The sequence below is a fragment of the Myripristis murdjan genome, chromosome 24 (assembly GCF_902150065.1).
Source record: "Myripristis murdjan chromosome 24, fMyrMur1.1, whole genome shotgun sequence".
Classification (NCBI taxonomy): Eukaryota; Metazoa; Chordata; class Actinopteri; order Holocentriformes; family Holocentridae; genus Myripristis; species Myripristis murdjan.
Genome location: NC_044003.1, coordinates 22,781,987 through 22,916,986, shown reverse-complemented (window position 1 = coordinate 22,916,986; position 135,000 = coordinate 22,781,987). Strand labels below are relative to the sequence as shown.

The window sequence follows — 135,000 nt, the reverse complement described above, 5'->3', positions numbered from 1 at the left end:
AATCCTAAACGTGGCCCTCTGTAACTGTTTCACCATTTGCTGTACTACAGGGAGGATCCTGTAGCCGCGCACTCAGCGCTCCACGCACAGCCCGTGTCTCCTGACTGGTGCCGACCCATCCAGAGCTCTTAATTTACTGGTCATCAGGGTCTCTTCCTCTCCCGGTGCCTCCTCCCCTCGTGTCTGTCCCACTCCGTCTCCCCTGTCAGTCTCGCCCTCATCTCCCGTCGTCCTCTGTGCTATTTATTCCCATCGCTAGGAAACGGCCTGTGCACAAAGCCCGCACTGTGTCCCGTGGCTTTTTTAGAATAGAAATTCAGTCTGTTGCAAATGGAAACGCTATGATTGACTGGGCACGGGCAGAACAGAGGAACGGGGTTGGATGCCAGCAACAGGCACAAATTATGCACAGGAATGATGGCGAAATATTATTAATGAAATATAGACGTGAGTTCCATTATGAAACAAGCTTTCCGGACGTACAGTACGGCTGCGGTTTCCAAACAGCCGATGCCGTTGGCGTTCCGGAGCTGTTATGCGACGGCGAGCGATGATGAGATTGTCTGTTTATTTTGAACTGCGCGATGCCAGTTCAGTAACGTCACTCTGATGAAAATTACGGTCCCGCGGCCGCTGACTGGGTTCGTTGCTGTCCTGTTTGTAACCATCACAACCCCAAGCCGTTCCAGAATAAAAACTCAGAAAACAGTTACACAGCACAACACCAAACACAATCATACTTTGAGCTCTTCCTGTACCATAAACCCTTATAACTGTGCACTTTGACAGTTTTTGGAGTGCCAGCTCTGCGAAATTGAAATTCTCCAAAATAAAGTAAGAATTGCACATACAAAAAAAAAAAAACATAATAATAATAATAGTAATAATAATAAGTTTCAGAATGTGTGCCTTTGTGGTGAAGGGTCTTATAGTTTATTGTGGTTCATTTTGTTATTAATTCTGACGGAGACACTTAGTCATCAAACACTGCTTCTTCTCCTCTCCTCTCCTCTCCTCTCCTCTTCTCTCTATACCCACCCAGTCACTCGTGTTAGCGCCAGGCCTTTGTTCCCAGCCCAGGCAGCAGGCAGGTTGGACAGGATTCTGAAGTAGCGAGCTGTTTCTGCCTGGGCCAGCTGGAGCCCCGCCAAGCACAGCAGGAGCTTCTACTCTCCTCTGTTTGATATTTACTTTACCGCCTTTACAGGGGAACCAGTGCGGGACCAGGCAGACACACTGACACAGAGCCGCGTCAATGGTAAAAAAAGGGACTGTGTGTGTGTGCATAGGCCTCTCTGTCCACCCCGCCTTTGCTAAACTCCATAGTCTACACCTGGGCTCTTCTGGGATTTGCCGTTGTTCCTGCTACAAGGCCAGTGGGTTTACGGGATAGGGTTGCTGGTAGAGATAGGCCGGCCCAGACAGGGCAAAGGGGACATTGTGTTGTGTGTGTGTGTGTGTGTGTGTGTGTGTGTGCATTATGCATTTGCATGTAAGCGTATGTGTATGTTGTAAGAGCAGCAGGCGGTATAGAGTTACCGGCCTGAAAGAGGGATCAGAATAGAATCAGGGATATAAAGGGTGTAAAATTATAGGCAGAGGAATGCAGGGAAAAGACGGGGCACAATATATTTGGCATAGGTTACGGCTCCTGTGGGGATAATGGGGCGATGGCGTGAGAGCCTGTGTTTACCTGAGGAAGAAGCGTCTCTCTCTCTCTCTCTCTCTCTCTCTCTCTCTCTCTCTCCTATGCTGGACAAATGCCTAGCGTCTAGTCTTTGTTGCTAGCATCCCAGTGAGAAGCCGCTTTAGCTCCCAGCAGAGATCCGCTCTTTGTGTAGGAATGCAAACTGTGTTTACCAGCAAGCCGTGGCACACACACACACACACACACACACACACGGGGGGAACTGAGTCATTCAAGTGTACAGACGATGGGTCAAGTGAACAGCAAACAACCAGACATCATGAGTCAGCGGCACAGCCAAATGTTGGTAGCGAGTGTCATCTTCATTTTCCATACCCACATATTCCCACACAGGACAGATAAACACACTCACATGCAATTTAGAGTCTCAGATCCACCTGACCGGCTTGTGTTTTTGACTGTGAGGGGAAAGCAGAGGACCTAAAGGAAACGCTACAGTAGGAGCTGTGGTGCCTCATCAGTGACCGGTGAAACGGTGTGCAGAAGAGTGCTGTGTTCTCGTCAGTTGAGAGCTGACGTGCCATGTGTGTCCGCAGGGCATCGTCAGAAGCTCGAGGACCCTCCCAAGACAGGCCTGTTCTCAGACCGCCTCAGCGAGCTGGAGAGGATACGCCAGACCACCATGAGAGTGACTGTTCCCACGCAAGCCCCCCGGCCAGCCCTCAACGCCGGGGCCAACTCCTTCAACCCGCAGGGGCAGACGCAGATAACTGGTGAGGCTCCCGACCAAAGCTTTTAGCCTGAGACTCATCCTAAATTCAAACAAGGGGTGTCCTGGTACCTCAGTCGGTCATCCCTATCTCTCCCATCCCATATTTCAAAATAAATCTCCACAAAGTAATGCATATAAGAAAAGTGTAGCCTTCTCACTGTGTCATGTACAGCTCTATTGCAGCAGATAGGAAACGGGGTGATGCAGTAGCAGGGAGGCTGGCATTCACCAGGAAGGCGACAGTAAGCATCCACCATGCTAAAAGACAGATAGGTATACTTTATTGATCCCAGACTGGGAAATTCACACTAAGGTTGTTTCCGCCCGGTTTCGAACCGGGGACCTTTCGCGTGTGAGGCGAACGTGATAACCACTACACTACGGAAACCTGTGTAAAAGTGCCTTTGAGCAAGATACCGAGTGTCTACCGGCCCCAGGGCTGCCGTTCTGTAGCTGACTCTGACCTCTGACCTCCCTCTGGGATCAATAGGGCATCATATGAAACGATTATAAGGTAAAGGGTCAATAGTGCTTCACAAATTGAAGTTGCTTCCAACACTTGCACCCCCGTTGAAGAAGGAGATAAGTTGTTTGCCTGTTGCAGCCATCAAGGGTGAAAGTAATATCTTTACATCATTTGTTGGTAAATCTGAATGTATCTTCAAGAGATGAAATAATTTCCTCTGTTGCGTTGCCTGGTTGTGTGAAGGAGTTTGGCTCCTAGGACAAAAAAACAAGACAAAAAAAAACAAAAAAACGGCTCTATTCCATTTTTAGGACATTGATTTGTTTTATTTTTTACTACATGCTTTCTGCGCCCGAGGGGAACTCATCATTAAATCCTAATACGCCTGTAGTGGACTGGTCCCGTATCAGTGGCAGTAGCGCTGCCAGGATCTCTGCTGATCAGAGGAATCACCTGCAGGGTTATTAGCGAGTGAGCCGGTACACGCTGCGCCACCGGCCGAGGACAGGAACGTTTACATAATGTGAAATGTCACACCGCGGCGGGAGTCTGCGCGCGCCCCGATGGGACCATTGATTATGCCGCAGAACCACCGGCGCTGCATGTTCGCCTGCCTCCGAGATCATCTGTCGCTCTCTAGCTCCATCAATCTGCATCCTAGAAGGTAACACCATCTCTCACGCCTCGAGATGCCTGCTATCTGATCGCCCACGCCTCTGGAGGCCCGTCACTGCTCGTCATTTAGCTCTTAGTTACTCTCTGGCATTGCTTTGCAGTGTTACTTAGAGGATCATTTGCGGGTTGGTTAAACAGATATTGCCATGGCAGTGTAGCCGGGAGCAGAGTAAATTATAGACCGGAATGGACATTTATTCCATGTGAGTGAACTGCTGCTCCAGTGTAAATATTTTGAGGTCAAACCTGAGCTCCATATCCAAGTGCAGTGTCGGTTAATGGACACTGTAAATAACTTGTAAACATTTCATCACCGTAAAACATCACAATGGCACACAAACACACGCACACACACATGCATGTGCAGCTCAAGCCATACGGTGTCTTGCAGAATGTGTTTAATGCTCAATACTTGGTCGAAGTGCTGACATATGTTAAAGTGTGTGGCAGTTATTTTCTTGTGTCTGCTGGTGTGTTTACATCCTGGGTGTGTGCCAGCGAGGCTCTCTGTGCCTCAGCTGCTGCACAATGTTTTATAAGGCAAACAGGAAGATCTTCTCTTCAAAGGTACACATTAGATGTGTCATTACGAAGGATGTTGCGTAAGAGGCCCAACTGATACTTACCTCCAGACACGAGTGCAGGGACGCGCTGCGAGGCGCTCACAACAACAAGGATTGTCTTCAACTTTACTGTCAATTTCCAGCCGTTTTCAGCGAGCTGCCGGCCGCCGCTAATTCTTCCCTCTCTTTCTATCTCTTTTCCTGTCTGTCTGTCTCTCGTCTCGTCCCTCCCACAATCCATTTCTCCCTGCCAGACCCACGTCAGTCCCAGTCCTCTCCTCCCTGGTCGTACGAACAGACGTACCCGTCCTACCTGAGTCCCATGGCGTCCCCTTCAGTCCACTCCACCACCCCCCTCTCCTCCAGCCGAGCCACGGGCCTGCCTGCCATCAGTGATGTGCCTAGACGCCTACCAGGTAGGCCCTTGTATACACTTTGTTAAGCCACCCTGCACCTCAGCTGACCCACCTGGCACCCAAACCACAAACGCCCGATCCACTGTCCCGAAATGGAATCACAAAGCTTCATACATTTTCAAATGCGAAAGAGGGGGGGAAGGAGAGAGACAGACAGACGTGCTCATGTGGCCCGAAACAGAAACAGAAACAAAGCTCATTGGACTGTAAAATGTACACAAAAAGAGTATATGCCGCTATTTGGCCAGAGGCTAATACAGGTTTATTTAGCCACAGTGAGCTGCTATTAGCTCATTTTCAAATGAACGTGAGGAATGAGGCATGTTGTCAGAGTCTGACTGCCACTCCAAAGAGTGGTTTGGATGGCTTTTTTTAAACAGTGGAGGGGGAAAAAAAAGCGATTGTTTCCTTTTTTCCTCGCTCCAAGCCTTTGATCCCAGAGGAGTATGGGTAATAACAGGCCCAGGGATAATAACAGGCTCGTGACTGACAAATAAAGTGTCTTTATAGCGATACGCCACTCTCACAAAGCATTCTGGGTAATCAAATTAGCCAGTTTCTTTGCCGTAACGGCGGCGTCTGTGTTCCAATTTGTCTCTTTTTTCCCTCATTGTGAATGCTCCTTTAAAAAAAATCCCTAAACGCGGCCAGACAAGTTTTCTCCCCCGTACACCTGTTTGACTCGCTGCCATGTGATTTATTTTGACCCTTTTTTTTTTTCCCTTCTTGTTTCCTTGTGCTAACACACTACACCCTAATTCCTCCTCCATGTGCCCCAAGCAAGGGTGAGTGATTAAGCAACACAGCAATGTGACTGTGCATCAGAAGGGGGTTAAAATCCAGCCAGCTGCCTTGTCAGCTTTGATTAGTGCGGTCTTTCCCTCCAGCTTTCATCTCGGGAACATCAGGCTTTGTTCTCATCGTGACACGCATGCACACGTGAGCACGCACGGGTATACACACACATGAGCACAGGCACATCCCTCGCGCCCCCACACGCACACCTCTATCACTTAATGCCTCCTAAGTGATGTGACTAAGGTTCTCAGATCTCCCGAGCTCATGTTGACACTTTGCCAGGCTACACCAGCCGTACCTGTAACAGTATCCAGCCGCAGAACACACTGACAAGTACAAGCAAAAGCTGATATGTACGCTACAATGCAAATTCTGCACACTGCATTGCACCCCGCCCAGCCTCTTTCAAACCACCCCCCCTCCACCCCCACACACACCCCCCATCCTGCCCTCGCATACCTTCCTCGCACAGCGCCGCCCGTGTTGAAACGCTGCAGTCGCTCCGCGAGTTCATCAGTCAAGTCAAACACCGAATTCGGAAGTGACGCTCGAGAGTTCGGGTTTGTAAAATACTTCCAAATATTTAGACAGTGTGAGCCTCTGGTTTCATTTAAGCTAATGAAGCTTGATCTGGCTCATCATCACAGGGCCCCTTTTGTGCACTAAAATAGGTCCAAATGTTAAAAAGCAGGAGTCAGGAGTTTATTGAACAGTGCCGCTCACGTCTGAGATCACACTGCTCCTCCACGGCGGAGACAATCACCTACTATTTCGATGAAAATCAAACGGATCTTGTGGAGGGGAGGATGTTTAAAGGCCCTTAATTGGCAGCATATGCTATCTGACGCTAGCGACACAAACTCGGCTTCGCAATTTCTCCCTGCACATAAACACTGACCCCCCCCTCCTCCTCCTCCTCCTCCTGCTCCCCTGCCCTCCCCTCCCCGCCACCCCCGTCCTCGCACAGCAGACATGGTGACACGGAAGACGCCTAGTGATTTATGATAAGAGCGCCACGGCTGGACTAAACCACTGAGAGGAGACAGGGGGAGGGTGTGTGAGAGGGGAGGACCTCCTATTCTCCTTAAACTCTGCGCCCAGCGCGATGCTCGCCACAGCCAGTTAGTGGTTTTTGGGGTATTTTTTAGGGATGAAGCAAAGAGAAAATGGAGGGGAGAGATGGAGCAGCTCTTTCTCAGCTCTCTTTTTCTCTTACTCTCTCTCTCTCTCTCTCTCTCTCTCTCTCAACAGCATACACACACACACACACACATGCACACACACACACACACACACTGGAGCCGATGGGAGGCGAGGAGAGGAGCCACATCAGAGCTCAGCCCTGCCTCATTATGGATCTCATGGAAACTGTTTCTGCTCAAAGTGTTTCCACATGTGCAGCTCCTGATTCATCCCAACTGCTTTTTTATGTGCATACAGTATTCACACACATACACCCCCCACGCACACATTGCATACGCACAGTTACACACGCATACATGCGCACATACAGACATTTGCATGCATAAACAATCACACAGACGCGCATAAACATGCGCCAACACACACATACACAGGCATAAATATGCAGAAGCGTAAACATATTAACGCGTACGCACGCTCGGGGCTTCATTGACGGATTTGTTAATTTTATCAAAACTTGAAGTGAAACACGGCGCTGGACTTGATAAATGCGCCGAATTTTTTGTAGAGCGATTCTGCACCATAGCTGTGCGCCACATAATCCAAAAATCTTTTTCTAATTGGTTAACATGCAGTTGAAAATATCTGTCTTGAAATATCTGGCTTTTGTGCTAGCTACTATACAATTCAGTTTACTACTGTTCACCATCCCAAGGGACTTATTCGTTAAATTCGATTACTGTACAAGACAAAGCGGCACAGAGTCCAAAGCCACATCTCTCATGATCAAGCCTGATGAACTGGTAAAAAGAATTCAAATGGAACCACTTGCTCACTGGAGTGTGATATCAACTGTTCAGTTAGGGAATACGAAACAAATTAATGTGTTTGCGCGTATGTGTGTGTGTGTTTGCGTCTGTCCTTAGGTTCATCTGACCTGAGCCCATTTCCCGGCCAGTTTGAGCGCCAGTTCCCGGGCCTCTCCTCCCTGACAGAGAGTCGTTTCTCCAGCCCCCGGATGCACTACCCGGCCACCTTCACCTACACCCCACCCGTCACCTCGGCCATGTCACTGGGCAGCGCCCACTATCACACCTACCTTCCCCCTCCCTACCCCGGCTCCACCCAGAGCCAGAGTGGACCCTTCCAGACCAGCAGCACACCTTATCTCTACTACGGGGCTTCCTCGGGCTCCTACCAATTCTCCATGGTTCCCGGGGGGGATCGCTCGCCCTCCCGGATGATACCGCCTTGCACTAGCGCCTCCACGGGCAGCTCCCTGGTGAATCCCAACCTGCCCAGCCAGACGGAGGGAGGCGTGGAGGGCGACGGGAGTCATAGTAACTCCCCCACTGTACTCAACTCCGGGGGGCGCATGGATGAAGCCGTCTGGAGGCCATACTGAAGAAGACCCGCGGGCTGAAACAAGATGTGCAAAGAAGTCAACTGATGTCATGGTTTGAAAGCACAAAACCTTTTTTTTGAAGAGGGGAATTTGAGCTATCATCAGCAAATAACTGTCTCTCCCTTTTGCTTGGAAATTAAGGGTGACATTAAAAAAAAAAAAAAAAAGAAAAAAAAAAGAAAAAGACCAGACTTGTATGGACTTGTCTTCCTGGAATGTGTTTTGACCAAGGCACTACAAAGGGAGTTATTCTCAAAGCAATAATGAGAAAGACAATTTTGGTTTACTAGGCCCAAGTGGATAAGACATTATTTCTGTTTTATTATAGTCCACAAGCTAAGGGATGCTTCACAATATTTGTAAAAGACTGCCTCTTTTGTATAGTGTTTGTATTTCTATAAGGCTTTTTGCAGAGCATGTTTTTGTACTACGACAATATCAAGATGCAAGTTAAGCACTGAGTAGCAAGTGATGAGAGTAACACATATGTTACCTTAAGTGGTATAAACAGTAAATTTGCTTTAAACCAATTAATTTAACTTGTATATTGTGGGTGAAACGTTGATGTAGATTGAGGCATTTTCTTAGGAGTTTTAACTTATAAAGCCATAAATTATGTATTGTATTTGAAACTTGAGTCGAAGAAGTGTAATCTGAATATTTTTGATGCATCTATATGACTAAGTTTAAATTAATTTTTGATAGGTAATTTAAAGAGTGAGAGGTTTAATTTTTTTTTTTTAGTACCCAAAGATTTAAATTGTTTAGATATGAAATGTAATTTCCAAAGATATTGCAACATGTTTCTTCTGGTATAACTTTCAGTTTAACTGCACCACATTTTAAACGTCTAACATCCTTGCTAGGCGTTGACACACATTTGGCTTGGAATTAAACCTTTGGTATTTATTGAGCAATAACTTGTATTGTGCCTCTTGGCAAAATACCATGGAAGAGTACTTCAGTGGAGGAAATAATTATCCAGTGGAGAAATTCTGTTCATCTCAATTTCTCTAGTTTTTTGACGCACATCATATATATATATAAATATATATATATAATGTGCAGTCGAAGTAAGAAGCTTTGTGGTACGAATTATCATGGATTCATACACAGATTGACATGTAGCCCAAAGATGATTATGGTGGTGCCATGCCTGGTGGTGTTCTGAGTGCACTCCAAAGTAGCGGGTCAAACCTCAAGGTTCAGTTGTTTTATAATACATGACCTCCTCAGGACTGGAATAATCCTTGGGTAATCTGAAGTCCCACAGGCTTGCTATATCTGCACTATGTCCTTTTCATAACCAATGCAGCTGAGTGCTCTGTCAGATTATAGGGAAAACATCCCAAGGCTATTGTAGCTTTCTTATCACGTGCAAAAGATGGCTTTCAAAAAGTTTGTCTTAGTGTCTGACACTTTGGAGTATAGTACAGTTTTTTTGTATTTTTCTCTTTTAAGTCTCTCGGAGTTTGAAAAGGAAATATCCCATCACAGTTTAGGACAATAGAGACTGTGACCTTCCTTCAGACATTTTGCTGAATTTATTTATTTTCAATTTTTCTGCTTTTGGTGTCATGGTTTACTGAATAGGGTTGTACCTTTTCTTTAACTGGTGTCATAAACTGTTAAAATGAATCGAACATTGTGGCACTGGGGCAAGAGGAGCTCAGATATTTCCAATTTACAATTACAACTTTGTGAGATTTAAAAATGGAAAAAAATGTCGGAGTAAGAGAAAAAAGTGCAAAAACAAGGTGATTGGATGCAGCTGCTGGCAGCAAACTGGTAACCAAAAAATATGGGAGACTTGTGTATGTTTGTTTCATAAAGCACTTATTTCTTGTTTTATTTCTAGCAGCACTTGCGGCTGGCTGCCAGCAGGGCTCATGGTTTTGGTCCTCGGTGCAGTTGTAACGCCACTGGAGTCATATACATTCACACACACTCTCACACACACACACACACACACACACACACACACACACAATGGATAACACTTGGCTAAACAGGCCATTTACATTGGAGTTGAATCTGATCTCATAAGGCAGTTGGTATTTGTTTGAAAAAACATTTCTGTGCTTTTTTTACGAAATGATATTCAGTGCATGTAGGTAATATAATAACCCAATTTTAAAAAGCTGAGAAAAACATGGCCCTGTCCAAGGATCAAACTTCAAACTCTTCGCTGATGGTTTGCACGCAGTGCCTCTCTTCCAATTTCTGCAGAGGATGTTCTGAACTCAGCTAATGGAATTGAACATGTCACACTACATTTCCCCGACTGCTCCAGCCTAAAGGAAGGGCATTTTTGCTATTACAGTGGAACACGAGAAAGCAAATAAAAATCTATTAGATTGTTGCAATTTTATAGCTTTTCACCAATCGCAAATTTATTCAATGTCTCCACGTTAACTATGCACATCTGTTGGAATTTATTTCATCTTTCTCTTCCCAGTGTTTGAACAGAAAAAAAAAGGTATTTTAAGACTGTTTACACATCAATGCAGCACTGACATCCCATTCTGTCCTCATCTGCTTGTGTTTGGTTTGATTGTTTTTTTTTTTTTTTGTTTTTTTTTTCCTAAAACAAGAGGTTAATACTTTTTGCCCTTGGTTAAATGTTGCTTACAAACTGTCATCAAAGATGCTGACCTTGTATTATTTAATGATCCAATATGTATGATATCCAGGAACCGTACTTTACCCCGCTCTTATGTAAACTTCTTTACTTGTTTTGTCTATTGTTAATGCTTCTTCTCTCATGAACACTTGTCAGGAAATACAAACTAATGGGTACTCCATTAGATTTTGCTGGTACGCTTCATTTCTCAAAGGTCATTGGGGGAGAGTGTGTTTGATCAAAAGGGACAAACAACCTGACAACAGTGAGTGAAATTGGCATTGTGATTGTACATTTTGTTTATGTTTTAAGAATAAAAGAGGAATTTTGTTACTTAATTTCTTTTCATTTATTCAGCCACGTGCTCTACCTCCTCATCATCTTCCATATCTACACCTAGTGGTTGGTGTCAGGGTGTATGTAAGCACAAAGAGCACAGCCACCACTTTTTCTGGCTTCACTGTCAGTCTCATTGCCAGTGTAATACATGGGACCACCACTGCCCCACTGACTACATCCATTTACTTCTTTATTATGTTACTGCAAGACAAACCCCAAGAACATTTAGCAGAGTCATCATAATAACTGCAGTTACACTTTAATTCTCGCCAAAAAAAAAAGTTAACAAGCACATCTCAAAGGGTGCTGCGCAGAAGAAGCACATTTAGCAGTGTCATCCCGGGTCTGCCGCTCAGTCTGCACCAACATTGTCTTTGGACAGGGACTAAGGCGGGCTGGGGTCCATGCACTCAACCAGACTACTACTGCTACTGCCACTGCCATGGCTTTGTTTCAAAGGTACACTGGGAAACCAGAGAGAGGGAGACAGGAACAGAGACAGGGAGAACCAGGGAAGCTGTTTTACATTATTCCAAGACATAACAGAGCCAATCTAAGTGTGCACACACACACGTACACATGCAGAAAGAGAGGGATAGACTGAGAGATGGCGAGCTCCACCATCCCATGTGTTTTTTAGGTTCAGATTGGGAACATTCTCGGGATTTCCCTGAATATAGATTGCGTGGAAAAAGCTCCTGTTGGTTTCAGGTTCACATTCCCAGCATTCTCAGCCATGTCTAGCAATTATAATAATGAACTCCGGAGGAGCAGCGGGACCCAGACACCCAGAGAAATTAACATAACGTCCTACATGCATGAGAGAGACACCAAGGTAGAGTTTCTACTCCTGTTCAATTTGGTGGTTGAACATCACAGAAATGATACATCCCCGGGTTTTGTACGAAGTTGTAAGTACTGTTGTTTTGCAGCAGCACAACGCTGACTATGCATGTGTGCTTCCTTATATTATGACATTGTTGTGCAATCAACACAGAAGAATACAAACAAGACTTTATGAGGGTCAATACCACTCCCTTCGCTTGATTGCACACACACACGCACACACAAACACACATACCACCGACAACCCAATACAAACTGTTTACTTGACCTCTACAAATGTTTCAGAGGAGCAGCTCAGGCGGGAAGTTGTCCTCTAGGGCCCCATACCACTCACAGAGCTGTATATCTCTCCCTGTGTTTCCATCTCCACTAACAGGGCTGATGACTGTGTGTGTGTGTGTGTGTGTGTGTGTGTGTGTGTGTGTGTGTGTGTGTTTGTGTGTGTTTCCCCGGTTCTTTTCTGCCCTCAAACAGGAATGGCTGCATCTTGATTTCTCATTTGGGCCAAGATAAGCCCAGGCCAGAGGCTCTCCTGTGTGGGGTTGGACCATCGGATCAGCATGAAATCCTGACCTCCCTGAACCTCTCTGATCTGATGTCATCTGAGCCTAATTCTGATTCACCGCTCTGGCCAGTGGCAAAAGGCCAGCTTCATGTCTTGGAGGTAGACATGAGATCAGTTAGTACCCACCAAAAATACACTAAATTGATCTTAATTTGATCTGAGTGTAATTGAGCAACCCCGTACTAGTCGAGAAGGATTTCAAACTGAGTCAACAATAACTGTGTACTTTGGCGCTCTCTAGTGGCTTTTTATTTAACCTCAGGGACTGGGGTGAGAGGCCCACCCATACGGTCCTCAATACAGCCAAATGCAGACTGGATGTGGCCAAACTAGTCCTTATTATGTTGGTGGTACTTCAAAACCTACTAATGTTCCATCACCCCATCCTGTGTCATTGCAGACCTCAGTCTGCAGAAGAGCTTTTGCTTTGTAAATGAATGCCAGATATGTAGCCTAAGTTTTTTACCCTCACAGTAAGGGGTTGTAAATGATGACTTGTCTTTTGACCTGTAATAAAAGAAATGATCAATTGGCAGCCTAGCTAAATTCAGGCAGCAGACCAGGGCTTCATAGAAATGAAGGGTCAACGCTGTAAAACAGTCTGACATTCTGTACTGAAATCCATTCATCACTAGATTAAAGCATGCCTGTGTCTTTAGACTGCTTTGGAAACATTTGATTCCATGAAACCATTTGCTGCTAAGTGAAATGCAACTCAAAGAAAAGTGCACTTATGAAACATAAAATGCCTAGTTTTAATGCGTTCTGCCAGTTCAGATTATGCAATCTGATACTGGCCACACTGCCTGAAAAAAGGAATTACTGTGAAAATGCAAGTGTCAGGACCATGGACAGCGACCAAACACACAAACAAAAGACCTCTTTGTCCAAGGCCTGTGCTTCATGCCAATGTTTCAAATTATACACCATCTCAACTGTCAAAAAATGGCAAACTGTTGCAGCACAACTGAGTGTACAGAACATAAGACAGGATAAACCTCAGTTTTGTGCCAAATATTCATGCAAAACAGGCCTTTTCCATAGGTTTCAGCCAGGCAATAAAATTTCAAAAATTTGGGCAGACGCCCCATCTTTGCCTGAAGCCAAGCATGAAGGAGCCCTATGTGTTCTTCCTGTCAGATGAAGGGCTGTTAAAACTTTATCAGGCGAGTGTTAATTGAGAACTAATGGACTGGTAATTCGGAGCAGTCACATAATGCCGCCAAAAGAGGCAGTTCACTGCTGAATGACATACAACCCTGGTGACATTTAGATCATGTTGGGCTTTTTGGAAAATCCACCACGCGACCATACCCATCTGTGGATGCCAGGCGAAAAGGATGAAGGATGCCCGCCATCATGTCTGGTTCTGCTTTAAGCATTCATCCTCTCTGTCTCCAAGGATCATAACTCGTGTTAGTGGCAGGTTTTATGGTTTATGACTGGAAAATAAAATGCTGTGTGTTTCCTGCAGGCAAAGCGATGATTTACAGCTATGAATGATAAAGTGAGCGCTCGCCTGACAGCGCGGATGTGTGAGGGCTGCTGAGAATCCAGACATGTCCGACTGGATGTGAGTGTGGTCGTATAGTGAGTGTGGCCACCACAATGTGGTTATATACATTGGAACACACCATAGGGGAAAAGTTCTGGCTCACTGGTAGGTATCCATACCTGACATCATCATCTCACATAATTAGCACGGTGTCCACATCCTGCTCCAGTGACCATGGATTATTTGATGTGGTTCACAACTGGAACTGAAACCCTAACCAGCAAATCTAACCAAGAGCATAAATACCCCTGGGCTCCGCTGTCTGCAGACATGGTTACTCATTCGAAGTACATGGTCTTCTCTCCAAAAAGCCAATCACACAGTTTATTGTTATCTTGTGCCTAAACTTAGACCTGATTATTATTTTAAGTACAGTGAGAAATGTCTTGATCACCTGGCTCTTGGCTCGTGCGGCACAACAGAGTCCAAACATCAGGCCAGGACAGGCCTGCATGTCCTGGTGGCTCAGCCTCCGCACACGCTCTTCCAGTGATCTAAGACAGGGGCGGTGTGTGCCAAGAACTTTCTCTGGTGAGGTCGTCAGTCTTACGCCGAAACCGCAGGCGCGCGCCAGGCAGATCAATAATCCCCATCAAACTACACCGCAAGTCACTCAAACCTCCAAGGGCAGGCAGACGGAGGAGGGTTGGGGGACCTGAGGAGAATCTGATACTCTCCTAGATGCTCGCTGTCTCGGTGCAGATGAGATGAGGACTCGTCTTCCCCTCTTCCCCTTTTAAACATGATCTCCTGTTATGACATGGCTCCTGTCTCTCTCAGCTGTGCTCTGATTAGACGCTTCCTCCTCAGCCCTGTGGGACTTCAGCTGTCACCTTCTAAATAGGCCGACGTGGATGTCACAAGTCATTCGCCAACCTTATGGATCACAGCAATGAGATGAGCTATATGGCAGACTCTTGGGTATGCTATATATTTCTCATCTCTTAAGTGTTTACATTCTACCACTAAACGAATTCACTGGCATGTTGCATAGTGCTCAGATGAGGAAATTATGTCATTACACAATGAATGAGGCACTCACTGCTATGACTGCAGTAAAACTACATAGATAGTAAATTAACTATATAGGGCTACCACTAAAGCAGCAGGACAGTAGTCAATTATTGTCAACTTTATTTATATTGCACTTTAAAGAACACAAAGGCACTGTGTACTAGAGGAGGTGAAACCAAATTTTAGCTCAAGCAGATCTACAAATGGGTCTGTCTCGAGGGTACAATTTCTATGGTAAGCAGTTGCTGAATTTGCTCGGTATTTGCGAGGGACATTGAGTTCTATATGGAAGTATTTCTTATACTGTGACTCTGGGCTTTAATTGGATCATAGGCCTGTTTCTGGTAGGTCCTCACACGTCAAATGTGCCACTTTGCTTTAATCAGCTTGGGTCCCAAGGCAAGACTCAGTTTACCCAATTTGTGCCTGGACTGAAAACGTTTACTAAACCTGGCTATAAACATACTCTGTGGGTGTGTGTGTGTGTGTGTGTGTGTGTGCATGTGTGAGTCCCTGTCAACCTATACGCACTCCCCTGTGCTATGGTGGCCAAGGCCAGCGACTGGTAGATCCACTGGGAGTGTAATAACAGATTAATGTGGCGTGCCAGGCCCCACGACCAGACGTGTTTGACGTTAATGCTCCACTGTATATTATCCAGCTCGCAGAAATGTTGGATGTGAGCGATGGGATCCAAGGACAGGGATGTTTAGGTACTAATTACCAAACAGCAAGGCACAAGTCTCGCTCCATATTTCCTTACTCCTGTGGAAACACTAGGCAGGCTCCATTTATTTTCTTTGACTGTTGTTTCTGGCAAGGCCGCGTCTCAGTAAACACCACTCGCCCACCATTGTAAATCCGACAGGCGCAGATCTTTCAAGTTAGACTCCTTTGAGGAAAAATGGAGACAGATCGGATGGCGGCGCTCGGGTTTTCCGTCTTAATGAGAGAGTGGAGAAGAGGGATGGCGTTTGATCCCTGGCATGGAAGCCTCTATTTAAGCCTGTCAACGGTCATCACTCTCTCTCTCTCCCTCTCTCTCTCTGGTATGGATGAAGAAACAGACCTTCACCACTGGATTTGATCAACTCAGTCAGGCGCATTTAACCCCTTCTGGATCAGCACAGTTTGGGGCAGGATCCAGGCTCCATCTCTGCCCTGCCATCATTGAGACAGCCCACTCACCCTTTCCTTCATGACAACCTAGAAGGTATCAATGTTGATTGATCACCTCGCTGGAAAGGGAAAGAAAGAAAAGGCAGAAGCAGATCTGTGAAAATATTATTTTATTTGTAGAGCTTTGCAATGAGCAAGCCTCTCAGTCATCATGCTCCAATTTCATATCATATGTTTGTCCAAACCACACAAGAGCCTTATGGTTCTTCAAGGAAGTCTCACTATAGTTGCAGCCTGAGAGCAAGCCAAAGACGATAAGCCCCAAGACAAATTTCCATCCTACTCTGCATGGACAATGAAACTTTTGAACTTGAACTTTGGACTCTGTGGATGTTGATCAACTCCTCAGAGCAGAGGAAATGTCTCTCTGATGAAGGGCTGGAGGGCAGGGCTCGTGACCATTGTGGACCTGGCCTGGAAGACGCTTTTCATCGCAGCACTAATGGCTCCACCTAATCAGGCCTGATTGGGCTGCTAAATAAATACTCTCTCCATTCATAATATCATGTGTAACTTAAGACAAAATCAATACCTACACTGAACACTAATAGCTAGAGGTAAAGCAAATGTCTTAGTTATGGTGGAAATACATTTTTCATAATGAGTCAATCAGTGGCATTGGCTTGGACTTTTGATATTTCCAAATAAAGGCACATAGTTTAGGCAGCTGATTTTTCGTATTTTAAAAAGAAGCTCTGATTTCAAATTTTGAAAATTACAACACAGGAAGAGAGTCATGCAAACCATTCAGAAGCAAACTTTGCTGTCAGCTGTACCAAAGCCGACTGTTGACTTCAGGCAAAATCCCCTCCTCCTCCTCACTATTTTTTTTTTTTTTTTTTTTTTTTTGTTCTTTGTGAACTAACATCAAAAAACATGTTAACTTATTTCCAAAATCAAGCTTTTCAGAAGGATAAGAAAAAGAAAATAAGATGTGCATAAGATCAGTGAAATGAAACAACTACAGCAACGACTACTGAGTGACAATCAAATGAATCATGAGGTTGATTGAAACGGACAAATTCAGCACACAGGAACGTTAGCTTCAGTTGAAGATGAATCAAGGTATGTCTTCAGGAGCAAACACATAATAATAATACACACTGGAGTCGGGCTGAACTTCTGTAGGCTTTGGAATAAATACACTGAACAGCACCTGGTAAAACATTTGGCTGTAGACTGGGAGAGTAGGCCTATGGCTGCACAGCGCAGTCACTCACTGTTGAAAGAGAGCTTTGTATCGTGAGAAATAAATACGGACAAACACCATCGTGTGTTGCGTCAGAACTGTCACAACACACCTGAGCAACATTTGAATCTGGTTCCTAATAAGGGACTGGATTCGAATGTGCATGATTTATCTAGTGCACCATAACTACTCATTTGCTCTGGTCTGTTTTTGAAACTGCACTACCATCTATATACTGTATTTATGTATATGAATGCCATTACATGTGGCGGATACAGAAAAATGCAAGGCCACCCTTCAACACAGACACCGGCACTGAGGCAACTGTGATATCTTTGAGCTTAGATGGAAAAAAAAATATCTGAGGGTTACTGGTAAATCTCCAAATGACGCCTCAAAAGGGCATGTATAGATGTATGACAGCAATAATTTTATTTGTGTGAGGTGTTTTGACTGTTTATTATATTTGGGATTTGGGCTGTTTGGTGGGTTACTTGGCCAGCCTCCTAGCCACATCTTTGTAGGCGTTCTCGATCTCAGTGTCAGCAGCGCAGGTGTTGGTGAATTCATCTCGCGTGTAGGCATTCTTCAGATACCGCCACACCCCCGTCATCTCCGAGGGAATGTCATAGTTGCGGTACTTCTTAGCGACAACCTAAAAGAGAAAAGACAAACAATTACGTCAAAGGAGAGATGAAGAGAATGTTGATTTATCTTGTCAGACACACACTCAGAAAAAAAGCACTCAGGTAATTTTACACTGTTAGATATCAACAATTTGCGAAGGTCAATGCACTACAGGAATTATTTTGTCAGTGAATGATTTTGTACTTCTCCGAGAATGCCTTTCAATAACCCCCAAAGAAGGCATTTCTATGTGCTTTGTACAGCATGTGTATGTGATGACAGCGATGACAATAGTTTGCTTTTTTCCACAGAAAAGACTAGAGAGTGGTTCGGTGTGCCACGCCTGGTTGTTCAAATTACAAAAGTAATTTCACATAGTGCTAGCAAGATGCCAGCCTTGGCTGCATTGTATTATGGTCTACTGAGGCTGCTGTCAGTGGAGAAATTTTATCTTTGCCACATTTCTTCCACAATGTTTTTTTTTCCCCAGTATGGTTTTTGAATGTTGGTTCAAAACGGTCTACGGGTCTAGGTAGAAGCTGCAACAAAAACAAATTTGCAATTAAACTGCATCTCACTGAAAAAATGAAAATAAATGAAATGGAATTTACATAAATAAATAAATGGTGAAAGTTGCATTAAGGTATGATACTTTATTTATTATTTATTTTCATTCTTATTTCTTTTTTTTTTTATTATTATTATTATTTTTCCTTTGGATGATCAACTGTGTTAGGGAGGATTCTTCCTTTAGACACCTTGAACTGGACACAGCACTGGCAAGACAATATAAACCAGGTGCTCATCCTTTTTTAAGTTTCATCCTGATCACCTGCAGTCAGCTGCAGTTCCACTCCGGTCAAACCCTCCCTTACCTTGACGATGTGTAATTTCGGCAGCAGGTTGCAGTCTGCCAGCGTGAGCTCTTCTCCATCCAGGAAGCGTCGGTTTGAGCCCTTCTCCTCCTCCATGCTGTCTGCATCGATCTCATCTGGTAAGGGGCTGCTCAGGTAGTCATCCAGCTTCTTCAGGGCCTTGGTCAAACCTTTCTCTAGAGCTAAATGCACAATACACACACACACACACACACACACACATACACAATGGATCCAGCGTTAGTGTGGGATACAAGCAACACCTTGAAAACTGTGTGTTCAGGTAGGTGGCTGAATGCTTCCAGGCTTTGAGAGTGTGCAGACTGTGCAGATCCCTCTGTGTGTGTGGGCAAGGGAATGTGCAGCTGAGGGCTTACTGAAGAGTTTTTGTTCTGGCTGGCATTTGAAACACTCACTAGGTGGCAGCACAGTGAGCTGTAAGAGCCAGGCTTCAAATGCTGGAGTCTGCTACTACCTAGTGGAAGAACATGATAATGGCTTGTCTGCTTTTTTAAAAATCTTGTTCTGCTATGTCTGTGCAGGCATATATGCTGTGCATGGACAGGAGAATTACTTCATCCAACCTATATGTAACCTATATTCAAGCCTATATGCGTGTGCTGTGTGTGTCTATATACATGGGTGTAAGTGCTACTAAATGAGCAGCCCACCAGCGTTGGCGTCTGGCTTGGTGTTCTTGATGTAGGCTGAGAACTTGGCGAAGATGTCATTTCCAGCTGTGTTGGACTCTCTCTGCTTGGCAGCCAGTTTGGGATACCTGAGGAGACGGGGACAGAGGCAGGAGACACAGTCAGCGCCGTAGACGGAGCCATCTGGATCTGATTAACACCTGGGCTGGAGCTCTGTTCAGACTGAAAACATGTTACACACTCACACCGAGTTGGCTGCCCACCCTTTAAGCTTTCCAGCACCTAGCACTGCTAGCAATGTGAAAAACTTTACAGGCAGTAAAATAAAGATTAATTTAATGTAATGTTGTTCTCTGTGAGGGCTAACACTCTGGCTAGAGCTCCTTGAGTGACAGCAACAAATGACGACAAACCTGGCTGGCTTTCGCTAAAAAAAAAAAAAAAATATCACAAAGGCTTTAGCTGGAGTCAGCAGAATATCCATCTTTTGATTTGTATTCTACATTAAAACCTTTTTAGTTATCAGCTGAATTTGTTCAGATGACAGCCAGTGCAAATAGCCTAAGACGGTGGCCCATAGCAGTAAAAGAAAAATAAGATGATCAAAGACATAAGAGCAGTATGTTATCATGTTCCAGCTTGGAGGGGGAGTTGACGCCATATGCCATATATTCCCCTTTTATTGGCATATAAATGTTTCCTAGCCTTTCAACACTGTTGCTGAAATCAAATAAATCCAGTCATAACAATGACTCCTTAGTTACTTCAGTGAATAAATTAGACATTGTGTGTGCAGTCAGTTATGATATTGTGTGCTGCAGGCTGTAAAATGTTCCAGGGCTTTACTTTGGAGGAGAGAGCATTTCCTCCAGGAACTCTTCGATCTTGTTGATATCCGTCTTGACCTCTCCGTTAAAGGTCAGGAAGGGAGGGTGTGTCCCCGGAGCAAGGTTATGCAGGTCAGCCGGCTTTCTGCAAAACAAATAAAGAAAGCGGTGAGGACATTCGTGTGTGTGCAACAGTGTGAGTTGATAATGTTTTGTCCTTACCGCTTCAGGTCAACCGTGGTGACATTGAACACCACCCCTTTAAGCCATAAGATCATGAAGAGGCGCTGAGAGAATGGACAGTTGCCGATGCTCTCTCCATCACTGCCAGCCTGCGAAGAAACACAAGACATGACGGAAGACAAGTCAGAGCACTGCAGCACCCAGACATGAGGCCAATGCCCAAGCGTCAAACAAGTATTACTTCTAAATCCCACAACCTGGCAGATCATTCTGGCTTTTGTTTCACGGCTCTAGCGCAAACACATCTTCTCTCACACACACACAGAAAAGCAGATTCATTAAGCATAATCCATCACCATGAACTAGGGAATAATAATCAGACAGATTATTTTATCTCTTAAGTCATATATCTGTCATGACTGTGCTGGTGTTAATCGCTGTGATCAGAGTCAGTGGAGCAGGAGGCAGAGAGGAGGAGTGTTTAAAACTTGAAGTTTTTTTGGAATGTATTAGATCACGTTGCTAAATTACACACCCTGCATGAGGAGAAAGTTACAGTGCAAATGGCAAATGTTCAATGGGGAAAGTCCCACCAAAACAGAGCAAAACAGCTGCCTATGAGGGCGATCAAGCCCAAAACCCAAATCTGAGTAAAGCCTGACATCTAATGGTCAAAAGTAGCATGCTGAATTGGCCATTTGCTATTGGCTGGTTTTTGGTGCCAGGTGATGTCACTACCTGTTGTATTCTGCAGTGGGTGACATCACCTGGCACCAAAAATCAGGTGGCCAGTTCACCACCCTACATTTCATCAGTAGATGTCAGGCTTCACTCATATCTGGGATTTGGTTTGGTTTGGTTTGGTTACTATTTAAAGCACACAGCCGTAATACATTTGCTGGCATTATACCCTTTAAGGTCTATTGCTTTTTTTAAAAAAAAAACAATACCACACATGCATACAGGATAATTCAGAAATCATGCATATTTGTGAAACTCAATTTTGATTAAAAATTTAGCCATCTACATGTATGAAAATGATTGAACATTCCAGCTTTCTCTGCCACATGCTCATTTTCTCAACTGTAACATCTAAACGCTATGGCAGTCATTTTCATTTCAGAAAGTGGCCGATTCTATTTCTGTGGACGGAAGCGTACAGCTCCAAGATCACGATTTGTTATTTTGCATGTGTCACCCACTGTGTCTGCCATTCCCTCGGGTCACACATAAGCAGGCAGACAGAGGCTCACTGTGTGTAACATTTTCTAAGCTACTCTGGACACTGCTCCTACGCTTGTCCTCCTCCACAGTGCAGCCAGAGCACAGGATCAGCAGCAGATCAGCACCCCTAGAGCTAGCGGGGATTAAGTGTCTTGCTCACAGCCACTGGGAGTTTGAACCTAAACGCTCAGGTTAAAGGACGGTCTCCCATCCTGCTGCCATATTGACAGGGGTGGGTGTTGTGAAAATCCCATCTGTGACCGTCCGGTCATGGGCCGTCTCTCTGACAACCTGGCAATCTCTCCACTACAGATTAAATAAGCACTTGTTATCTGTAACAACTGCTTATCTGTGGTTATCTTTAACCTTTATTTGATGAGGTAGGTCAATCAGCCAGGAGTCTGGTCATGGTAAAATATGAAATGTTTTATTAATTCCCCAGCAGGGAAACTAAGTGCCACCATACATATAAGACAGACAACTTTGAGGACAAGGCATACACATTAGTAGAAAAATACGGTGAGAGCACAACACCATTATAAATAGTGTAAACATCAGTGTGACTCTATTAGTAGTGGTTAGTGATTATATATTACATCAGCATCAGCATATTCATGGAGCCCAACATTACAACAATCCTCAGCACAGCCGGCCTCAGTACGTCCTAGTCATCAACATCAGATCATCATTGTCATCATCAACAGTGACAGTCAGTGACAATGTTCATTAAAAAACTTAACCACATCAGGCACAGAGGACTCCCTAAATCTCTCTGAAGAACACCTGGGCATATCAATCCTGTCACTTAAGGAGCTCTCCAGTTTGATAAAACCAGTACAATGGATGACACTCATTTTGCATAACACCTTTGAGCTTCCTATCCATTCTGTGCTCCATGGTCACTTCTAGTAATAGCCTGCCTTCCTGATCAGTTTATTGATCTTGTTATTTGCTAAAATGCTTCAATAAACACATGCAAGAGGGACCTGCTGACATAAAAAAAGAAAGAAAAAAAAAAAAAAAGAGCTTCCTAAGGAAAAACAGCCTGGGCTGGGCTCATAAAAGATTATCCACAAGGACACAGAGGCACTTATGGGAGGAAACCACCTCAGTGGCCTCATATTTAATCAGGACAGGGGTCAACACGGCCTTTTTCTTTCTAAAATCAATGATAAGATCCTTGTCCTCACTTCTATTTAAAATTAAGAGCTTTAATTTGACAAAGCCATCTACCTCCTGTTGGTAAGCCAGGTGGTTGTCATTGGGGATGTAGCCGACAAATGTGGAATCATCAGGAAGGTTTGGCAGGGGGCACTGTGTAAAAGTAAACACCTACACAGATACACACCATTATTAAGCCCAATTTCATAAGTACAGAGTCACAACCAAAACTAGACCTCTCAGCCTAGTAGAAATAGCGCTATTTAAACATTATGCCATACAGAGATGGGCATATTCTAAGAGCAGGGCGCAATATGCATTTCATCCAAATGCTTTTAAAAAGGCTTTCATCAATTTGTTTTTGAATTTCCACACCCAAAGATGACACCAACATTGGAGTATAAAGTTTTCTCCCAACACTGACGCTGCTGAGAGAATCTTTTCCTTCCTGCGGTATACCTGTGCACATGAGCTGAGATCATATGTCTGCGTGCATGGGTGTACACTAGAAGACTGACATGGATACCTGAGCCAGTGGACCAGCTGAATTATACATAGTGATTCCTTTAATAGGTTCACCGGTCACTGGGGCACAGAGTGCAGCCTCAGACCTCAGAGTCTTTCAGTCAAAGAGTGACACAGGGCAACATCAGGCCTCCATGCTGCAGCACGGGTGCACTGACCACGAGGCCAGCAGGTTGAGCAGAGATTTCACTCGTCAAGTCAGACAAATTTAGCTGTCTCTTTTTAACCTGCATAACTTTTGTGCCGTGAGAGGCCCAGACTGCACTGTGCCAAGGCATTAACAGCAAACAAAATAGACACTGGACACGCAGGGGGAGAAGTTAATCAGAGAGCTTGTTTTGCAAAAAGTGATGACAAATGCATAGCAAAGAGGTACTCTCGAAGAAGATTGCTCCTCATTAATGTGGGTGTATGCTCTAATGTGTGAGTCTATTTGTCAACTGATGAGTTAGAGTATTGAGTTGTGTCTGGCATCACCACAATAATCCTAATTATTAATCTAATATGAAGTAGATGAACACAAACAAACCAAAGAGTCCATTTTGTCTTCATTTGTGATGGATTTTAGTGTGTGAAAAACAGTTCTAAAGGTTTGTAAATCATAAATAGGCTATTTGATGATTCAGTGGGACAGCCTGGTCTGTAAGCTTATTTGAAATCTGTCATCCCATATGACCTTACTAGTCAATATTATATTAAAACAGTGTGACTAATAAACATAAAACAAGGTATTAAGAGGTTTGACTGAGATCTTGAGGAAAAGGATGAGTTGTCATTGTCAAAGTATTGTCATCTGGGACAAAGTTTATACTATCATTCTGATAACTACATAGTGTAAAATATTATTGTTCTGTGAGAAAATGTCTTTACATGGCTAAAATCACATACACCATTCTGTGTGTTGTACTTTCATGCTGTGCCAGCAGTTGTTTCATAAGAGTAGGTGCCGCATTCTCTTTTTAAACATTTTGCAATATATGTAACCACAAGACCACAGCTCCTAGCAAACACCAGAAAACAGAGATGTCGGTCTGAAAGTAGCTGAGCCAACTGTATGTTTGCCAGCCATTGATGCCCAGTTGTGTCGCGCTGCCTGCACGGCTGTGAAGCTTCTATCAGTGCATTGTTATGGCTGGGCTCAATGGCACGGGGGGAAACACAATACACAGCCGCTGATAATAGCCAATCAAGATCTAGAACATGGAGGACAAAAGCTGTCACACACAACTGGGCCCGTAGGCAAATGGAAAGTGAGTGCATGGAGCCCCTGAGTGAGCTGACGATGAGCGGACCCACTGGAGGCAAAACTCCTCCACATGACCCCGGACTTCACAACCAGTTACCAGATCTGTGAGGAAAATTGCATTTAGAAAGTTGAAGGGCTTTATTTTTCATTTTGTCATTGATTTATCTTGCCACAAACATTAATAAGCATGACAGTAACAAGCAAACAAAAAACATTAGAAATGCGGGAAAAGTCTATCATTCTTGTTATAATAAATGTAAGTAATTAATATTACAGCCATGTTTGGCTGTAACTTTTGAAATAGAAAATCGCATAATTAAGATTCAGAAGGTGACTTGGAATAAATAATCCTTTGTGCAGTCAATCTAATGAAGTTTTCTCTTCCAAATGATTTTAAGGGCAATTAAACATACACATTGTCTGTACCAAGTTGTTCAGTCTAGCTGGAGTAATGCGCCTTCCTTATTTATTAGAATCAAAGAGCGGCATCATAGCATGCTATCAGGGAAAGCATCTCATTAACCTTTGCCAAAAGAAGTCAATCAGTGATATTCATAAGCAAGAACAAAATAGCATCTACCCTCTTTGATTGGGATTAGCATTGGGATTACTGTGGGAGATCTGGTGATTACTTGCAAACTTCCAAACTTCTGAATGTAACTCCATCAGAAATGACCAAAACAGTGAAGTTCCTCAGCAACCTTGATAAATATTTTAGAAATTCACCCACCCATTGTTGGAAAATGACAGGCATTCCTAACACTAATGCTTTCCTAACTGAACCATGTAACTTTTGCTTCCCCAAAAGGCCTTATGATTTAATTATGAGTTTTGAGACTGAATGTTTGCATGAATTTAGTGTCTGATGAGGCTTGCGTCCATGTTGGCACATGCTTGCAATATGTATGTCAGCCATCCTGCTCCTTAAGTGAAACAAACAGAGCTAAGACTCTCTGTAGTCCATAGAATGGTTCATTTACCCTTAAAAAAATATTCAAACTGTGTCAAGTTTAAAAGAACATTAAAAAGGAAGCAGCCATGCAAGATGCTTCTCTGTCCATTTAGGTCACATCTCAGATGGCAGCATGGAGAAAAAGCCAAACATCCAGTTTGCAGCTACTATGGAAACCTCTGTCTATAAGAGATTAGTGCTTCAGCATCTCTGAAACGGCACCACATCTCCAGCTCAAGGCTTAATACAGAGCTACAAATCAGTTTGGAGAGATTGTTTCACTGTGACACTGAATGAGTTTTCAATTAACAACTCAGCATATATTGAACATAGCACATAATGTGGATGTTTGTGCATAAACTACATGTAAACAAGGACAGAGAAGACATTCATCATCACACATTCACCCTATCCATCCAGAGTATTTTGCTGACTAGGACTAGCAGATTCATGTGCTGTAACCACACAAGGGGAAAGTTGCAAATGGCGAGGCTTGAGGGTGATGCAAGCAGACGGTGTTTGTGAAAGTCAGTGAACTTCCAGCCCCTTTGAGACCCAACTGGTTCGCTAGCTAGCGGATTGGCTGAATCCACTGTTCTCAGCAGCTAATTGGGTCAGCGCATCCATGAAGCACATGACCCATGCAATTTTCCACCTGCTTCCACCTCACCTGCCTCAGGTATAGTCATCTGCTTCTAACATTTCTCAGGGGGGCTCAAGAGCATGAAGAACAAAACAACAGCGCAGTATGGAGGTGGCACTTCAAAACCGGTGCTTTTGTCAGTCTGTTCTCCTGCAGATGATGAGCTGGAGCCTCAACAGATCAATGCAATGCTGAGCAAAATTAACGTTGGATATATTTGGAATGATTGAATATAAAAGAAAAGAGGATTTGAGTTCAGACCGGTCAAAGCAAACCGAAGAGAACCTCCATATTTCTATTATTTCATCTACAAAATGTATTTATTCCCAAGCATCTCACCATGCACTGCCATATCACATCTAAAAACAGCACCTTGGCCAACTGCATAAAACAGTCCTTGATGTAAAAAGCTCCAGTCTTCCAAATGCATTGTACCAGATGAATAATGCCAGTACAGTGCCCTGATGCACGCCTCCTACCATCAATAAGAAGCTACAGTATCAATGTCACAACAATCCCAGGTCAACTTAGAGCAGAACGTGCCGCTGTAACTCTACCTCCACTATTTGGTTACACAGGCTTTCCATAAGACACAGCAGTACTGATAACTCTGCTGATAGACCTTTTGTATCCACTAATAAGAAAATACCATAAGCAGGCATTACGCTGTCTCTATCTTACCTTGACAAAGAGTTCAATATCAGGGTCTCTGTCCTGACCGTTAGTAGACATGGTGCCTGGCTTTGGTCGTCACCTTGTTACTTTGGGATTAGGCAAGTCTACACCACTTTAAAAAAAAAAATCTACAGTCCTGAGGTCTACATCCTCCAAAGAGAAAAGAGGAAAAACCCCGAGTAACTTTCTGGGTTGGTGTCCTCTTGCTTGGCAGAAGCCCCTCACACCTATTTGAAGTTGTCTTGGTTCTACGTCCTCAGCCTTTGGTGCCCGAAGGTTTTTTTTTTTTTTTTTTTAATTCTATAGCTCTCCTTCACCTTTTAGTCCCTGAAAGCTTTTCTTTTAGCCTTGTTCGTGTCCTTTAGGTGAAGCGGAGTATCACTTCAGGTGGCAGGTGGACCAGGTGAGTGTGTCAAGGTTTGAGCCCTGTGCTCTGATTTAGCCCAGGCTACAGATGGGGAGCAGAGCGAGCTCTCACTGACACAAAGTGGAAAACAGGTGTCAGTCTATACCAGGGGGTGGAGCCCTCTCCCTCCCTTTCCACCACCCCGAATGCACACACACAGACTCACACACACACACACACACACGCACACACAAACACCTCTCCCCCTCCACTCCCCTCTCATCAGCCCCATCACTTTCCCTCCACCCTGCTCTCCTTTCCAAATGTGTCACCTCACTCCCCTATTTTTATCATTTTCCCACACCAACTTATTTGTGTGATTCCACAAGGAAGAGGCTGTAGTCCCTAGTCACCTCGCTGATCAAAATTTACACGCTATCTTTGCTCTGGAGCAATCCATTACCATCACAAAAATGTGGGATGATGCCTCATAGAGTTTTACGTTTACACGTATCTTACTCTGGCAGGATAAGGAAGGTTGCATTTGATCACCAGTAGGAGACCTGGAGGAGATTCCTGCGTGAATTATTGATACTTGGCTTTGGTTTTAACACAGGACTTGGCTTTTGTTTCTGGAGAGGGTGTATATAGGGCAACTAAATTAAACCGAGCCATGTCTAGCTGTGACAATCTTTATCTGCAGCATAGCAGCATACACTTGAAGAGATTATGCATTATATTTAGCTGGGAAATGCCAGAAAGTTCTTATCCAGCCCTGAGAAACACACACAAGCAAATACTCACAGAGAAAAAAAATGTTTCACACCAAAACCTATATTTAATTTAATCTATTCAACAATACTGTATCTATAACATCTAATAATTTCCAAGGCAGTTGTTCTCAAAGAGAAATATACCCAGAGGGGAGGGCTTTGGGTGTTAGAGCTAATTTAAAATGATTCTAATTATTTAAGAGCCCCCTCTCCTGGCAGGCATACCAACATGCAACACAAACTAATTACTGGGTCTTTGTGGAGGAATGAATTCATTATCATGATTTAAAAAAAAAAAAAAAAATGTTGTACGGCACTGTGTGCTGCTACTATTTACAGTTGAGTGGTTCATAAATCTGCATTACTTTATCCTTTGATGCACACTCACAGCAGCTCTAGAGTCAAGTTTATTTGTGTAACCCTTAATCACAGTTATAGTCTCCAAGGGCCTCACAGTACCCACATTTTAACAACAATAAATGATAATGAGCTGTGCTTCAACTTCTGAACTCCCGAGATCTGAAGTCATTCAGCTAGTCATTCAACTACCAAAGGCACTGTTAATAAACAGGAAAAAAAAAACTTCAAATGAATACAAGGGACATCTAGTCAATCTCTCTGTGTTTTGATTCCAATCTAACAAAGTTCTCTTTGTGTTTCTCGACATCACCCACAGCTGCAGACTGGAGACAATGCTAAATTTATCCGAGGTGAATATAAAGTCATTAAAGATTAAGAGGAAATAGCTTTTGGTTTTTCCTCGGCTCCTCAGACATGTGGAGGCTCAAATCACTGACTTGTTTGGCTAATCATTCACCCATGCATCAAACAGTAACAGGCATTTTCTATCTTTTCCCAAGCCAAGGCAGGGGGGAGTCTTTGAACCTTACCTCTCGTAACTACAAACACTGTGTGTGACAAGCTAACAGTCTTGTCAGGTTAGAAAGGCAGTGGTATGTAATGTCTGCATTGTTTTGTGAGAAATGTCATAACATTCTGCAAGGCCATGAGACCAGCCATCACTGAGGTATATGACACTTTACACAAGTCAGACATAAATGGATGGCATGAAGCCAAGGAAGCTGATGTTCTCTGCCACTGTTTTTCCGTCTCTGATAATCACTCGTTGCCTCTAATGTAATGCACCATATAAATATATATTATGTTACCATGCCAAGTAGGACGGCGCCTGCTGCATCTTGTACATAGTGCTCTGTCGAAATGAATTTTCTTTGTTATCTCTTTAATATCTGGTTTGACCTCGGAGAAAAATGCTCCTTTGTGATATTTGTGGAAGGCAATAACAAGGGAAGCTTATTCTGCATGCCAGCTGCCCGTGTCATTACAAGGAGCAGGGGAAGTGCCATGCCAGCTTTTAGCATGAATGGATGCATCTCCCAAAGCATTTCCTCCTTATTTTTATAGTGCAGTGCAGTTTCGTTTATGGCAATTGGTGAGCATAAAACTGTTGGGAAATCCACCCCACCCACGGGCTGGATTCACTCCGATAGGAAGGCCAGATAGAGGGTGGCTTGGTATGTGGACAAGGGGGCAAGTATTTAGTCACTGCTATAATAAACCCCATGTTTATCATAACTGTAATATGATGTGGCATCAACCAGATAACATATCTCTCTGTGTTAAGGTTTCTTATCCAGAAATCTGGCCTGTCCTATTATAAAATGTGTGCTACATGCTGAGGTTTCCAGGCTTATCCCTGTCATATCCCCTCTCATTTATATTCTTATCATCAAGAAAATAAGCAAAACCAGCTGGAAAAGAACAGCTATATTCTGTTCTGTGTGAATTTATAAAATACAGGATAGCATCTTCATTAAGTCCTTTTTTGTTTTACTAATTTTTACTTGGTGAGAATTATAAAAGCAGATCTTTTGTGTCCTGTGCTTTTGATTATGCCATACTTATGAACTGAATCTTTTCTGATATTCTTCTCTAATATTCTTGGTTGTGCCTCCTGCCACAGACAAAGCAGGGAATTTAACAGAGCATTCGTCATTTTAAGAAAGCATCCTCCAGATCAATGCCAAATTAGATTGCTGTAATTATTTTGCTTATACACTGAGGATCTTTGTTGATTGCATGCACGTATATATTTTTTATTTGGCAATGTCCCTTTCCAGTGCAGTACAAATGCACACATGGCAGTTCAAACATTTGGTATGATTTAGCAGGCTGTTATTCGATATAACAAAGTCTTTGGTAAGCTGATACAGAACTCCTTGAATCCATCCCACTGACTCTCAGTCCCTGATGCCCAATCAGCAAAGTGACCCCTGCATGTACTGATAGTACACATTACGGACCAGCTCTATCAGAAAGGCAGCAAAACACACACAATTGGATTTGCTCAGGCATGGAGTTCACTCCTGGTTTCTATGGCCCTACAGTAAACGAGTTAATCATTACATCGGGCTGCCTCTGTATTGAAGTCAAAGACAAAAGAGAGATCAGTGTTTAGCTCTGACCCTTATTTCTGAAATCAATACTTTATCTGGATTTGTCTGTGGCCATGCCTTGGCTCAGTTTCATTTACATAAAAAAAAATATCTAGTAAATGTCATGTCATTCAAACCCAACTGTTCTCGATAGCACTTAGACTCTTGCATGTTGCTGCCATAATATATATCTAAATGAATAAATAAATTGTATGACCTCTGAGTGTGATGTATTGACTGTATCCCAATTATGTTTGTCTCAGACTGCTAATAACGCCTCGAGTCACAGATTAATGTGGCAGCAGGGTGAATGAATCATCATGGCGCTGCTCAGATATTGCATGACACAGCCATTCATCTGTTCTCCATTAAAAGAATAGTGTTTATTCTGTTTAATATGCAAAAGTGGAAATGTTATCAGCCTTGAATTTAAAAAAAAAACAAAACAATTTTACAGCCATCGCTAAGCATAAATTCATCCTCACTCGCTTGGAGTTGAAAGGGGGATAATGAGGAGAAAACAGATATCACCTTGATTTTCAAGGCAACAGTTGAAAGAAAATGTGCCTCGTTCCTAAATGCATGTTATTTGGTTGGTGCTTTTATCCAGGGGTGCATTTCACCACCAGGACTGCACACATTTTCAGTATGGGTGAACCCAGTGGGAACGAAACCCTTCTCTCCTCCGGTGGTAGTGTTATGCTCCTCTAGAACACAGGATCCCTGGCTTTTAACAAACAATAAAGAGGCAAAGAGGCTGAGAGATTTGACAGAGGAAGCATCAAGACTGAAAACTTTCCACTCAGCATATCAAAGGATGTACACCAAGTGCCTGAAGTTGCCTTTCAGCAAATCGGATGTGTTGCTGAGGTTGTACAGAGGTGAAGCCATAATGAGATGCTGCATGAACTTGTGTTTCATTCTCTGCAAAGGGCAACATTAAGATTGAGACAAATTTTGTCATCCTAGCTGTTATTGTCCTGATTCATTTCACCTTGTTGGCATCTAAGACTATCTTGACTTTGTTTTCTTACTGATCTTTCATAGAGGCTATTTTCCTTACCTTGACAAAGAGAGCGATGTCAGGCTGGTTGGGATCTGCTGGTGCAGCACTGCTCTCATCCAGACTGACATTCTCAAGGGTTTTGAGGCTGTAGTCAACAGCCTCCTCGGGCTCAGAGGCCTTTTCTGTATGAGCGTATGCCATGAGCATCCCGTCCTCGGCGTTATCCTCATCCAGCTGGATGGGTGGGTCGTCGCACGGGTCTCCAGGGGAGGACGGTGCCGAGGAGGCCGAGGACCGCCGGGAGCCATTCATCTCCCTGTGAGGCTCCTCCGCCTCAGCCTGAACCTCCGGCTGTGGCTCTTCCACCTTCGTCTCGGCTTTTTCCTCTTCGCTGTCGCTGGACGATGAAGACGAGTTGCTGCGTTTGCCCTGATCCTCATTGCTGGTGTCCATGTAATCCCGTGAGGCGTGGACCTGCACCTCATCTGAGTTCTCGTAAATGGCTCCCTGGTTCTCATATTTAGGCTCCTGTACGGGGCTGTCAGGCTTCTCGTACACATTCCCCTCATCTATTTTCTCATAGATGTTGTCCATGGTTTCTTGGTTTTGTCCAAGCGCAGTGGCAGACCTGGGATAAGTCGGAGGAGTGCTGAAGCGGTGACACACAAGCCTGCCTGCCACTGTTTGACTGACTGACTGGCTGGCTGAGCGCCTGGGCAAATTCCAGCAATAACTCATGAAAGACCTTTGATCCTGCAAGTTAACAGGTGATTTATGCAAAAGCCACTGCCTGTGCCTTGAAGGACACGTCTTTTAGCTTTAAAGTGCCGCAGACAGGTAACATACCTTCCATAATGGGAGTTCACATACATTTCCAAATATACAATAATGTATTTTTTACGTAAACCAAGTGTGTTTTTTATATTCTTGCTAAACTAAGGCATATATGTTTTGGCTAAAAACAGGTATAAGCTGTCCAAACATTTTCGCCATACTAAATACTCTATATTTAAAAGTAATCTATACACAGAAATACAGTTTTTGGGATATTTTTAAATGTCTGTACATATTTTGAATCATGTTAAATGTATTTTTCCATGCAGAGTATGGAGCAAAGAGCATATAAGGACACAAAGGTTCGGTATTTAGGCTTACTTGAGGCATCTACCTCTAATGTGACTTTTTTTTTTTTTTTTTAGTCAACCTTTTGTGTATCTCTCTGTGGCATGAGCAGACATGAATGTCACCAACAAATAGAAAATGTCTGACACAAAATACCAATAAAAACACGAAGTCTCCTTAGTCTCACATAAGTCCCTTTTATTTGAGAACAGACTGATTAATTGCATTAACATGGCAAAGATAATTTGTAAATCATAGTCTCCATATTCCAAGTCCAATGTAACAATCAACTGAGATAAACCAGATCTAACAGCTATTTTTCAATGAGTTTCAAATGAATTATCTAAATATACTGTGGATATATTTCATTTCTCTGTCAATAAATCAGGGGGAAATTAGCAGACAACACTTTTCTTTCATAAAACATAAGACAATTCTCAGAAAATTAGCAATTTTCATATAAATGCTCTCAATTTATTCATTTAAATTTTGTAAAAAGTATATCACAGTGATGTCTGTCATTTTTTTGGGCACAGGTAAACCGTATTAGTTAATGCATCTAAAAGCCTAAGGACAAAATTCAAACCAATTGTTCTTAAAAGAGCTTTAAAAAATATTAGAATAATTAAGACTGACAGGATTGGATTCTACTTGACTTTTTTATGATTATGCTAATTAAAAAGCTTTTTGGCAAGAGGCACCTAACTTTTTATTGTTTCAAATAGCATCTACGAACAAGGAGTGCAAATGATACATGACCTAAAAAGCATCCAACTACTGCCCCTTCTTTCTGTTTCATTTCTATCCTTTAGTGCAAATCAGGGGAACAGTTCTTACAAGTCATGCTGAAATTGTCTTCTCCACCAAGCAACAAAGAAACCCTTATATTCCCTAAGACAAAATACTGACCAACAGCAATTGCACTTCACATTTCACCAACAAATGGCCATGGTTATGACAGGTAACTTATGACCGGGAGGGCAATACACAGTCATCTATACAGAAAAATGCCCTTCCCAACACAAAAAACTACAAAACAATAAATAGACTAACTGACACACATACGATTGCACACCTTAGAGAGATTTTCTCCATGAAGTTAAAAGGCAAATGGTAGTTGACTACTGAAGAGCAAGGTAGTATTGTGGTGGGCAGGTGGAATGACCTACACGAGAGTAGCAGCATGGCACATTGAGTGAGTCTCACATTTTAAGTGGAATATCTGCTTAGTAGTACCATTTGAGAGTAAGATTATTGTCTCAAGCGAGCCACTGAAAAGCTTCCTGACACTAGCGTGCTTTGAATACTGGCTGTAGTTTTTTTTTTTTTTTTTTTTTTTTTTCAGATTCATAATTCAGTGCAACTCCTGATTCAGTGCTCAGAAAACATAGTGGCAAGAACACGACAAATCCTACTTCATTTTTACTATGTGACATGACAAATCCGGTTTGCATAGATTTGAAAATGTCAAATACACTTTATCCGGTCGCAGCTACTCTATTAATACCATCTTAGCCGTGCTTTTTTTTTCTTTTTCTTTTTCTTTTTTTTTTTTTTTGCCCACCCACATTCATATTTTCCAGTTATCACCGGGCAAAATTCCACTCTCTGCTTGGAACTTTAACTAATGCTGTGATGATGAAAATGACGAGATGAAACTGGGTAAAAAACACAATCAAAGCAAAGCCACTACAAAGCTCATGTAAAGGTTTAGAATCTTGATTAAGCCTGCACCAGAAGCAAACCCCGGACACCGTTCCCTTATCCGCAAGTCGAGCAAGCCGGTGTTAAATGCAGATGTTCCCCTAAAGAAAATTACATGGAGACATAGCCACTGTCAGAAGACTTTTCTCTCCGATCTCCAAATCGCAAAATGACCAGGGTGGTGGCACTGGGCAGGGTAAGGGAAGGGTTTGGGGATGCTTCTGGACAAAGCAGACCAGCTTAGGGAGTAATACCTCCTCTTCTTCTTTTTTTTTCGCTATTCATTCTTTCTTTTTCCTCACCTACAGGTGCAGGTCTTCTTGCAGTAGGGGCTGGGACATCTCCCTGCTTCTGAGAGGTAGCGACGGCAGCTGTTTGAGAGTCACTTGTCTTATGTACACCACTAGAAAGCCCAGCACCATCACCACACCGAGCAGAGACCCCACGGCGGGGGCATAGGAATAACTGGGCACCCTGGCTGGGACGCTGGGTGTGGGGGTAGTGGGCTCCGGGGACAGCAGGTCCCGCACATTAGCGAGGGAGCCGTTGTTCGGTAAAGGGCGAAGGGACAAGATGTGGCACATGAGAGGGTAAAGGTCAACAGAGCGCATGGAGGTCTTGACGTAGTCCTGGCGAAAGGCTGGGCCGCGGGCCACGAACACAGGGTGCATGCTGGGCAAACTGTTGTTATAGCCGTGGTTTCCCACTACAGAAAAAAGACAATGCACTGGTTAATTCTATGAAGCTGCACAATAGTTTGATATCTATTATTCTTTCATTCTTAATCAACAATAGATAGAGGGACTCCAGTGCTCGACAGTTATTACCACTGCTACAAATGACTAAGACATCGACATTATATCAGTATCATGATACAAATCTAGATATCAACTGGGATCTTGGATATTGTAACACTGTGATATGACATAAATAATTACTCATCTTATAAAACTGCCTTTGGAGTAAAGGACTGTTGTAGCTGATTAATTTATTGACCTGCTTGGCAACATCTACATTACTAATGAATGTTCATCAAAAATGTCTAGTGTGTTAATATCTTATTGAAAGCACCCACAGCCATCCTTACAATACTGTCATAATATTAATATTGAGATATTCTGAGAAGAATAATGTGACTTTGTCTATATTGCCCAGCCCTACAAATGACTGAAAATCATCATCTAGCCTTGTTGCTCTCTCACAAATCAAACTACTATATGAGCAACTTTTGAAATGTGTCCTGGTATCATGCCATACAAATCAAAAGCAAGTATTTCACATTGTACTGAAAGAGAACTGGAGATAGAGCAGTAACTGCTTTTGATATTACAGGAAGAAACCTCACCTGCCTTGGCCCCATTTCCTACTTCGACGACAAATTCTAGGGAATAAGCTTTTTTTTTTTTTTTTTTTGTGACTTAACTACAGCCGATTTAACGTGAGCTTTTCTTAGGTTCATACTGACATGAAATGCATTTTAATCTCGCCCAAAGCTATAAATAGACTACAGGAGAGCTGATGATATAAACTACTCTTTGCAAACTGAAAACTCCTGTTTGATGCGTGCAGCCAGAAACTGGAGTGCTGTCTCAACACATTTATACGATTAATAGTTTGCTACATACACATGAAGCGTCCCGTCCTGTTCTGCATGACAGTCCAGCCTTCTTGAGCCTCAATGATAATGGGCATGATCCGGATATTGTGCTTGTAATGGAGATGCTCGGGAACTTCCACCTTCTTGTAAACCATCATGTGAGGGTTTGCATCCGCCAACTTACTATATACGTCCTCAAAATGCCCTGCAAAAGAGGCGCCAGCCAATGTTAACAAATGCTCAGCTACAGATATTCAAGGTTGACTTGTAAACATACCAAGAAATTCAGCACTTTGGCAGCAACAACAACTGCAGACTCTTAAAATTATAGAAAATCAGTTACCTGACTTCAGATATACTGAATGACCAGACTGATGTACGCTAAACATTAAACAATAACAAAGAAATAGGGCTTGTGTGTTTAGCCATAGTTTCTTTATCATCTAATTACATCATAATTATGGATATGAAGGTGCTGCAACATTAAACATTAACCACATTTATTGACAACTTTGCATGTGAAAGATGGCCAAAGCTGATACCTTCTTTGGGAAGTATTCCAACCACTGGACTCTTATCCACCCATGTGTACAGATCTCGGCTCACATACACATCCAACTCTATAATCTTATCAGGGGACAGCTGCGTCATCCCGTGGTCACTGGTGACGATGAGGTTCACTTTCTCATACAGCCCTGCCTTCCTCAGCTCGTTCCTGAGGAAGCCGAGCTTCTCGTCAATGTTGACGATGACTACATCCATGAGGGAACTCTCAGGTCCCAGGTTGTGGCCACTCTCATCCGGCTCCTCCCAGTACAGAACTCCAAAATCCACCGCTTCTTCATCGGGCGCAGAGAACCACTCAATAATCTGCTCCACCCGGGTTTCAAATGGGACTGAGGCATTGTATGGAAGATACCTAGTGGGGTATGTCCCGTTGATCTCCACATCAGACCCTGGCCACATTGCTGCACCGCTCCTCTGTCCTGCTCTCTGATTGGTCACCCAGAGAGGTACTGCCTCATCCCACCACCGCGGATCATAAATACTGTCCGTCTCCATGGAAAAAGACCGGTTCAGAACAGGGTCATACATTTCATTGGCCACAATCCCATGTGTCTCAGCGTACAGCCCCGTCACCAAACTGTAGTGGTTGGGGAAGGTCTTGGTAATGTATGTGTTCTCCACCTTCTCCACCCTCACCCCCTCATCCATCAGGGCATGGAAGTTAGGAGTCGGGACTCGGTCGACGTAATCCCAGCGGAAGCCATCGAAAGACACGAGCAGCAACTTGGGGTGGTCTCTGACATCGCGGCCCCTGTGTCCATGCTGGTTCAAGCTATGGAGGGAGACCAGAGGCAGGAGCAGGGCCCACAGGCAGACCAGGGGACAGGAGCCTCCTCTCAGTGTGCAGCCAAGCATAGTGTCGTCTGGGGTGACCAAGGCAGCTGTCACAAAAAACAAAAACAGCACAGGGAGGACTTGGTGAGCTAGGTTGAGCCATTGACCCCACTCATAGGGTTAATATGCCTCCACACATATATCAGCATAGACACTGGCTGACCAAGAGTGACACATGAATCCAGAGGAGTTGGGCTGCACATAGCACCCTAAACACACCACTTAACTGGTATATAAATGCACGTGCATTGCAAATATGACAGGTCAGGAGGGTAATGATGTCACGGCAAATTTGATAGACTGAAGACATGGCGAATGCTAACTAACTAACAGTGAAACGGAGCTTTCCAAAAGCCAGTTAACCTTACTGGAGCTGGAACCGGGTTCTGCATTTCAGCACTCCGCTGCAGATACGCGGCTTCATTTGTCACTGTATGGGGCTGAAGTGGTTACAATGTAGCAAGCCATGCTAAGCTAAGCTCTGCCTTTCGACAATAAGAGCACCACAGATACTGGGGACCGTGTCGACTGCAAAAGGAAGTGTGTTAGCTGAAGCTACACGGCAGAGGCCCCGAGACGGACAGCTGCATTTCGATGCACATATTAGTCCAAGGCACCATAACTGTCAACAAGAGCGCTTACCTTGTTATCTGATTCAGCACGGTCCCTGCCTTGCTCCGCACACCAAGATAAACAGCCGGACTCGCAGCGCAAGAAGGAAGTCCCGCCTATACTGTATTCTTTTCTTTTATTTATTTCCGTTTTAAAATATCCCCGTCGGCTTATTTACAAATATAAACCCAATTTAGGTCATGCAAATGCGAAGGCTTGTTGAATATTTCTTCCCGGTGCATGCTTTACTCGTAGACGGTGAGTCCAGGAGCTCCCTGCGATCGACAAGTGCACGCAGGTCCCAATGACGTAATGTAGGATGAGCAAGTGGGGGGAGGGGGCGGGGGGGTTGGAGGAGGGGGGTCCAGTCGAGTCTTATAAATAGAAATCTTTGTGCCAGTCAGCCTGTTTAGCTTCATTTCACTCGCCGTCAACAGTTTATTTCCAGGGAGGCCGGGAGAAAAACACAGTGAAGACAAATATGGGCGTGCAGACAGACGGAGTGTGTTTGAGCGTGCACTTGGCCCCAGGGAATGTCCAACAGGCTTCATGTCTATTTGCACATGACTTCAGGGTTGGGATCAGAGACATAACGGGTCTCACACCGTCCCGTTAAATCTGCTAAATACCTCATGACAGACACCTAGAACAATGCAGGAGCCGTGTGACAGACATTTTTTTTTTTTTTTTGTTGCAGCGGCAACAAAAAGGCCACAAGGTGTCAGTCAAGTCCAGTCTAACAGTATCCAGAAGTGAGTCTTTGCCCCAGTCACTGAGCAATCAAGATAATATGTCAGTAATATTGCTAGTGGGACCGTCTCCAACTTATGGACAAGGTGCTTCATCTGTCTGAGGAGATATTCATATTGATGCCATTACTGATGCCGCCTTTGCCTTTATGGATACCCAGTGATTCTTTGGATTGTTCAAAGACCCTATGGTGTGGATGATATTCAATATCTCGTTGCATGTTTGCCATCTCTTAATTTATTCATGAAACTATATGTGACAGTTTTTTGAGGGCAAAATGACCCCCTTTCTTTCAAATAAAGGATAAACTATGAAATATGCTATAACTTCTGTTAATATGTTTTAACAACATTTAAATAAGGCATCAGGAGGATTGTTCCTCTACTCAGTCAGGAAAGATTTCATACTGGTTTCCAAAAGGGAGCTTCATTTATTTGTTTGTTTTGTTTGTTTGTTGTTATGTGATGGTTACATGGTCCAAAGCTTGAAGGAGTGAAAGCTCGACCTTCCCTACCGTTGTGCCATTCATTGTTTAACAATGTGTATGCATTATTAATTTATTTATTATCTTTGGGTGAGCTATATCCAGTGTTGGAACTTTTGACCCAGAGGCTAGTTTGGCAGGCAACTCACTGGCTGTTCTCTGACAAGCTGTAGGCCACCTGATTCAGTATGCATACTCTTGACCAGTCAAAACACTCCTTCACTAACAAAAGACCACACCAACAGGATACTAATTTGAAATAGTTTATTGTATGATGGATAACTGAGACGATATATTGAGGGTTCAGGGGGAAGGATGAGGGATGAAGGTATAGAGCGATGGGGTGATGGGGGTAAGGGTTGAGTATGAAGGGATATTCAAGGCGTGGTCTTTGTTCACAAACATGGTTATAAAACTTCATTTAAAGCGTCATTGCATGTGACATCATTTACACCAGGAAGAAGGGTGGAATTCTAAATATGTTTGGTTCTGTCACAGCTGTGACTCTCACAATCTAATAACAGAGAGCACCATCACTCAGACATTTCTCTGAGACAGGGATACTTCAGCTCTCTAAAACCAGGACCCAAGTTGAGTCAATTGTGTGTTTAGAATCCATATCTGGACTCAGTAAAACATGCAGGTATTCTCGCCATGTGACAGCGTTTTACCAACCAAAGCACTGTCAGAAAACTAGAAGAGTACATTCAACAAACCACCCTCTTTTTCACCTAATGGGAGAAGAAAAAATACAGAGGCACTGCCCGCATGTTTCCCCTTTCCCAGTGTTAACCTTTAATTTTTTTTCTGAGTCCGACCACCAGAGAAGGGAAAATATTGGGCCCCTGCCTGTGTAACTCCTCTTCTTTGGTGCGTGGACTTAGGTGAAGCTGAGTTTTCAAAAGGTTTTGAATCACCACAACCACTAGAGGTCCTTGATCAGACAATTATATGTGTGCACAAAAAGGTTCAGGCTGATAGGCCTGGTAATATGTGAGATTAGCTGCGGACAGACACGCACACACACAGGACCAAACGCATGTTCACCTCCAGACTGTCGCCTGGCAAAGATTAAAAAAAAAAAAAAAAGAAAAAAGAATTAGACCATTTCTGTCTGGGGCTACAGCTTTTTGATGAAAAAGCAGACCTCTGTTCCTTGTTTTCTGAGAAGCAATCTATTGTTTGCTATTTTTTCATGTGAGTGTATACGTAAGTATGTGCACATGTCTCAACCATAAGGTCCAAAACCCTGAGTTAACTATGAAGATTGTTTTTGTTTCATTATGTTTTAAAAACTAATGCATTTTTTGCCAAATAGTACTTCCCAACCAACATATGATATTCCTTCACTATAATAATTCAAAAACAAATGTATTTTTAGTATCTGCTGAGAATCAAGACTGTTTAAAACTTGATATGGTCACAGTGTACCTTAATCACAGTGTACCTTAAGTTTGCCATGCTAAGCCCCACAAGCAGACCTGTGATTTGTCCCGAGACCTGCAAAATAAGTGAGACAAAGTTGTCATAAAATACTTAAGCTCTCAATGCATTTAAATTCATCATTAGGGTGAATTATTTTATTCCTCCTATATTTACTTGTAAAACATTGTTTGACATTCATTATGAGCAAAACAGTAAACTTTATTTGCTGGACATCAAATGTCATTTAAATTTCTAGGGAATCCGATGTTACCACATACCTCAGGTCCTTGACAGGCTACAGAAGTTTCAACACTCAAGGTTTCATACTCATGGATGTCTAAAAATATACATGTATCAGTTAATAATATGCTCTTGGACACTAAGTAACTCAATATGAAAATATCATTCATATTTGGTAAATTATGAAAAATAACAGATTTCAGCAACAGACACACACTTTGTGACCTCACTCTATGTGTTGTTATGTGTGTTTCTCATTGTGTGTTTTTTCCTTTCCATTTCGCTGACAATGGGAATCTATGTGGGAACTGACTATGGAGCAGCTATCAGGCTACCTGCTCCTGTGTGTTCTGGGTTGACCTCTAAAACTGTTGTGCATTTACACCCATGTAGACAGGAGAGGTTTTTTTTTTTGTTTTGTTTTGTTTGTTTGTTTGGGCAGGAAAGCTCTGTCTGTTGTGAGATCTGTAGCTTTCTCTCTCTCTCTCTCTCCCTCTCTCTCTCTCTTTACTGTATAGAAAGGTGTTATATGCATTGTGACGTACACACTGTAAATTTAAGATGGTCATTGTAGAATATGGTGATGGCCTCTGTGTTAAAGAGCTTCTAGATGCTCATTGTTGAAAAATTGATGGACTCTTCAAGCCTTACTGAGTAGATACTCACTTTTTTTCCACACAAAATGTTCTGTTTCATTCTTAACCTATTGTGCATGCTATTATGAAAATATAACTCTTTGATTACTGAAATTTTGTCCCAAGCCACTTCAGTTTACTGGTTGGCAGGGCTGGACAATATATCAATATCTCATCAATATCGTGATATGCAACTTGATATTATCTGGGATTTTAATTATTATAATATCATGATCAAGTGTCAAGTGTTGTCTTTTCCTGGTTTTAACGTCTGCATTGCAGTAAAGGAATGAAATTTTCTTAGCTTATTAGTTTGCTCTAACTGGTTTATTATTTCTCTCTAACTGCTTGATCATCATAGCCACATTATGATTGTTTGATTGATTGTTTATCAAAAATCTGTTGTGTGTAAATAGCTTATGAAAGCACCAGCAGTCATATCGTCACAATATCGATATTGAGGTATTTGGTCAGCGTTATTGTGATATTTCATTTTGTCCATATTGCCCATACTGATTGTTACATGAAGGTGACCTTGACCCCCAATTCTGTTTGGTTTGATAGGCCCAGTTCTTTACCGATCTTTTGGTCTTCCATCTTTTGTTGAGCCAGAACAGCATATTAGATTCATTATTAATTGGCTACATGTATTTCAGTCATATTGGATATTTCAGAACATCTACATGTCTAAGAATAACACCATACTAGTTAATGATATGTCTGTAGACAGTGTTTTCATTGTTTGTTATGGGGAATATGCATTTCTTTTTACTTTATCCTTTTGTTGAGCTATGTGTACAAATAAAACAATCTGGTTACAACTGATGCTGAGGACCTTGACATCAGGATATGATTTCTGTAGGGCATTTGACATTTATGTCTAATACTGGATTGCACAGGACATGACAACCCACTGTCATCAAGTCAAGCTAAGTCGATTTATATGGCCCTTCTTCACAAAAGCAAGCCTCAAAGGACTTAAGAAAGAACAAACATGCCTAATCAATCATGAATCACAAAAAATGACTGAAGACAATGAATAAACAAAATAAAATATAATGAGACAAAGCACAAAGAAGCCCTAAGTGGCCTACCCTCCACTATGCCAACCTTGAACCCTCAGAGAAGACAAGAAAGGAAAATCCCAAGAAAACATCATTGGGAAAAAAAACAGAAGAAACCTTGAGATTCCACATCAGTATTCCTAAAACATTGTCATCACCAAAAGAATAAAATGGACAGTAACCTGGGCAATTATAATGAGATAAAAAAGAAAATCAAACAAGAACAAAATGATGTGGCAGAAAAATGGAAGATGGGTAGTGCAGGCAGCGCTGTCCACTGCCTGGTAAAATCACTGGAAGACGGGACTTCAGTAACAGACAGTCACAGACACACACACACACACACACACACACAAACACACACAGAATGAAGTCATACCAACCATGGACCACTCACGCAAAGAAGACTTATTTAGCCATGTATATGCTATCGACAACAGACAGTGAAAAGATGCAGACAGGCAGACTGTCCAAGTCCACAAAATATCCTTCCCACCTCTTTAGATGCCAATCTTAAGATTCCTAGGGCTTTCCTGGTAGTTACATGAGCCAAATTCATGCACCAGGGAGTAACAAAACTTGACCAACAGGATTTTTGATCATGAAACAGTGAGTCCCATTCAAGCCAGTGATGCCTGACAACTTTCTTGGCTTCTTGCTCTACATTATCAGTGACATCTACTGAGTTTTCAACTTGGCTTGAGAAAGTAGGTGACATATTTGAGGACGATCATCTAGATGTGGTTTCAAAATTACAACCTATTTGGTCATAATGACAAAGCCATTTTTTTTTTTTATTTTGTCACATAAATGAGCAATATGTGCCAAAAATGCATGATGATTTGGGCCCATTTTGTGATCGTGAGGACTTTTGGGGTCTTCCAAGTGGTTTGCAAATTTATGCCATTACAACACAGTTTGAAAGTTTATGTGGAGCCATTTTAGAGGCGTGAAAAAAGGCAATCCTGCACATGATATGTTTAAGAGAGGGCTATTATACCTTTTATCAAGCTGGCTAGCTGTTATTACATATTTATCATCCTGGGTTTTTTGTGAATGGCAGGTTACAAGAGCAAGACCTTGATTCCTGTGCACTTGTTCGATAATCTGATTTTATGTTTCACTCTTCCACTATTATTTGCTCTGCTTTGTACAGGCTAATGGTGTGTATTATTACACCAAATCAAAAATAAAATGTTAGATTTCTAAATGTTATGATCTGGAAGCATCTGTCCCCACTAAATACACAGAATGGGGTCACAATAAATGTCTCTTCCACATAAAGGGGGGGAAAAATCACCAGAATATCCCTTTAATTTTGCAAAAGGCACTAATATGTCGAATGTGTCTGACTTTTTCATAGACTGTATTTTTTAATCGTCTGTGGTGTCACTTGCCATAGTCCTACATACACTCTGGGATCAGCTTAGCTGTGACATTTTCATGGCATTCTGCTAAAATGTAAAGGATAACTCTAGGTATTTGTCGTAGAGGAGACTCCACAATATTTTATGCCAATCAGAATTTTTTTCAGCTCGTCAATAGCCGACATTGTGGCCGTTCTTCTGGCCCTTTGTGTTTTATTTGGAGCATTCTCTCTCGTCTGGATCCTACACTACCCAGATCCACCGAGAGTCGCTCTCACTTTCATTGGCCTGCTCCTGCTTTTCCCTCTCAGCCATAATGTCTGAGAGAATCTGCGCACAAAGAGCGCGTAGCCAATCACAGAAGCTCTGTCTTTGACTTTGACCACTGATCGCAACCTTCTCATTTACATAGAGAGGGAATCAACCAATCGGGAGTCACTACTGGAAAAGACTTTGACCGTTACACCCAATGGCTGAGGAAGGTACAGAGTTTTGGGGAGTGCATATAATTAACATATTAGTGAAGGTGCTTAGATATTGATCCTCTATTTCGAGGTAGTTCAAATTCACCTCTCTTGGACCTTCGGGGTTGACCTTATCTTTTGCCTGGGTGGAGAGTTGTTGACAAGCAGCCATGCCTAAGAGAAAGGTGAGTGTCGCTTCTCCATTGCGGCTCACTTAGAATTTAGTTTCAGTCTCTTGTGTTTAACAAAATAGTGGTGCGCGATTTTGTGGCGACGTCGAGGCAGGTGAGGTGATGCCAAAGTTTTTGGAAGCGTTGTTTAGTCCGCGATCTTTCAGGTGTAAATCTGCCTCGGGGACTCAACACGTCGTTGCTTTTACAGGACGCATTTCACCTAAAACATATTTTATCACGATTAAGCCCCGTGTATTCCTTTCAATGGCCGTTCTGGTGGTCGTTTTATTTGCCATTTCCCTATCCACGGTGCGCACTGGCGAATGTCACCCGGACCCACCGGATGGATGGATGCGTAAATCCCGTAGGAGACATGCGTGATGATTATTCTTCTGTGCGCATTTCACGCGTTTGTGCTTATGATTTATCGATTTAGAAGAATGTGTAATCTAACACCCCATAAAAAAAAAAAAAAAAAAACAACGATCACCACCTCCCTCCCCTATTCCAGTGTACGATGATGAATGGTAACCGCCGAACCGATGGAACAAACCCACATCCAGATACAGAGAGAAAGAAATAAAGAGAGGATCAGAGACAATTGCCGCCGTGTTAAAAGGGGCCGTGACACTATCCAAACAGCCTTGCACGACGGGCTCTAGTGCATTGTGTCAGTGCATAGATGGAAACTGGCTTTTCTACCATCTAAAACTGCCATTGTCTGCGCAGATTTCGCCTTTGAGGACAGAGAATGGGGGGCCTCTAGGGGCGGAGGTCGCTCACATGCAAATGATGCGATCGCCAACCTGCAGGCTAAAACCAACATTTTTTTTTTTTTTTTTTTTTTGCTCCTTTTGCACGGGTAGCCTACGCTCTCCTCCTGTATGCTCCGCTCAACTACCTGCAGTCCAAGAAAAAATGGGCTTTAGTAGGTCATCTAACATGAAACGTGCGGCGTGTGTGGTGATCAAAATTCAGGCTGAGCCTGATTGAGCGTTATTAGGCAATAGCTGCGCAAAAAGAATCGATGTTTACATTCTGTTATTTCGGGGGGGAGCTCGTCTCTTTGCAGGTGAGCCAGATGCCTCCATTAAAATCACCGGAGAGCTCCCAGTAGCCTATAATATCACGATCCGTGGGCGATGATAAGATGATATTGCAGTTGGTAAATTTGCGGTGCTAAGCAATTGCTGACAATATTTAATAGCATAAGAAAATGCGATTTGATGCTATGAAATATTCCTGTGTTCAAATGTATCTTTCACTTGAAGCATTAAGCTACCAATATAAATCATTCTGGAATATAGATATAAAAAATATATTGTGAGAAGAAAGTCAACACATTTTTCATTCTGTAAATTAGATTCTGAAGACTTATAAACGCTTGAGCATTGCCACTTTGCTGCATTTTATTTATGAAATCCTTGAGATGTATACAACACATATATAACCAGTACCTGTCAGTGAATCAGTGCAATGTCATTTGGCATGGAGGTTGTAAAGCAAAGGACATTCCTTCAAAAAAAAAAAAAAAAAAAAAAATTAAAAAGCTTTCTTTTTTGTCAGTTTCTAACTTGTCCACCTCTCTCTGAAGCACCGCTCGATGTGTTTGATGGTTTTGAAATTCTACCCCGATCGTTCACCCTGTCTCCCATATTCACCCCCACGGAGAGGAGAAATATGAAGAGCTGAGCGGAGCGAGCCACAGTGACCCAAATCCAACCTTTGCCTGTCAGGGCTGAGGAGCTCCGTCAGTGCACTGCAGCTGCAAACAGAGCAGGCGCTCACGCTCTGCTCCATGGTCTCCTCCTTCCATCATCATGTGCAAGACTCAGCTGTCCTACTGATGATGGAGGAGGGAAACAGCCACAAAACTGCGTACAAAACTGATAATGAGAGGGGGTCGTAGAGCATGGGAGAAATGGAGTGAAAAGTGTCTCTATGAGGTGGTGTAAATGTACGTTCCCTCGATTTGTTTCCTCCGTAGTCTCAAGAGGATGCTGCGGCCAAAGATGCCACCAAAGTCTCCAAGCCAGAGTCAAAGCAAGAGGTAAATATTTTGGGGTGTATTTGTATGCCGCGTGTGTTTGCGTGCTGTGTTTTGTGTGCTGGAAGTGTTGTTTGTGTTTGTGTGTGAGTGAGTGAGTGAGTGAGGATAAACATGAACACAAACACAGATAGGCTAATTATTTAGGCCACAGCCACCAAGCAAACACATCACATCAGCAGCCCCCTGAAGGTACAACTGATATCTGTCTCTCTCTCTCTCTTTCTGTCTCTCTCTCTGTCTCTCCCTCTGTCTCTCTCCTCCCTGCTCATCCGTCGTGCCGGTAGCCCGTCAGAAAGTCAGAGAGATTGTCAGCGGTAAGTTCTCGTTCTCCTCTCCCTGTCCTCACCTCTCTCACTTTCCTTCTCCTCTCCCCGCCTCCCCGTCACCCCCACCCCAGGCCAGACTCAAGTCCTCAGGGACGCGGCGCAATAAGTGTCAAATGAAAGCCCTCATTTAATTTATGGATTTGATCAAGGCAAATGGCATTTACAAATTTCATAAATGTGTTCCCTGAGGATTGCGTCTGGCTCGGCGTGGGTGTCTTTTCTCTGTGGTCTTTGTCTGCTTTCTGTCCGGTCACATGCACAGTAGGGCTGCACCACCAATGACGTGTTACTGTAAGTTTAACTTTTGCACAGTTAATACAGTATTGGCGTATTTGTCCACTGTTGTTGAAAATAGTCAAGATCTATTTGTTCTCCAAATTATAAACAAATTAATAATAATTATTGCAATCACCATATATATATATATATATAGTAAACTAGTCATGATAATTATTTTAGCTATACACATGCAGCCCTGCTTATTCAGACCATTTTTTTTTTTTTATCTCTGTTCTATACCTGTTGAGCGCATGTGTGTATTCAACTTTGCATGTGCATGTCCATTTGCATGTATTTGTGTATTGCATGTTGATCAGAAAAAAAATCTGCATGCGTTTACATATATATTTATTTATTCATGCATGCTGTCAGTACATCGTCGCTTGCCACTTGATTTGATATTTCCATTTGGGAGCATATTTTTTCATCATATTAATTTTATGACTAAGGTATTGATTGTAAACAGGCCAGATTATTTAACAAAAAGGGGCCCTAAACACAGCACCAGGATAAGAAACATTAGTGGTTCATTAACAGGCAACTGCAAGGATACCAATTTTGGAAAGTGCACATTTTCTTCCAAACAAACCAAACTTGACCAAACTAAGTCACCCAAGTTTTAATTAAGTTACATGAGACTATAATGACTAATATAGCTTAGATGGAAACTGTCGGTAACGTAAGATGTGTGTCATTGTGAAACACATATTTGTGAGTTTGCATTCAGCTAAGACACCCCCTCCCTCCCCCAAGGTAATAAAAAAATATGTTTCTGTTTCACTTTGTGCTTTGTACGTAGAATGACAGTGTTTTCCATGGAAAAACGGAGATTCTGAGAAAAGTGTCACATGATTGAATTTTTTTCACAACCATATTAGCTAGTAGGAAAACACGGCCCGCTGTCAGCAGCCTCAAAGACTGAATGGCCAAGGATGATGACTCTTTTCTGAAGTACTCCTTGTACAGTACAGTGGTCTGGATTTGGTTCTTCATTCCTTCAAATAGTCCAAAACATTTGGTGAGATTAGATCCTGTCAGATTACTGGTTAAGACATACTGCATTAATGCTTGATCATTCATCATTTATATAGTGGCTGCACATGTGCAAGTCACGCAGTCCGCATCTGTATCTTAAGGCTTTTCCAAACACTTACTCCTCTGGCTAAAGCAACAGTATGTTAAAATGTTGCAACTGATACAGCATTCATACATGTGGAGGGGGAAGATTTTTTTAGGGAGGTAACTAAGGATGAAATATCAGTCAAAATGTTTTCCCCTGAGGACAATAGATTGCTGGTGTCAGTCCTAACTGGTGTCTGTCTAATCTGCAGAAACTCGCTACACCCACACCCAAACCTGAGCCCAAGCCCAAGAAGGCCGTGCCCAAGGTAACACACACTCACAAACTAACCCTCCACTGCTATTTATTTATATCCACATCAGTCTGCAACAGTTAAAGATAAACAATGCCGCTTAATTGTTTGAAGATCACATAGAAGAGCTGTTGAAGCACATTTCTTCATGTATCTATAGTATGATCAAGGTTTTGTGGCAGGTGTTTGTCATTGTCATTTCCTCTGCACAGAAGCCAGCAGATGACAAGGGGGTGAAGGCAAAGAAAGGTCCTAAGGGGAAGAAGGATGATGGCCCCGCCCAGAATGGAGAGACCAAGACTGATGAGGTATGACAAGGGGAAATATTTAAAAAAAAAAAAATATATATATATATATGGCAATGAAGCAAGATCACGAACGTTCAGTCAATCTGACCATGAACTAATGACCTTATTCCCCTGCTTTGTGGACTTCTGTTCAAACATACACACTCAAACCACACCTATATTCCTCATTGCACAATCACATCTGTTTTCACTCACCAATATGCACATCATTTTCTCTCGCACACACACACACACACACACACACACACACGCACACACATAGATCTTTGTGTCTCGTCCAAGTGTCAGTGTGTCCTCCATCAGAAGCATGGCTCCCTCCTCGATGTCAGTGAGAGGACAGAGTGAGACAGTCAGAGTTAAGGGTACGGTGCTGTGTTTCTAACCAAGCGTTTGCGTGTTTGTGGGTGTGCACTAACCGATTATCGATAGTTATTAACATTTCTTCCGTGCGCTTTGCAGTTGTGCTTATTTGTGTGTTTGAGGCAGAGACAGTGCTGAACAAGAGAGTACGAGTGAGGATGTCTGGCTTTTGCCGTGTTGTGTGCGGTGAAGTGGGCCAGGGGACAGCTTTGACACATCAGCAGGAAGTTCACAGAGCCCGTACATGAGAGATGATTGGCGCGACAGATTCATAGATAACCGGCTCCACCAATGGCCAAGCAGAGGAAACTGAAAGCAGAAGTCGCTTAAGTGAAATCACACCAGTTGAATTTGTTTCCCGTGTTTGAGCTGATGTTGACCAGTGCAGGGACTTAGACAACACTAGAGCTCACCTCTGATATGAGGTTGCGCAGAAATGTCCACTCTGCTTACACAAACACCAGTGCTTTGTGGATAGGGGACAGTGTGAAAATTCAAAATCACCATTATCATGACCAAAAATGTCAGCATTATTGGTGTTATTGCAGTATAGTTACAGTGATGCTGAAAACGTTAGATAATTACCAGTACACATAATTTCACCATGTTTGTATTGAAAATCACGACTGCCAGCATCAGCACCATGAACTGTGTGCATTGAAATAACAACAGAACCAGTGCCGTACGTTAACATGACATGCACAGCACCAGCGCTCATCAAAAATGGGAATCTGAATGATTTAAAATGTTTAAATATTGTATCGCAGTTTATAGGAAAACCGATGTTCCCATCCTTTGGTCTTTTGAGTCATAGCATTTAAGAAGGCACACTTATCTACCATCTAACCACTGGCCCCTCATGAATTTCTCGTTTCCGCTCCCTGTCGCCTGATTGGTAAGTCTGAGCTGGGTGTCTGTATATCCCACGGTAGCGACTCGAGCTGTGCGTAACCCCTGTGCTCTCTCCTGCAGGTAACTGAAGCAGCGGAGGAGGCGACCGAGGAGAAGGCGTAAAGACGAGGGTGTGTCCCCGACTCGTCCACCTTTGACTCCATGGCAGCAAAGCATCTTTTTTTACTGACGATTTTGTACCATGCTGAATTTTTTTTAGACTTGTGATAGTAGAGATGGATAACCAGCAGCCCCTCCCCATGTTCACACTCCTCCCCTTTGGTTTCCCTCACCTAATGTTTTTGCTAGACTCCCCCCCTCCACCCTCCCCCCCTCCATTCTGTAACGCCGCATCGCTCTCAGAAGCAGAACGACAGGATGAAGTGATACGTTTTTAACGAACGGCTGCAGATGTTCTTTACCTTGCCTGAAGGGGGCTGTAAACAAGACTGTTATGTTGTTCCAACCCGTTCACATTTGTGCTATTCTCCACACAAGATGATCGTTAATTGGCGCTCTGACTGGAAGCGATGTTATTAAAATCACCGTTTCTTCTCCCCCCCCCCTGACGGCTGAGGTCATGATTTTAGGGAAGTGCAGTTTGAACGCAGCGCTGCAAGAAACGAGTCAAACCAAGTTCACGGCACACCAGCGGTGGCCGCCAAAGAACATCTGCAGCTTTTAAAATATTTGATTCAGCTAGTTTTTAGAATCACTACTGATGTACTTCGCATAACTCTTTTTGTACGCGTGCTTGAGTGGGTGTGTTTGTGGAGCCCCGTGTTTTTTTCGACTTTGTTCACTTTGTTTCCCGTTTTTAACTTTTCTGTTCTCAACCCCTTGTCCCCTGCAGCAGAGTGACATAGCAATAATGAGTGGTGCTTCTCTTCTGGAAGGCTCTATTGGCTTTGGATCCTCTGGGCTTCTCTGAGTTTCATCATGTTGGGAGAATGTTTTGAAATAAAAAAAAATAAATAAAGTTGATGTCACACGGGAGCTGGCGTTTTCTGTTTCTGCGCTTATGCGTCTACCCACTTATTGGTGAATGAAGGCATGATGTGTGCAGTTATTTTTACACGGTGTTGTCCAGAAATGCCTGGCAGGAAACTCCAGGAAAGTATCTGTTTGACTTGTATGTTTCTAGTGAGGGAGAGAGCATTACAATCCTTTTGTTGGATGCACTGTGACAGGTACATGTTTTTCCTCCCATGGAAAGCTCAGGTATCCGTGTAAATGGCGAAACTGCACGTGTGTGAATGTATGTGACGGGCTTGTGTTAAAGAGCTCCTTTTGAATGTTCAGGGGTACTTTTTTTAAAGCCACACAAAGCCAGTGCTGTGTGTCTGTTTGTGTTTGTGTGTGTGTGTGCGTGTGTGAGGTCAATGGGGGCACGTGGCTGTGTTAAATACAACTGCTGCGTCAGGAAGTGAAAGGTCAGCATTTGCCAGAGAGGTGGGACCAGAGATAGCATACAGTCACTTCATTGCTGGGCAAGCTGTCACTCAGACCCACGCACCAATGACAAAGACACGTTTCTGTTTAACTTCACCTGTGGATGTGACCTCAGGGTCATCCAACATCATGAGGAAGCAAATTAAAAGTTAATCACCAGGTATCTGGTGTAAAGAGAAAAAAAAAAGTTCTGAGTTCATGAATCAATATTGAGAATCTCAGTAAAACATGGGATCAGAGGAGGATCACTGTTGAATGCTCATATATAATATTTTTATTTTTATCCATTTATTCTTAAACAGCAAATCTGACATGTTCACCCGTGACTGCGGTCCCTGAGGCTTGGCTGCACAAGTTTCAACATAAGTCAGCTGAGCCCATGGAGGGCCTCATGTAGCCTTGGGTAACTGCAGTCATACAACAACATAACGGCACTTAAAAGTTCACATCACAGCAATATCGATGAAAAAGCTTGGACCAGCTTGGAGGTTGTAACCCTACCAGCAGGCTAACAGTGTGTACCAATAAGAGGTGGAGGATGTGCATATGTGCTGTCTAATTTACATTTTTAAAGATCATTAAAGCATAAACGGTACCACTTCACACTGAAAGTAACCTCATAAACGGTATATGATGGATGTATGACGATGTAAACATTTTATAAATCATTAATAACTTAACTCCAAATTACAAACAAGTTATACCAGTTTTCACGCAGGCTCACTATAAAATAATAAATGTGTAGATATATTTTTATCTCCAGGCTTATTATTTTATTTATTACATATCAATACATATTCTTTGTATACTTATATGTTGAATTATATTATAAAAATGTAGTTGATAAGTCTGACAGTCATCAGGGACTGCTGCACCACTATGATATGATTTCACCCAGTGAAATCATATCATAAATTATACATTGTGAGTGTACACCTATTCTATATATACATGCACTATTCTATAGATATGATGCATATTTCATTATACATGTTGTCTATGCATAAGTTCAAAGGTCAAAGGTCTGTAGATATCATATAGATATATTGTAGTATATTTTATTGTTTATTGCTCTTATAAGGCATGCAATTTTTTGTTATTTGTTGTGTTTATATTTCTTATATGTATTTTTCTCTTCTAGTGTTGATAGGTTTATTTTGATTAGCATACTACTGTTTCCTGTGCAAAGTCTGGGTAACCTGCTGCTTGGACACATGAATGTCTCAATTCAATACTATTGATATACTATCAATAAAGTCTATCTATCTATCTATCTATCTATCTATCTATCTATCTATCTATCTATCTATCTGGCAACATCAAGTAAAGTAAGCAAAACAACTAGTAAAAGCTGAGATTTAACACAGTAGATGCAGTGCAGCAGTAACATGATCTTGCCAAATAGTGAGCCTGCATCGATGTATGAAAACTGTAGTAAAACTTATTTATTAATGATTTATAAAGTGTTTATAACCTGATAACCTAATTATAAACCATCCAAACCCTGGTAGTCTTATTGTAAAGTGGTACTGGACAAACACTAGGAAAATCAAGTCTTTAACCCAAGAGGCAATGCTTCCATGTCTTTATTTTTCTAAATGATGTTTTTGAACCTTTGACGTAAATAAAGTATCATGAAACAAAACATTATGAAGTAGTTTGGTGCAGGATGCGAATTTACTCACATTCTCAAAGGACTATGAGATGAGAGTGTCATTTTTTTAACCTTCAGGTCTGTCATATACAAATAGGCAGATTGGTAGTTGCTATAGTGAGCTGATAAAAACTTTAAGCTGTGCATCACTCGTCTGGCTACATGGACTAAAACTGGGTAAATGATGACATACTCTGTTTCTGGCCGGCTTTATTACCTTTGCCTCCTCATGGCCCCATGCACTCTGCTCACCTTAGGGGTGGTAGAGAGTAAGGTTGCCTCCTTGTGGTGAAGTCAGCCAGCATAGGGGTCAGTATGCAGGGCGGTTTGGATGAAAGATCTTGATTTAGGCCTACACATTTGAGCCTCGCCTCACCTCCAGACCAACCAGGCCTTAGGAGGCCTGTATTTTGGTGTGGCATGGTGGTCTTGAGCAAGAACTTCCTTAATGGAATCAGTTACATTTCACATAATTATTTTTAAGCCTATTTCTGAGCAATAATTTTGTCAGTAACAGTGCTTATAAGCTCTACTTTTGATCAAACCCCCAGCCCAATTCCAAGGAAATGAGTGACAAATTCAGCCTGACCCTCCATGAGCCCATCACACTCATTTGGCTCTGCATGACCTGAGGGTAAAACTATCAAACACTGGGTGGTGTAGCCAGGTGCTCTCATCCCAGCGTAACCACCTGTATGGTAGAGTGTTATTAGTTGTAGTTGACACTACTCAGGTCAATGCAAAATTGAAATGCTAAACAAAAACTAAAAAAATGCTGTTCTCACACACAACAGCAGCAGCAGCAGCAGATAGGATCCGTGTACAAAGAGTGGACCCAAGCAGAGAAATCTCAAGAAAATGTGTGTTCACAAATGCTTGGGATACAGGACTTTGCAAAGAAATCAATGAAACCCAATTTATGTAAAAGTGCTTTTCACACTTTATTCATTCCTACGCATAAATTTAATCAAATAAGTCCTTTAGATTGAGTGTTTATCAAGGAGCAGAGAATCTAATCACTCATATGATGCTGCAGGTGTGCCTCACTTCTGCTTGCCTCGTGCAACATGGAAGAATGACCAGTCACAGCCAACTAAGACCTTACATAATTTCAATATCTTGCATAATCAAAATAAACCATCAATGACCATTAGTAAGTCACCCATTTAAGGGATGGTTGTAACAGCATCCTATCACCCACAAACTGATTGCTGCCAGCAGGGTCCTGTGATCCTGTCCTTCATTTGTGACTGGGACGATTAGGTGCACACTGTAAATAAAGGAATGGTGTACACTCTGTAGGCCTGTCTGCATGCACTCCATCTTAAACTACTGGGTAGAATTTATTTTTCAGAGTGCAATTATGTTAATATAAGAGTTTCCATATATGAAATAGCAAGTCAGATTTAGATTAGGTTGTTTATTTGAGTAGAGTACACCACATCTGTGCAAAATGGTTTATTTTTTTATTGCATAGAGTAAATGGGACAAAAAGATGATACAGACCAACACAGAGTTAAGTGCACATTTCAGAATATCGTATCCATGGTGTCTGAGCTACAATTTTACCCCTAGGCCTATGGTTTTAGTCTCATTGTAAACTTGGGCACATTGCCTGTTACAAAACAAAAGTTATGTAACTTATAAGGAAGATCATTTTCACAACAGAATTCAGGGATCAAATAGAATTTGGAAAGATAACACTGGCAACTTGTTTTTCTTCTGTCACTGATAAACTCGACTGGGGGGGAAAAAAAACAGGGCTAACAATTAATGTAGTAAATCTTTAGAGAGGAGGCCCATTGTGTATGTTTGTATGTAGCCTACAGTGTCCAGCTCCTTAGACCTTAATTTATTCTATTAAGCTTATTTGATTAATACACGTGTAAAATTAAATTTTCATTATTATAGAATCATAAGTGTCTTCAGAGAATTCACACCATGGTCGTGCCCTATTATAATTGCAGCTCTTTGTGGTGTGACAGAGGAAGCATGGTGTCATGTATTTCCCAGATAATCTATCTTGCATAAATATATCCTTGCCATTAGATTCCTGTAACTCACGAGGTTTCATTCATTAAGCTGCGTCCCCTTCTCCAACCCTTCCCCCATTTTACTGCCTGGCAGTATTTGGAAGAGAAATGGACGACTTCCCCACCAAACGGCTCCCAGAGAGAGTGGGTGTGTTACTTAGACATCTTGTTACACAGCAGCAATGGAATATTAACAATAATCGAGGCCAGCGACAACACAGAACATTCAAACGGTACAATTTGATGTAACCTTGGTTAAAAGGTTTAGATCGCTTGTAAATCCCTCTCAAACACGGGAGCCATGTTCTACATCTGCTTCTGACGGTGGAGAAAATATGAAATGCTGCAGCCGTGTGCCGATGCGCAACGAAATGTAATGCACATGAGGACAAAGCAGTTGTTTGTGAAACGCATCTCAGGCCAATAGCTACATCGTAACAGCCATTCTGCTGCAATGTTTCCTTTCCCCTTGCAGGCTGCCATTTCTACCTCCCCTCTTCCTCCAGTGGCGTGCGTAAAACACACCACTTGGTATTCTTGCGCAGAGGGCTTGCGCTTTTTCCTTTGAGGGGGAGGGGATTAAAAAAAACACCACTCGACAACCAACCGAGCGCAACTAAAATTCACGCCGGGGGATATTACACCTTGAGGCGGCTTGGTGGTTTGTACTTTGCGGGACCTAGACGGTGTTTTGGGGGGCGAAGCGTATAGCCCGCACTAGTTGTCGCTGCGCGGAGGAGCACGATACGCAGCCGGGACTTTTTGTGAGGGGAGCTGAATGGAGGAAGCCTCTTCCTGGTGGATAAACAGTGACAGCTACAGGGCAGCCACCTAGACCCACCACACAGGCTCTGGCGCTGCCCTGCTAAACAACACCAAAATGGCTTCAGACAGTACACACATCGCGCAATTGACTTCTGGTGAGTAAAGGAGATCGGAAAATATGTCATGGTTGTTTTAATATCCCCCAATTTCCTCGGTGCCCTCTTCTAACGCAGCTCCCGTCCTCTTCTCCCCCTCCAACCATACCAGAACTGTACTTCCTAATAGCCCGATTTCTAGAAGCTGGACCGTGTCAAAACGCAGCCGAGGTTGGTGTTTTTGTATTTTAGGATAATTTGTAATATGTCCGAAATTGTCCTGGGATATAATTTTGTATTTTTATCCTATTTTCAGACCCTGATAAGGGAGGTGGAGGAGAAGGAGGTAAGCAGTCAGCAGTAGGAGAGAGATGCTTCTCTCTGCACTGTACTTTGTGATGTTGCTTTTACTCTGATGTATGTTTTAATGTTTTAAAACATCACTCGATACGTTTATGAACTGACTGATCACGGCCGACACTATTTCTCCACCTCAGCTGCTGCCCAAAAGGCTGGACTGGACGGGGCAGGAACACCCCGGGACGTACGAAAATTTGGTAAGGGAGCTCTATAACTGAGGAAAAAGTTTTTAGAGAGCAAAATAAAAATTGAATTTCCCGCAATTTTTAAATCAGGTGAAAAAAACTGAATAGGACTTTGCAGGGCGAGCTGGCTGCAGATCGGGGGCCGTTTGGGGCACCGCTGGGTCCGGTGCCCGTCTCCTGTGCGCCGTGGTGTGCAAGTTTGGTGCCATGCATGTCCAAAAGGTTTTAATAGTTGTTGTAAAAATGTGTGTGAAATGTTGGTACGTCATGAGTGTTGTGGTGTAGGAGCGCCAGGATCCGGAGGAGGGACTCCCTGCGCCACAAGCCAGGGAGAGATGGAGGCGCTCTTGTCCTGCAAGAGCCATAATTTGTGTGCGTGGGGTGAAAACACATAGGGGGCAAGAGTTAAAACACGACTTTTTTAGGAGAATATAAACAGTATATCCAGTAAAGCTGGAGATACAGCTTCATTTGAGGAGAGGCTGCTGCCTGATGGGGTGTAATCATTTGGAGGGCTGTTTGGGGGAGTGTGGCACAGCACGGATAGAGAAGAAGAGGGAGATCACTTTATGTGAAGATGCGAGGTAATGTAGAAGTGATATCTTATAATCGCTTTATTAATTTGCGTGCTAATTGTCATGTAAACAAACAGCGCTCAACTGAGAGCGCCGTTTACGCATGGGGGCGTGGAGAGAATTAATCATTGGTTAAATATTTATTTATTGCAAGTCGGCGGAGATAGTGTTCATTCCTATTCTTTGCTGTTTTTGTAAGTTTTATTTTAACATTTAATATAAAAAAATATTAGCATATGCCCTATTTAATTTACCAAGACCACGTTTTGGGATTTCCCCCACCATTTGCAGTTACATGCAAGTGAACATTCAGTGTGAGGTTGCACGATGTGGAGAGTCGACGGGATGTAAATCTATACGTTTAAGAAATTATTGACACTGTCTTTCTGCCTGCCTGTTTTTTTTTCCCCTTCCTGCTTGGCTCACTCCGCTCTCCGTCCCTCCTCCTCCTCCCATCCCCAGTCTTTTGAGTCTGCCTCCTGTCTATTGTGGATAATTCCTGTTTTTTTTTTCTTTCTCTCCATTTTTTTTTAATCCTTCGCCTTTTTAATCATTTGACCAAAGAAGTCAGGGCATTTAGAGGCAGTGAACGATGGCTCTCGGTTGTGTTTGTTAGTCAGCAGTTGCACGCAGGCTGTTGTAGAAGGGGGTTGGTCAGCCGAGGAACCTTTTGGTATGGCAATGCTGACTTGAACGATACTGTGATTTTACATTAGGAAGATCATAATTAGCATTATTAATTGCGTCTTATTAATTTTGACGGATTAATTGGGCGTCTGTTTATTTGCACTGTAAGAATAAATAGGGCAGGAAATACAGCACATTATAGCATATATGTGCGAGCAGGCCATTATCATTTTACCATTTGAAACCAATATTAATACATTTCATTATCTCTAATTAATTTTTAACCTGGAATGATGAGTGAATATCAGCATAGCAGACTTAATGAATTAGTGGTTAAACGTTGACTATGATGACATTTTCAACTTGTAATATTTATAGAGTTGTGAACCATGCATGGAATATAAGGAGATAATTAGGTAGGAGATATCTGACTAGGTCATGGAGAGGGCCAGGTGTTGTTGGGATGAGGGAGTGATATCCATTAGCCTACAAAAGCAAAAGGCACCTGATTGTTATTACATGTTATTCTTTTGGTGTGTGTGTGTGTGTGTGTGTGTGTGTGTGTGTGTGTGTGTGTGTGTGGGTGTGTGTGTGTGTTTGTCGTGGTTCTGCATGTGCCTGAGAGGGGGGCTGTGCAAGTGGGTGTTTGCCTCTGTGCTGACATGTGTAGGCGCTGCAAGTGCTTAGAAAAACTGATCACGTCTCTGAACCAGCGATGATGTTGAAAGCAATTAAGGGATCATTAATTGTGTGTGTGTGTGTGTGTGTGTGTAGGGAGAAAGAGAGAGAGAGAGGGGGAGAGAGAGAGGGAGGGAATAAGTGTTAGTGTCAGTGCTGGATGTTCTGATAAAGGAAAGAAGAAAATGTGTTTTCCTATTAAGGAGAGCAGAGCTGCTCGTGTGTGTGTGTGTGTGTCTGTCCATATAAAATGTGAGCGGAATGATAGTTGCATTTCAGGCTCATTTGACCCCATTGAGGTATTTAAATCAGATGTGTCTGGAACAAAGACAGTTATTTCTTATCTCAATTTAAGATTGTGCAGTGAAATGCATACAGTGCTGCATGTTGCATATTTATCATCTCTAACTGTGCGTTGGTATTCTAGTCATTCAGGTGCTTCTGGAGTTTGTGTGTCGTTAAAATTAGGCCATGCAGGGGTGTCCCGGTGTGTCAGTGGGATAAGAGACATCGCTGCAGCAACGTGGGTTCAATGCTGCTTTGCAATCTGTGTTGCATGCCACTCCCCCCTCTCTCCAGTTAATTCTATTACAAGAGTATGCTTTTAAAACTCGTTGTCTATTTTGACATTAAAAAAAAAAAAACATTATAAAAACAAAGCTCCACAAGATCTCCATCAGACCCTCTCAGATATTGACTGTTTGGTTTGTTAGTGTTATAATATTGCCAACTGATAACTTATGTTACCTTGTGCCCTTTAAAAACACTGTATTTTTTCACTCTGTTCTTTTTTTCCCCCAAATGATGGATGTCTCATTTTGACAACAAATCTCCCCATCTATTGAAGCAAAAATTATTCTTTTGAGTGTGGAAAAAAGGCTGCTGTCTTTTATTACACATATTATTATTTTTTGTAAAATGATTTGTTCCTGTCGAGGCAAAAAAAAGATCTCAAACTCCCAGAGATGAGTTATTGAAAGGGCACATTTGCTCTCTAAATTCTGGAGCGCACAGCCAAACAAGAGCAGGCGATGGGGTACTGACCTTGTTTTGTGTTTACTCTTTGCATGGAACTGTAACCTGTGCACATAACAGTTTGAAATATTATGAATTCAGTGCAGGAAACTAACCTTTTTTTTTTTTTTTTTTCCTGCAGGCCACAGTTGCTTGAACATCCTTGAATTAACCATCCCCTCCAATATCTATCCATTGATATTTTGCCAGCCAGTGGATTTATAGAATAGACTAGACTAGACTAAACTAGACTAGAGTAGAATAGGACCTTGTTAATTTTCCAGTGTGTCTTGTAGAGGGGACCATCTGACCAGACACAACCAAAGAATTACCAGCATTTGGCATAATAACGTGTTACTGTATTAATCTGGGTAGGGAACATGTCTTTTTTGTGGGTGAGCTTCAGAACAGACACAAAACCCTTAGAGCTGGCAGAGGTTGTCGTCTTGCTCGAAGGCACTTCAGCGTTTGCCACCTCAGGGGCTTAAACAGCTGTCTTCCAGTTCCAGGAGAGTTTCCCTCTCTAATTGTGTAACCTTGCAGCCCCACTGTGCAATGTTTTGTGTGTGTTTGCAGGCCTAAATGGAATTAAATTAAATCTGTGTGTGTGTCTGTGTCTGTGTGTGTGTGTGTATGTGTGTGTCCAGGTGAAGTTGCACAGGCACATCAGTCCGGACCACCTGCTGCAGGTTTGCTCCAGAGTTTGTCCGCTGCTGGAGAGGGAGGTCCCTGCCAGCGTGCCTGGACTCACCAGCCTGCTGGGGGCTGGGAGGCAGAATCTTCTCCGCACCAACAAGAGTGAGTGGATACACACACACACACACACACACACACACACACACACACATGCACGTGGGACAGCTCGGCATACACCAGGGTTCCCACAAATTGTGGTCTGGAATTTTGAAAAGTCTATCTTAGGTCTGTCTTACAGCAAATGAATTCTTGGGACAAGTCAATGAATATTGTGGTATTTTGTCAGCCTCAGGTTAAATCATTAACTAGTTATTTTTTTATTTTCATTTGTGGTCACTTCCATGCAGGATAAAGCACAGTGATAAACTTTAATATAACGTCTGAATCTGTGTGTTTACAGTTCTGGTCAAGGAAAACAACATTTTATGTTTAGGTCATGGAAATTCATCATTTCAGTCATGGAAAAAGTCGGGGGGTTTTCTCTCTACATGTGTGTTTAGACAAAAAATCCCCAGTTGGATCCACTGTTAAACTTCTGCAAATGCAACCTTAAGTCATAAAGCAGTCTGTGGAGTGTGTGTGCATGTTTGTATTTATGTGCTCTGTGTGTGTGTGTTTGCCTTTCTCCAGGCTGCAAGCATGTTGTGTGGAAGGGCTCAGCGCTGGCTGCTCTACACTGTGGACGACCTCCAGAGCCTCCAATTATCTATGGGAGCCCACCTAATATTGGTATAAAAATCACTTCTACTTTCTTGGCATGACTGTGCCAAAGAGTGCAGGGAAAACACCCCCTTTGTCAGAAAGTAGTTAGTGTATCAGTCAGAGTGTACTATTATTGTTGCTTGAAAAGGTCTCTTTTGGCAGGGGCATTACAGTTTAGTTGTTATTGATTTTGATTCAGATTATTTGGGATTCAGCATCACAGTGGAAGTTTTTAGGGGATGAATGCACTTATGGCCCAGATCATATCTTATATTTCATTAAAAGAGTGAGTTTTCTTTGCTTGATTGCTGTCTGCATGACATCCTTACCCGTGCGTGTGTGTGTTTGTCTTTTCTTGCCATCCAGTGGAGACGAGCTACGGGCGTCGACTGAACGGCTCGTACCGTCTGCGGCAGCTGCTGCCCACCGCCGTCTACCAGCACATGAAGATGCACAAGAGGATTCTGGGACACCTTTCGTCCGTCTACTGCGTCACCTTTGACCGGACAGGACGGCGCATCTTCACTGTAAGGCCGAACGCCGTCTTTGTCGTTGTATTTGCGCGCGTGTTCCTTGCCTTCAAGTTTGGTGCGATTTTCCGCACATTATGTAAACGCATAGGTGTGTGTGTATGTGTGTGCACGTCTGGGTGTGTTTCTTTGGCTGCTGGTTGAAGCCAAATATTCACATGCTCCTGAAATGATGCGATGCCTGCATGGTGTGTTTTGGATGGCCTCTGTTATTATTATGCAGACTATGACTCTGTTGGAGTGAGGCTGTGATGCCTCTTACGGCTTCAAATGCCCATGAGAGCAGACAGTGCCTCTCTCTCTCTCTCTCTCTCTCTGTCTCAGTGTGTGTGTGCGGTCTGGTGTAAAAGTGTCTCTGCGTGATAGCGTTTTCTACATTTGATAAGACTCACCTTCACTTTGGTTGCGTGTACTTGATTGCTTTCAGCTGTCTTTTGCTTACCAAGATGACCGAACACCAGTGCTTTCTGCAGCACTTTGTAAAAGATGTAGGTGTGTAGGAGGTAATTATTGTTTTGGTTCAACCTTAGCGCTTTGTTTGTTGGTTTGTTTGTTTTTTGAGCTCCGGCACAACTTGTAGCATGAGACCTGTTCGTTTTTTTTTTTTTTTTTTTTTTTTGACAAAACTCAAATTCTACAGAATATGCTATTATGGGGATAATGCAAAAAAAATAAATAAAAATTGATTTCTAATTTCTTATTTTCTGTAGTGGTGTTGGCAATTTTCCTTGCTGAATGGCTGCCAGACATAGCAAAATACATACAACATGAGGACAAATGCATAATTGAATATCCAGGGACTGGTTTAGAGAAGGGAAATAAGGAAGTCCCACAGTCTAAGAGGGAAGAAGCCGACCTTTGCCCCCTGGTTGCCCTTTATCTATGGGCTGTGTTTGGTTTCTTTTAGCTAATAGGGCAATAAAGGTGCTGAATGTGTCAAGTGTTATAATACTGATCTAACACTGGAATAATGATAGTTTAATGTTGCTGTCGTTACGTGTGAATTCCTTAGTCAAAGACCGCACGCTGCTATACACCATTTTCAGCTTTCACTTCTTAAACCTCTAAAAATGGCTGGCTGCTGAGAAGGAGGGGGGATAGATTGACTCGCTCTCTCTCTCTTCCCGTTATCTCTTCTTTTGCCCGTTCTTACTCTCGCTGCTTTCTCTCTCTCCTTGCTCCCCCCTGTCCTGTGCCGCCCCTCCCTCCCTCCTTTCTCTCGCTCTCTTTCTCCCTCTTGCTATTTCTCATCATAACTGGAGAAAATCTTTCCTCTGAGGCGCTGGCTAAGTGCCAGAATTAAAATTCATTCTTGGTCTCCCTCACTTTCTCCTTCTCCCTTTTACCCCCCCACTCCCCACTCCCCTCATTTTTTTTTCTCTCTCTTGCTGTCTCCTTTCATCACAAGATCATTTTTATTTATATATTTACTTATTTTTGGATCCGTTCATTTACAGAGTTTTCTTTTTTTACTGAGTCTTTGCTGCAGTGCCAGACAGATTGACAAAAATCTGAAAAGCTCGAATTACCAAATGACAACTGTTAATTGTTGTGGAATCATAAGGAAGAATGCGGCATCTACCGCTTTATCACACACACCTGCCCCCTCTCACTGTGCAGAAATTGTGTGTAAAATGCTCTTTTTTCCCTACCTCTCTATTTATCATTGATTATGTGATTCAGCCTAAACATTAAGTGGCCAAAGCACAGTGATCATTTATGATCAATGAGCTAGCATATTTAGATTTGCTTAAACAATTGATTGGCAAACGGCCATATTGATTAGTGTTATATAGCTTTAGTAATGGCTAGAAGTCTGTTATCATGACTGGGACAAGGGAAGGACAAATTAGACGAGCTAGTATAGATTGGGTGGCTCTGTGGCTCTGGCTAATCTAGCATCCTGTGCAGTGAAAAGGAAATTTTGTGTCAAGTCTCTGGAACTTTTCAAGCACGGTACAGTGCTCAGTTGATCAGTTTTTTCTCATCTTGTCACATCCATAGCTGTGTCAAAATGAAGGAAACATCTGGTCTTTTGACTGGTCCAAACAGAATATCAGACCCTCGATTTCACTGGTGATGGAGTGACTGGGGATGATTTATTCAAAAAATACGGACTCCTGTGTTTACCTCACATTTCCTCTACAGACACACTTATAAATTGTCTCGGACAAATAAAGAGGTAGCAATTTCAAATATTTGAGAACTTACTCATTCTGAACCAGACATAGCAATTGTAGCCCAGCTTACTCCATTAAACTGATTCAACTTGACATATTAGCATCTGGGGGTTCAACAGCCAAAGTTTTTACCTGGAGTCTCTCATGTTCTGTGTCAGCACACACACACACACACACACACACACACACACACACACACATTTAGAAGACTTCGAACATTTGCATATATGAACGAGTAACAAGAATCGCTGTATTTTCACCTACATCACTCCTGTTTGTCACGTCCTGTTTCTGTCTGTACACGCACAGCCAGTGCTCATTTGCATAATAACTAGACTCAACTTCGGTGGTTGTTTCAGGCAGGACTCAGTTAGTTGTCGCTGTTTGAGTGAGAGCCTGACTGAATTCATGAGGAGCGTTGACCGTATCGGACTTCAGATGCTGTGTTCGCCAGCGTAAAGCCAGTAGTGTGAAATTTACTTGCCAATGTGAATGCAAATTTGAATTGAAATTGTGAGGACAGTACGATCTCATTTCTTATACATTACACTTCGCACACCTTTCTTGTGATCAGGAAAATTCCATTCATGCTTTAAATTTCCTCATTAGAAATAAGTTGAAGCAGCTACGACTCATCATTTTTATAGCATGTTGACAGTGGTTACTTGTTTTTTTTTTTTTTTTCCCCAAAATAATTTAGACACAGGTCCAGGGTCTGACACCATACTAAGTCACAGACCCAGCCCCATACAAGCTGATTTTGTTTTGCTTTTATGTTTTGTGCTTTGCTTGCATTAGTTTTTACTTTTCTGTTGTTTTTTTTTTTTCATGTATGCACTTATGTGCTCATTGACTGAGCCATTTTTGAAAAGTGCTATGCAATTAAAGGTTATAATTAAACTGATTATTGAAAGCTTATCACTGAAGCTAATAAGCATGAAGCATGTCATTCTTACCATATTAGATAGTATGTGCTAGAAAGAGCTAATCCCCTCTCAAATTCCATTTGCAAGGAAAGACAGTGCTTTGTGAAGATGAGGCATCTTATAATACTGATTCTCCAGAAGTTTTGGAGGTTACGTTGTCTTCTCCAGTGCAGTGATACTTTATTTTGAGGGGAGTGAAGCGCGCTCAGGCCAGCCTCTCTCTCAGCGGTAAATCTTGTGTTTTCTTGCTCCTGAGGTCTCTGAGTGCAGAGTTTGTGAATGAGCCTGCCGGCTCTCCTCGCTGTTGGTTGCGATTTTCTTTTAAAGCCACGCTGAAAGGCGTTGCGCTGATGGCGGTCTATTGCCTTGACGCGTTCATTGTCACTTGTTGTCACATCTCACAATGTAGATTAATCACCTCTATTTTTGCACCTGATGGAGCTCTTTTCTTTTTTTGTGATCAGACTTTTTTTTTCCATGTATTACTTTTCCATTTTGCTGTCATTCTAAAGCAGAAATGCCTACAAATATAGTTTAACAGTGTTTGAACTTGATGTGTTTAATTTGTCTTACTAGAAATGCACCTTAGAAGCAGACACACTACCTACAAAATGAGATAAATCAGAAACTATTCATATTTTTTTTTTTTTCCCTCAAATAGACTATTCAGGCTATATAAAATGGTATTCTTTACTCCTGTCTGATTGCCATGTTGGCTGTATTTGCTTTCTGTCTTTGCCAGGGCTCAGATGATTGCCTTGTGAAGATCTGGGGCACAGATGACGGGCGTTTGCTGGCCACACTGCGCGGCCACGCTGCTGAGATCTCCGACATGGCCGTCAGCTACGAGAACACCATGATCGCCGCCGGCTCCTGTGACAAGACCATCAGAGTGTGGTGCTTACAAACCTGCGCCCCCTTGGCTGTCCTGGAGGGACACGCAGCCTCCATCACCTCGCTGCAGGTAACGCCACTGTCCGGGTGTGTGTACCTGCTGTGCGGGTATATTTGTGTGTTTGTTTATTTTTGACTGATATGAGGTTTTTGGACAGTATCCAACTTGCAAGTGCTCCAGTTTTTTGATAAAGGTAAAATATGTGACAAAATGTCACTCTAAATGATGTATTGTGCTGTTACAGAGATGCCCCAACCTACAAATTGTATTCTCCATATGTAAGAAAACATGTTTGTTTGGTTCAGACAACAGCAAAAATCACATCATCATTATTTTAAAAGGCTTCTTTTTATCAAAACAAAATAATTTTAACTGAAGCTGTGAATCACTTTTGCAGTCATAGTAACTGTCATAGTAATTGCAATATGATTTCTTTATTTCATTTTTTCCCCCCACATTGTTCAGCCCGATCGACCATCATGTTTACATGGTCTTTGGGACATTATTTTGTCACAGTGACGTCTGTCCCACTGTGTTTCTGCCTCTCTGGCACATTTTAGGGAACACAACAACTCAAGAACAGCGCAAAGCGTAATACACACACCACAGGTTCCCTCCTAGTAGATGACCTGATTAGATTTTGGAGCACCTTGCTCCATAAATTTGCATATAAATGAGTAAAAACAGACTTTCTTAAAACTACTGTAGCTCCTTAATGGTTGAGGACGCAGTAGTGCACTGACATATAAAATATTTGCTAATTAATGCCTTAATTAGCTTATTTAATGACCTCATTAACATAAGTGATTATGTTTAATATATCATGGTGATTATGGCAGGGAGCTGGATAGCTCAAGTGTCTTTTGTTAGGTTATATTTGCCAGATAAATAATCTTTTGTGTCAGTATTCAATATTTTGACCATGCTGATGCCAAGAAATTGTAAATATTCAGGTTTTTCTTCTTGGTTGAATGGAAAAGCCTCTGCAGCTGCACTTAGACCATGAGACACACAAACTACGCAGTGGTGAGAGAGTGAATCAGCTGTTGCAGCTCAGGTTTTACATGTTTTGTAAAAATGGAGAGGGAGGAACCCAGATGATAATATGACTGGCTGTATTTAGATAAAACACCATACTGGCTTCATATGTTGGCACACCAGTATATCTGTCTAAACCATATTGTGCCTGTGTGTGTGTGTGTTGTAAATAAAACAGTGAGAAATTTGTATGATCAAGTTGATGTCTCAGCACTGATACTGTTGAACATTATATTACATACTTAAAAAGGCTTCTTTGTTAACTGTTTGAGATTGTTTGTAAGCTGTTTGTAAGAATTTGGATTTTATGTATTTCTATGTTTATTGATACAATGATGCACATAAATGTTTATTTTAGTTAGTTAGTTAACTTCAGTGGCTTGTGCACCAATCTCTCATTATTGCTTGGTCATTTTATGCTTCACAGTGAATTCTGAATTATAAATGTTCTTCAAGCTGATGTACCTTTGTGGGTCAGTTTTTTTTTTTTTTTTTTGGGACATCACTTCATTGGCCGTTACACTCACCTCTCACCTGTGATTGGCTGTGTTTGCAGTTTTCCCCTCTTTGTAGCGGCTCCAAGCGCTACCTGTCCTCCACCGGAGCGGACGGCACCATCTGCTTCTGGCAGTGGGACGCACGGACGCTCAAGTTTGGGTGAGAAACATACTCTCACAAACAAATAAGTGTCACCTGCATTGAAAGCCGTTTCACCTTTTGGAATATGTGTCATTTCTTTCAGGTTGTATCCTGATCAGAATCATTGACATTTCATTTACATACAATATTTAAAACAGTTCAACAAAATACAGAAGAGGCAATACAAAGTGCAGACTGAATAGCTACTCTATTATTAAACAGTTTCTAATCCCCTTTTATATGGGACATATATTTTATTTATATGGGACATATATTTTATCCATGTCCTTTATATTTTGTATCATTTTTCATATCCGTCAGAATCTCAATGGTGTTAATTCACATTAACACCTGTACCCATTGTGTTAAGTAGAACCTAGAAGAGTAAAATAAGGTGATTTTGAGGAAGTAGAACCAAAGCTAATATTCCTCAAATATCTCTGTTTATTATTTGCTTCAGCATGGCCACAGTGAGTTTCAGGTTATCTCCTGTTTCCTGTTGTATTGCTGTTGGTCTTCTGTGCTTCTCAGTTGGGTTTGCACTGTTTTTTTTTTTTTTTTTTTAAATGTGTGTATGCCTTATCTAGAAACAAGTACAAGTTGATATGAGGTGCAAATGGAGCAGAATTCAACAAACAATACAGCTACCTCTGCAGTTTATTCTATTATGTACACATATATACACACTTTTATAGGCAGGTGTGAATGATAGTCCAGTGTGTTTATTTGTAAATGTGTGTGTGTGTGTGTGTGTGTGTGTGTGTTCAGTCAGAGGCCCAGTAAGTTCACAGAGCGCTCCAGACCAGGTGTCCAGATGATCTGCTCCTCCTTCAGTGCAGGTAAACCCTTTGTGATATTACACACACACACACACACACACACACACACACACACACACACACACAAGATCACCAACAAACTCATTGCATCTAGTGTTTAACAGGCAACGTGCTTCCTGGCAAATTTCAAAGAGGAAACACAGAAGTGAAAATGTGAAGAAATAGCCTATATTTGTCAAGAGTTAGCACAGCAGGCCGCCGCACAGCCGAGGTTCTTGGTTTGTCTCCAGTAAATCTGGAATGACAAACTTTTCCTCTGTGAGCTTTCCCTCTGGAACTTCATTGACCTTGTAACTCGTAATGAGGTTTTCTTTGCACAGAGTTTTGCACTCTTGAGCCAAATGTCTGATTTCCTGACAGCTGACACCACAAATTAACATTTTAACATGATTTTTTTTTTTTATAAACTTCTGAAAATGTGTGTGTGTGTGTGCGTGTGTGTGTGTGTGTGTGTGTGTGTGTGTGTGTGTGTGTGGGGACGGGGGGTATTCTTATCCACATGAGATGATTAGGCTGCATTTTATTTTTCATTAACAATAATGTTCATTAACATTATTTTGCATCCTAATCCAGAAAGACTTACAAACAATCCGAGACCTGCTAAGATACAGCCGACTAGTAGTAATATGGGGAGGGGTCAGTGCCGTAGACGTTGATGTTGTTGATTTTCTGCAATATTCTTCTGACCCAGATGGGAGTGGCGAGAAAAAAAAGAAAGGGATGGAGAAAAGGGATGGTGATTGTTTGAAGCAAGATAAGGTTTAAGCCAAATAACATGTTAACAAGTCAGCACCATGTGTCTTAGCCACCCCTGCCTTATGCTTATCCTGTGTGTGTGTGTGTGTGTGTGTGTGTGTGTCCAGGTGGTATGTTTCTGGCCACAGGCAGCACAGATCACATCATCAGGGTGTACTACTTTGGATCAGGCCAACCAGAGAAGATCTCGGAGCTCGAGTCCCATACAGTGAGTCAACATACACACACACACACACACACACACACACGTCTAGTCTAGTAACAAAATCGAATGCAGCAAAATTGTAAAAGTACGCTCTTTTGACTTAATTTTATTTGTTTGGCAATTTATTCACCTGTCTATCTATCTTTGTCCGGTTCGCTGCTTTGCCATATGTTTAATACACTGCATGTTTTTTCCACTGATTTTTTTTTTTTTTTTTTTAAGTACATTTTGACATCAGGCTGCAAATTCCTGCTGAAAATATGAAATACATTGTTGACACACTGACAAAAATAACTGCTTTTGCAAGGGCTAAATGGTCTACACATTAAATGCTGTGGATACTGAAGAAAATGGACTTTACTGTGATGTGATTGTTTACCTCAACTTTCTCTCTCCCAGGATAAAGTCGACAGCATCCAGTTTTCAAACTGCAGTGACAGGTGAGTGGTGTTCACTGTGTATTGAGTGTGTGTGTGTGTGTGTGTGTGTGTGTGTGTGTGTGTGTGTGTGTATGTTACTTGTGTGTGCACTGCTGTTTGTTTTATATGGAACCTCAGGGTGTTGTAATGTGACTTGATGCTGTCAGCAGAAATGCTACCTTTACTCACTCTCACACCTGCTTTAACACACACACACACACACACACACACACACACACACAGATACTCTTGCGCACATCACGCAGTCGCTGAGTGTTAAATTGTGTGTGCATATGTGGAGTTTGCAGAAAAACAAGCTCAGCTGTAATTCCCCAAGGTTGCTGTAATCTCAGCAGTGAGGGAGGTAGACTGTTTATGCAAAGGGGAGGGCGGGAGAGATGGAGGAGGACTTGGAGGGGAGGCAGCCATTGTACCGCAGGCCCGATATATCAGAACCATGTGTAATATTCATAGTGTAACCACTGTATGAATCGGTGTACTCAAATCTGTCTTTGTGTGTGCATTGCAGGTTTGTGAGCGGCAGCAGGGATGGTACAGCACGAATCTGGCAGCTGCAGCCTCAGGGCTGGAGGAGCATTCTGCTGGACATGCAGACCAAATTACCCGGGTATGTCCGCACACACTTGTCTGAACTGAGCTAACACAGCTTTTTGTCTTTGGTTGCGCCACTAACACAACAGTTTTCCCACAAAGGCCTGGGAAGTATGGGAAAGCAAGGGAAACAAACTGGGCAATTCCCAAATCTTGAAATGTCGTGGAATTGCACAAATGAGTGTACATTAAGCGCTTTGCCACATGTAACAGCAGCTGTGAAGAGTCATTTGCAGCTGTAGAGGGATATGTTGGAGGTGATAGTCATAGTTCCCAGCCACAACCAGCATACATCATCACAGTGAACGCTGATTCAAAAAATATGCAGTCAAGAAACGAAGGACTGGAAAAACCAACGGTCCTTTAAATGGAAAATGTGGAGGAACACTATAAAAACCCTTCTTTGGTTTCTTGGCCTTTCCAAGGTTGTATGTATATGCCCATTTATGGTGTAAAAAAAACCAAACCAAAACAATGCACTCTTTGTTCTAAGTTAAAATTGAATTTACAGACAGGACAGGCGATCAGTTGTTTGCCCCATTTCTTGAATCAGTAGTTAAGAATCAGGATGTATTTAATAATATGTATTAGCAATTTATCCCCCTGAACATACTGTAACTATTTGCCATGTCATAAATAATATCAGGTGTCCTTTTACCAGATGGAGCAAGTGTAATCTACTTCTAAGATTTTTTTTTTCTCTTTTAGCATTTTCAGTTGAGCTTTATCTCTGTAAATCTCAGCAATGCAAATGCAAAACAAACAGCCATACAAAAGTAAATTAAATTGTTTGTGCGTGGGCAAGTTATTTCATACATGCTCATACACACTTTGACAGGCTTTAGTACAGAATTTTTCACAAAAATGCTCAGTGCTCAGAATTAGAAAAAGTAATGTTAAACAACACTTGTAAGTCACTGAAAAGTACAGCGCTGTGAGGCGTAATGCTGTTATAGTATTCAGCCTTAGAGCTGAAAAGTAATAAATATAATAATTATACTGTAATAAAAATGGAGTGTTATGCTTTTTCCTAGCAATATAGTTCTTGTACTGATGTGAGTGGATATTTTAATACACTCATATGTTTTCCTAAAGCTTTAATAGTAACTCAGCCAGTCAGAACTGAGAACCAGAATTAATTTTATAATGTCTCCCTAATTTATTGTGTATAATTGTTTTTATTTTACTCTAAACTGAACTGACCTATACCAAACTGTACAGTATATCAGTGTGTCAGTATTTCACTTCTGTTCACGAGTTCAGCTTCTAAATGGGTCAGTGACATCACGTTTGCCTGTCTTTCAGGAAGTACAACCCTCCTCCGCTGGAAGACAAGGTGACTAAGCTGAAGGTTACTATGGTAGCGTGGGATCGCCATGACAGCACTGTTATCACGGCAGCCAACAACCTCACGCTGAAGGTGTGGAATTCCACCACCGGAAACCTTGTCCACGTTCTCATGGTATGTAGAGGTCCCACACTTGCACACGTGCACACAGTTTATAAAAACACAGACACGTGTTAATGTACAGTTTATGTGTCTAACGCTGTTGTGACTAATATCAGTAATTACACATTAAGTTTTTTTGTGTCAGACAGAAACTGAAATGTTGGAATAGTTATTTCTGCTTCTCCTCCAGAGCTCTGATATGGCCATTTTCAATTTTTTTTTGTTTTTCCTCCATTCCTCTGCCAATCCTACAACATTTTCCTCACACCTCACCTGCCCTGAGTCCTATTTCTAACTTTAATCCAGTTGTTAAGTGCTAAAGTGAACTTTAGATAAGGTGGGTGATGCTAAACTCTTGGTATTTTCTCAAACCAGCAAATCATTGTTTGCAAGTGTTGAGTGCCACCCTGGATTATTGTGTTTATTCAAAAGAATGCATGGATTTTTAATCTGCCTTTGTTACATTCTGAGAATTTCTCAATTCAGACGTTTCTCTTGTTGTTGCTACAGTGCTGAAGTCAAATATGGAGAGATAGCGATGCAGCAATACTGGTATCAATACCAGTGCCGATATTGGACTTGAATCGGGTGCAGGTGTCAGAGATTGTACCCAAGACTAATATGTAACACCAAAATCTAAGAAGGACATGTCAGAAATTAAAACACAGTATCTTGATTTTCTTAATATTTGGCAGACAAAAGCCTGTAGTTTTCAGATGGTAGGGAAAATGATCTTATATCAATTATTTTGTCCAGCGAGCCCATACTAATGATGCAAGCTCACTCTGTTCAGTGAAACCAATCGATTGGATCGACTCTGACTCACTATTGGAGGATACTTACAGCCTCATATCATTAGTATTGGCATAAACAAAGTGGTACTGGTGCGTCCCTACAGAGGGCTGTGTGTGTTGGCAAAATGACAGGCTGACATATTTGTTTGCTGTTTCATGACAGGGTCACGAGGATGAGGTGTTTGTTCTGGAGCCACACCCCTTTGATCCCAGAATCCTTTTCTCAGCGGGACATGATGGAAATTGTATTGTGTGGGACCTGGCCAGAGGAGTCAAGATCCGCTCCTATTTCAACATGGTGAGACTCTTGAGCAGCCTGTGTCTCATTCTCTCTGTGCCTTTCACTCATGCTCTCTCTCTCCCACTTCCACTAATAATTGTGACCTGCATGTGAATTGTATTTTAACACTAGGAATTTGACAAGAACTGTAAATCTTGCGTCATGCTCATGAAACAATTTTGGCACCAACAACAGTGTGGCAAGGCAGGTAGTTGCACGGAGGCTTGGGGTCAGGGTTAGTGAGAGATCTATCAGTGGAAAGAAAACACAACAGCAAAGTTGATTGGTATTTGGGGAGACCTCAATTCAGGCAAAACTCAGAGGCACAAAGTGTAGCCGAATTGTGTTTGCTGCTATTCTACGAGAGGTGAATGCTCAAAATTAGACTCCCTTCCGAGGAAACAGGAGAAGCGTAGGTGCAAACAGATGCGGCGTGTTTTGTTATTTTTACTCCGTGCACGCTCGTCCCCTCGGCATCACCGTCAGTTCATATTGGTATTAAATATTGGCTATATGCCGGACGAGATATGAAGTCATCTAAAAAAATCATCATATGTGAGCAGCTGTGTAAAAGTCTGCAATGTGAACACTGCCTTTCTCTTTGGCCCTCTTGTTTTCTCACACATGCTTGCCCTTTCCTTTCTTGCTGTTTCTCTTTTTCTCGCTTTCTGTCTCTCATGTACAAATTTGCTGTTCCCTTCCACCCTCTCCTTCTGCACTCTCACTCTCTCTCTCTTCAGCATCACACTTTTCTCTCCTTTCTGATATTATCTGTTATTTTTATGATTTTGTAAGTTAATGTGATTACAGGCCTGAGCATGGGAGGCCAGCATAGACTGAAATCACAACATCCGGTTTCAAGCGGCATATGCCACTGTACATAGTGACCTAGTGTGCCATTCAGCGTGGTCATTGTTTCTACTTCCTGATTTTTGTCTCTATGGTAACCAGGGACAGCATTAATGGTCTCAGAACAAGTGAGTCACTCAGTCAGCAACTCAGCAGCCAGTTCTTGGTGTTGATTAATAACACACTGTTTGTGAGCTCAGTAAAAAGTCCGGATTTGAGTTTGACACCTCCTGGCATGGCTGGAAAATGGTAAAACTGTACAGGGGTAACCGTCTCCACTTTTGCACGACAGGATGTAAATGCACAAACCAGGGCCTTGTCATTATTTTTGTCGGACTATTGGATCCAGATCAGCATCTTTGTGATTTGTTTCCAAGCTTATTGCCACAAGCAGTGATTTATCAAATAAGCAATTGCAGTGTTTCCTCAACCTTTTCTCCGCAGGAAAGCTGGGATCAATAGGTTACTAAGATGAATATTAATGATTAATGCGATACACTCGTTTGACACTAATTTTTGAAAGAAGCAAATAAAAAGTGCACCGTAACACCTCTGCACAACACTGGTAAACCACTGAACCACTGTGTCAAATAAGCATTCTAAGTGTTCATCTGTGACATTCTTTTTTTAAGCTTTTTTTTTTTTTTTTTTTTCCGCATTTCTGCTTTATTTGACAGTCACAGTAGACAGAGAGACAGGAAAGGCAGGGGAGAAAGAGGGGATGACATGCAGCAAAGGGCCTGAGGTTGAATTTGAACACAGGATGCTGCAATTAGGAATCAGCCTTAACATAAGGAACACACTGTTGTCCAGTGAGCTACTGGGGCGCCCCGATCTTTGACATTCTTGGTCTTTTTAAATATGTTGGCAACATCATCAGTGCTAAGTGATTATTTCTGTGGTTAATCTTCCCTGCAGTTTCCAGACATCACTTTTTAATCAAGTAGTGTGGCTGCCACTGTGATGTAGGGCTGGACATTATGGCCAAAATCAAAGCTCACAGTGTCACTCACCAGATGCCATGATATCGATATTGTGATGATATTGTTGGTGCTTTCGTGAGATATTTACACAAAATACATTTATTGTAGCTATTAGTTACGTGGCTATGATGACCAAGCAGATAGAGGCAAATAAAGTAGCTCGAAGAGTCTGATAAGTTTGGAAAAATGCATCCTGTTACTGTAAAGCCAGAAAAAGACAACACTTACATAATTTCATCATATTACAATATCCAAAATACCAGTTGATATGTAGTCTCATATCATGCTATCTATATAAAATCCAATATATCATCCAGACCTGCTTTAATGGCCGTTTCCTCTGTTTTCTGTTGTAGGAATTAAGGTTTCTGTAGCTGGGACTCTTTTTATTCATTTATTTTTTTTCCTTAAGCTTATTTGACAGTAAAAGCGAGATTACATTTCAGCTTGTTTGACAAGGGTAACAGAATAAAGTCATGTTTCCACTGCGGCCCTTTTCTTTATGTGTTCTACAGTGGTGGTTATCACTGCTCATGCTGTCCACTTCTTCCTCTAATGGTTACAACCAAATTGCTGTTGCTGCCGCTGGAAATGTAAAATATGTCTCTGCTGAGTGTGCGCCCAAGAATTTGTCCTGGACCGAGCCACCTGTGCTTAAAACATCATTGTGAAAGCTTTCAAGAATTGGCTATAGGTTGATAAATCATGTTATATCAGTTGACAACAGAGAGTCGCAAGATGGACATTTATTTAGATGAAAAGGCTGTGGATTATTACTTTTAAGTACCATTGTTGTTGCTATTGGAATAGTGCTTTTTACATTGTTTAATGGACAGTTTGCATTGTTCCTACCCATGTCATACACCACTGCAGTGGTTTCCTGGAAATCATCATGTCAGTGTAATGCTAACATTTAGTGTGTAGGCCATTATTGATTTTTTTTTTTTTTTCTTAAAATTCATATCTCATTCTCCCATTTTTCCCTCTGGTTAGATTGAGGGCCAAGGCCATGGGGCAGTGTTTGACTGCAAGTGTAGTCCAGATGGGCAACATTTTGCAGCCACTGACTCCCACGGACACCTGCTTATCTTCGGCTTTGGCTCCAGCAGCAAGTATGACAAGGTAAAAGGCTCCACACAGATTTACAATTGTGTCACATTGAACAGAATTATGTTTTGCATACCCTCAAACCCAGAATTTTTTTACAGAAATCCTCAACAGTCTATAAGAACAAATACCAGCTGAACCCATATGATTGCAAGTTCATGCAGTGATATGGGTTCAGCTGCAGTGCTGAGCATACCATCGCTACTCTTTCTATCTCCCTTGCCCTCTGTCTCACCTGTGCTTGTGCCTCCCTCCTTCAGATAGCAGACCAGATGTTCTTCCATACTGACTACCGGCCACTGATCCGGGATGCTAACAATTACGTGTTGGACGAGCAGACTCAGCAGGCGCCACATCTCATGCCTCCTCCCTTCCTGGTGGATGTGGATGGGAACCCCCACCCCCCCAGATACCAGCGGCTGGTGCCTGGCAGGGAGAGCTTCAGGGACGAGCAGCTGATCCCACAGATGGGAGTCACCTCCTCAGGTACAGAGACATGACTCAGGTTCTCAGAGCTGCCCCTTATGAACTGTAGGAGGGCCCAAAGATGAAGTGACAGCAGCTCCTTACTTGCTATGTGGGGGCATCTGCAGTGCACTTGTGCAGTACTGTGAGGCGCACGTTCAAATTTGTAAAAATTAAAAAAAACTACTGACCCTTAAATTAAAGTCAATTGTGCAGATGAAAAACCTGATTCCAGTGGTGCATGGTTGCCATGGTTTCTTATTCCTATAGAAAATTCAGGGAGCAACCAAACTATCTTGCATGCTTTGGAATAAATCTTTGCCTGGAGATGACACTGCTGTCTTCTGTCCAATTATAGCCCATCTGCCAGCTGATCAAAGGCACCAGTGATACTGCTCTCATGTCCTATTACTTAACAAGAATGAGTATTCTAACAGTGAAGTCTGCACTCTGTAGTCACAAATTTGTTTAATAGAAAGGCCTGGCTTTTCCTGAATTTCCAGTGGCTTTTGGAATTAACAGTAGTCTTTATATGGCATTTTAAAATGTGGACAGAAATATTAAGTTAATGAAATGCATTATAAGTGCAGAGCCTAAAGGTGGGTGAGGGAGGCTCTTGGGAGAAGGTAGAGGGATCTCTTGCCAGACAAAAGGATTCATCAAACTCTCTGAGAGGCTTTGGCCCTTAATGCTGCCTCCCAGTACAGAGATAGGTGGTAGCCTAACCTTGTCCCTCTGTCAGCCTCTAAAATACATTCTGGGTACTGATGAGACTGTGTAGGATTTGGGGAAAAATGTGTTTCATTTTTTTTTTTCTTCTTTCAAGGTGACAGTAGAGCATTGTGATTTGCTAACTTAAGGTTTTCACCTGCCCTCTTCTGATAATGTATGTAGTGAATATAAATTAAGAAATATGTGTGTCCAGTTATTGGCTATGTAAAGAGAAAACAGTGGTGGTCTTCTTGAAGTGTAGTGCTTGATGTATAGATGCATGGATGGAAATTCTTTCTTTTCTGTCTCTCCCTTAGGTCTGAATCAAGTGGTGAGTGAGCAGGCGGTGGACGGCCCCAGTCCTTTGGACACCATGATTCAGCGGCTCCAGCAGGAACAGGACCAGAGGCTGGGTACCCATGACCCCACTCCTGCATCTGTTGCTGCAAACACCCGGGCCAGCAGAGGTAGATACACGGCACAGTGAACTCACCATCTTGCTGTCAAATCTGGGTCAAATATGATGCAAGTAACTGTTAGTATTTGTTTTACTCTGCCTGGACCAAGTGGGTTATAGTTCACTCCATCAGGACAGCTCAGATAGTGTCAGGTTAGGTGAATTGTCAGCCCCAGAAAAGTACATAAAATTGATTTACAGACACAGTGGTTCCCCAAACTTTGGATACATGGTTTGTGCATGGTAAGCTCCACTCACATGGAAACCTGGACGCAGGTTCAAGGAAACTCTGTGAGATATTAGCAGATACTATTTTGACCCAATTCTGGTCAATATTATTAATTGTAGAGTGTGGGTCACAGTACATTTATACATTTAGTTTTTTATATGCCACAAAAGCAGCACTATTCAAAGTACTCTGACCTTGTGTATTTTTATCATGTTGCTTGCAGTGTTGCTAATTCAGTGCAGTGTTTTTTTTTTTTTTTTTTTTTTTTTTTTTAATCACATTTAGTGTAAAAACGGATATTTAAGATTTCGTAAAATACTCTACTAGCTGTGACTTGGTTTTCCTCACTTCCTATCTTTCCAGCTGACTATCTCTAAACGAATCTAATCTAACCATATTAATCCATCAATCAATCAATCAGAGGGGCTGTTCAGGCTTTAACATCTGTCCTGGCTGATCTAATGACATGAATGCCATTAATGGACATTAAATTAAATTCCATTAAATTCCAAGACATGTATTTCAAATACACATGATACGTTGTGACTGAAAGACTTGCGTTAAGGAGTTGCTGTAAGGTTTATTTTTTCACTTTGACAGAGCTAGGCCAATGATGCCAATAGACTTCCACTCTTTATGCTAAACTAACACAAAATGCTACCCATTGGAACTTAACCACGGGACATACAGAGGTGAAAATAGTATTGAACCTCTTGTCTCAGTCTGGGGAAGTCTGAAAATGGGTATGTTGGCCATAAAGTTGAAGTATTCTTTTAAGTACATATTCCTCTCTGCAATGCCTCAAAAATTGAAAAAAATTGAAGAAAAAAAAAAAGTCCTTGAACTAAATTAAGAGTGCAAAACATGGTCTGTGGTGGAAGCTGTCTTTTATTTTTATTTTTCATAAGTATTTGCATATAGAGCAGGAATGTGGTGTCCTGACACAAGTGGTCAAGCAAGATGCATTTTAGCATAAACTAGAACCCGTCTCAACTAAATCTAGACAGTCTGGATATATGTGGATAGAAAACACCAAGTCTGAGGAGGCCCGTAAGTGTATGCTGAAGAGTCTCTCACTACAGCTGACCAATGGGAAGTCTCCCAAAAACTTTGTGTATGCCTTTAAGGGTATTGACAAAATGACTCAGACCGAGCACTCTGTTTTCCCCAGGATCAGTGGGTTCACCCACAGAGGTGCACTCTCCACCCAATGTGGGTCTGCGGCGCAGCGGGCAGATCGAGGGTGTCCGCCAGATGCACAGCAACGCCCCGCGCAGCCAGATGGCCACAGAGAGGGATCTGGTAGCCTGGAGTCGCAGGGTGCTGGTCCCCGAGCTGGAGGATGCCACTGTCAGGTAACACACCCTCCTAAGCTTACACTCACAAAACTTGACTTTTAGAGAAGAGAACTTCTTGTCTCCAGGGAGTTGATGTCACTGAGAGGCAAATTGTTGTGGAGGCAGTAGTATTTATGTGTGTCATGTCCCTTTTGTGTATGTGTATGTGTGTGTGTGTTTGTTTGTGTAGGAGACAGGTGAACTGGCGTGAGGCCAAAGGGGAGGAGGAGATCAATATATACCGGTCAGAAAGGAGGAGACGTACCATTCACTCTCTCCCCAAGGAGAGCAGGGTAAATAAATTACCACACACACACACACACACACACACACACACACACACACACAGGCAAAACACAACACTTTACAGGCTTGTAATGATTTTCTCTTTTAGTTTTTTTATTTTTCAGGTTTTCAGGCTTCTTAGACAAAACCTTCCAGCTCACCTCTAATGGAAATTTCTCTTTATCTCTTCTTTTCCCTTATAATTTCCTGCCTTCCTGTTGATAATTATTATTATTCAGCTATCCGTTAGCACAACCCGTGAGTTTATCATGTTTCTCCTCTTCACTTTGCACACTCTCCACACTGTTCTATCCTGTCATAGGTTCATCCGACTTCAGAGTGTGTCGTTGATGAGGGGAGGCGGAGCCAAGGTAACCATGGTTACCACACACGTGCTGCCATGGAGGAGACCAGCCGCCAGAGTGCTGAGGTTGCTGATGATGATGACAGCACCTCTGAGGTAGAGACTGTTATTCTGGAAACACTGTCTATTGGTTTGATATTAGTATATTAGTATATTATATATTAATATGAATATTTATATTCATATTAGTATTAGGTTTTAAGGTGACAGTGCAACTTAAAAACTTTCTTTCCGACATCTGCCCACCTGCCAAAAGTGGGCAGAATCCAACGGTGGCACGCAACACCATCACTCTTACTGGCCACTTTGTCGAGTGGCAGAATTTGCAAAAGGCACCCCAAAATCAGTGTAATGCTACAAGTTAGTACTACTACTACTACTACTACTATTCCCATGAGCACTGCGTCCTCATCTCATTGGTCCATCCATGCCACCATCTCTCCAGGGACTCATTCAAATAAAATGGTAATTCCAAACAAATGCTTGTCATTACAGTGTCCAGTAACCTTTTACAGTGGAAGCTCTAGTACATAATGTAAAATATACAGTAAAATGACCCAAAGCTTCTGGAGTTTAGCTTTTTCTTGTTCTTCTCTGTATCTGTTTCACTTTATTGCACACATTATTTCACTTTATCGCACACATTAGGGGGGGGGGGGGGGGGGGGGGGGGGCAGTGACTTTGTAAAACCACTAGCCACAGTGGCTGATGAGCCAAAAAGGTAATGTTTAGCCATGTCTTTCTTATATTTCATGAAGTGTTAAAGATCTTCACTGCACTTTCTAATGCAAGCAGTGTCTTTTTCAGTTTTGCATGCTCAACATGTGCCGTTGAGTATGCAGACTCTGTTCCATCCAGAAGAGTTAATTGAGATCTTAATCTAGGTGTTCTTTGAGATAGAAGACAATAAGTTTTAAATCAGCTGTTCTGTCTTTTTCACATTGTTGAAAAGCAAAAGTAGGTGAATGTCACTGGATGTTTGTTGTGCTTAATTTTACTTAATCAGATAGATCTGACAGCCACTCCTGTGCTCCCCTCCCACTCCCCTCTCCACTTCTGCTCTCTCTGCCCAAAGCATTTCAGTTTCACCACTGTTAGTGAAGTAGGTAGAGCAGAACTGAAACTGGGTTAAAGTCGCACTTTAACCACCTTGTTGGTTGAAGGTCTAAGCTTAGCCAGGGGATCAGCTACTGTGGAAATCTTGAAATATACCACCCGTCAGATCAATGCTAAATAGAAAGTAGAAGAAAGGCTTATCGACATGGTGATATCCATTTTTTTTTCCATTTGTCGCAGTCTCTGCCACATGACTGTTTCAGACAAAGTGCAGTCATTTTTGATGCAATGGCAGCAGTCTGGCAGACAGCACCAGGCAGGCTCTGTCATGGGAAACTGGCGTTTGGGTGGCACTACAGATTTTCACTGCACACCTAACCAATCATTGGGTGCTGTCTTACCCGGACAATGAAATCACAGTTTAATGGTCACTTAATTTTCCTGAGGCAGTCCGTACTAGACTCCTGTAGACGCCAGAATAGGATGTGCCTGTGGTGCCCTGGTGGCTCACCATGAAGAGCACGTGCCACATACTGCTGAGGCTAACTCAGCCACAGCAGCCGGGGTTCAGTCCGGCCCAGGCCCTTTGCCATGTGTCGCCTCCTCTCTCTGCCCTGTCTGCCCTGTCTCTCTCCACTGGGCCTGTCTAATGAAGCGGAAAATGCCCAAAAAATAACCTTAAAAAAAGAGAGTACACCTGTAACAGCGTGCTTCTTAGAAATAACCAGTTATATTACAAGTAAGAAAATACTGTCATACACCTACATAGCTCAGTAGTAATCAGTATACTGCAGCTTATAGCACTAACTTGACAGATGCTCACTAAAGCCCCGTCCATGAGCTCCTCCACATGTGGCCGACATGTTCTACCTGAAATGGCTGTTAGTCACGCACCCACACACAGAGACCGGTTGTCTTGCTTTTGCACCCATCCTGTCAATTGAAATTTATTAGTCTGATGAAAAATAACGTGCATTTTCGTCGCGGAGAAGTGGGACACTGCAGATAACTACATTATTACTGGCATTTACACCAGCCTTTGTTGTTCTTAACAGCCACCAAGACAGTGTCTCAGGTGTCTTTCTCCTTTCTGCGTTCGTAGTATATACACATACGCCCACTGCTCTACTACTTGGCTGTCAAATAAGCCTATTTATCAAAACGACAGTCATACAAGGCTATTATTAAACAACTGCGGCATTAAAAAATGCAGCAGCAATTGTGGTGTGCTCACATTCATAACTCATGGGCTGTCTGGCTAACAAGCTGGCTGTTCGCTGCCAGCCAGACATGGTGGAAGTCCTATGGGACATGTAGGCTATAACTTATTTACCTGGGAAAATTATGGCATCAGATGTTTGTGTCCTTTGCTTCGGCATGTGTCACTTCTAGGTTACATTGCTGTGGAGCTATTTATCTCTAAATTTTCAGGTGGCACAGCTCTCCGGTAGAATTTAAAGGGACCAAGGGAAACTCAAACAGAAATGTAAACTGATCATTTAAACACACACACACACACACACACACACATGCAAAGCCCCCTCAACACAATAACACACTTGCATGTAATGTCTTCAGCCACATGAACTTTCACATGGTTCGGTTGATGCTTGAAATTGCTCACACATTGAGGCCTGCTGGCTGGCACACTTCCACGGTGTTCGCATCATATTGGAAGAGCAAAATATTATAGATTCCACTTAAAAACATCCACATACCAACCAGTAGCAGATGGCGTTAGCTTTTCACAAGTAGGATTGGTTGTGTTAGTGTGAACATGATGGATCATTTTGATTTAGATCACCATAGATTGCAAAACCTTTGCGCGTGAACAGTCTACTTTCTAACCGTCTTACACTTGTCAAAATAACATCGGACACCACAATATACAGGATATGGGTATTTGGAAAATTGGATATTTCTCTTGGCCTTGTTAAATGTTGGGTTTAAGTTTCCCATGCCCCCATTTACTGGAGAGAAGTACACCCAGGAACATAAGACAGTGTAATTGTAATAAGTTATTGATGGATTTTTCATTAGAATTGATCTGCATGATGGCCAAAACCAGGAAAGGCTAAGGCCTGGCATAAAAATTTTAAAATATGTAAATTTAATTTGTCTTTTGGCTAGGCATAATACCAATTAATTTAAGAATTAGATAATGCACAGGATGTAGAAAATAAGATCCAGCTAGATGATACTCAGAGAGACACTTTTTCACCTGGGTTTGTCAAATATACACAACACCGACAGTGAAAATGTTTTGGTCACCTTTAAATGATCCTGTTACCTGCTTTGTGACCCGCATTACACTGAACTTTCAAGATGACTTGAATAGCAAGGGACACTTGAATAGCAATCATTTTATGAGAGTACGACTACATTTGACGGGAAAGAAATCTTAAATGGTGATTGTGATCTGCCGTAAAACTACTTGGGTCACCATTAGCTTTCTGTTAGCTACTCTGTGGCTCTATTTGATAAATGTACAGCTAGATTTGTGTACTTAGCTTTCAAATGCTGTTTAGGCAACACAGGTCTTTCTCTTTGTAAAAAAAAAATAGATTAAATTGGATTTTCATTTATTCTATGTATATTTTGTCGCATGTGTTTGTCCATAATTGTACTAATGGGGGACGGTGTGCTGTGTGTTTTTAGGGAGAGGTGGAGGTCCGACAAATCAACGGACACTCCTCAGAGGAAGAGAAGGAGGAGGAGGAGAAGGAGCCGTGGCCGGATGACCACAGCAGCTCAAGGTGGGAACACGTACACACACACATAGCAGTGTCCCCCACAATCTTATACACACACACATGCACATATGCAAATGAACATATAAACATACATGCACTAATGTATTTCCTCTTTTCTCCGTGATTTTGCAGCGACTATTCCAGCGATTATTCTGACTGGACGGCAGACGCAGGGATCAACCTCGAGCCGCCTAAAAAGAGCGTTAAAGTGAAAAAGAAAAGCAGCGGCTCGGAGGAAGACGGAGACAAGAAGAGGGATGGCAAGAAAGAAAGGAAGAAAGACAAAGCAGACAAAGATGGCGCATTACCAAAGAAGAAGAAGCCAAAGGAGAAAAGGAAGGTTCGTCATTATTAATAACCTTTTTTCCAAGAGTAGATTTTGCTCCTTGTGGTTCCAGAAAGCCTAGAAACTGAGGTAACAAAACTCACAAAAAAATCACAAAAGCAGAAATTTAGACTGAACAATCTATAATGTGTAATAATCTGAATAATTACACTCTCAAAAAATACAGGTAATATTTCAGTCAAGGGTATAGTCATACGGTCAGTATAACACTGTGATATTTGCCCTGTTTTCATGGTAAAACTGACAATTCTTAAAATCCACAGCTCTTGAAAGAGTAGCCATTGGCTAAAGAGGGCCAAATTAAAGTTAATCACAGACAATAAAAACATGATGTGTTCGCCATTTGTTTATATTGGCACCATTAGGGCTCGGCCATAGCTGCCACTGAGAAACGTCCCACGATCAGATTTGTTTTTAAGTGTTTGCGGTAAAGGTTTCTTAGTTTGCTGAGGAAATGGGCGAGTTGTTGTGGACCAATAAGTGTCTAGATACAAGCATATCAGATACACTCCTCCTCAGCTCAAAATACAGGTCTCCTGTTTTTCATTTTATTTGCAGCGGTTGTGGGAGTGTAGATATGAGAAAGTACAGGAAATCACTTGTAGGAAAACAAAATCTTTCTTCAATTAGGATTTTCCCCTTAGTAAAATGCAAGGGCTGGCTATGGTCTCGAGTGAGGCATGTGCAAACCGTGCAAAAGTGCAGGTCCTGGCATTCATATGTACACACACATACACATGTACGTACCGGAAATTTAAATTTTGATTTAAAGAAAAAAAACCTTGCAGTTGGAAAATGTCAAGTTCCTTTTGCGACTGTGAGAACGTACCTCTGTGTTGTGTGTGTTTCAGAGGACGGAGTTCCAGGAGGAGGGGCTAACTCTGGAGGAGTGGCTCCCGTCTTCCTGGATCACGGACATCGTCCCGCGGAGATGTCCCTACATCCCCCAGATGGGAGACGAGGTACAGCCGGCCTGCGCCCAGACAAAAACCTTGTGTCCGCATCACACATGTCAACCACATGTCTGCTTTACAGGAATACAGATGAACGACGCCTTATTTCTCAATTGACACACATGCCTTTTGAGTACAATACCATATGTTTTATATAGGCTCTATTTGCCTTAGGGTCAGCATGCTTAAAATTAAATTTGACTTGTGACAGTACAGCAGCATTAAATATAAAAGATACGTTGCAGTTCCCTGTTTGTGGCGAGCTCTAATGTTTGAGATGATTATTTGTGTGTTTGTAGGTATACTACTTCAGACAGGGCCACGAAGCATATGTGGAGATGGCCAAACAAAAAAAGATTTACAGCATCAACCCTAAGAAGCAGCCGTGGCACAAGATGGAGCTACGGGTAAGAAGCTGCACGAGCGCACAGAGAATAGTTTGACAGAAATGAATGAAAGACCCTTTGAAGTGAAACGTAGCCTCCTCAATCCCGTGCACACAGAGATTTATTGTGTCTACTGCCGGTGCGTATTTCATGTGTGTGTTCGTCAGCATGTGCTCGCAACCACTGAAGATCAACCCCGTGAAGCCAAGTAGGACCATGTGACAAAAATCAATCTCATGAGCTTCACGCAGAGCAACTGATGTCGGAATGAAGGTTGCAGTCCTTTGATTACCACTCGGGTTTCAAAAAAAAAAAAAAAAAAAAACCCTAAGAAGATCATTTAAAAAATCACCAAAACTTGACTTGATATTTGAGTTTAGAATTGCCCAAAATAATTATTGTTAAAAAAATAATTTCCTTCATGTAAATATAAATACAGAATAGACACATAACCCTCCCTGTAAAACACAGGAAACATAGTTTATGTGTTTTCCTAAGTCATATCTTACCATGCTTCATTCCATTGGTTTTGCTGTCATTGTCTTCTCAAACACTGTAATCATTTTCCTTTTTTCCTTGTCATTATCAACAAGTCAATACACACAACCAAGTCCTCAAATAGCAATCATCTCACTGGTATTTATTCTTTATCAGGCAGCTTTGGTTTCCGCTTCATTAGGTTTTTTTTAATATTTGTCAGATACTAAAAAAAAATGTTTCCATGGGGAACCACCGAAACAAATATCTTTGCTGTAGACTAAATTTCATCCATGTCTGTAAATCTGTCTCTTAAAGACATTGAGATGAAAAACTTACCCTGAAACATGTTACCACTGTCAACAGCTATTTGTGATTTGTATTGCCATGTACCTCACTATTTTTTCAGTGATCCAAGACATTAAAAGCAATATGTTTTAGTTTAAGACACCCAGATTAAAACAAAATAGGGGCTTCTGTCGAGACTCACCTCTCTGCATCAACATTCAGTAATCATACAGGGAGAACGAGCAGGAGAGGCAGAAACCAATCTCTCCACCAACACGATGCAACGCAGCCACAGCTTGCATCTTTGTGGATGTGCTGTAAGCAGCATTTAAAATGCAACCCACTCTTCAGTGGTTTTTTGATCATTTGAAAAACTGGGCCGGGCGAACTCATGTCCTTCCAGGCACTTTCACTTTTTCTTGACTGGAAAAAGTTACTTTGCTGTTGCTATTTATCTCTCCACCTACTCATGTGCTACAGAAACCCCCTTTCTCTCGGGGCTGTCCAGAGTCATTTTGTGAAATCACTAACTGAAGTAAAAGTGGATGAGACAGGATGAGAAGGTGGGGCACATGTAAAGAGCAAATTACAGCATTTTATCACAAAATAACTAATGGAATGCACAAAACATCACAAATTGGCATCTAACAATGTGGGGGTGAGGATGGAAATGAACATATGCATATAATTGAAATTATATGCATAATTCACATTGAAACAGTAGAATCAGCAGATGAGGAATATCCAGTATATGATTTGAAAGTGAAAATGTGCTCAGCTTTAAAGACTTGAACTAAAAAGGTTTCCGGTTTCAGAAAGACATAATTTAACAAGAACAATTTTTTTTTCTTCTTCTTAAAAGCAGATCTGAATGACATTGTTTGAGAAAGGATCAGTTGTGTTTACTTGATTTGCATTGTCTTTTTGTGGTGTTCAGGAGCAGGAGTTGATGAAGATAGTTGGCATCAAGTATGAGGTAGGCTTACCCACGCTGTGCTGTCTAAAGCTTTCCTTCCTGGACCCCGACACCGGCAAACTGACTGGAGGATCCTTCTCTATGAAGTAAGCACCCCACTCAGAGCCTCTCCACACAAGAGGTTCACAGGGTTCTGCTGCCTGTTCAGAAAACTTGAAAGAGCCGCTCTCAAAATGAGCCCGGAGTCCAAACATTTTATTCTCCTGAACTGCCGTCATTCTGTCTTTTTGGCTTATCGCACACTACAGTACATACCAAGAATAAATGTTGACGTTAGAGGCTTTTGCAAAGGTGAATCCTCTAAATTTTCCAAATTGATTTGTCTTTGCAGTAACGCCTTACTACAACTGTCATTTAAGTGAATTCCAAAAAAATGAAATCGCCAAAAACACGATGTTTGAAAAATGTCTTATGGAATCACAACATGACAATAGCACAGGTAGCTACTTTATTTTCTACGTTGACAAGGCATGTGGTGCACTAAAAATGTATCATTTTTTATTGAAAGAAAAGGTATTGCCACCTGCTGTTGCCACAACACCATTTTATTACATGATTCATAGCAGGGTTGTATTTGAATGCCACATTACTATGTTTACAATGGTGGTCATATTCTTTGTGAGGTAAATGTCCCACACTGAACTACAGCCTTTAATTTATCACTCTTGTCTTTGTTTTTTGTTCAACAATAAGCAGATTTTCTGTGCTAACATGTTGTGAAACTATCTGCATCAATAATCTGTGTGGCTCCCTCTTGTGCTCAGTTTAAATGTAGCATTTTTTCCCCTCTAAAAATAACTCCCACTTAACACAAGACAATCTGCAGTGGCACAATTAAATTCAAATTTATTTCCAAAACAATACTCTAAATAACATTGGTTGATCCTGGGACAGTGGGAGGTAAATGTTAAACCACATGGCATTAAGCCACTTCTTTTACTTTTACTATGATCATTTGCTCTGCTGTGTTCTTGGACTGATGTGTACGTTTGGGTTTGTTTTGGTACAGGTATCACGACATGCCTGATGTGATTGACTTCTTGATTTTGCGGCAGCAGTTTGACAACGCCAGAAACAGGCAGTGGAGTATAGGTTTGTCAATTTTACCATCACAATTTGACACGGACAGACTTAACTAAGACATGTACAGTATCTGAATATGGGCTCGAATATATTTACCAGTGGACGTGAGCTTAATTTCTGAAGTCAAGCAGAATTGAATTGTTCTGTGGTCGCTTTGTAGGTGACAGGTTTCGGTCGGTGATTGATGATGCCTGGTGGTTTGGGACCATTGAGAGCCAGGAGCCGTTCCAGCCCCAGTATCCTGACAGCTTGTTCCAGTGCTACAATGTCTGGTAAGGTCACCGCGTGGACTTACTTCCCTCGCAGCACAGCAGGGGGTGAAATCAACCAAAAATGAAACGAATAGAGCCTTATGTGCCTAAACATTTATCCCTTGGGATTGAGAGATCGGGTTTGTAGAAATAACTGAGACTTTGCACCTCAACCCCGCCCTCAGTTCCCAAAGAGCACCTTGTTATTGTACAGTTTGTTCTGATGGAACGAAGGGCAAAGTGAGACTGAGAATGACACGGAGATGCCTTTCTGACTTTAAACATAGCATTAACCAGAAACAGCATCACTGACAAGAACATTTACCAGACTAACATTTGTTGCTAGAGCCAGTTCCAGGCACATGTAAATGTAGTTAGTTGACTGTGATTGTGATCCTGGTAGCTCCACTAATTTCGCCTATTAATTGCATGAAACCTCATGACTTAATTAATTCAAGAAAGCTGATAAAAACGGCCTGGGCGACGGTTTGGATTTGATTACCACGATGCTGTCTGACAAGGCGATGAGATTTCTGTTCCTTTCAATCTGTTAAGAGAGCCGAGGAACTCGCATGCCATAGCATTTTAATATACACGAGTCTATGTGCCTAACTAACGCCGCTCTTTAGGATGCTGGACTTTTCATTTGTCAGTGACTTCCGTGTTGAAACCTCTTAAGCATTCTCTCTTGTTTGAGTTGATTTTTCCTCTCACCACCAAGTGCTTCATGGTCACAGATTCACCTCATTTGAGAAAGCTTGTTAGGAAATGTCTGGCATCCACTTAAGGCTCAGCAAGACGAAAGAAAGCGTACAACAGGTCACAAATAAAAAGTATGGAAGACACTTCAGTGACAGAAAAGAAACTAAAAGTATTCACATAAAGTGAAGTGCAGTTCAGCTGTCATGAAGTGCAGAAAGTTTATTACGCTTCAGTTGCATACAGTTTAAACTGTGGTATGAATGATGCAAAACACAGAGCTCGGCAATGCATTCACGCTACAAATACAAGAATGCTACTATATGCTTGGAGACAGCAAGGTATGATGATGCTGATGTTGACAGTAATGCTGATGTGTTTGCTGTCTAGCTGGGATAATGGAGACACAGAGAAGATGAGTCCTTGGGATATGGAGACAATTCCCACTGATGGTGAGTCTCCCAGAAACGTTAAACACAGTACGCAGTAGAGGAGTAACCATTCAATTCATCAATGCATTGATTTTAATTTCTGCTGATTCCAACTGCATCGATCTTCCTAAAGAAACCAGCCGAATTAAGCGCTCTGACTTTGGCCTAAATTGATATGAAATACTTGAAATTGAGTCTGTCAGCATTTTTTAAGGCTTTAATGTGTTTGTCTAACATATTACTATGTTCAGCTTTTTTGTCAATAATGTATTTTTTTATTTGTAAGAATAAATAATGTTAAAGTAATTTGTTGATTCTTTTTTGTAATCATTCCAAGAAAGAAAAAAATGTTCTTAAATCAAATTGCCACCTAGTCAATTATGAATAAAATTGAATCTTTAATCCAGATATTCACACCTGCAATGCACAGTATTAATGCACCCTTGCTCACACATGCTAAATCCTCTCTTTTCACAGTTTTCCCTCCCTCTCCTTGTTGTCATTCTCCATGATGGATTTCTCTGTTCTGTTGCTGCGCCTCTTCTCTTTGCAGCATCATTCCCTGATGAGTTAGGCATGAGCGTCCCGCTGACAGAGGAGGAACAGAAGGAGCTGCTCTACGTCCCTCTGGACGGGGAATGGGGCTCCCGCACACGCTCAGAGGAGTGCGAGCGTATCATCAAAGCCATCGACCAGCTCTGCACGCTTGGTATGACATCATCAACCCCCGCCAAAGTACACACTACCCTGAGATCATCTCCCTGGGCCACGTCATTTTATCTAGGAAGGGAAGTTGGCGGTGAAGTCACATTTTTTTAAAGCAACAAAATGCCTTCACGCCCACCGATTCCCAGCACAATGTCATCTGCCTATGGGACTCGCTGCTCTGAGCTCATCGGCATTGGCTCAGCAGGGCCACAGGATTACGTGTTAAGTGGAATAAACTGCTAACATATTGTGCCAGACATTGAGGTAGTTGCCTGAATTCCTGTTATGTGATGTAATGGCACATCAGGCACACACTTTGAATTACTGCAGCGCTCCATACAGAAAACCTAATCCAAAGACTCCCTCTAGTGACCATCTTGGAGACGAACCACACACAAGCACCCACACAGGGCGCCTGCCTGCACGCCTAATCCTCCCAGATCTCTTCCTGTTACTCCTACATTTCCTGCTGTGGGAGGATTTTAGACAAAGTCCTTCAAGCCCGTTCCTTTCAGACTTCCCAACGTTGTTCTGATGTAGCATCCAAATAAAACCAAGGATCAGTACAAATGTCTGTATGACTGAATACCTACAGATCCTAGCTTTTGAAATGTGATGGTAGATGCACCAGTCTCATCTTTGAATCCTGAATCCTCCTGTACCCCCACTTCATAATGTGGATTTAGCTGGATGAGTAATATATACCCATATCATCCTCTCTTAGTAGTGCTCTTATGTTTAGGCTCCTGTTAGAATTCACCAATGACTGCTTATTCTGCTGTTTCTTGTAGATTTCTTCTTGTAGATTTAACTATTTAACAATTTTGGCTGATAGTGTGTTCACATCAGATCAGATTTCCCAAAGCCGAATGAGGAATAACTACTTGAAACACGCTCCTAGCTGTAATTACAAGTAGGATATGTGGGAAGTTTTTATGGGCTTTGATATCTCCCACTTAGTGTCATGAACTGCAGAAGTGTGGCAACACATGTGATAAACATAGCAGAGAATCCGCCAGTGTTGACAAATTATATTCATACTGTTACAAGCAACTCTATTCATGAAAAGTGAGCAGCTTTGTTTATGGTTTAGTTTGATTTTTTTTTTTTTTTTTTTTTTTTTTTGTTCGCTGATGAAAGCCAGACCAGCCTGCAAAATGTCTGTGTAATGTTTTTAATCTTTTCTTCCATGTGATTTAAAGGCATTTTAATTTTTGCAGAGAGACAGACTGCCTTGGATAACTTTTTTGTTGCATGCATGGTCTTATTTTGTTAATAGTGGATTTGTAATTGTTTGGGGTATGGCCATTCCAACAAGTTGATGCAAAAAAATGACATGATATTTGTCCACTTCCTCTGAAGGGACATAAAATCTGCATTAATGCCTAAAAGGATCTGTATCATACCACTAAGGTGTTCCTATCAGAAACTTACTCCCTGTCTTTGTTTTTTATACTCCTCTTTCAATCCCCCCACCTGCCTCTTTCAGATGTAGCTGCTCCATTTGCCTTTCCAGTGGACCTGCAAGCTTATCCCACATACTGCACCGTAGTGGCCTACGTCACTGACCTCAGTACCATACGCCAAAGGCTGGAGAACCGCTTCTACAGGTAATCAGCGTCTGTGTGTGTGTGTGCCAGTCAGAGCAAACCAGAAACAGAGTGTTGTCGTAACAGAGAGATAACTTAACATATCCTCAACAATTGTTTTTCTTTTTTTCCCCCCTTTCAGACGCATGTCTTCTCTGATGTGGGAGGTTCGTTACATTGAACACAACGCTCAAACATTCAATGAGCCAGGGGCGTTTATCGTCACCACCGCCAAGTTTGTCTCTGACCTCATGCTGCAATTCATTAAGTGAGACTTGTTTGTTGTTGTAGAGGAAATGATGTGAACTGCTCTGCATCTGTTAAACATGTTTTGTCTGTAATTATCTTTCATCCATCAGAGGCTTTCAGTTTTCTCCTCCGGGCACCCCTGTTTTCAAATTCTATTTATTTATTTTTTACTGATATGCTTTCAATTAAACTTAAAATTAAATTTAATGAATGTTTAGTTAATTGCATTCAAATTCGCTCTGTTCGGCATGTTTTTTTAAATTTTAAACAGCCTCACATTTCAGGGACTAGCATTTTAATTTCGATACATATTTCTTCTAAAATATTTAAACATCCTACCCAGACAACAGAATACCTGTTTACATTATCTTCTTATTCTCTTATTTCTCCCCTTCTCCTTTTATCTCCCCAAGGGACCAAAGTCTGACAGACATAATCCCCCTCTACAAAACTATGAAGAAGGCTACCTTCTCTGACTCTGAGGATGAGGTGTGTTTGCATTTACACCGTACAGTTGTTCTCATCTTGCAATAATCTAATCCCACAGTGTTGCTGTATTTACTCTAATTAATAGCTGTCATTGATTCTATGCCTTCTCACCAAGCCAAATTATTGAAAACGTATTGTAAAATCATAGTAATCTACACTCAGTGGCCACTTTATTAGGACCATCTGCACAATCTAATCAATCCAATCCAACTGTTGTGCCATACAGTTTACTGTTCTGATGCCTGTAATGCTCAGGTTTTCTTTTTGCCACAGTAATAGAGGTGTTTGTTCAATTCTATGTTTGGTATTGAGCTCATAGTTAGTGCTGCTGTTGGACCGGACTGCATTTTATTGAGAGATGTTTCCACTATTCTGTCCTCCTCGTGTATAGAAATGAGGAGGACAAAAATTAGAAACACCTCTGAATATACTGTAGTCCAGGACAAGACCTCTGCAAACTACAACCTCAAGAAAAAACATAGAATTAGATTGACACATTCTCAACAATGTCAACGAGGCAAGGAAATCTCAGAATTCTCAGAAGTCTCAGTGTCTGTTGTCACATTTAAGATCCTTATTTAGTGATTATTTAGGTGATTATTTGGACAGTGTACAAACAGTCATCACCTTCACTTCAGATTACATCTTTCAAATAATTTACTTAAAAAAAAATACTTGAAAAAAAAAAGATGACAAGCAGTCTTGTCCTGGAGCTTGCGCCCTCCTTTCCCCACAAAGTCTTTTGATAGGCTTGCAAGTTGTAATTGAAAGGCATCTTGCACTGAAAATAATGAAATATGCGAATGCAGAGCAGCCCACATGAGCGTTTGAAGCTGGTACAATCCTGTATGTGCTTTTTTTCCCCCATTTCTTATGCAGGATGATGAGGAGGAGGATGAAGATACCAATACTCCTGGCACATCCACAAGAAACAGAAAGGTGACATATCTCACAGCAAGATCACATTTTCATTTTCTTTCCAATTGCAACACTTTGCATGTTCAATTAATATGCATCTGCAGATTTGTCACCGTGTACGCAGAAAAGATAATATCCTGCTGTCCACTTAAATGAAAATACTGTGAAAAACTCTGATGTGTCACTTTCTCTGTGACAGTTTGCTCCATTGTCTAAAGAAGAGGTTGTCCCTTATTGGCTGTATTCTGGGATATCTCCATTAAATTCCTTCTTTTCATTTTTACACAGGGCCGTCGACCCATGCAGCGCCAACTGCGTACTCGACCTCCGTCATATGACCCTCAAGCCTGGAGGGGGCGCTGCAAGGAGCTGCTGGACCTCATATTTCAGTGTGAAGATTCAGAGCCCTTCAGAGAGCCGGTTGACCTGCAGGAGTACCCAGTACCTATCTTACAAACCTTTTTTTCAAAGCTATTTCCATTTCAGTCTTTCAAGTGATCTAGTGATGAGGTGGTGTTTGTTGCACATGTGAAATGAAGTCAGCCCCCTCTAAAATTAACTGGACTCCTCTTGGAGACGCGATACAAGAATAGGAGTTTCCATCAGAATCAAATATATTTGCACCATGAACAGAAATCAGTCCCATTTTGTCTTACATTACCTTCTTGGTCCATGAGGCTTACTACATTACAGCACAGCTGTATTCAGTCTGAGGCAGGCAAACAAAAAACAGAACTGAACATGTTTGTCTTGCGCCGCCCAAAATTTTCAGTATCTCTTACATAACTGTCCCAACTTGTCTTTGCGTCTCAAGGACTACCTGGACGTGGTTGACTCGCCCATGGACTTTGGCACCGTTCTCAGCACCCTGACTGAAGGAAAGTACCAGTCTCCCATTGAGCTCTGCAAAGACGTACGGCTCATTTTCAGCAATTCCAAAGCTTACACGCCCAGTAAGAAGTCTCGGGTGAGACACATGTGCAGACACACACACACACACACACACACACACACACACACACTTACACACACTCCCTCACACTCCCACCCCCACAGTAACTGGGGTACAGTTATTTTCAAACTGTGGCAAATGTGTAAAATAAAAATGTCACGTCAGCCTATCTTTTCCTTTACCTTTTCACACATTTCACCCCTCTTACTGTGACCCATTTATTATTGTGCCCCTTATTAACTCAATATATTAAATGTATTTGGGTCTCCAGATCTACAGTATGAGTCTGCGGCTGTCAGCACTGTTTGAGGAGCACGTCAGCTCCATCCTGGCTGACTACAAGGCCATCCACGGCCTGACGGACAAACTGACCAGAAAGGGTACAGAAAGACAGACACGGCACACTACAGACAGACAGACACGCCACGCCATGAAGAGGAGGAGGAGGAGGAGCGAATCTCCCACAAGCAGCACTGCATCCAGGTAGAAGAGATGACTTGTTTTTGTGTGTCAAAGAATAACAACAGCAGTTTTATATGTGAGCCAATGACTTTTAAATGCTATCCAATATTGCTATTTCAATTCACAGTAGAGGTGGGAATCACTGGGTAACTCACGATACAATACTATCTCACTATTTGTCCCATGATAACACGGTATCACGAGATAGCCGATTCTGCAATATGTGATATATTGTAAGATAATCAGCTATGATACATCACAATATCTGCAGCTGAAGAAGCCAAAATACCCTGAAAAAGTAACATAATTATTCAATAAGCTGTAATCAGTGATTTAATATGCACAGAGACCGCAACATTTACATGACAGAACAATCCCAGTTAAAATACCAAAAGACAGGGAACAAATACACCTCATAGAAACTCGCATGGTGCATCTGTGCAAATTAAGTTGTAAATTCAATTATCAGTACTTGGCACAAGTGTAACAATGTATTGCATTATTGATTTATTGCTTCATCCCTGACAGTGATACTCTTCATGACAAGTAGCATCATTTTATTGAATGTAGAAGTCATATTAACTATGAAATAGCCTTTCAGCACACTCAAATGTTTTGTGGAAATGTCAGGTTTATTTACAAATCCCTTCACAACGAGCATGTCTCATAGGACTTTACGCGAGCCAACCCACATAACTAATCAACACTAACAAAACAAAATCACGCAATACAGGCTGCAGCACAATAACTTACAAGGAATCAAAAGAAAAAGCAAAGGACACAAAATAGCATATTGAAAACTAAGACATATTAGGCCTACCTAGCAGAGCCCAGCCTGCCGGGCAACACCAGCCTTTGGCCTGCAGTGAAGATGAGGACAAACTCCAATCAAACACCCTCTAATGGGAGAGGGGGAAAAAATCTTGAGGGCATCAGTATGAGAAGATTCCCTTCCAGGACTACTGGGTGTGCAGTAGGTGCCAGGACTAAACAATAAAACACAATGATGTGAGACAAGGCAGCAAATAAGACAAAGAGAAACATGATAAGGCAGAGAGATGGGATTCCAGCCAGCTAGGCCAATACCAGCATCCATAAAAGTCAGGGCCAGTTCCCATGTACACTACCAGGTAGCAACAACAGGTGAATGAAAGAGAAGAAACGGACAGAAATTAAGTGTAATTATGCAGTCAGACCAAGATGCAGCCCTTAGACTGGATCCCCAAGGGCCTGTCCCTATGTTAATGCCATATACGGTTAAGTAAGACGAAACTGTCAGTGTCATATGATGGATCTTATCTTTATCTAGTTTAGGACTGAGAATAGAGTTTGAGTTTGAATTTCCAAAGAATTAGCCTCCTTAACCAGCAGATGAAGTACAGTATGTTCCAAAGATAGGGAGCATAATGAGTGATAAGGTAATAAAAATATAAAAAATATGACAGTGTGGTTCTGGGTGCACCAGCAGAAGCTCTCTAAAATCTGATCTCACTTGAATTAGGAACCTGAAGCTGTCTAAAATGTCGATTGCTGGAGATATAACTCAGTTGATTGGGTAGCTGCTATTCTTTCTAGGACTTGAGGCAGGTTGTAGGTTTTGCCATTTGTACTAATTTGGTCTAAGAAGACAGTCTTAGGCACAGGATAAGTCCTCTAATGAGGGATCAGTACCCTATACTAATGATTTAATGTTTGATTTTGTGATTAAAGAATGTTATTAAAAAAAAAAAAAAAAAAAAAATCAGCTGTTAAGGAGAACCAAGTCTCTTAGAGGTTTTTTTTGCTACCTCGTAGAATAGGACCTTTTTTTTTATTTCCATTGTTCAGCTCTGAAGAGTAGATGACTCTAGCTGCAGAGTGTATATTTGTAATTCATCAGGCTATCATTCCACTCAAGCCTCTAAGCTTATACATGCCAATTTAAATGTGTGCCTGCCACCTTTTAACTAAGGCATTAGTCTTTCAGGCAGTGAGCCCTTGTGAACACTCTTGTCCAATTGAATTGTATTTCAGTGGTGTTGAGTTCAGTTATTGAGAGAGTCTAGGGAGTGAGGCAAGACCTGCAGGCAGAAGATGCTTGTGGTTTGTGACAGTGGCAGCGTCAATACAGCAGTTGCTATATGTATTGACACTCTTGGTGCGATGACAGAATAGTTCACATTGTAATTTAATGCAGCAGTGTAATGCTGGTGGGTATGACCTGGTAGGATTTTGGCACCCATTCTGCTATTGCTTGGCCATTAATTGCATTTTAGTGAGCAACATATGAACAGCTAAGGTACTGTCTGTGTGTGTCTATGTGTGTGTGTGTGTGTGTGCAAGTGACTACATTTACATGCACACCATATTCCGGTTCGGGTCAATATTCCGGTTAAGGTAACTGCGCTGCGGCAACTGGAATATTTCGTTTACATGTCACTTGGCATGCCCCCGTGTTTCGGCGTATTCCACTCTCTTATGTAATGCAACACTCAGCCGCGGGGGGGCAGCAGTATGCATATAGGCGTCTGGTCTGCCGGAAAAACAGACAAAGAAGTCTTCTTCTTCGTCTTCTTCCTCTTTTTCTTCTTCTTCTGTCGCTATTTCTATGTTTTCTCCCATCGATATACTCCATGATATTTAAGTCTTTGATTAGCTGAAGGCAGACTGCAGTCTCCTGGCTCTTGCAGCTGTTCGCCATACTGTTCGCCATGCCGTTTTCCCCGCTTGCAGTAACCATAGCAACAAAGACGCCACAGAATTCCTTGCGAATCGAGCATGCGCAGTCGTGACTGAATATTCCGGTTCAGGGCATTTTCCGACTAAGGTGTTTACATGCCACAGTATTCCAGTTAGAACAGGCATATGCCAGGGGTCTTATTCGGAATTCTCTCCAGCCGGAATATGACCTTAATCGGGTTCGGCGCGTGTTTACATGACACATGCGCAACCAGAATATTGCGAATATTCTGGTTAATGCAGGAATAAGGTGTGCATGTAAACGTGCTCAATGATTGCTCTGCTACAGAGCTGATCTAACCCTCACTTCCCCTCCATCCTGCCTTTAGCCCAGAGAGGAAGAGGCGTGTGTCATCCAGGGTGACTGGAAAGAGGGAGCCATCGCCAGCTCCCTCACGACCTGCCTCTCTGAGACAGAACCTGCCCCCCAAACAGGCCCCTCAGCTGGTCAACGGGAAGGCCGACACACCAGCTGCAGGGCGGACACGCAGCGCCGCACGGCACTCCACACACTCGCCGCCCTCCTCCTCCACCTCACACACGCCCTCAAGCAACACACAGAGCACAACAGGTGAGACCACCAACACATGCAAATCCATGCTAATAGAAAGAATGAAACAACTGAGTTTCTGCCTTATAACAAAGAATTAACTTCATGTATCACATTGCTACTATCTTCTCGGTACAGCAAACCACTGTGTGAAAAGAAATCTTTCCCTATCAACAGAGCCTCCTGCTCGCTCGCTGCGGGCTCATAACTCTGTGTCAGCTCCAGTTCCACCAGCTGGTGAGAAATCGACACCGTGTCCTGCCACAGAGAGTAGCAGTGTGGGAAGCACCAGGCGGAAACTCAGGACCCCTGTACGACACACACCAGGTAAGACAAGTAATAGTAATAGGATTATCTCATCAGCTTCCTGAAATAATTATGTTGGAGCATGTTACGTTGTCTGTCCACCTTATTCAGACAGTATTGCAAATGTATTTCCTCATGTTGTTTCTCTCTATAAATAAATGCCGCTCTCTCTCTCAGGCTCTCCTGCCAGCCCTTCATCTCAGAACACAGCTCACCTGAATGGCCACAGCAGTCATGTGACCCTAGGCGTCGGGAGGAGGGGGCGGAAACCCAGAGCTGACCCTCCAGTGAGTCCTCCGGAAGTCACAACCCCAGGAAGCCCTCCCCGACCACGAGGCCGCCCACCTGGCAAGAAGAAGGGCAAGAAGAGCAAGCAGGAGCTGGAGGACATGAGGAAGAGGAGCAACCACAGGAGCTCCACCCCTGAGGATGAGCTTGACCAATCCACAGGCGACGAAGGCGGGACCTCCTCTGCACAGGAAGCAGCTGTGCTATCGGACTCTGGCGTAGCAGCGCTGCCTAAGCGCCGCGGGCGGCCCCGAGTGCTAAGGACTGAGGAAGCGCCTGCTCCAGCTGAGTCGCCTGATCCCTCCCCCCTGAGGAGGAGTAGCAGGCGGGCCATTGAGGAGGTCACGCCTCCTTCCCAACCCACCCCTCACCGCTCCCACAGGAGGGAGTCTCCAAAGGAGGAGGAAGAGGAGGGGGCTGGGGGGTCAATGCGCACACGAAACCAAGGGCGACGGTCAGCCTGGTACATGGAGGAGGACTCTGAGGAGGAGCAGAGGCAGCTGCTGTTTGAGGACTCATCGATCACCTTTGGCACTTCCTCCAAGGGCCGTGTCCGCAAGCTCACCGAAAAGGCCAAAGCCAACCTTATAGGCTGGTAACAGAGACAGCAAAACAGACAGACACACAAGAGATGAGGAGACATGTCAGTGGGCTGACTGGCTGATCAGAGAAGAGGGGAAAAGATGGGCTGAGACTGCTCAGCTTATTGCTCGGTTGGAGGAGTTAGGGATTGGGTTCGAGAAGTCATGCTAAGTGCTGTATGTGTTTGTGTGTGCGTGTGCTTGTGTGAGTATGTGTGTGTGAGGTGCCGCTAGTCCAGCTGCTGCTACATAAAGCTGTGGCTATGGAAAGACATGCCGGTACAGGGATCTGTTCAATCCTCTGTTTGCTTGCTGACCCCGCCCCCCTCTCTCAGCCCAGGAAGCACATCACCACCCCAGCCAACAGCTGTCTGAGGGCAGATTGGTTTGTTCTGACTCCTCCCGCGCTATTGGTCCATGTTGGATCCCACAGGTGCATACGGACTCCTATGTCAGTCATCTTATGACTCACTCCTGTCCAGTGAACCACTCTTCATCTCCGTCTGAACTTCAGCATTGTTAGTGTCAGACCTGGGCAAAATCATAGTTGAGTTTTAGTACTTGAAGAAACCATACGAGGAGAGATGGACGTATCGTACCTATCTGTTTTGAGGACTTTTCACGTGTCTCACTGGATAGGACAGACGCACCTCAGTGAGCTGAAAAGTTTGAAACAGCGTTCAAATATGTTAGCCTGCAGAGCCCACGTCAGGTTTGTGATTGACCACAGACCGCTGGCCTGACTGTCTCTTGCCCCTTCCTGTGTGCTCGCACTCTTTTTATACACACCGTCTCTGCTTTTGTAAGATTTGTATGCGACGATTGGCTCTCTGTTTTGGAAGTCTTACACATCAGCTGACCTGAACGTGTCTGTCTGTGCTCAAATACCAAATGGCGTACCTCGCTGGGTACTGCGGATCCGTAGGTTTTGTTTACTCTTAAAAGTGTGTGGGCGTGTGTGTGTGGGTGAGTGCGCTTGTTTTTTTTAGTTTTTTTTTTTTGTTTGTTTTTTTTTGTTTGTTTCTGCATGTTGATTCAAGAGAGAAAGAGTTAGCATCTCTTTTATTCTAGAAGCTGTTTTTACTGTGAGGAAGAGAAAAGGATGCATGGGTGTAAGGATCATTTATACGTCTAGATGGACTATGTTTCAATGCGTCCTCAACATTAGCAATACCTTGTGCCTTTCTGTCTTTGGTGTGTGTGTGTGTGTGTGTGTGTGTGTGTGTGTGTGTGTGTGTGTGCGTGTGTGTGTGTGTGTGTGTGTGTGTGTGTGTGCACAAGTGCGCTAGGCCTCTGCCTACAAAGTACATGTGCCTATACATGTACAAACTTATGTTGTGACTACATGTGTGTGCAATTGAATGTGTGCATGTGTGTGTGTTTTTAACATGATTGAGTGTGTCATTCACTTTCAGCGTACAAACAGTGGCATACAGTTTGATCGTTGTGAAACCTCTCAATGAAATGTATTTATAGCAGTTAAAAAAAAAAGATTTTATTGTTGTAAACATACCATTAATCATGTCAATATATTATCCAACTATAACCAACCGTCAGTTTAAACCTAAGGTACAGTGAATGGAGCTTTGGGTGACTAGCTTTGTGATGCACATACCACAGATCGGTTATCAATGCAGTTGCAAGGAGTAACCCTGTATATTTTAAATGAGTTGGATTGTTAACAGATGATAATGAACTTTTTAAACATGGATGAAATGTTTCTACATTGACCACACACTCACACGCACACACACACACACACACACATACACGCACACAGTTCTGTCTCGCATGTTCTAGCACTTTCTCTTGCCTGAAACCGGAACAAACAGGATCGAGCCAGATCAAACTGGACCGGACTGGATTTGGACTGAAACCCATTTAGGCAGACTGGAGAGAGACAGGTCCTCTATTCACTGTTCTGATTGTGTGCCTTGGCTGCTCTTGCATTTTTTTTTTTTTTTTTTTTTGGAATCCTCCATTTCTCCTCTTTGGGCCTTTTTTGGACTTCCTGGGTCGGCTTGTCTCTGAGTTCAGGAGACTGGACTTCTGGGACCGGACAGGCTTGTACAGAGGGCTTATTAAAAAGAGCAAAGACTGAAAAAAAAAATCTGACAGGAGACAAAGATTATATCACTCTTTCTCTACACACACACACACACACACACACACACACCTTAGAGGACCAAGTGCATAAAGATGGCAGCCTCCTGTTGTGACATCATGTTTTTTTTTATTTTCAGTACCACAGTGCAGAGCATCTGAATGTCAACATCTGCTCGTTTTCCAGTCTAGAAAACCCCAGGATTTCTCTGGGGAGAACTGAACATTGGCAGTCTCTTATACACCTGGTCCATTCTTGTAACTCTTTCCTGTCACATATTATTCAACATTTATCTTGTCTGTTTATCATTATGAGGTTTTTTTTGTTATGGATTTTGTTAATGCCAAATTCTGTCTTTGGGCACTGAAGTTTTGGAACATGGCTTTTGAATGTGTTAATTTTCAGAATCAGTTTTACTGTCCCCACAGCGAGTGTGTCAAGGTCCCTTCCCTATATTGTATCATGTTTTTTTTTTTTTTTTTTTTTTTTTTTTTTTTAAATTCCTGTCTCTGTCCCTGCCATACAAGATTTCTGTGAGGTGATGTGCTGCTGAAACGGTGTTTTACAGTCTGCTGGACTCATTTGATGATAGGAAATGCAATATGGAATGAACTGGCCCTGGGTTTTTCTTAGAGCATCTTTTGCAGCAAGACTTTTTGTTTTTATTTGAGAATGAGTGTTTTGATATTGTGCATATGAACACTTTCATTTCAAAATTAGATGTTTTTAAACCTGACAGCTTCCTCAAAGTGCTCACCGACATGAAAATGAAGCACTATGCATTAAATGCATTAAGTAAAGTGTTATATTATAGGTTGCTGTTTAAGATCAGATTTTTCTTAAGATCTCTGCCCACCTAATGGTTGGCTTTAATGGACAAAAACATTTGATTTTTAAATATTTATTGATGAATTTCATCTTTTTTGTAAATAAAATTTTATAGTTTGGGAATGAAATTCTTCATATGCACATACTCTAGATGATGGCTTTTACACTTTTTTTTTTTTTTTTTTTTTTACATTTTATTTCATATCCGTCACAAATTTATACTCACAAGATGATAAAAAGCACTGTGGAAACTGACTGTACACAGCGCATAAAATTCAGTTCGAGATATGAGATAGGGATATAGTCGATACACTTTTGAGTATTCCACATAATGATAGGCTCTTAGAGTAAACACTCAATTTGAACCAAGAACGATGAGCCTGCCTGCAAAAGAGATGCTTTTGACAAACTGAGCCCTCATCACACTCTGATGTTTCTTTAGATTGCCAATTCAAATCGACACTTAAAGTAGGAATGCAGTTGTGCTATCAAAGTGGACATCGACCCTGTTTCTTCTGCCTTTGCTGCCATTGCCTTCTCTTCATCAGATCACCCCACTTCCTGTATGTATCAACCATGTCAGCGTAAGAGAGCTGATCTGGGATTACTGGTCAAGTTCCCTTCATTGTGGTAGTAATACTGACTTGAGGCACCCCTCAACAATCTGAAGTGATTTCAAAGAAAACGTGAAAGTTCAAGTTTATTTAGAGCCCTCACTCACAATTGTAGTCTCAAAGTCCACAGTTTATAGAAAACAAAACGACACCCACTTACTTGAAGCCTTCACTGGTTTACAACTTCTTACCTATTTCAAATAGACACCAGTTGCATCTCTCCTGCCCCCTGATCCCACTGCTGTACAGGTAAACCTTATTGGGTTTTAGGTTTATAACTGGTGTAGATAATCACGCACCACCTTTTAAGAGGATTTTGAAGAGGTTTCCAACGGTGTGAGGTCACCAGCTTTGATCGGCATCTCTGATCAGCCTTCTTATCTTGAGACTCTCGATGTGTTTGGGCCCCCATCTATACATTTACCATGGGCCTGTGCTAATGTGTCACAGATTTGTGCTGTGGTGACCTCTGACAGGGCATCAGTGTGGGGTCCCAGGTGAAAGGTCACAGTGTGTGTGTGAAGTGGCTGCATGTGAGCCACCGGGATGGGTTCTAGGGCTTTTTCAGTTTGGGTCGGGGGGGTCAGGGATGGGAAAGAACCACAGGGGGCGGGATGGGGAGGGGAGGGGGTCTGTACTCTGTTTCACCTGAACTGATTGAAGAGGGTGTCTTTGTTAGTTTGGATACTTTTTATATATAAAGGAATTAATGCAAAAAAGAAACATAAAGCTAGAATGTATGTGTAGGGGAGTACTGCTGTCCTGTTAGTTCATACTGATATTTTAAGTAAATAAACAGTTGTGTTTCCATATCCACTTCCCACTTTTGATTTTTATTTTTTTGTGACAAGATAGAGGCATGTAAGAGTTCCCTCTGTGTTTTTAATGTTCCAGGTGTCTAATAGAGGGTCAACACACCTGCGCTCATTTTAGTTCATTTCATCTTTTTTTATGACCTTAATTCATGGTATACATCATGAAAGTAGTATGAAACTGAAATAAGTTACATAGGCATGCAGTCTTGTAAGGAACAATGCATGGATGTTATTTTTTTCTGTTTATGATCCATTGACACAGTTAAAGAATTACAGTAATCCTATAATAAATAAGATGTTTCAAATAGATACCATGAGCAAGGCTGGATTATGAACCAGGCTAGTGGGGCCATGCAGTGGCCCGGGCCCTCAGACTGCCAGGGGTCAGGCCATAAGCTGTGCGTGGCCACATACCTAAAAGGAGGTTGAACACCAGGGCCCTCAGTGTGCACAGCAATAGGCCCCTGGGTGCTTACAGCGTGAGCAAACCACTAAGGCCCCTGGATCCCTCAGTGCATACAGTGTGAGGGCCCCCAAAAGATAAAGGAATATTATGGCGATACCATAAGAGAAATAAAAGGGCGATTAACTTGCGCACAAATGTTGGGAGGAACGTGGTACTGCAATTATATTAGTTTTATGTAAGTTCTCCCGGTAACGCAGGACGTTTAAAATACCTTGAAATTTTCGGTAATCAAATTACAGTTAGGCCTACATTTCTAATAAAAAATCGCGTTAAATGAGCACGGAACCTCACTTTAGTTAATTTCATTGCAGCAGATTCAAGTCGTCTAAAATCACATCAAACTATGCCCGCTTGCGTTCATGTGGTCCTGTGCGGCGGGTGGATCAGTGAAGTGCCTGGGAGAGAGCGGGGACAGGTGGGCGGACTGTCAGCGAGGTCATTCAAGATCATCCAGAATCCCTCCTGTGGGAGCTGAGGCAAGTCCAGTCCGCCTCCTGTCTGCTGCAGGTAGTTTTTACCAGCCTGTCATGTAAATCCATACAGCACAACACTGATGAGGCAGAAACGACCCGCCACTGTGGATCAAACTGAACTCGCATCACAGCTGATTGAAGAAGAAATCAAGAAATGAAGTGAAATGAAATGAAGAGAAACGACGCGCACGCACCGGTAATTGGAGAACAGTGAGAAAGTTACGGAGTGCGATGAGCTGAATGATCAGCTCTGGAGACAATCTGTGTCTGTAAGTGGAGATCTACCAAGAGGACCAGTCTAGGATCTGATAACTTTCATTTAATATGATGTAACAGACAAAACTGATCACTAATCATATGATTGTGTGTCTTGTTCTCCTGATAAGGGCTGAGCTGGGTTTTAAAGCATAAACATGAAGTAATTTATCATCTTTTTACTTTAAGAAAGAATAATTAGTAATCTCCTTAGAATTTCTAGAGATTAATGAGTCAATTTGCCTAATTACTTTTTGAGTATCTTACCCAACACTGCGCACCAAACACACGTTCTATGATTAATTGATTGATTGATTGATCACTTTAGAGCTGGTGTCTGCGATTTAACATAATCAGCAGCTCGAGATCCTATTTGCCCAGCATTTTGCATTAACCACAAAATCACAGGATCAAAATGGTAAAACAGGGTAAATAAATCCAAGAGCTAAAGAGGGCCTACACGGAAGGTGAGTGTGAGAGTTTGCTCCTCGGCTGAGCAACTCTCCCACCTGCTGTCGTGAAGGCGCCACTGCGCACCAGCGACATCCCCGCCTGGCGCCCTGGGCTCGGCTCTTCCTGACGTGGCGAACCGCTAGAGGTCCGCCGGTTCCCCCCCGTGGGCCGCAATGATTGGGCAGATAACCAGTTTGACAATTTTTCTACATAAAATGTAAATACACAGGTGGCGGCGGCATGGACGAGCGTGTGGTTTATGTAAATACAGCAGAAGTGAAACCGTGTCACTCGTCTCAGGCCTGGCCAGGTGCGGCGCACGGACACGCGCTGCCGCAATGTTGGGCAGATAGTTGGATGAACGATTTTAGGAACTTTGACTCGAGGTAAGAGCCATATTAATAATATCCTGCTGTTAATCTGTCGCGTCTTAAGTACGTTTGTCTTGCCGAGGCGTGGCCACGGTGTACGGGCGAAGTTGTTGCTGCAACATATGTTAGTTCGCATTAAATTTTTACTTTCGCAACTTATGATCGAAGCTGGAAACATTAACGCCGTTTAAGGTGTAGGGATAAACGAGCCTGTATATACACCAGCTTTTCCACTCAAAACTTCGAAACAGGGTTATATCGGCGAAATATCTGACAACAAACTAGTGAATGATGACTTAAAATATGTTGTTGTTTGCCCAGTTACGAAACTGCATGAACGCACACACCTCTGTTATTATTTTTTTTTAGGTATAAATATAGGTATAATTGTGGTATTTTATCCCACACTTTGCGGTGACCACCTGACGCCCTCGTTTCCGTCCCCAGGTGCCAGCAGCAGCAGCAGCAGCGTCATGCCCCAGCTCTCTGCCACCGCCGTGCTGCAGCTCGTGTTGCTGCTCTCCGCCGTGCCCGCGCAGTACTTCATCTCCCGGTGGAGCGGCTCCACGGCGGCGCAGCGCTACCACGCCAGTGCACGGTAAGACGGTCCGTGCGTAAAGGCTGCTCTCCGTCCTGTCCGCGCGGCTGATCAGGGTGCGCTCGGGGGTCCTGAAACGGCCTTGGAAGTGTGTGGATCTAAGAAAAATATCACAGGACCTCGAAAACTTTGACAATATAGCACCAGCACCTCTGGATTTCATCTTCTTAAAATGAGCCTTTTACAAACCAGCGGGAAATCCTATGATATTCCACCATAATTTCTTGACTTGACAATATTAAAAAGGATGTGTTTTTTCCACCAATGCCAAGTATTAACCCATAACTTGCTGATATTTAGCCACTGAATTTCATCACCCAAGAAAGTCAGTCCCCAACAAATAAAATCTATAGCTATTATCAAAGCAACACTATTAAGTCTCCAGAGGAGCATGAAAGGGATATCATGGATCATGCAATTAAGTATGTCACTATAAATTCATGACTGAGTACCACAAACACGTTATAATTATTACTTTTTGAGAGGTTTTGTAGGGAGATGTAAGTAATAAAATAATTTGTCATCATGTTTTAGTTTACAAAGGATTTGGAAAGAGTGGAGAACATCTTATTTGAATGGCACTGCATGGATGGAGTGGGCAACCCAGCAAGTGTCCAGCCTCATGTAAGTGGGATGTTTGTTCTTGAAATAATCACAAGAGTGGATTAAGGCTCAAACTAACAGCCTTTCTTTGTGTTGTCAAGACTTGAGGGCATTGTAACACCAGCCAAGACATTCTGCCCACTCTTTACCTGCCTGTCAGTGTCCACTTTAATACACAAACACAATTCAATCAGTCCTCAGAAGTCATAACTGAAGGTTTATGGTCTTGCAGGAACATTTGACTTACCCAGGACACACACACACACACACACACACACACACACACACTCACTCACAAATCAAGACTGACTATGCTTTTGCTTTTCTAAGGTTGCTGGTTGGCTTAGGAGAAAAAGAGCAGGTGCCTGGGGGTGTCCCTCCCGTAGAGACCATGCTTCTTGACAATGACCAAGGATTCTTTGGAGGTTTGTTCCTACGACTGTATGTGAGGGAACTTGTGGTCAGGAGATATAGTTATAAAGCCTGTGTTCATAATCTGGTCGTTAAAAACAAAAGTCTTCACTGCCCAGTTTTTGTTTTCTTATTGTAGTTGTGTCGCTGTATGTCTGTATTGCTGTGTTTGTATGCGGTAGTTGTCTTGCCGTATGTCTGTCTTGCCGTGTTTCTATGCTGTTGCTCCACTAACCAAACCTTCCTTCACAGCCCTCTTCCCCTTTTTCCCTCAAGAAGTTTCTTACTTGTTCTTAATGATCTGCCTGGTTAAATAAAGGTTAAATAAAAAAATAAAAAAAAAAAAAAATTAGTCTCACTTCTGCGTTGTTCCAGTCAGTCCGAAACTGAAGTGAACCTTACAGTGTAGCTTATTGTCTTTTACTGCCAGTGTAGGAACATGGTGTGTATAAAACTGATATGTAAAAATCACACTCTTGTAATTCCACTTTGGCTATTAAGACTGTTAAAATGGTAAAATCTCAGGTTTATGCTCAGTTGTCCAGTTCAGGGTGAGTGATTATGCATGTAATTTGCTTGGTATTATAACCATGTTTGGCTCTTATTACCAACATAAAGGCCAAATCAAATGGCCTTTAGGCCCATATCAAGGCATTTTAGGAGGTTTATAGCAGAGCAGTAATAGACATTGGTTGGTTTCCTTAAATGGACAAAACTCTGGTAATATTTTTTTCCTCAGTTTGATAGCTTGAGTCATTCGGAGCAAACCACTCCTAAGGTTCAATTACTGTACAAGCAGCCTGAGTCGAGCTCTTTCAGACAGATCAGTGAGTCATTTTCTCTGCTCCTGTATTTGAGCGGAGCTTCGGGGTCCAATTTGTGGTTGGTTTCAGGTTTTTATGTGTGAAAGTGGCCTGATTCCGCTTTCTCTCCTCCAATTCTGCCGGCTCTTTTCTCACACATCTCCACAGCCTCCAAGGCAGTGCGCAGTCCCCGGCCACCGTTTGTGTTCCTGCGGGTAGGAGAGGTGGTGCTGGAGAGGAAGGGCCACATGGTGGGAGTGGTGGTGAGCTGGGACTCTGAGCTCAGAGCCCCTCCAGAGTGGGTCGACCGAGTTTACTCCAACTTTGAGGTTAGCAGCCACAAGTCTACACGTACATCACTGCTGCATCACCTGAAAGCCTGTAGTTTCTTCTTTTAAGTCATTTTCTTTTGTACAAATCAAATGTTGGTGTGTACATTTCAAGGACTAAGTAAGTGTTGAGGACACCAAGACACACAAAACACATTTTTTGGGTGGATAATGGTGAATGATAATGATGACTCAGTATCATGGGCTCTCTAGATGTAGAAGCATGTCCCCCTCAAATCTGCATTTTATTCCACCTTCAAATTATTATGGTTAGTCCAGCCACTAAATAGTTAACCCATGTCTCATCCCTATTGCATTTTCTTTTTTGTTTTGTGTTTGGTTTAAATGCTTGTAAAATGAGTCAGATGCTTTTGAAACACTTTACACCCTTTGAAACCTGAGAAAATTCAAACACAAGAAAATGACCAGAAAATTGCCCAAATTACAATGAACAAAACACTGGAAAATTAACCAAACAAGGAGTTATAATAGTTTAAAACAGCATATTTAAAATGAAATTACTCGGATGTTATTACAAAATGACACCAAAACTTGTTTAAAAAAGAGATACCCCCAAGATTAGACTGGTCCAATTAAGCCTGGCTGTTGCACAAATGCCTGTGTCCAGGGTACACCTGAACCTCACACACTGATTTTGATTTGCGTGGACGTGCATGCGTGTGTGTGTGTGTGTGTGTGTGTGTGTGTGTGTAGGATGTCAAAGCAGAGAACACACCTCACTACAAAGTGCTGTTCAAGGGGCCTGGACCCACCTCAGTGGTAGTTGCATACCTGCCTCAGACACAACTGCAGCGCATCACTGGAATGAGGGTAAGTGCTAGAGAGTAGTGACAAACAGTTTGCAAGTATTAGATAGCACACACACAGACACACACACACACACACACACACACACAGAGAACTCAAGACTAATTGTTGGATGTTTGCAGCCGGACATTCCCACCTTGGAGCAATACTTCACACACTTTGATGGAGAACGGTTCGTCATGCAGCCTTGGCTCAGAGAAATCTTCCCTGAGGATGATGATGATAACGACTAACTGCTGGGCGGACTGAGTGTGTGTGTGTGTGTGTGTGTGTGTGTACAAGTGAATGAAAAAAAAAATGCAATATGGAAGGCCATCAAATGAAACCTGGCCACTGCTGCTATATGTATGTGTGAATGCCTTTGTGTGTGTGTGTGTGTTGTGTAAATGCAGATGCTTATCTATGAAAGGTTTCCTCTGGTTTAATTTTCCACCTTTTACAAGCTGCATTCTGCCCAGCACATAGAAATGCTTCTTACAGGCAGTTTCATCCTCTTCCTTGTATGGAGCTTTTACACCTGGTCTCAAGTTTTTTTAATTGAATTTTTATTTTTCATTCATTGAATTTGGCATTCAGCGGGTGTGAATGTTTGGCTTCAGAGATTCAGTTCTATTCCCAACTGACTACCAGTTTATAGTATTCAGTTTGATTACCACAACATTATTTTTTAAGGAATTGTGAATGATCCAGTTCTAAGCGTTCATATCAGTTCAGGCCAAAGTCAGAGCAATTCTTTCTGTTTATTCCTTCAAATTCCTTCTTGCTCCACCTTGCTGTAAGGGGGCTTGTGGTAAAACTGGGAGTCAGCAATAATTGGTGTATTCATGAAGAGCAGTGACTCTGGAATCTTCACTGAAATTGTCCAGGCTTTATTTCTTTGAGTGGTAGAAATGCACCAAGTTTTAATGTGTACACAAATGGAAGGAACAAATTATGAAAAATGCTTTATTTAAAGCACCTACTCATTTGAGGTTTTATATGGAGGACAAATTTGAGTTATTGCTCAGAATGTACAGGTGAATTACTGACAGTGAATGAGTGATTTTTTTTTTTTTTTTCAATTTCCACCAAAAGTTGGCACTTTTATTCAACCATGTGAAATAAAGTATATTAAACTACAATAGTATGTTCTTCATTCTTTGGCCACACTAGCAAATGTGATGTTGGTAGAAATACACACCGGTGTACAGGTATGTTTGTGAGTGTATGTGCATTCTGTGTTTAGAGTTTCTTCCTGGTTGTGTCTCGGAGGCTGAAGGACACAGCCACGCGAGAGGAGGCGGTGGCTGTGGGTCTGCATGGGAGGCGAGAATGGGAGGCACTGTCCTCCTCATCTGCCTTCCTCCACTCCCTTGTCTCCTCCTCTCTGACCAGCAGGGGGCGCCCCAAGCTTTGCCCCAGCAGACGACTAATTTCCGAGGCCTTCTGTCTGGCGTTTTCAACTGCTGCTACACATGCTTGCTGCCTGGAGGCACAGAGACAGAAGAATAGATACTTGTTCAGTAATAATCAAAGGTGTGTGTGCATGTGTGTGTGTGTGTGTATTTTACCTCAGTTGACTCAGGCATTCAGCACTGTGGTAGAACTGCGGCGACCCCAAACACACACTCTTGTCCAGCTTCTCCAGCAAAATGCCAGTCACTCTCTCCATTCTCTCAAAATCTGAGAAAGTGACTGTGACCTATAGGAACCAACACAAAACACCAGTCACTCTCTGTCTCTTCCTCACCCAGGCCATTTTAAAGTCACACACACACTCACACAGCTACAAATGGCACGAGACATTTGAATCAATTAGTGCCTGACCTCCACATCCATATGATACAGGTCGTCTTCTCGATGGAGAAATCTCCTCACTGAGGCGTCTTCTTCCTTGACTCCATGTTGTCTGAGCAGAATGGATACACAAACAGTGACGGTATATCATTATCATCATCAGTTTGTAAATTACCTTGAAAATCGACAATGGAATGGAGTGAGCGCCTCCCTAATATTGGTTTACATGGCCCTGCCCCTCAAACAGCCTCAGTTCAACAGGTTACGAATACAGTTTCAACAGTGGTGGTAGTTCACCTGTGAGTAACTGGTTCCTTCTCATTAGAAGTTCAAATTCTTCCACTTATTACCTCGACTATTTTTATAGTAATAGTAGTAGTGGTAGCAGTAGTACCCACTGAAGTAGTAGTAGTATTATTATTGTAATAGTAGCCCAATATTGATGGTAGTAGTACTAGTAGCCTAGCACTATCCACTGAAGCAGAAGAATTGTTATTATAGTACTAGAGGGTATGGTAGTACAATTAGTAGTAGTAGTAGTAGGATTCATTGAAGCTGTAGTATTATTACAGCAGTAGTACTATCCAGGGAATAAGTAGTAGTATTTCTGTTGAACATTATTGCTACTACTGATTCAGTGGATACTATTCTACTACTAAAGTAATACTTCTGCTCCTTGAGTGACTACTACTACTGTTGTGTAATACTTTTGCTAATACTATTGTACTGTTGCCTGATAGTATTAGCCTACTGCTTCAGTGAATGCTGTTTCTACTGCTGCTTGATTTACTAAACGCTATAACTACTAATGGTATTATTGTAGTACCCCTTTAATACTTCAGTGGATACTTCTGCTATAATGAATACAGGAGTTTTACATTACATGGGTACTACCTGTTCAGTGAGGCTACGTACAGTAGCTCTGAAGCTTCAGTGGATATTACTACGCGTACTGCAGTAATGGAACTACAGTGGGTAGTGCTACTAGCTTGCTATAGCCAACTATTACTGCTATCGCTGCTGTTGTTGCTTCAGTTAATGGACACACTACTGGCAGACTAGTAGTGAAGATAAGTCTGTGAAACTTTCTCACTTGAGTGTTTGCAGTATGTACTCGAGTCGCCGGGACACGCTGTTGCTGACGTCGTGGACGGACTCCTTGCTGTTACCGACGCTGATGCGCACCGTCACCCGGTCCGCCGGGCACCAAACCTCCGCTACTCCCGTCACCTGGAGCTCCCGCACGCCGCTGCCATGGCCCGGTCGGTGCACCGGTGTGTGTTTCGGTACTTCGGCCTCCAGCTGGTTCTCATTGTGAGAGTAATCCCCAGCAGCACGGCGTGCTAGCGAAGCAAATGCTCTACCCGGACTGTCCATGATGGTGATGGCGGCACAAACACACTTCTCGCTGCTATGGCAATAGGTGAGCTGCATTCTGGGATATGTGGGCTAAGTCTCTGGAAGAACTACAAAGGGAGTAGGGGAGAAACAAGCAACGAACTAATGTGCTTCAGCGACATATTCATTAGTACCGCCCCAGCATTAGCACCTCAACATGTCATGTTACCCACTAGCTGACAACTTTTAACCTTCAGTGCACTGTTGAAATATTAAGGAGTCAGTTTAACTTTTCGGTCTTTCATTTCTGCCACAGTCTGCAGTCTCAATGTAAAGAAAGGTTAGACTACAAGTTAAGGCTTGCCTTGATGTAGGACAAATATGTTGAATTAACAGTGAGAGACAGATACCAGTGTGTGTGTGCCTATGCTATGCAAGGGGGGGCGTGGTTGGTTAATATAGTTTAGCGACATGCGATCAAAGAAATTGTCTTTTGCTTTTTAATGTGTAGGTGTTATTTATGGTGCCTTTCCACCGACTTCTTCAGAATGTGGGAAAAAAGGGAAAAAACTATGAAAACACCTCTTTTTTTTTTTAGACAGTTTAGACTACAACTAAAGGGATACAGTCTCTATCACATGGATTATGAATATTTTGTACAGGATCTGATCAGGGAAGAGTGGTTGTTGTACCCTGCACTCCATGGATGTTGATTTGACAGACAGGGGAGTCAAAACAGATGGAAAGGGTGGCCTTTTTGTTGACCTGAGCCCCTGTTCTCCTAAATGTTTGTGCACGGCTCTGCAAAGCAACACTGATTGTGGATAACTGAGCTTGAGTGTATCAGCACATTTGGACTCCCAATACTATTCTGCACATGTATAGGCAAAACCTCGAAATAAGAAAGAAATGAAACAGTCAGGTGTATCTGAAGTATTTCTAAGCTGTGAGGATTCAGATTTGGGTTCTGGACACAGCTTAGTGCCAGCTGTCACCCAGTAGTGCCCTGGTTTGGTCAGTAGGTGGCAGCAAAGCCTTATGTTGAGTCGTACAAACTGGCATGAACATCAAGGTGAACTTAGTCCTTCTCAGTGCACAGCCAGAAAGCTAAGCAAAACCATTACTTTAGACCTTCATTATTTAAGATTTAGCTTTCCACCATTTCAAAGAGAACCGTAACTACCAAAAATATTATTTGAACTCCTCCCGGTATTTGGCTGTGGGGCTAATTGTAAATAATGATCATACTACCAGCACTGCTACTATTACTGCCAATACTGCTGCCACTGGTTCTTGTAATAACAAAAAAGAAAAATAGTTTTAAAAAATGATCCATTCTGAATAAAATGACATCAGCAGTTAGCCCCCAATACAGTACAAATCCTGTGTCAATACATGATTCATTTCCTCATCTTAGGGTGTCTTTTTTAATGCAGTATTTCATGATTATTGGCAGTTTTACAGGGCCGAGCAATGAAATCATCACATCATAGCCTATAGAAAATATATATCCGATTGTAGCCTACTATATATTTACAATATTATTAATGAGTTGATTTTTTTTTTGTATGGGTGAACAGTGATTAACTTTGTCTTCATTGTAATCTACCTCAGTTATTACAATTGCAACTATTTTGCATAGACAAATTTCATTGGCCTCAATCTCATTTCCTAATCCATTAGGCAGAAAATAATGGCAGTTTGCAAGCTAGGCACGCCTGCCATCTTTTGTAGACCTAATTATGTGACCTATTTTTCACTTTTCAAGGACATCTGGGAACAGCAGAGATTTTATCCAATTCTAGCCGCTCGTTTCTTTAAACAACAAAGTTTGTTTGGTTTCCCCGGAGTATTAAACTGTGAAACGGGCTTTATAATCACAACCTAAAAATACAAGGCCATATTTGTTGTTATTGTCTCTGGTTTCGCCGGTCCCCCGGTATGCTCTGTGAAACCCTAGATCTGATGCGGAGCTCCAGCCAAGAAAGATGCAGCACCCTACAATAAGCTATTTTCATAGGAGAGACAGACAGAGAAAGAGAGACCCAGAGACCCTAACTGTTAAATCTCTATGGTAGCCACAAGCTTTTTTCCCTGAATAGGGCGCAAACCCTCAGACCCTTTTCACCCATCTCCCAGCTATCTGTTGCTTTAATCATTTTGAAAAAGCAGCCCCCCCCCCCCTTTCTCTCCATCCAGTGACATGGCTCTCCCCCAGAAAGATTTTAAATCTTCAAAGTGGTGAGAGCAACATAGTTGGGTGCAGTGGTGTTGTGGTCGTAAATTATGACCTGCAGTCCGGCGATCATCATAAGGTTACCAATCACCATTATAAACAAGAATCACTTTAAATCCCAAAAGCATTCAGTAATGTTTTTCCTCTTGTTTTTTTATATAACTTGCATCAGTTTCATTGTACTTACTATGATGTATACTACAAAATGATGTCATAAAATTTTATGTCAGCCTAAAAAGGTGGGTTGCATAAATAATATAATAAAAAAAAAAAAAAACTGGGTAAACTCAGTTGAGGGTTTGCCCTCCCTCACGTCCCTGGTTGGGGGTTGAAAAGAGTCTGGGGGTCCCAAGATGGAGCCTGCGGCAACTCAGGAAAAAAGTTTCTGACTGCCACAGAGATTTAACTGTAATGGGTCTGTGGATCTCTCTCTCGCTCTCTCTCTCTCTCTCTCTTGCTCTCTCCCTCGCTCTCTCTCTTTCAGATGAAGTAATAAAGTTAGCTGTGTTGGAGGCCCTCCATGTCTCTGCACAGACCGCAATCAAGGCCTGTGCAGTTTTATTGCAGTTTTATTTTCATATTGTCCAAGAAATCTCCAGACTCCCTCTTGTGCCTGGTGCTGTAAATCTTATATTTTGACTGCATTTCTTCCACTCTGCATTTCTAACGCTGTGTACACACACACACACACACACACACACATATAGATATAGATATGTATGTATGTATGTATGTATGTATATATATATATATATATATATATATATATATATATATATATATATAGATAGATAGATAGATAGATAGATAGATAGATAGATAGATAGATAGATAGATATAGACATAATTTTTTATTTACAGGAGAAGGCATTAAAAACATGTAGCGTGCACTCTGCGTGTCTACAGCTGTCATCTGTCTCGGACTTTATTGTGGAGAAAAAAAGTTACATTTTATTTTATTTCCTTGTGCAAATCTCCCCCTCCTGCTAGAAACAGATGCTGATAGGATGAGAAAACACAATAAAGTGAAATGTTTGGTTGTTTACCTCTCCTGACTCTTCCGATGAACAGTTTCATTGGTTGTTAAACCAGCAATATTACGCCTGGTTCAACTGTGGGATCAGATGGTGATCATCACCTCATCAGCAGGAGGTTTGCTGAACCTGCGGGCTGTACAACTCGAGCCAGCGGTTATGTATGTATGTGTTTGTTTGTTTACTTAATGGCTTATTTGTGTGCCTGTCTTTACATAAAAAAAAGTTGCCTTCTGTACTGGAAGAATCTTAAATCATGATAAACAAAGGATAGTTCACCCCAAACACAAAAGATATTTTCCCACTTATCCATGGTGCACTCTGTCTAGTTTCTGTGTGATTTTGGCTAACTGCATCTATTTTGTACTGTAATTTGTACTGTAATTTGTACTGTTTCAGGGTGGACAGATAGTGTTTGTCAGTGTTCTTCAATAGGAAATTGTTCCCTACAAAACTCTTAAAGTCTTGGATTTTGGATTATGCTGGGTAACCATGTCATTGTTTTGGGAAGAGCTGTTGCTGTTCTGTTTTTCATGTTATTTTTTGACGGTTTGACCTCCCCAAAACTATCTCCCCAAACCCACCAAGCCCAACTGTATTTGGGTGAGGGGAGACAGACAACATTTCTATAAACATCGCTAAATAACACAGAAACTATCTGAAAGTGGGGTTGTTTGAGTTTTTGGGGTGAACTACTCCTTTAAATCCTTATCTCTTTTCACCTGTGATGAGTCTCGAATGAGTCTTGAATACTGAACAAGCAAAATGCTGAGTGAATAAAGGCAGGCTGATAATATTACCAGATGGACGTGGGTGCGTCCTTAGGCCTTCAGGACATCTTGCATAAAGATGGAGACCCCCTGCTGCAGCTTGGCTTTTGCTTATTCCGATACATGTACATACAAACTGAATGAGTAATGAATGAGTAATCGCACCGGGAGTAAACGATATGATAATCACCCAAACCCAGAATTTGATAGTATGGGATTTCTCACTTGTGTCGACATTTTTTAATCACAATGTGATAGCACAAAGTGTTCCCCTTCCCAGAGAATCACAGTGCAAACAAGGGTTTAGTGCTTTAAATCCTGCAAAAATCAATGAGGGGAACTGGAAACTGATCTATTGGCTTTGCTCCCTTCCCTCACGGAGTCCGACTCATCGGTCCCCAGGCTCCAGCGGGAAGATGAGTTCAAGTTCTGTGTGTGTCAGCTTGATATCAGAGGTATTTTCTCATGCTGTCGCTCAAGTCCGCAGCATCCGTCTCTGTAAACAGCTCGTAGGCAAATAAACAGCCCTGTCCACAACCCCTCAAGTCCCCAAGTCCCACAGGACCTGAATGGATGTTTTTTTTTCTGAATGGTAATTTAGCTGGAACATAAAACATGGCTGCCACATAATGTTTTGTGATGGGTTTGATAAATGAGATTTGATTTGAGCCCGACTGTAACCATAACAGCGCTTAAATTCTCTGACGGTCAGGAAGTAGCCCACCTTTCCTGTTCATTTTCGTTTGTGGTCGCTTTTATGGTGCAGTCATGGCAGGTTTCCATGTTAGGCCTATATGCATGCATGCAAGCTCACACACTCACGTACACACGTACACACACACACACACACACACACAGAGCCTGCTCAGGGCACCTCTGAACCTGTTGTAAAGACCTCATAAAGACCCAACATCTGTTTATTGCAATGCATGCCTGAAGAATATGCAACAGACACCCACACATCGTCCACTTAAACGAGTGCACACACACACACACACACACACACACACACACACACACACACACACACACACACGTGCTTGCACATGCACACACTATCAGAGACATTACTGTAGCCCAGGCACCTGTATGCTTGCCAGGACACCATCATTAAAAGTAGATAATTCTTTGTGTGTGTGTGTGTGTGTGTGTGTACCGAGAGGATATAGTTAATATGCTCATAACACTTCTTCCACCTGTTATCAATAAAGCCTCTGATTGGCCAAGAGAGCCATCTGTCAGTCAGGTAGGTCAGCATGTATTTGTTTATATGTTGTGCTTCGTTGGTGTTGATGGGCCCAGTCTGGATCCAGGTCAGTCCATGCTGTGACTGTTGGAGGAGTAGAAGCAGCGCCGCTGTGTACGCCGAATTATTCACCATAACCTCTTGTTCAACTTTTCATCTCCTCTTCCCTTGTCGTGTATCGACCATTTCTACCTCTTTCTTTCTCTCCGCTCTGTCTTTTCCAGCAGATCTGTGTGTTTTAAGGCCTGGTTGGGTTTCAGGGCTCTATTAAAAGTTCAAAGGCAGCGTTTACTACTGTAACTGGAGCTAGTCTGCACTGAGGCTTTCCACTAATGAGTGCGCAGCGCACACACACGCCGCACACACACATGCACCGAAAATGGCATGCACACACTCATACGGTCGCACCAATGCACACACAGCACAACACATGTTCCCCTCATGGGTCTGTCACAGCGACTGCAGCGACATTCCCCGCGATGTCTGTCGTTACCACGGTAATCATGTCTTTTTGTGTGCCAGAGACCTGCCACAGACTTAACAAGCCTTTCAGCACCCTGTCCCTGTTTGTTCCCTCTCCTCCCCTGTGTTGTCCGCTCCTCCTCTCCTCTCGTCTGCATGATGCATCCTGACACATGAACTTGAGGTGGTTTAGGGAAGGGTTTCTGTCTGTCTTTCCCAACCAAATAAGACAACAGCAACAACAAATCCTCCTCAAGAGTCTGTTTTAATGATCTCTATGTCCACACACAGACAGATTTGTTTACAAGTGCCTGCAAAAGTGAACCGAGTTTCTGGGTTTATGCAAAAAAAAACTACATTGCATGGCTACCAGTCATCTGGATCGTCATCTCTTTTGTTTTGAGGCGTCAGTTCAAAGCTGCAAAAGTGATGCTTCCTGTCTCACTTTGTCACCTTATCACAAGCTTAACAGAACTGTTTTACAACCCCGAGTCCCCGGTTCCTTTACATTTCAATTATATGTTACTGTAAAGCTGCCACAATCAAAATAGCTGTGGTTCAATTTAAGTGAAGACCTGCTTATTCCACTTTTTCAGTTGAGTCTAATCAGCCTTCTATTTTGTGATTTTAATTATTGCAGCTTTAAGATTTTTGTGGTGCTGTGTCCCTTCCTGTAATCAAATTTCTATGTGGAACATATACAACTTGAGATCCAACATGCTGTGCGAGCTTGCTTTTATGTGCGCAACTGTGTGTGCGTGCCTTAGATGTCAAGTGTGTGTACTTAAGATGTAAAGAAGTCTCTATACTCCCCACAGCACAGTACATGAAGAGCAGATGGGAAAAGATCTTGAAGGGCAGGAAAATAACCAGAGAAATCGCTAATAGTTTCACAGCATTATTTTTCTCAAACCTTTTATAACAAATTAGAATTTAATAATGTTTGTTGAGTCTCCGGAGCTCGGTGGCTGTGACCTTTCTCTCCACTCGCTCCTCGGATGTCTGACATTCCAACGTAAACACAAAAACAAACAGCCCAGACAGCGAGGCCTGGGATTAGACATGCTGGTGGACATATTTCCACCCTGACAAACTATGTGTGTGTATGTAACGGTCTATATGTCTACTTTTTGTTTTTATTGTTTAAATTTGTTGTGGAAAAACATGTAGATTAAATTAGTTGATTATTCCATGCATTTGTCAGTTGAATCCATTAAAGGGATAGTTCACCCATAATGCACAATTTTTATATCAAGCACTCACCGTGTGCTTACTTCAAAGTTTTACTCGCAAGCCTATTCCAAAATATTCCAAAAGCGCTCGCCATCTCTGATCCGGTGGAGCTTTTCATAGCATTTCGCTATGGTAAAATTGTAAAATTACAGTCCAATTTTTTCTCCACTCCCACTTTAAGCTCAAAATTGTCCCAAACCCACTGAGCATTGTCTTTCAACCATTTTCAAACCACATAAGCCATTTGTAGTTGTTTCACAAAGGCTTATTTGTATTTTATTTGCGTTTATGACAGCGCTGTTTAGCACCTAGTTTTCATCTTGCTTTGAGTTCATGATAGTAACCCGTGTGTGTTTGTGTGTGTGTGTGTTTTTGTCAGGTACTAGAGCTGAGAGCTGGTGGATTTGACTCATAGGACTTGCGGGGTAGGGGAGTTGGGGGTAAGAAAGTAAAAAACGCCAAACGTTTATTATTACCCAATTTGCAGTGGATGTGCCTTCAGGGGAGGCTCCCCAGCAATGACCCTTGTCCCTCGTACCCATCAACCCCTGCTTTCTTTCTCGCGTCTCTTACTTTGTGGTCTGAAACGTTGAAAGCAAAAAAGAATAGAGACGGAACAATATCTGAGGTCATCCGAGCCGAAGCTGCCATTCCGGGAACAGTGGAGGTTTCTGAGGCAATATTCTTTTATTCTTTTATTATGGTACAGCATGAGAGAGGAGTGAAAAACATACTTCTCAGCTTTTTTCATCCAGGAAGAGAGCCAGGCCGATAAAATGGACGCTTCTCTGAGGTTTTTACAGCATGCCACGCTCTCTCTCTCTCTCTCTCTCTCTCTCTCTCTCGCTCGCTCTCCTTCTCTTTCTCCCCGGCTCTCTCTCTTATGTTCACTTTCTCTCCCTCTGTCGCACTGCCTCCCCTCATTCTCCTCCGTTTCTCTCCTCTCTCCATCATTCCTCTTACCTCTTGGGAGTCTGCTGCCCACTGGCACTGCCTATAATAAACATCCCCCCTTGCACCTTGGGGCAGGAAACCCCTCATACGCACCTGCACAGGCTTCCATGACAACAAGGACCATCTGTCCATCAAACCGCTGTCTGAAAGAACCTGTTCTAAGGCATATGCAGATGGATAAACAGGCACGCACACACACACACACACACAGGATTTCCAGAGTGTAGTGGACCAGGGTCAAAGGTTAAAGAACCCCATTTCCTGTCCAGACAGACGAGGGTGAAACACCCCTCCTCTCACTTCCACTCTATTTCTCCGCCTCTCCCTCTCTTTCTCTCCCTCTCTCTCTGAGCTTGCTAGTCTTTCACTTGAACAAATATTCAGTTTTTAGCGTGGGATGTGATTGATGTTGTGTTGGGATGGCTGTGTCCTTCAGTGCCTCCAGTGCACCGATCACTGAGCCAAGCCTGGTACTCGAAGACCTTTTCCTCCAGAGACCCATAAACCCAAAGCTGATCAATTTCACAAATAATTGTGCAAGATAACCTCTGAAATGTTACCATGTTTTTTGACTGGCCTCAAGTGTTTTATTAAAACGACATAATCTCATGTTACACGGATATGAAAAGGCCTTGGCAGAAGATGCTGGTTAATCACTATTGAAACCAGTTCCTCTAAAATAATTTTGGGACTTGATTTAAATTTGCAGTCCAAGAGAGAAAGAAAAAAAATGTCTCTAAGAAGTCTCTGTTCACAGCAGACCTAGCCACATACTGTATATATCTAGATATGGTTTCAAACTACTTGAGGTACACTTAATTTATCCTCAGCCATTTAAACAGCCTCAAAACTGGACACATCCCTTGCAAAATGAGACAAACCGAGCACGCCTTGTGTGCTTTTCAAGTATCCAGAATATATTTGACTACTATTTTGCCCATGTCTGCTTCAGACTGAGCCTCTGTGGTGCAGGGCTGGTCGGGTAATAGCCTGTGTGCTCTGCAGTGCTGAGATTAATGTGAAGACTTATTGATGTAATGATGGAGCCATGAAAGCGCTCTCTGGGCCGTGGTTTGGGCCCAACACATGAGCCTAATGGACTGTGTGCATGTGTGTGTGCCTGTGCATGCCTTGTGTCCGTATGCGTCTATGTGTGTATGTGTACATGGTTTGGACAGAAACAGATGAAATTAATTGAGACGTTTTGCATTCACGAGAAAGGGAGAAAGTGCGTATGTGTGCATTTGTGAGAGCGTATTGCGAAGAGAAATACCTGCCTTTTTTTTGCACTGACACAGAAAAGGTGGGCGAGTACACACTGTGACTGTATGCTTTCATGTGCACAAACAGGCCTGCATGTGTGTATGTGTTGTGTGTACATGCTAACAGTGTATTTCTCAGCTGCCCGGTGCTTCCTCGGTTAAAGGGCAGAGCAGCACACAGGGAGGCTGTGGGGCAACACGGTCGGAGGCAACATAGAGGGAGGCTGAGTAAATATGACCAATATTAAAGTGGTACCCTCACAACTAGCGCCCTGCGGTGTGCCGGTGTGTGTGGTTGTATCTGTGTCTCAGCAGATTCTCCTGTGAGCCCCAGCAAGTGCTGACAGGACCCTCCACCCCTCTCCGACTCCATTCATTCCTACTTGTGTGTGTGTGTGTGTGTGTGTTGTGTGTGTGTTGCCTATGTATGCCAGCAGGCCTGATCTGCTCGGTGTGGGTCTGATGTTGGAGTGATTGACAGCTGAGCAGGCAGAGGGGTGATTGAGAGCAGTTGTGGGAAGAGAGGGACCTTACAGCCTCACAGCCTTCAGCCCTGAGGGGGATTTTTTTTTTTTTTTTTTAAACTGAGAGCCTGAACATGGTGATGGGACAGAAGAAACACAGGCAGAGTGAACGAGTGAGTGAACGAGTGAGAGCACCGGCCGAATCAGGCCTAATGACTTTTTGCATGTTAGGCTGCATAAATGGTTGGCTTTAGATGCGGCCAGTTGAAAAGTCATGGACAAAAAAATAATAACTGATAAGAGGCAGTCTTCTCTCTTCTATCTTTTCCCTTGATTTCGAGGGTGGAGAACCCGAGGGACTGTAGAGGTTTATGGGAAATGGTTCATACCCAGGGAGTGATGTCATATGGAGGAGACAGACCCAGCTCTCCCTGGCTGATACGGCGAAGGGAGGGCAAATGTAAGTTTCAGATCTCAAACAGGGGAGCCGTCTGAATGAAGCGGAACTATGACGTCTTTCAGGCCCTTCTTATTCCCCTGGGTTAACACCCTGTTCAGTGGAAAGATGGTTGATTGTGGCTAAAACCACTCGGACAAGGCGTAATCTGGAAAGATTATACCATGGGAACGAGAACTTGAATCTGATTGGCTGGATTGGTATATCTCAAACCCTCAGACAAAGTCCCTGTCAACTATTTAACCACCACTGTGTATCAGTCCTCAGCTCATATAAAACTTATTGTAGCTATCCATATCACGGCTACACCATTTATTACCACGGCTACCTTTACCAGGATATCTTGCCGTTTGTTATTGCTCACATCTTATTTATATATACTCAGAGATTATGGTATATATACATTTTATCATTTGAATTTTGGGTTGTGGGTTGGAATTGGGCCAGTGATGTTTGTCATTGCCTATTAGCCCCTGACCACCCTGCATTCTGCAACTTCCCTGTGTTTCTCCACTGTACTGTATATCATAAAACAGCTAAGGAACTTGAATAATCATAAAAATAAATTACTCATTTATTTGTTTTGACAGTTTTCTCCGTGACCTCCATGCAACCCGTATACATGCTGCATAGGCAGGCAGAATTGAAGAGCCAAGCAGGCTGAAGTAAACCAGGCATGAACTAACAGGCTGTTAGGCATCAATACAGTCCTTAGGGGAATAGAGGTGTTTATCCCTCAGCGTAAAGTGGGTGCTGGTAGCTGAGTAAAATATCCTGTGCCCAGACATTTTTGCTGTTTTTTTTTTATGTGTGTGTGTGTGTGTGTGTGTGTGTGTGTGTGTGTGTGCATGAGACAGAGAGTGAGAGAGAGAAAAACATGGAGAGAGAGAGAGAGAGACAACAAGGCTGTCTCTGCCAGGTACAGGAGAGTGTGGGTCAGCAGCCATATGGGTTTAGAGGTGTCTTTAAATGGCAGAGGTGTAAATCTACTGCCCATGTGCTGGAGGGGGTGTCCGTTTCTCCCTGGCCTGCAGACCCGCTCGCAGATCAATAAAGTTAATTCAAAACATTCACACTCTGCCATCTGAAATCAACCATTTAATGAGTTGCTGTTCCTGTAAAAGTGGAAAAGGCCCCTCCAGATTTATTAGAATAGAGAGAGAGAGAGAAAAAGACAAAGAAAGAGTAGAATTCCAGAGAGGAGGAAGAAGAGGAGAGGGAGGAGGAGGAGGAAGACAGGGGGGCATAGTTGGATCTTTGTTTGGATTCATTTCATGGCAAACATTTTAAGAGCCACAGACGGCACCTCTACAAAACACACAAATAAACAAAGAAAATATTTTCTTGATCCACTTTTTTATGAGACAGCGCACTTAAACCGAGCCGGCTGGACTCTTTTTCACAGTGGCACGCACAGAGCGTCTCCAGACTGTAAAATCTGTGCAGAACAACGCGAATCCGCTTGATTGCTGAATTCACTCCAAAGGCGAGTTTGCTTTCGGAGATCATTTCGCCAGCAGCGGAATGGCGCTTTTTACAATTTTTACAAAACAAGGCTAAATGCAGAGTAGAGGAGTAAAGCAGTTGCATGAGTTGCCTCCATTTCCAGGGGCCTCATAAATAACTCGTACTCCCGAGGAAGTGTGAAAGAAAGTTTGGACTCTCAGGAAATCTGCTGACATAATTACAAAAGCCTAGAGACACGCTCCTTCCTTGTTGAGAGAGAAAAGAGGGAAAACGGATATTCCTGATGTGTTCAAACTGCACTCCATTATATTCGATTGAGTGAATCCTTTCATTAAAGAGGTGATGCTTGCATACAGCCTTTAGTGGTACTGGTTGTAGCTATTTCTCATCACTTCCTGTCCTCCCATGTCTTCCGCTTTGAGTACCATGCCTGCTTGCCCCTGGGTTTTCTTCCATCTCCTCACAGGACATGGCCCATAAACAGGCCTCACCATGGTAGTCCAAAATCCACTGTCCACCTGAAAATCATCTGATGATCGGTTTATGCTGATGGAGTGTACATGAAGTGTACCGTTTACCCTCTTCTTCCCCCGATCGCTCCCTCTCCACTACCGGCCCGTGGAACCCCAGAGGAGGTTTGCGGCCTGGGAGGAGGAAGGAAGACACATGCAATTGTCCTTTTTACAACAATGTCTTACTTTTGAGGGTTTACGTTACTCCCCTTACGAGGTAAATCCCTCTAGCAGCTGCTGGTCAGAGCGGACTTTCACGAGATCGCATTACCCGCGTGCTCGGCTTTATGGTGGCAGCAAAGAAAAACCCAACATGTTAACAAGCATGCATGGAAAGAATTAGCGCGTAGTGGGAGCTGCGTCTCGTCAGGTGTGACGTTATTGGGCTGATGTGCGCATGTCTCCGGACATGTGGGGCGACAAGTGCTGACAGTTGACGGTGTAGGTCGCGGGCCTGCTCTGTACGCGGGCAGTCGATCACATGCTGTCCGGTTTACCTGGGCGAGCGGGGCGTGTTTGGTCTGGTTCGCGGGTTTGTTTGAGGAATCCACCCCTCGCTGTGAGCAGGAAAGGTAACTAAACACGCATGAGGCGCTGGCGTGTTTGCGCTGGTAATGGGGTTGTTTGTGTGCGAGCGTGTGAGCCTGTATGTTTGTGCTGGTAATGGGGTTTAATTTGATAAGCGGTTGGCGGATTTGTCAGTGCTCAGCTGGGATGGAGGGAATCAGGCTCTGTATATTTTGGGTAAACACGCACAAATTCGCTGCAGGTTTCCTCTTCACCACAGTCTCTCTCTTTCTCTCCTGCCATCTGTCCGTTTCTCTTATTAGGAAGACATGATCATGTAAGGTAAACAAAAGTGATACTGTGCCTTAAAAAATTTGATTTTTCTTTACATAACATTAATGTTGCAGTACATAAAAGTCACTGCTCCAAGTTGTGGATGGTTCCCTATCCCTGCCTAATTTTAAACAATTGCCTCAGTCAGTTGTGTGTATCTTATTAACTACAACAAGCATGGAGGTTTGTGGGAAGATTGAAAGGCAAAGCCAACAAGTTTTATCGCTAACATTTATTTAGAATTTTCATTATTGAAGAAAAGTCTCTATTTCTCCAAAACTGCATGTTTTGGTCTTGCAGCACTTACGGTTGCTTTGTCTCCACAGTTTCAAGGGGCAAAAACCTAAAAATAACTGTGTCAAAATATTCACCCTTACATCCTTGTATCCTTGCACTGGATTTATTCCTCGGTCATCCTTTAGTTAATCTTTTAGCTCTTGCTGCATTATAAAATAAATCGGACATTATCATAATTATAGAAATGAAGACACACAGAGAAAGTCTGACTTTTGGATCAAAATTCGGGATAGCAATGGATAGTATTGGCTCAATGCCTATAGTGGTATCCATGCACAATGATGCAAGAAAGACGCAAAATGAAAGACTGCGTTTGTCCAAAACACAACTTATGTAATTCAAGCAAAAAAAAAGACATGCAACATAGTCAGTGACTGTAACTTATGGCATCAATTTGCTGTACATTCTCTTTTCTGGATCAACCACCATGAAGCTGTTTTCACGCAAGACTCCAAACACCAGGGCAGCAGATATTTTGGTTGCTATACTGAAAACAGTATGGCAACAACAGCACAGCGTTTTGTCTTGAAGTGGTGAAGTAATTATGTTGCTGTGCTACTAAACTGGGTCATGTCACTGGAAGTAACGACACTGGGCACGCATGCTGAGTCGATGTAATGAGCTGCATATTTAGTGATAAGCAGTTATACACGTCACTTAAACGAGGGGCGTGTGATACAGCGTTGTGCACTTTGTTGTGCGCCCTTAAAGGAACAGTTCACCCCAAAACCAAAATTTTGTCATTAACTCGTCCCCCATCCCTATGCCAGTTGAAACATGGGTGAAGTGTCTTTGTCTGCACAATACACAGGGAGGACCTGTGTGTCAACTGGTATGGGAATGAATACTTTGGGGTACTTTGGGGTGAACTATTCCTTTAAAGTAGGCCTAAGATTTTGGCTACTCAGTACTCTCAGTTCAGACTGTTTGCATTAAAGAAATGCTCCAATGTTTTGGGCGTATCCCTTTTTCTGAATAAGGGTAAATAAGAGGCTTCAGAGCTGCTGAAAGGTTTTTAAGGCTAATGACTCCCATAGACTCCAAGTCTTTATGCTAAGCTAACACAAACTGCTACCCATAGGAACCAAATCGCTGGACGTACAGAGGTGAAAATGGTATCAAACATCTTCTCTCAGTCTGGGTAAGTCGGAAAAGGGTATTTTGCCCAAAACGTTGGAGTATTCCTCTAAAAGTTTTGCATTTTTTCTAACCAAGTTGCCTTGTCACTCCTCAGACTGACAAAGGGTTGCCTTTCCAATGCTGTATTTGTCTTTTCCAAAACCCGCAAAAAGACATGAATTTGTTTGAATAAAAGTCCGAGAGGTGACAGCTGAGAACGTGGTGCCTCGACTCTGTTCACATGGACTCGGGGGTGGGTGGGATGGGGGGGGCTGGGCGGCTGTGGGGGCATGTGAGACATATGGAGCTGGGGTGCTGATAGAGGAACTCTAATGTAGTCACAACAGAGGGTTCAGCGCCAAAGGAAACAGGAGTCTCTCTCCTTCCTAAACAGGATGAGCGGACGAGACCACACACATGACTCACTGTACGCTGATTTCCATACACATCAAACAGGGCTTCTGCTATATTTCATTCCTGCACCTATTCTATAATTTTGAGCTGACACTGTAGTTTCTTTTCAATCAACTCTTTCTCTCTCTCTCTCTCCCTCTCTCTCTCTCTCTCTCTCTCTCACACACACACACACACACACACACACAGTCAGTTCCTCCCTCTATGAAGCACTGTAATCCCGAAGGTCCGTGCCCTATGAATGGTTATACTGTGTTTTCTCTTATCTTTTCTATTCCTCCTCCTTCTCTTCCTCCACCTCCTGAGTAGGAAGCTTACAGAGATAGACTGTATCATCATAGATACAGTAGGACTCTTTATTCACACTCACACACACACACACACATACACACACACACACACACACACTCACACACAGATGGATTTTCTCCATATCTCGCCTTGGGTCATTTTTTCCACATAACCTGAGAGAAAAATCTCTGTCTTAACAAGTCATTTAGTCCCATATTCAGTGTTCAAAATCGTGTTTTTCTTAAGATAAAATAACAGATGATCCCACCTTTTTTCAATGCAGTTGAATTAGATTTATCTTATTTTTATTTATTTATTTATGTTTGCTGGAAGCAAGTTTAATTTAACACGAATTGGCTTTATTTCTTTTCTTTTTTTTTTGTGCACATGGACACAAACTGCCTCAGTGGCCTGTTTGTGGCCATTTCCCCCACTGTGTCCTCTGGGTCACCACTGAACCTCGGCCTCTGCCATTTGGCAGAAAGAACAGACCTGTTATGGAATAAGTGAAAATAAGCTCAAGTGAATAATTGAAGTTTAAAATATTTCTGATACTTTATGATTCTGCAATTTATTTCCTTATTTCTATTCTAACTTTTTAATTTGTTCATGTCTGTCTGCAACCCACGACGTTCTTGTAAAAGACGTTTTTAATCCTCATTGAGCCTTTCTTGATTAAATGCAGGTGAAATAAAAGGTAATGAAATAAAATAAAAAGGCCTCTGGGTAGATTTTTCTGCAAAAGTAATGCTGCTGATGTGATGTGTCGGTCACACATCTGCAAAGCTGTGGGTTTATTTGGTGATAGCTTGACGAGGAGGACCTCAGTTCAAATGTCATAAATAAATAAAGGGAAGCGCTATGTACCGCAGCGCAGGTATCTTTTTCATTTATTAGCATAAGAATACCACAGGCACGTCTAACACAACACTTCAGTTGTATGATGTTGATTTTTGGTTATCTTGGCCCAGCAGCGGTGGAAGGACTCTAGCAATTGTGTGTGTGTCTGTGTGTGTGTGTGAGAGTGTGAGTGTGTGTGTGTTTTTCCAGGTGTTTTGTCAGGGATGCTGTGTGTGTGTACATCAGCTGGAGACCGGAGAGAAGAGAGGTACCATCCTTCATCACCATGCATTGTGTGTGTAAATGTGTGTGTGAAAGAGCTGTATGTGTGTGTGTCTGTGTGTGTGTGTGTGTGTGTGTGTGTGTGAGAGAGAGAGAGAGCGAGAGAGAACGAGAGAGATAAAAAGACAGAGTGAGTGTGTAGGTGGGGTAGTGAGGGCTGTACTTCCGAGATCCTTATACACACACACAGAGATGCTTTGATATATTATATGGAGAAGCAGAGGGGGACAGGAGCCAGGCCCAGCAGTGTGCGCATGTGTGTGTGCGCGCGCGTGTGTGTGTGAGCGTGAGTGTGTGTGCAAACTCTCTCCTCCTCCCCTTAGCTTTGGCCTGGTGCCAGCAGGTACCCTCACGTTGTCACGGCCGTGCTGAGAAGCAGGAAATCTTCTGATCTCTCTCTCTCTCTCTCTCTCTCTCTCTCTCTCTCTGTGTGTGTGTGTGTGTGTTCTGAGAAAAAGCCTGTCAGCATCTTATGATCTTGCAGTTTGTGCCACCCCAGAAATACATGACATCATAATTGTGAAAGTCAACATGAGATCTTTGCGTTACTTTGTGCAGCTTTACATTAATGTGACATTCAATTACGACTCAGAAGTCAGGAATCCAAAGTTCTGTGCAAGAAAAATCAAATAAAAAGGCACGCCAAGTCAAAATTCCACATTGGAAACTCAAAATAAAATTTATCAACCCCCAATTCACGATTTGACGTCATTTCAGCCTGTCTGCCCGCAACATCAACATTAAAATAATATGATGTTTTTAATATTGTGCGCTTTAATGTTTGATTTTTAGCATGGTATGTCAGCATACCAATACAGTAGCTGATTATATCTATAAAATTTTACATTTATTGTTATTAGCTATTTCGGCAAACTTGATAGCATTAGCACGCATCAGTGTTTTTCCCACCTTGTATCTTGAACACATGTATGCCAGTAAAGACACGCTCCCAGCTTCCAACGTCCCATGTCCGATCATCGTCGACTGCAACAGAAAAATATGTGATCTATCAGTTTTTGAATGTTGAGAGGCCATAGCCAATGGGAACTAATAAGGAAACCAGGCAGAAGACATTTAAAAACACAACACCACAACATCATTGTATTTGTTATGGAATGGTATCTGGTACATAATGTAACTTCTTTCTGTAAATAAGCATGATTTGGTAAATTTGACAACCAGTCTCTCCCTGTTTTCATCTCACTCCTCTAAATTCTGTGTCAAGCCCTCTTGTTTTTCTTCTTTCTTTTTCAGCACACGCAGTAAGTGCTACGGCCCTCTGCTTGGCACAATCAGGTGAAAAGCAAGGCCGCGTTCTGTGTTTGTTTTCGCGAGACAGCGGGGCGGTGGGATCCCGCACTGCCGACTGTAAGTGCAAAAATCCTTTAATGTGTCACAGTGTTTACGCTGCACACCGCTATGTCGGCGAGACAAGGATCTACAGGAATGAAGGTCGTTTAATGTGAGCCGTAAAGAGATTTGAAGTTTTTTGACGGCCGTGTCGTGTGTGCCCAGCTTTTGAGGCACACCCATGTGATTAGTGTGTATGCATGCGTGCGCGTGTGTGTGTGTGTATGCGCACATACATGTGGCTACGGGTGTGTCATGGTCCACTGCGCACACAAAATCACCACATAGTCGGCAAGGCTGCCTGTCAGACTTCAGAGGGCAGGAGGGAGTGGGTTCAGGGGAAAACGACAGCATACAGAACAGGAGAGAGAGCAGAGAGAGTCATTAAGAGACGGGCGTGTCACACGGTTTCTTTTCTAATGATTTTTCTCCTCATGACCGTCCCTGCACGGCCAGCATGAAGAGCAAAGAATGGAGATGAAAGAGGAGAGTGCAGATGAGAATTTGAATTTGTATTGTCCATCAAAGAACACTCAATATTAAATTTCGATCAGATGAATGTAGCAGCCGTTGTAATTGTATTCTTAACCCTATAAAGCCATTTGTATCATATATGATACACATTTTCAATTCCGTTTTTCATTTTCAGTTTAATCAATACTTGACCAAAATACTGTTGTATACCTTTGAACACTTCCCCTGTTCACCCTGGACCATACCATTGGCACTTCAAGTACATATCATATATCATACACTTCAAGTACATATCATATATCATACACCAGAAAGGTCGTGTAATAACATATTTTTTATTTTTATATATCTATCTATATCTACCTATCTATATCTATCTATCTATCTATCTATCTATCTATCTATATAAATATATAGATATATATATAGATATAGATAGATAGATAGATAGATAGATATAGATATATATAGATATAGATATAGATATATATATATTGTTATAGGACTAAATAACGGGTTCAATTTAAAAAAAATTTGAAATTTCTGCCAATTCTTTCATAGTTCAGGCTTTATAGGGTTAATGATGACAAAGACGATCTATGGAGGGAATCAAAAAGAGACGGAGAGAGATGGCATTTCTTTTACACTTGTCAGTTGCAAACCGAGTGTCATTCATGGGCCAGTTCAGGGCGCTGTGGGTCTGCTGTCTTGGTCAAAGTCCAGTGTGGCGCCCTTTCTCCCCTTCGACCTCTAACCTGGCGTTAAAGGACGTGACACCATTTGCTGCTCCAACTTCGGCTTCTGGTGACCTTCAAGGACCTCAGCAGCCACCACACACAGAGGCTCCACCAAGGGAGCTTGAAAGGCCGTTCAGTCGCCGTCTCTTAGATTGCACAGTGCACTGGGTCATTCGCCCCACATGTCAGCCACTGTAGAAATGCTTTTTTAGCTGCAATGAGGATTAACTGGAACACTTAGGGTCGTTGCCGTTTGTGATTTTCTATGGACTAATGGATGGGCGGAGTGTGGTGCTGCTGGGCGTGCTTCTGTGCAGATATTCATAACAGAGATGATAATGTGACACACAGCTGTTAGCGGACATTCTCTGTCATTTTCAACAATTTGCGTTGAATTCTAACTTTTACTAGGAGCTCTTCCTTTGTCTGTCCTCATGAGCGACTGTCCTTTGCTTTTGTTGCCTGACTTTATTTCAAGGCTAGTCTCACAGAAATAGTGGCATGACTTTCTTAACAGTGCATTGTGTGGTAGTGTCAGGAAATGGGGGAAAATTACATGCCGACACCACTTAACCCTTTGGCGCATAGCGGTCACTACAGTGGACAGCTGTTTACAGTCATTTTCTCCTAAATGCAATGGTTTCTATGGTGCCTATCAGCTGTTACAATGCCACCCCCCATTGAGGTTTATGCAGAGACTGTCAATTCTTGTTGCTGAAAACATATTAATACTAGGATCATGACATGGTAATACCAGTCCTGCATCCTTAACCCTTTATCGGGCAAGTGACTATTTTTGGTAATTTCAAAAATTTTACATATCAGGCTCATCCCCTGTCTCAGTTAGTTCAATAATCATTTGGTCTTCACCCAGCCAATCAGCAAAGATCACTCTACATCCCAGGTCACATGTTTGTGGCATTTGACCATCTCATTGGCTTTGATTTTCTATAGGAAAATGAAATTTTTTGAAAATTTTTATAAAAGTAATAAAGTCATGTCATGTTCACTAATAACAGTCTAGGGTTGTTTTTTGAATTTAAAAGTATTTCAATGAGTGCCCTATAAAGGGTTAAAGACTCACAAGAGTGTTCATGCCCTAAGAAGAGTAAAAACACATAAGAAAAAAATCTTGACTCAGGCTTTCATAATTCATGCATCAAAGGGTTAAACAAAGTCAATGCAAATACAATGTCAATAAGGATCCCTAGCTGTGTCGGACACCCAAATTACTGGTAGTATAATGAGCAAAAAATAAAACGTGACGAGGTAGGTCGGGATGGTGGATGGGTCAATCAAAGTGACTTTCAGTCAGGCGATCCAAGATTATCTTAACTTGCTGACATCAACCATGACCTTTCCTTAACCCAACCAGTTTTGGTGCCTAAACCTAAGCATAATGCACTTTTCACTCGCTTGACGTTTGTGCGTACATGCATGCTATGGCGTGGTGCTGGCATGTCATTTTCCCTAACAGACTTTCTGTGGTGTCGGCATGTAATTTTACCCCATTTTGTGGCAGCGTTATGTAATGCATTGTGTGGAAATTCATGTTCATTTCACATGTTTTTGTGAGATCAGGTTGCTTTCCAGATAGTGGAAAACATTTCTCTGAAAATAAAGAAAGACCGTTGCAGTTCCAAAATATCTGTAGACATAACTTTATTATTTTTGCAAAATCTTAGGTTTACAGTAAAGTCAGATAATTGTTTTCTATAATAAGCATTAGTTAAATTCCCTGAATGAAAATGTAAGTGAATCAAAAGTGGCCTGAGCGTGAACTGGTTCAAGCCTCTCCACCTTCTAAGGATTCAAATACATAAAGGTATGAGCTGGGCTAATGCTATAATGCAAGCTGTGATGTGTTACGCATATATGCTCCGAGATCACATACTGATAGCTCACCTCAACACCATGCACTCTGGGCCATGTGAAGACACACACACACACACACACACACATACACATGGGCAGCAGGCAGTGGCCTTGCAGAGGAAATGGAGAGCGCTGTATCTCGCTGCGACTCCAGGAAACCCTGCACTCGCTTCCACCTACGGCAGGATGAAAGGAGGACAGGGAGCTAGAGTTCCACTCCCTACAGTGTGTGTGTGTGTGTGTGTGTGTGTGTATGTGTGTGTGTGTGGGAGTGTCACACTGCTTTGGTGCCCCTATCTCCTGTCTTTGCGGTTCCAGCATAAGCACATTACAAATTCACACATCCCCCCACAGACACCCCTATGCTCCCAACTTCGCTCTCCATCTGATACAATCACAACACGGCTACAAAGAGGCTGCCAGGCAGGAGGTACCGGTGTGTGTGTGTGTGTGTATATGTGGATGTGTGTGTTTCCAGCTCTATTCATGGAGCAGGATGCGGGTTTTTCGCGCTTGCAGTAAAATGGTGAGAAATTCCCTGAACCTCAAAGAGCGTTCTACACTTCAGGACCCCCCTCCTCCCGTCTCTCGCTCTCTGAGGTTATTTTAAACACAGACCCTCTAAACTTCCGACAGGAGGAAAACCCTGAGGGCATTTTATTATTGCAATATGGTAAGCTTCTATTCTTTTCACTCTATTCTATTCTATTCCATTTGACTCCTCCAGTATATTCATATTTCATGTTTATTTTAAAGATTTCACTCCAAAATGCTGGGTTTTAAGTGTGTGTGCGTGTGTGTGTGTATGTGTGTGTGTGTGTGTGTGTGTGTGTGTGTGTGTGTGTGTGGTCAATGTGGAGTGAAATTTAATTCATTTATCTTTGTTTGTTTGTTTGTTTGTTCGCTTGCTCATTTATTTGTTTGTTCGTTTTAATTATTGATATCCGACTCTATTTTTTTAATTCATTTTTTTTTCTATTTGTTTTGCAATAAAACATTTTTCTCCACTCCTCTCCCACCCCATGCTATTCTGGATTATTCTGTGTAATTAATTGCAGCGTGTCATGGATATGAGGTCAGTTACTGACAGTAATGACCACACACACACACACACACACTCGCACACACACACACAGACACAGTGGGAAAGAGAGAGAGATGCACATTATCCAAATGTTCTACTAATTTTGACATGATGATAACTTCTTATCTCGTCACCCTGTCATTTAAATGTATTTCATTTATTTGCGTCTCACCAGGCTGTCAGTGAAATTCAGAATTAGTTCTTGATTGACTTGCCTGCTTAAATAAAACTAAAATAAACTAAAGAAGTAAATGAGTTAAAGTTGGGACGTCCGGTCAGAATAGGACAGGTAAAACGCTCCTGACAGCCACACTGAGGCCTGACTGACCCTCAGCTCACATGCTAACACAGGTTTGTCACACAGCCACCCACTCACACCCACCCACAGACCCACACAGCCACCCACCCACACACACACACACACACACACACACACACACACAGATTCACACACACAGACTCACACATGCACATGCATACATATATGCAGTGTGTCTGTGATTGTGTGAGATTGACACACAGTAAAGTTTTACAGGTGTGCTGAAGCGGATAATTAGCCTGTTAGCTGTGACTAATGAAATCTCCACCGCTGTGCCCTCGACTGCTGCCGGGGCAGAGGCCACTTTCCTGTTTGGATAGGCAACGCTTTAAAGCAGAGCGGAGGGGAGTCGGCTAGATGTGGCCTCGTGTGTGTGTGTGTGTGTGTGTGTGTGTGTGTGTGAGAGAGAGAGTGAGCAATATGTGTGCATTTGTAAGTATGTGTGTGTGTGTGATTGTGTGTGCACCCACCCAAATCCAGGATGAAAGGAGCAGATGGAGGAAAGCGAGAGCAAAAAGTCGAAGGCGTGAAGGAAGGGAGAGTAAAAAAGGTGCAGGTGGGCATTTTACTTCAGGGCTATAGGTTTTATACATGGATGTAGTGTTTTTACTGAAAGCACACATTGACACACATATTCAGACACACACACACACACATACACACACACTCGACCTCCCTTTTGCAGTGGGTCACAGGGGCCTGTGACCGGCCTTTTGACTGGACTGAAAATGACTTATCTAATCAGAAACATATAGCATGACAAGTGATTATTAAATGCTTTTTCCCCTTTTCTGCAAAGGATACATTCAAATTTTTATTATTTTTATTTTTATTTTTATTTTTTTTACTTATGTGGCTGCATGCAACTGAGTTTAATCAGCGTTGCATTGTTCATCATCCTGTACAATTCACCGAAAAGTTGCATGAAACTTTGATGCATCAACTTTTTCATGCAACAACCAATCACAGCACGGCTTCATGTGACGTCACTCCACAGTTTGGGTCCGACGCCTTTGTTCTGACAGTTCTGAGGGCCTTTCAACAAAACTCTCCTCTCATTGGTTGTTGCACATAGGTCTGATTGGGTTTTATAAACTGTTCTCTTGTCTCCTAGAAAACGTTTTTTTTCTTCCCGTGTGGATTCTTCTCCCTCATTTGACTCTCCTCACTGAGTCTTTATCTGCTTGACTCTTGTCTTTCTCTGATTTTTACCCTCTCTCTATCCATGTGC

General features: G+C 42.5%; 7 protein-coding genes and 1 non-coding gene across 14 annotated transcripts in view; 4 read left to right on the top strand and 4 right to left on the bottom strand.

Annotated features, from left to right (window-relative positions):
* Positions 1-9,263, top strand: part of runx2b (RUNX family transcription factor 2b) — a 22,484-nt gene extending 13,221 nt beyond the window's left edge. The window contains exons 5-7 of one of the 2 annotated variants that reach the window (XM_030047065.1): positions 2,245-2,421; positions 4,379-4,540; positions 7,408-9,263. In XM_030047065.1, coding sequence (XP_029902925.1) covers positions 2,245-2,421; positions 4,379-4,540; positions 7,408-7,886 — 818 coding nt within the window. In that variant the 3' untranslated portion in view covers positions 7,887-9,263. The remainder of the gene's footprint in view (positions 1-2,244; positions 2,422-4,378; positions 4,541-7,407) is intronic. The other variant, XM_030047066.1, reaches the window with a different exon arrangement.
* trnav-cac (transfer RNA valine (anticodon CAC)) lies at positions 2,736-2,808 on the bottom strand. The gene has a single exon. It is a non-coding gene; the product is annotated as a tRNA-Val (tRNA).
* An 8,423-nt stretch (positions 9,264-17,686) lies between the features above and the next one.
* clic5b (chloride intracellular channel 5b) lies at positions 17,687-26,841 on the bottom strand. The gene is made up of 6 exons (XM_030047259.1): positions 26,791-26,841; positions 20,398-20,507; positions 20,195-20,320; positions 19,370-19,476; positions 18,699-18,880; positions 17,687-17,851 (listed from the first exon to the last, which is right to left on the bottom strand). Exons 1-6 carry the CDS (start codon positions 26,839-26,841, stop codon positions 17,687-17,689), a joined length of 741 nt encoding a protein of 246 aa, XP_029903119.1.
* A 5,829-nt stretch (positions 26,842-32,670) lies between these two features.
* Positions 32,671-38,104, bottom strand: enpp5 (ectonucleotide pyrophosphatase/phosphodiesterase 5). Its single transcript, XM_030047234.1, has 4 exons — positions 37,832-38,104; positions 36,331-37,236; positions 35,817-35,993; positions 32,671-34,897 (listed from the first exon to the last, which is right to left on the bottom strand). The coding sequence occupies exons 2-4, from the start codon at positions 37,208-37,210 to the stop codon at positions 34,494-34,496; spliced, it is 1,461 nt and encodes a 486-aa protein (XP_029903094.1). The 5' UTR covers positions 37,211-37,236; positions 37,832-38,104; the 3' UTR covers positions 32,671-34,493.
* A 6,144-nt stretch (positions 38,105-44,248) lies between these two features.
* Positions 44,249-50,986, top strand: hmgn3 (high mobility group nucleosomal binding domain 3). 2 transcript variants are annotated; one of them, XM_030047956.1, is made up of 6 exons: positions 44,249-44,415; positions 46,391-46,453; positions 46,738-46,767; positions 48,390-48,446; positions 48,647-48,739; positions 50,072-50,986. In XM_030047956.1, exons 1-6 carry the CDS (start codon positions 44,401-44,403, stop codon positions 50,111-50,113), a joined length of 300 nt encoding a protein of 99 aa, XP_029903816.1. In that variant the 5' UTR covers positions 44,249-44,400; the 3' UTR covers positions 50,114-50,986. The 2 variants fall into 2 exon arrangements, with proteins under 2 accessions (XP_029903816.1, XP_029903815.1); XM_030047955.1 differs by having other exon boundaries at positions 44,251-44,415; positions 48,644-48,739.
* A 4,776-nt stretch (positions 50,987-55,762) lies between these two features.
* On the top strand, positions 55,763-103,043 carry phip (PHIP subunit of CUL4-Ring ligase complex). The gene is made up of 40 exons (XM_030047055.1): positions 55,763-56,049; positions 56,162-56,220; positions 56,306-56,335; positions 56,487-56,546; positions 60,076-60,226; positions 60,755-60,853; positions 61,193-61,353; positions 65,205-65,426; positions 66,952-67,052; positions 67,803-67,873; positions 68,737-68,837; positions 69,234-69,274; positions 69,783-69,881; positions 71,171-71,327; positions 72,273-72,407; positions 75,215-75,343; positions 75,589-75,814; positions 76,822-76,971; positions 78,362-78,545; positions 78,718-78,820; positions 79,135-79,272; positions 82,891-82,988; positions 83,118-83,325; positions 84,183-84,293; positions 84,584-84,691; positions 86,373-86,497; positions 87,421-87,503; positions 87,655-87,766; positions 88,835-88,896; positions 89,429-89,584; positions 91,073-91,193; positions 91,315-91,440; positions 91,835-91,910; positions 92,790-92,849; positions 93,117-93,269; positions 93,643-93,795; positions 94,052-94,263; positions 97,290-97,531; positions 97,688-97,837; positions 97,994-103,043. Exons 1-40 carry the CDS (start codon positions 56,010-56,012, stop codon positions 98,701-98,703), a joined length of 5,523 nt encoding a protein of 1,840 aa, XP_029902915.1. The 5' UTR covers positions 55,763-56,009; the 3' UTR covers positions 98,704-103,043.
* Positions 103,044-103,939: 896 nt separating this feature from the next.
* Positions 103,940-108,951, top strand: LOC115356682 (uncharacterized). Of its 5 annotated transcripts, none has more exons than XM_030047923.1 (7): positions 103,940-104,181; positions 105,512-105,662; positions 106,197-106,286; positions 106,596-106,690; positions 107,648-107,808; positions 108,523-108,639; positions 108,759-108,951. In XM_030047923.1, the coding sequence occupies exons 2-7, from the start codon at positions 105,538-105,540 to the stop codon at positions 108,867-108,869; spliced, it is 699 nt and encodes a 232-aa protein (XP_029903783.1). In that variant the 5' UTR covers positions 103,940-104,181; positions 105,512-105,537; the 3' UTR covers positions 108,870-108,951. The 5 variants fall into 5 exon arrangements, with proteins under 5 accessions (XP_029903783.1, XP_029903782.1, XP_029903781.1 ...); XM_030047922.1 differs by having other exon boundaries at positions 103,940-104,258; positions 105,522-105,662; XM_030047921.1 differs by having other exon boundaries at positions 103,941-104,254.
* A 538-nt stretch (positions 108,952-109,489) lies between these two features.
* irak1bp1 (interleukin-1 receptor-associated kinase 1 binding protein 1) lies at positions 109,490-111,811 on the bottom strand. Its single transcript, XM_030047919.1, has 4 exons — positions 111,506-111,811; positions 110,443-110,524; positions 110,187-110,317; positions 109,490-110,101 (listed from the first exon to the last, which is right to left on the bottom strand). Exons 1-4 carry the CDS (start codon positions 111,787-111,789, stop codon positions 109,858-109,860), a joined length of 741 nt encoding a protein of 246 aa, XP_029903779.1. The 5' UTR covers positions 111,790-111,811; the 3' UTR covers positions 109,490-109,857.
* Between the last annotated feature and the right edge of the window lie 23,189 nt (positions 111,812-135,000).

Coding starts and splice junctions, on each gene's coding strand:
- clic5b (XM_030047259.1), bottom strand. CDS start 26,841: ATGTCTACTAACGGTCAGGACAGAGACCCTGATATTGAACTCTTTGTC. Junction 20,508..26,790: donor ATATTGAACTCTTTGTCAAG/GTAAGATAGAGA, acceptor GTTTCTTCGCAG/GCTGGCAGTGATGGAGAGAG. Junction 20,321..20,397: donor ACCACGGTTGACCTGAAGCG/GTAAGGACAAAA, acceptor TTTGTTTTGCAG/AAAGCCGGCTGACCTGCATA.
- enpp5 (XM_030047234.1), bottom strand. CDS start 37,210: ATGCTTGGCTGCACACTGAGAGGAGGCTCCTGTCCCCTGGTCTGCCTG. Junction 35,994..36,330: donor TGGAATACTTCCCAAAGAAG/GTATCAGCTTTG, acceptor CCTCTTTTGCAG/GGCATTTTGAGGACGTATAT. Junction 34,898..35,816: donor CAGGACGGGACGCTTCATGT/GTATGTAGCAAA, acceptor TTTTTTCTGTAG/TGGGAAACCACGGCTATAAC.
- hmgn3 (XM_030047955.1), top strand. Junction 46,454..46,737: donor AGCCAGAGTCAAAGCAAGAG/GTAAATATTTTG, acceptor TCGTGCCGGTAG/CCCGTCAGAAAGTCAGAGAG. Junction 48,447..48,643: donor CCAAGAAGGCCGTGCCCAAG/GTAACACACACT, acceptor TCCTCTGCACAG/AAGCCAGCAGATGACAAGGG.
- phip (XM_030047055.1), top strand. CDS start 56,010: ATGGCTTCAGACAGTACACACATCGCGCAATTGACTTCTG. Junction 88,897..89,428: donor GGAGACAATTCCCACTGATG/GTGAGTCTCCCA, acceptor TTCTCTTTGCAG/CATCATTCCCTGATGAGTTA. Junction 93,796..94,051: donor CGCCCAGTAAGAAGTCTCGG/GTGAGACACATG, acceptor TTGGGTCTCCAG/ATCTACAGTATGAGTCTGCG.
- LOC115356682 (XM_030047923.1), top strand. CDS start 105,538: ATGCCCCAGCTCTCTGCCACCGCCGTGCTGCAGCTCGTGTTGCTGCTC. Junction 105,663..106,196: donor CGCTACCACGCCAGTGCACG/GTAAGACGGTCC, acceptor ATCATGTTTTAG/TTTACAAAGGATTTGGAAAG. Junction 106,287..106,595: donor CAGCAAGTGTCCAGCCTCAT/GTAAGTGGGATG, acceptor TGCTTTTCTAAG/GTTGCTGGTTGGCTTAGGAG.
- irak1bp1 (XM_030047919.1), bottom strand. CDS start 111,789: ATGGACAGTCCGGGTAGAGCATTTGCTTCGCTAGCACGCCGTGCTGCT. Junction 110,525..111,505: donor TACATACTGCAAACACTCAA/GTGAGAAAGTTT, acceptor CATTCTGCTCAG/ACAACATGGAGTCAAGGAAG. Junction 110,318..110,442: donor TGTATCATATGGATGTGGAG/GTCAGGCACTAA, acceptor TGGTTCCTATAG/GTCACAGTCACTTTCTCAGA.